At 42.3% G+C, this 102,134-nt stretch overlaps 4 protein-coding genes and 1 non-coding gene across 10 annotated transcripts; 2 read left to right on the top strand and 3 right to left on the bottom strand.

Annotated features, from left to right (window-relative positions):
- Window positions 1–10,962: 10,962 nt before the first annotated feature.
- Window positions 10,963–12,146, top strand: ANKRD9 (ankyrin repeat domain 9). Its single transcript, XM_086463201.1, has one exon. The coding sequence runs from the start codon at window positions 10,963–10,965 to the stop codon at window positions 11,839–11,841; it is 879 nt and encodes a 292-aa protein (XP_086319327.1). The 3' UTR covers window positions 11,842–12,146.
- Window positions 12,147–28,051: 15,905 nt separating this feature from the next.
- Window positions 28,052–68,088, bottom strand: TECPR2 (tectonin beta-propeller repeat containing 2). Of its 4 annotated transcripts, none has more exons than XM_086461990.1 (19): window positions 67,855–68,088; window positions 67,613–67,741; window positions 67,057–67,188; window positions 65,928–66,085; window positions 64,522–64,834; window positions 63,627–63,759; window positions 61,792–62,256; window positions 60,160–61,148; window positions 58,529–58,712; window positions 56,262–56,435; window positions 53,837–54,017; window positions 52,327–52,468; window positions 50,539–50,779; window positions 49,654–49,743; window positions 48,577–48,810; window positions 44,899–45,047; window positions 31,890–32,031; window positions 30,509–30,658; window positions 28,052–30,245 (listed from the first exon to the last, which is right to left on the bottom strand). In XM_086461990.1, exons 1-19 carry the CDS (start codon window positions 68,086–68,088, stop codon window positions 30,088–30,090), a joined length of 4,398 nt encoding a protein of 1,465 aa, XP_086318116.1. In that variant the 3' UTR covers window positions 28,052–30,087. The 4 variants fall into 4 exon arrangements, with proteins under 4 accessions (XP_086318116.1, XP_086318117.1, XP_086318119.1 ...); XM_086461991.1 differs by having other exon boundaries at window positions 61,792–62,262; XM_086461993.1 differs by having other exon boundaries at window positions 61,792–62,187; window positions 67,855–68,076.
- Window positions 68,089–72,875: 4,787 nt separating this feature from the next.
- Window positions 72,876–78,820, top strand: CINP (cyclin dependent kinase 2 interacting protein). The gene is made up of 5 exons (XM_086463325.1): window positions 72,876–72,895; window positions 73,921–74,089; window positions 75,267–75,393; window positions 76,951–77,080; window positions 78,558–78,820. Exons 1-5 carry the CDS (start codon window positions 72,889–72,891, stop codon window positions 78,758–78,760), a joined length of 636 nt encoding a protein of 211 aa, XP_086319451.1. The 5' UTR covers window positions 72,876–72,888; the 3' UTR covers window positions 78,761–78,820.
- Window positions 78,821–82,651: 3,831 nt separating this feature from the next.
- Window positions 82,652–94,580, bottom strand: ZNF839 (zinc finger protein 839). Of its 3 annotated transcripts, none has more exons than XM_086462058.1 (10): window positions 94,425–94,580; window positions 94,048–94,391; window positions 93,861–93,960; window positions 92,037–92,969; window positions 89,827–90,078; window positions 88,954–89,046; window positions 88,441–88,593; window positions 86,647–86,787; window positions 85,482–85,620; window positions 82,652–83,676 (listed from the first exon to the last, which is right to left on the bottom strand). In XM_086462058.1, the coding sequence occupies exons 1-10, from the start codon at window positions 94,578–94,580 to the stop codon at window positions 82,685–82,687; spliced, it is 3,303 nt and encodes a 1,100-aa protein (XP_086318184.1). In that variant the 3' UTR covers window positions 82,652–82,684. The 3 variants fall into 3 exon arrangements, with proteins under 3 accessions (XP_086318184.1, XP_086318185.1, XP_086318183.1); XM_086462059.1 differs by having other exon boundaries at window positions 94,054–94,187; window positions 94,281–94,580; XM_086462057.1 differs by having other exon boundaries at window positions 93,861–94,580.
- A 641-nt stretch (window positions 94,581–95,221) lies between these two features.
- On the bottom strand, window positions 95,222–95,295 carry TRNAI-AAU (transfer RNA isoleucine (anticodon AAU)). Its single transcript has one exon. It is a non-coding gene; the product is annotated as a tRNA-Ile (tRNA).
- Window positions 95,296–102,134: the final 6,839 nt, after the last annotated feature.

The raw sequence follows: 102,134 nt of genomic DNA on the forward strand, positions 1-102,134 counted from the left end.
AGAGCAAGCCTGAATGTCTCATCCCACTGCCCTGAACTCACCTCATCTCTCCTCACACTGCCATGCTTACACTGCTGCTAAAAAAATCCAGCCCTCCGACATACTCAGTCTTCCAGAGCGCAAACCAAGCATTAGAGAACCAGTTCCATCTTCCCCAGATGACAAAATCTGGAAGCAGCAGCACCAAGAAGGCTTGCCTTGCATTTACATCTCTGCAGGCTGTCAATTCTGAAGCCTAATGATGGTGCTAAAACAGCAGCCATGCTTGGCTTGCTTCCAGGGACCACTGCAGTGGGCTTGTACCACCATCCCACACTTCTTCAACAGAGCCCCAGCCCCTCAGAGGGAACATCCGGCTTACCAATGCTTGCCGTGTCATACCCACTGCAGCATGCCAGAGAATGAAAACCTGGAAGCTCATCCCTCTTGTAGGACGAACTACAATCTGCACAGCACAACCTTGTTTTACTCACCCAGAACCGCCCAGACACTGGGAACAACAGACCAGCACCCTCGGTGAGCCCACAAATGCCAGCAGCAACTTAAGAAAAGCTGCTTTTATTCTATACAAGCAAGCAAAGACCTTGAACTCTTATCAGGCACTTATCACCAGGACAACAGAGAAAGGTGCTTGAACCCTGGCCAAAATGTTTTTCTTTCTGCTTCACAGAACACATGGATTGCAAGAGCAGCCTGTCTCCACGAGTACTTGTGACTCAGAGGCAGCAGCAAGATTTCCAGGGTAAACTGTTATGAAATCTTATGTTTCTTGTGATCTAAACACAATCACAAGTATAAGGGATCTTAAATGCTGACACCATTTTAAAAACCCCAACCCAACAGCATTACCTCTCCTAAGCGCAAGCATTACTCCAAGACCTAAATCCCTTTACCACATTACACTGATATACTAGCCCGGGCCTATTTTCCTCAGTAGTTGCAACAGCTGGCTGCAAACTGGGACACAGGCACTTCTTATTCTGTCATCCCTGGTTTGGGGGCAGAAGGCTGGCAGTAACCAAGCAAAGACATGAAGAGAGGAGCCTGAGTATTTTGTCTGTCTTCTGCAACACTTCTTAGCATGAGCTATAAAACTCTGGAAAGTTTCATTGTTCATACATGTTTCCAGCCCTTGGATCTGTAACTCACCATGCATAGACCTTTCCTCCTGCTAGTGTTACCTGCCTTGCTACGCGATTTAGTAAGAACTCCCATTTTATTGAAGTGAAATTCCCACCCGCATTGTCAGGTGCTCCAGGCGATGCTGCTGTACCCAGCTCCGTCCGGGTGAGCTGCCCAACAGCAGCACTCCGAAGAGCCTGTCAAATAACCCACTTCTGCGATGGACCACGTTGGCGTGTGTGGGCTACCCAGATGGGCTGCGTGGCTGCCATGGGCAGCGGCCCTGCCCAGCCTCTGCAGCATGCCATGCTCCACGGCCCCAGCAGCACTGGGATTTGGCAAAACATCTGAAGGAGCCCAAGGCCTTGTCCAAGTGTACTTCACACCTTTCTGCAATAAAAAACTCTCCAAACACACGGTCCATGTCTACAGCGGCCACTGTTCCAGCCCCACCATGGGCAGCCCAGCTGCTGAGATGGAAGGCAACGGTGAGCCCGTCCCGGTCCCGGTGTCTGAGCAGGGCTACAGGAGAGGTCCGGGGAGCTGAGCCGAGGGGGAGCAGACTGCCAGTGCCCCTGCATGGCTCAGGTGCTGGCAGGGAGCAAGCCGACCTTTCTGCCGTGCTTAGCAGCTCGGCTCGGGTGTTTCTCAACCTCACTATTTATACCGGCTTCACTATTTATACCTGGCTTGTTTTTGTCACGCATCTCATGCCCCATTACTTTACATCACCTTTTTAGCCTTTTTTTATGTCTGTTTTCTGAGCTGGAAGCATCACAAAATACTGGCAATGCCTTGGAAACATGAGCTCTCCCATTTCTCTAAATTGTATGTGCAGGAGCAGAGGGAAATCCTGGCGAGGGGAGCTGCACCCTAATCCCCCAGCCACTTAGTAAGCCATGCAGAGACATACTAAGGGCCAAATCTGATGAGGCAGGTACAACAATTTCAGTGCAAAAGCAATGCTTCCAAATGGAGAATTACATAAAATGATGCCAGCACCCCATCTGGCAGGTAAAAGTCATTGCTACCCTGATTTCAGGTGCCTTTATATGCACAAAATTATCTTACTGCCTCTACATAGGGGATAGCTGCTGATTTAGAAAAAGAAAAAGCAAACTGAAAAACCCTACTGTGAACTCGCTATGGTCTAACCTTCTGATTGTACTTGGATTTGAAAATTTCATTAGAAAATAATTACAGAGAAACCGGAAATATTACAGAGGCCTCATCACCAGACCCGGGAGGTTTTCTTGGCAGCAAAGCAGCTTCAGGCAGCACTAGAAGACTTCTATGTTTTTACAAAGCGAAAGGGAAAGACAGATTCTTTCTAAACACCACTTTGCAGCAAAAAGGTCTTTGACTGATAATCCAACCTTTTTGAGAAAAAAAAAACACAACAGGTTTCCTATTGTGATGTGTGTGACAGATAAACATCTGCCTATTGAGGCTGCAGTTGCTGTTAGAGTTAACTGCTGTAATGCAGCCGCTTCCCACCGAAGGAAGCTCATGACAGAGCTGCCCTCTTTCCTCATCCCTGTTTGTTATTTCAACAGACCCAGCGGCAGCCAAGAGTGGAGAGAACGAACAAATGGGAATAAAAATAAGTCCTCAAAGACATGCAAAGCATTAGCCAAATTTTTTTTTTAATCTTTGTGCTTGGCCTTATATCTGTCATGTTTTACAATTCAGATGGCAGAGGGATTTATTACAGCAAAACCAGATCAAATACAACCCTTGGGTAAGCATTATACCATATTTACCTGCTTCTAAAGAAAAGTGAGGTGGCTGCTTTGCTTTGAATTAGATAGAAGGATTTCATCCTGCAATGAGCTACAAGGTCAGAACAGTTCTGTGATGAACAACAGGGTCTGAACAGCTGCATACACCACCAAAATTAAATATACACTGATCACAGGTGAACTCAAATTGTTTAGGCCCAGTGGTTGAATAGGTCATTTCTGAGTTGCATGAGCCCTGCTGACATCCCAGCTATAAATGCCTCAGGGAAAAAAAAGGATGGTTAGGGTAATGCTGCGGCAACCAGAACATCTCCACGGTGATGCTGCTGCAGCAGGAAGATGTCTCTCTGCCTTGCTCAGAAGAGGCTCCATCCCCCCAAACCTCATCTAGACAAGGGAATCTACACAGCCCTGACAAGTACAGCCTGCTCCAGAAACCAGGAGCCTGTGAATGTGCAGCTCACACTCTGTACCTACGCATCCCTCTGCTTTATGCAGAGCCATCTTGGCATCCCCAGCAGCATCCCTGGGGACTAGGGTGCTGCTGCAGCAGCGGTCCTGGGGCCTTAGAGTCCAGAGAACCACAGGTTTCATTCAAGCCAGTTATAGCACATTATAAATAGAGGATCCTGCTTGTTTTGGAACCAGCAAATAGCGAGTGGCAGGTTCTGCTTCCCCAAATAGCCCGGGGAGCTGGTAAGGCCAGGCTCACATCAGCTGGCCTGAGAAGTGCTGGGGTTAAAATGACACCACCAGGGAGCAAGGAGGTGCCCCCCACCCTGGCCAGAAACTGGGGTGGACACGCCTGGGAGCTGGTCACCAGTGCAGTCAGGCTCTGCTTTAGCAAAGCCTTTAGCCTACTTATCTGCAGGAAAACAGTGCTTTCATCCTATACCTTCCTTGAGTCTTTTAAGTCAGCAAACTTTAACAGTCACAGATACACCTTTATAGACAAACAGACGCTTTTGTGACAATTTGAGGCATGTTCACGATGCACAATACAAAAACCAGGCAACTCATATTGGTTCATTACCTATTCTTAGGGAGCCAGAGGGCAACAAATTCACACTGAATTCAACCAGGCACCTGCTCAGAGCAGTTCCCAATGGGAATCCCATTCTCTACTTGTAAAACACTGCATCATTTTTTATAACCTTCAAATATTATTGATTTTTTTTCAGGTGTGGAGAGAGAAATGCCGAGCTTGGTGTCAGCAGGCAGCAGTACATGTCACAATTGCTCTTACCAAGAGCAAAGCACTGAATGCCAACCAAAGCACTGGCTGGATATTCATGATAACAGAGACAAGCTGCGCTGTGCACATTTGGGGCAAGGGAGGCAAAGGTTTGACCCCTCCAGCCCCTGGGGTTTGCTCTGCCAAGGCCAGGTTGCTATATCATTATGATAAGGGTAATCCTGTTAGGCAAACACATCAAACAAATAGTCATTCCCAATTACAGACCTTGTCTAGGCAAATCTAACCCCGGGTTAAAAATGTGCTGAGTGCACAGTCCTGTGGCACAGCACACCAGGGGCTGAGCAAGGGATACATGGGGTCTTCTGTGCCCCAGGACCCCAGTGCAGGCACTCTCTGAGGCTCAGGCTAATGCCTGCAAGCGTCTGAAAATTGCAGCAGAGTAAGTCCCCTCTCCTTCCCCTTCACTTCTTGTGTAGAAGAGGACAGATGACTCTTATGTCAGGCTGTTTTGCTTCTATATTTATGTCCTGCCTTAGGCTCACAATGTTCAGCTCAGATGCAATCCAGTCTGGTCATATTAATACATCTGGGATAATATTTTTAACAACCAACATCAAGCTGAAGGCCAAAATCATCCACAGGCGCCAGGAGCTCTCTGACCCCTCTCATCCGCTTGCTTACAAAACAGAAAGGCTCCCCCAAAGGCACTTTTTTGGTCTTTAAAGGAACAAATACACTTTTCAGCTTCCTCCTGTAATGTACTGGATCAAACTGCTGCAGCTCTGGGAGTTTCCCTAGGTTTCCAAAAGAATTAGTGTGGCTCATTTATTACACGTGCCAAGACCAAGGCTTAGTGAGGGGTGGCCCGCAAACCTAGCCAAAATAAAGAGGACGCTGATGATAGTCTGTGACCATCCCTGAGGGCTTGTGAAACACCTACAGCTGAAGGACCGTATCACTTTGCTGCCCACCTCACTTCTGCCAGAACACTTTTCTGCACTCTCTGTCAAGGAACCAGCTTTAAAAATAAGATTCAAAGCCTAAAAACGGGGTTATCCCACCAGTGGACACTGACAACCTCGACAGATCCGTGACATCAGTTGAGCCATGTATCCAGCCTCCCATCAGCCAGCAGTGATGTTCATCAGTGGTCAACCCTCATGTTAAGTACTTCCTCCAGAGCCAGTGGAGAGATTTTCTTTCTAAAAAAGAAGTGCTTCAGAGCTTCACTTGGGTCCCCAAGTTTCATTTGGGATGCAGAGTTTTGGCAGGGTGTCACATTCGCTCAGCAGCAGCCAGGAAACAAGAGTAACAAGAGAAGGCTTGTTCATTTTGCTGTTTCCAAAGCAGCTTTTCTTTCATGCTGTGGGTCAGGATGGAGCTGACCCTGTAAGGCAGCCGAGAAAGCAAAGCAGCCAGGGTTACAGGCAGCTCAGGCTGTAAGAAGTAAAATGATGACTCATACAAAGTCAGGCAAGTAAAGAGTGACTGTAACACAAAAGAAGACTGAGGAGGAAGAAGAGGTGGGTGTTGATCGAGACAGTGTGGGGGTGAGCGGTGAGAGCAGGTTTCAAGGCCACAACTCGCCCCGCCACCCCACACCCCCCCCCCCCCCCCCCCCGGGTGGAGTGATGTTATCTGATGATTTCAGCAAGGGAGCCAGCAGCAATGCCCCAACCCAGGTCACCACTGACTCTGTGGCATCTTCAGCCGTCTTGTTCCTCAAATGAAAATGTTTTCCCACTTCCCAGGAAAACTTCTGTGTCTTTTTTCCAAAGCGTTTTGAGATTCTGAAACGAAAGGACAGAGTGATTTGTAACAGCCACTTGCAAATATGCTCCCCTGAAAAGCGGACATGGACAAAACAGGCACATGCACGGCATGTATGCAATGGAAGTTACAGACTCAGAGGTGGGTACGGGAGATGGGTGCTTTCCCCTTTGCAGCTAATATGCCACATGCATCCATGGTGAGTTGCCCTCACCACCACGCAGGAAGCAGATGTGCCCTCCCCCTTCTAGGCGAGGGAAAGTTTAGTCCCCGGCGGCTTTCCTCGGCCACCCTCCCATCCCTGGTCCTGCAAGCAGCCAAGGGCCCTGCTGCCTGCTTCCCAGACGGGTGCTCCGGAGATGACAGAGATAAGGACAAGGTCCTCAAGTTGGGAACCAGCAGCAGCAGAAGAAACGAAACAGAAACTTTGCTGGAAAAAATCTTTATCTCAGGCTTCCACGAGGTGTCAGCAACAGCTATTATTCATCACAGCTAAACAGAGGTGCCTGAGGCTGTCCTCCGCCTCTTCACCTCGTGTCCTCGCCAAAGGAGAACGAGTCGTCTAGTGACTGCCAGCAGCTCTGCCTTCTTGTGTCCCCGCTGGCCAGCACCAGGCGACCAGCCTCTGTCCCCTGTCTAAGGACAGCAGAGCAGAGAGGTCCCCACGCAGGGCCAGAAAACCAAGGACCAACCCAATATATGCAAGTATATTATCCCTGACCTGAAGAGCTCACCAGCTAAAACAGCATGGTCGAAGTGGCACTACTGCACCCCTTCTACAGATGGGATGCTGGTGGCACAGCGAGATTAAATGAGGGCAATGATGAGCCCGCGGTGGGAGGTGGACATACAGCATGTGTATTCCAGCCCAGCACCCCTGCTGCAAACCTCTGACTCTCCTCACTCATTACTTCTCTCTGAAGATGTTTCATTTTAGCTAAAAGGAACATTAGATGTTTTTATCCAACTTGCTGACGAAAACCCCAGAGGCTTAAAGCAAAGTGGCAGCTCTGCTGCTCCCGCCCACCACGGGTCTGGGGCTGTTGTCCAGACTCTGCTGACCTTTGGTCCTGAGCCTGCTTTCAAGAGAGGAAACTGGTAAATGTTCAGAGTCAAACCCACATAAAAAATCCTTGCAAGGACTGGAGTAAACCCCGTATCTTTCAGCCCTTTTCAAAAATGAGGGATGTACTCTTTGCCCATCTTTCCTCTCATGCTCCAAACCAGCGCTAAACATTAACTATGTTTAGTGTGCTCACTGATACTGCCTGTTTTCGTATTGCTTTTAATTACACCCACAATCGTGTCCATTAAGTCAATAAGATCCTGCCCTCTATTTAATGAAAACCTCAGGAAACAAATGACGTCTGCTACAAGAAACGGCAGAGCTTTTCCCTTCGTCCCATTACGTGGCTTATTTTGATAGCATTAAGCGGGTTTTAGTTGGTCACTGGATGAAAAAACCAAAGGATCAATGTCCTGGAGGAGGGGGAAGAAAAAAATAGCTCCAAGAGGACACGTTGTATTACTCAGACGTGGTTGGACCGACAAAGTAATCTTCGTCATGTGCCAAGGAACCTGTGATAAGCCCTCTCATAGTCGGATCAGTAATAAGATCAGTTACTTAATTCAAAGTGATTAAAACCAGGCTGGACTGCAAACAAATGAGTCATGTCTGTGGGTCTGCATGTAAAATATATATCACAAAATTAAAACCTTTCTGCGCTATCATGTGTTGTCAATACTGCTGGGCAGGCTATAAACAATTTCGGGGGTGAATGTTACACTTTTCTCCAGTGCAGCTCAGAAACAAGCTGCCTTTCCTACAGGCAGGCTCCTGCTGCGAATGTATGTGACAAACACATTTTGCAAACAGGGGCCAGTCTCTAGGTTACCCACCGGCTTCGAGGCCATGAGGACTCAGCAGATTCTGGCCTATTTTTAAGCCAGTGCTGGGGCCCAAAGCACCCTATGGCTGTAGCTGGTTCCCTCAACATCACAGGAGAGCTTGGCCTGAGAAAAACAGTCCTGCTTCCACACCAAATACATTAATTTCCTAGGCAAAAGACAATTTGGCTTTGCAACTGTGCTAAGCCCCTGCCTTTGGGCTCTGACACCACTTGGCTCACCCAGGCGTGTGTGGAAGATGAGTAGAAAGGGCTGGGCAACCTGGCTCATCACCACGCTGGACATCCAAATTGGTGGCAATATGTCCTGGCAACAGCAGGGAAAGGATTTGGGATTCGTGGTTGGGCAGGGCCGTCACGCAGAGATGCGGTGGGTACTGCTACCATCAGTGATGGGAGGCAAGGCATGGCTGGGTGAGGCTGCGCTGGACACAAAGGGCGGGCTATAGAATTAGTTATTTTTAAACCATTTCTTTTGATGCTGCACTTTGGTACAAATCATCCCGTGCCTGCAGCAATAGGATGCAACTGTCAGGCAAGTGCGCCACGATAGCAGGGAGTGGTGGAAGTGGCTGCCTTTAATGAGTTTTCGTCCGGAATCAGACACGAGCGATGAAAGAGGATTTTCCGTGCCGCGGCTGACATCCGAGACGCCAGGAGCTCTGGTGGATCCGCGGGGATCCTCAGATGATGAATCACACTGACAAACACTGGACGTAATTCTCTCTAGCAAAGCAGCTCAACGCATGTTACCCTGATTTCTCTTCCCTCAGATGTGGTCCCGGAGAGTGTCTGAGTGTGACAGTGGCATGCAGTGCCCTGCCCAGCTCACCCACCTGCCTGCACCCCCTCTCACGGACCCCCGGGTTTTGGTGTGAGCATCATGTGGCAAGGAAGAAGTTAGAAAGCAAACTGAGCACAGTTTAAGCATTGTTTCCCTGGCTGAATGGCAGTTCAGAAGAGGCATGACAAAGGGAGTGGTTGTTCCTCGCCAGCTTCGTTCTCATTGGGGTCAAGGGGAGGGTTGGCAGCGTGCTGCAGGCTCCCTCCCCGCCGCCCTGAGCAGCCTCACAGAGAGGGCTGTAAGGAAGCGGGGCGTTTCAGCAGACGCCTGGCAATCCCCCCAGTGTGCAAGTACGCACGTCGTGCTGGGACGCGCGGAAAGCAGCGCCCGCTCCAGCAGCAATTAGCAGAAGCTGCACTCCTGCGCGAGAGGAATGCTGGGGAACTCCAAGGACGGAGAAACCAGAGCTGTTGGCCATGAACCCGACAGCGACCAGCATTGCCCACCCACGAAGGATCTGATCACACGCTCCCAACTGAGAGGGCAACGGCTGCGAGCAGGGGAGACGCAGGAGGTCAAATACGCAGTGTGAAAGACGGAAATGCTGTGAAACCACTTGTGGGGGTTAAGAACAGAGCAGGTCCCAGGATTTGCTGTCCGTAAGGAGACCTTATGGGAGAGCAGATCCCAGTAACAACAGTACTTGCTTTACCAGTGCATGGCTGTTACCTGTACACCCGCATTTTAGGGCCAAGGGAATGCAGGCACCCCAGTGGGGTGTCCCTGGTGCAGGGCTACCAGCAGAGCCAGGCTCACCCCACTTCACAACCATCTCCTCACTCTCCCATAGCCAAAGCCTGACGGGTGACTCTCAGTGGGAAGGGCTGCAGGCAAATGTCACTATCTGGGAGAGGAGAGAGAGCCACAAGTTTTGCAGCAAGCACGTGTGCACATACACGTGGGAGCCCACAGCCGGTGCTGGCTGAAGGGCAGGGCCAGCCTCCGGCCAGAGACACCCGCAGGGGATGGGCAGGGGGTGAGCCAAAAACTGGCATGGGCCAGGCTGGGCACTGCCAGGGCAGGCGGGGAGGAGTGACACCACGTGCCTGTGGCACGGCATGTCTGCAGCCTCCTACGCCCAGGAGCCCGGGTGTCCCAAAGCCCCTGTGCACAGGTCTCCCCGTGGCCCAGACACCACCCCATGTGTCCAGGTCTCTGTGTGCCCCAGACCCCATAGCCCCAGGACACCATTCCCCTGGGACCCTGTGCTGTCTGCACCCCATATCCCCAGGACGCCATGTGCCCCTGGACACCGTGAACCTGGGACCTCATACCCCCTGTATCCCATGCTCCCAGGACCCCATGCCCCTGGGACTCCACATCCCCTTGATCCCAGGACACCGTACCCCCAGGACCCCATATCCCCTGGACCCCATGCTCCCAGGACCCCATGCACCTGGACCCTATATCCCCTGAACCCCATGCTCCCAGGACCCCATACCCCCAGGATCCCATGTGACCCTCACCCTATGTGCCATGGATTCCATACGCCCAGAACCCCACATCCCTGGAACCCCATATCCTTGCACCCCATGTCGCCAGGACCCGATGTCCTTAGGACCGATGCCCCCTGGATCCCAGGACGCCACACCCTCGGGACCCCAGGCCCCGCCCCCGGCAGGCCCCGCCCCACCCTGCCCCCGCCGGGACTCCGAGCCGGCAGCCAAGTTTCTTGGAACTTTGCCTCCCGTGACGCACACGATGGTGCAGGGCCCCGTCCTCTCGGCGCAGCCAATGGGCGCCCGGGGGAGCCGGGGCGGCCGCCAATCGGCGGCGGCTGGACAGTTCCCCGGTCCTGACCGACCTTCACCGCCCGGGGCGGGGGGTGGGGATAAAAGGGCCCCGCGGCGCCGCGCCGCGCTCCCGCCTCCCGCCCCTCCGCTGCGGCTGCGGCGGCCACGGGCAGCGGCCGGCGGCTCCGCGGGGCCAGCGGCGAGGTGAGCGCCGGGCGGCCGGCGGGAAGGAGCCGGGAGCGGGAGGTAGGGAGGGGTTCCCGTGCGCCGGGTTCCCGTGTGCGGGGATACGGACGTTCTGTGCACCCAGGGGAGGCGGTTCCCGTGCACCGAGTTCCCGTGCACCGCGGGGAGAGGGTTCCCTTGCACCGGGCTGCCGTGCACCGGGCATATGGGCGTCCCGTGCACCGCGGGGAGGGAGCTGCCCTGCGCCGGGGGCTCTGCCCGGTGCAGCGGGGCCGCCGCGGCTCGCTGACCCCCCGCCCTCCGCACCGGCGGCGGGAGGGGCGGGCGGGGAGGCGGGAGCAGCCCGGGGAGCCCCGGCCGCACGGTACTGACCGCCCTTCCGCTCCCGCAGGTCTGGGTCCGATGCGGCCTCTGCGCGCCGGGGTGGGAGGCAGCCCCCGGCGGAGCCCGCCCGCCCGCCATGCCCTGGAGCGTCCAGTGGGTGGGCGGCCGCGGCGCCCAGTCCCAGAAGCAGTGCAAGAAATCCTCCTTCGCCTTCTACCAGGCGGTGAGGGACCTGCTGCCCGTCTGGTTCCTGGAGGACATGCGGACCATGGAGGTCTTCCACTGGGAGGACGGGGGCAAGGTGAGCGTGTACTCGCCCTCAGAGGCCCTGCTCTATGCGCTGGTGCACGACCACCAGCCCTACGCCCGGCACCTCCTGACTAAGTTCCCCCAGAGCGCCCTGGCCGTGCCCAGCCAAAGCTTCAGCTGCTGCCAGTCCTCGGCCCCGCACCTGGCCATGGCTGTTCGCTACAACCGGGTCCGCGTCCTCTTCCGAATCCTCAAGACTATCCAAGCCTTCCCACCGAGCGACAGAGCCAGCCACCTGGACCGCCGGGGCTGCAGCCGTGTGGAGGGCGGCAAGACGGCCTTGCATGTGGCCTGCGAACTGGTGCGACCCGAGTGCTTGCTCCTGCTGCTGGGGCATGGCGCGTCGCCCTGCTTGCAAGACAGTGCTGGGAATACCCCCCTCGACACCTTGCTGCAGCAGATTGCCCACGCGCCAGCAGCTAACATGCGTGCCAAGCTCCTCTGCCTCGACTGCCTCTTCTTCTTCGTGCCTCAGGACCTCCCGTTCACAATGAAGCAGCAACTGTTGGACAACCGGCAGCAGTGGCAGGACCTCCTGGGTGAGAACAGGTTCCAGTGCCTGGTGGGCTTAGCTCCCCCATCCCTGTTTGTCGGGGCCATGCGTGTCTTGATCAGGACCATTTCACCCGAGCATTTCCCAGAGGCTCTGGATGATCTGCCTCTGCCTCATTTTCTAAAGCCTTTGGACTTGAAACTGGAGAGCTAGAGGGGTGGCATGACAGCCTCCTGCTCCCCTGACAGAAATAGACTGTTGTGCTAAAAATGTATCAGTATACAAAGCTGCTAATGCGGTGGCCAAGTATCTGTTTTAATTAGAACTGTATTTTTTAAAATAATTGTATCTGGCACTTTACAATATATTTTATTTAAAGATCCTTGTGGTGAGGTGAGGTCCACACCGCATTTTATAAAAACATTCTATGGCATGTACAAGTGAGGGCATGTGGGGGAATATATTTGTAAATACATCTGAATAAACCAATGGCAGATGTGATCAACATGCAAACCAAGCAGCTGAAAACCCTGAAGTGGCATGTGCCCTGGAAAAGCGTGTGCAGGGTTGGGGGAGTATCTTTTCGTTAGGATTTCCCTGTTACATAAGCCTCGTGGTCCTGGAACAGGATGACTCCTTTTTTACAGCTCTCCTAATACATCTTGGCAGGGATGTGGGGTTTTTTTAAAGGCACAGATGAAAACTTCCTCATCTTGTACAGAACACCAAAGAGAAGCCAATTCTTATTAAAACTTCCCTAAACAAGGCTGGCAGGAATGTGCAGCTGAACAAAATGTATTTTAAAATATACGTAAATAACAGTTGGTTTCCTTGCAAAGTTCTCTCTGTTCCCCTTGGAGAGCCAAGGTGCTTGCTGTCAGGCAGAAGAGGGCACACATTGCTCCAGTCAAAAATGTTCCTATCCTGGCAGGAGGCAGGAATGGACCCTGCAGCCCCCCAGTGTGATTGCTGCAGGGTGAGGAGGGTAGCACAGAGCAGGAGGACCAGCCTCCTCGTGCCTGCCCTCTGCTATGCACGGAGGGGTTTATGTAGGTATGGCAACAGCCCAGGACCCTGGAGCAGCTTTCTGTGGTGGCTTCTAGTCCCCAGCAGGATGTGATGGCTTGGGTTGAGCTGTGGCAGTCCCAGCATCTACTCTGGGTACCAGAGGAGTAGCTTAGATATCCAGCCTTCCCCCAGCTATCCCTTCTGAGATGCTCCAAAGTACATAAAACATCTTTGCAGCTGCTCCAGATCAAAAAGTCCTTTAGGGGTAATGTCCTGCCTCCAACAGTTGTGTTGAGATGCATCAAAGTCCTGAGCAAAGGGTACAGCTTCAGTTCTTTGCTCTGCAACCTTTACTCCACAGCATTCCGGGCAGCCATGCTGCTTACTTCCCTGTAAAACTGGCACTGCCTCTGCCTGCTCTGCAGGGAGCGAGCTGCGCCGGCTCCACCAGCATTGCAATGATAGAAATCTCCTAGGCCACAGCGCTGTAGCTTTGCCTCTGTTCTTGGAAGTTGTCAGAGAAACTGCAGGGGTTTGTTTCAGTGCTTAAATTTGTAGCCAGGGAGTTGTTTGCCACTTGAACTATTTCAGCACTGTTGTTCCCTTTGGGGTCATCAAGGAACTGATGCGCTTAGAGAGAAGAGGCCATGTTCAAGGCACAAATTTCTTTATTCGTGAATTAATTTTGGTTAGGGAAAAAGAAAGCCACAGAATGAGGCACTATAAGCTGTTCATGCTTCAGCAGAACAGAGTGGTATTTCATCTAAAATAATCTCCATACTGCACGCACAATAAAAGATAAGCCATACTTCTGAAATTTGAGATGCAACAGAAAGAACATTGCTATTCTTAGACTGATGGCACAGAAAATGTTTCCTAGAAGAACAAATTAAGAATCCAAGCTGATACATGCTCAAACTAATTACATGGGAAGTTTAGAGCCCTTGCTGGAAAGCATAGAACAACTCTAACTGTTCTCTTCAGCTACCTTGTTGATAATAAAAATACAGAAAACAAAAGAACTAATCCCTCAGCCACTTAAAAGAAAAATAATTAAAAATCTATGTTCCTAAATTCTTTGTTTGAGTACACGTTCCCCCTTGCTTCTGTAACAATGGTGCGGAAGCATCTTCCAGAACAGATGAGAAATAAAGCTGTGAGACCTAACTTGCACATGGAAAAGTGTCTCGAGGTAGTGGAACAGACAGAGCTGGGGTGGCAGGAAAGGTTTATCAGCCTTGCTAACAAAGACATAATGAGATTCAGCAGTGGGCAGTTGATCAGTTGAACTGAGCACTGGAAGACGCTCCAGCTCCCAAGCTGTGAGGGTAATTACACATTGGAACAGTGTGACAGGCTGGGCAGGACATCCCACAACTTAAAATGAGCCCATTAACAAAACAAGAATTCAAGGCCAAATGCCCCTGTGATTCCCTACAGCCCTCCCACCAGCTCTCAGGTAATTCACTTTAACAAACAGAAAGTGTTATGGGGGACCCTCAATATGTTGTGATGGGTCCAAAGCCAGCTAACTGCTGTGCCCCTCCCGTTATTCTAGGACAGAAGTCAAGCCTATTACTGATCCCATGCTGGGATCGCTTCGCTGAAGGTCAGCGACAGACCTCGCTACGTGTGGCTTGTTGATGTGTCTGGGATGCTTAATCTGGAGAGGCCAAGGGGAACTGTGGGCAAACTGCACCAGTGACTACACAGATCGCTCACCCAGGTGGGTCCAGGGTTGTTTTTCAAACAGAGTCACAGCTTGGGAAAAGGCTGAGGCTTCTCAGCTTTGGAAACAAGAGTCCTTTGTTTATAGACCAAGCAATAGTGGCATCAGCTTTCCTCAGACTGACTTGCCAGCGTGTCTCTGTCCTCTGCCACCTTTGGAGCACAGTGGAGAGCAGGCTCCACAGCCTGTTCAGTTCTCCGTCTCCTGGCTGCCAGCAAAAATGCCAATTAGTGCCATTTGCAACACCATTGCCAAGCTCAATAAAGCAAACGTGGAGAGTCATTATGTCTCTGCAGAAGAGGACTGCCAGTGCTAGAGTCAGGCAGCTGGCCACGAAGATGTAGGAAAGACGATTCACCAAGTCCTAAGAGCATGAGAGCACAGGAGTAAGGATATATACTTCAAAGCTTCTGTCTTACCTGCACAGGTTAATCTAGTCACACAAGGCAAATTACTCATCTATAGGAAAGACTTTCAAAAGCATATAAGGCAGTATATAGAGCCAGCATTCCTGAACAGTTTAGTTACAGCCAGTTCCTCTAAAAAACACTATAATGAAACAGTGAGAAATATAATAAATATTTCCCACGTGTTGCTCAAGCACTTTCAAAACAAAATATTCATATACCAACCACCTTTTAGTACAAAGTGGTTTTATTTGCTGTGACAAGTGAAAAAGGCCTGAGACACTTTCATTCAGAAAGCAAGGGGAGAGGGGGAGTGCTGGATTACTTTTATTTTGACTCTGTAATTGACGCCTCTCTGCAGCTCCCTTAAATATTTCAGGAGTTACAGCCTGTCTAGGGTCTGCTGAAGGAGCTGAAATCTGTTGTAATTTTGAGTAACTCAATTAAAAGATGGATTTGGGATCTTTAACAGTCTTCTTTTACCCGAAATATTAAGTAGTTAAAGAACTTAAACTGACATGAACACAAAACCAGGTGGTTTAAATAGCCTAAAACATCCCTTACTGTAACATTTGTCTCGGTCTTGCTCTCTGACGTACGGTCCTGTCATAAAAGCTGCATCCTTACTCTCGCCATGGTCACAGCCTGATTTGCCAGAGGTGGGCACCTTAAATTTGGCGGAGGATGCAGATACCAAGCATACCTGAAAAATCACTCGCTTCTTGAATATGCATAGATACGGAATACCAAGCCTAACATCAGCTTAACACTCAGTACCACACAAAGAACTTCTGCTGCGAATAGGTGAGGGTTTCATACAGTTTCAGAGGGAGAGAAACAGGGCTGCTAATGAACAGGCTCCTCCGTGTGGACAAGTCTTGCAAACTAAGGCAGGCATTAGGTAAAGGAGAAAAGGAAGCAGGAGACCCCAAGAGCAAGAGCTGCCAGGAGAGGCAGCCTTGGCCATGGGTAAGGCTGCAATTACAGGCTGGTTTGAAAATGAAGTTGAAAATAGCGAGGACAAAGATGCAGCACAGAGGCATGGAAAGACAGACTAGAAACGGGCCAGGGTGCCAGGTTTGTTTCCTAATCCCCATTTGTCCTATGTCTGGTGTGCAAGTCGCATGGGTTTTGGACTTGCAATATCACCTATCTATTGACATCAGCAGATCGTTGTGCATTGCATCACCCCATCTTCAGATCAGTGCTCCCAACTAGGCAAACAAGGCACCCATGCCATGTGCTTAATATTTACACAGCACTGTAAATTCTTGCAAACGCACTTTCATAACACTTATGTTAATAACAGTACTTCCACCACTGGCTGGTGTCAGCAGCAGTCTGAGGTTAGATCACCATTAATTCCCAGCCTGGCTTCAGTGGTCTCTCCTCCACCTACAACGCGTGAAAAAGAAACTCTGCCTATTACTTGCTCAGACCACATCAAACTGTCAAGATAAACACAAGAATCACATCTATGGTGTTGCGAGGCTGCTGCTTGCACTGATTTACTCCTGCTCTTTCCACCAAGCAGGTACACACACACACATAGCACAAGAACAGAAGGAGCAGAGCTCTCTTGCAAAACATAACTCAGAAGTCATAGCAGAAAACCAAAACATAGTTTGCAAAAACATCAGAGATCCCTCACAGCTGCTAAAAGAAATGGATCCAAGTTCAGTTGGGATAAAAAGCTTCCCCCCACTTGCCCTGATGACCTCTGAAAGGACCAGTATCCCTTTGCCCGGTGGTTTAGTTGATAAATCAAAAGACCACATACACCAACAAAGCAAATCTTCAGAAGTCTCAGAGGATGAGGAACTAGTCATGTTTAGGAATTATTGCTAAAGTCAGAACCGTCTAGTCATCTAGTCTGAATTGTGTATGACACAGGCGAGCAATTCTCATGTTGGGCCTATCACATCTGATTGATTTGCAGCATCTGCTTTAAGTCCAACCTTATTTTGTAATATCCCTTTAAAGACTGGAGCATCCAAGGCTCTCTGAGGAACTTGTGGCTGAGACAAGCAAAGGTCCCATGCAGATCACCTCAATCTCTCGTCTGTCCCTAAACCACAAAGCATCCCCTGCCATCAACCCTGCCTCCTTCTTCTGCAGGAAAAAATAATCACTTCCTAAGGCAAATGTGAGAATTGACCAGAATGGATCCGAGTCAGCAAGGAGGGAGGCAGAGACCCACTTCAGAGAAGGAGGGAAGGCAGAAAGTGACTTTGATCTGTCCCACGCTTGGGCTTCAGCTCTGCGAGCAAGGTATCAGCAAGGGTCTGAGCCAGTAAGTCAGGATGCTGGGTGAGCTGCAGTCACACCAGCCATCGTAAGGTTATGTTCCCTGTACTACAAATCTAATGGGAAACACAGCGCAAATCAACCCTTCTCCTTCAGGAAACTGTTTTGGGCCTGAAAAGTTCTATTCTCAAATTCAGGCCTGATGCAACCCATTCTGAGCCATGGTGAGATACCTGCATGCCTGGGATGTGAGCGGAGACCATGGGCCACTCTCCCCACCTAAGGCAAACACAAGGGGCAGGAAGTTCCATGGATCTCAACAGGGAGATGAGCAAAGCATCAGGGCCAGCCAAAGCCCTTCCCTTAGGGTCCTCTGTGGAAAGCAATGGAAGGAGGCCAATGGAAAAGAGAGCACCTTCCAGGCAGAAAGCACTTGGCTGCACGCCTCAGCCAGGACAGGGAGCAGCTTCCAGCTCCGAGGACAGCATCCTCCTTGCAGCTTGGCTCCCTGATTCCTACACCATTCGCCACCAGTGCCAAGGCTCCTCTCCCACAGCCTCACAGCTCTGAGGGTGAATTGTCTGTCCTCCCATCGGTCCTCCCACCTCACACACCAGTGATCAGGCAGTGTCCACAGACCCTGACTCTGTCTGCAAGACTGGGCAGCCCCATCTTCTCTCTCAGCCAGCAAAGCTTCCCTGCCCAAAATTGTCCCTCTGCTCCTTTGTTCCAGCCCCAGTGGTAATTACTGTTTTGATGTAAGGGTGGTTTTTTGGCATCATGCTCTTAATATTCAGGCTGTATTTTATAATCACTAGGGTTCTTTTTAATGATGCAAGTAAATTATAGTAAACACATTATCTTACATCACATTCATATTTTTAATGTGGTGTCATTTCCCTGACAATATTTGAGGCAGCATTTCAGAGTGAAGCCTGAAAGGATAAGTAATTTCTAACTCACAGCAAGAGACAGAATCAAGTCCCTTGAGGAGCCGAGTTTTTGAATGTCCTTTCCTCCAAAACCATCTGCTAGTGCTTTCCTGCTCTCTCCCACTCTTGCAATAAGGAAAGCTATTGATGGTTAGTGACTCAAAGTGACAAGACAGAAGGATGAAGACTCTCAAACTGATTTCAGTCCTTTGTTAATGGCATGCACAGACAGGGCTGTGGCTGAAGACAGGCTGGACAAAAGTCTTGAACCAGTAATGGAGGTGACCCGAGTGACTGCTTGTCCGCTTCTGCGAGGAGAGGGGAAACATTGCTTCTTTCACTTATAACACCTTTGCAGGGTTGCCCAGCAGGAGGGATGCTGGGACCTTGGGGACCACAGAGCTTAGGAAAACTACTGAGAGCACAGTAGGGCCACGGCCATCTGACAAAGAGCCATTGCAGAGCTCTCAGTGGTATCAAGGGGAAACGCTCACGTGCCAGCAGGAAGAGCGTGGCACTCCCTCAGGTTTGCCTCCTCCTTCAGATGCCCAAGGTTTGACTCAGCTTGGCTGCCACCTCATCTTCCCTGCAACAGCAGGGCTGTGGTTAGACAGAGAACACCCTGGCAGAAAAACACCTTCTGAGACAGCCCTGAGGTAAGAGCTGCTGGGAGGGCAGACCAGGTGAGTCACTCCCTGAGTCACTCCTCGGGTAGAATATTTTGGAGGGTAAAACCAGATAATTTCTTTCAAAGTGAAATGTCAGCTGCACAGCTAAGGTAGTGTACGTATCACCTGGGTTGCCTTCACTATGGAGAACATTGGCTGTGGTGTTGGAACTCTACAACGTGCTGGCCAGAGGTGGCCAGTTCACATCCAGCAACATCATCCCAACCTTCGTGATAGGGCAGTAAGCTATCACTTCATCAGCCAGGGCCATGGTAGAAGACTCAAGGTGTATCTCCTTATAACACTTTGACCCAGTCAGTCTGACCTTTTCAGGAGACTATGGCTTCTTCCAAGGGTTGTCACCCCAGACTGGGTGTGCAGTGTGAGACACTCCACCCTCCATACCTTCTCTCAGGAATAAAGCCCTCTCCCCCAGCACAGCCTGTCCCGAGACTCTTGTCTGCCACTGGCTCCTTCCAGCACCGCTCACACCCCTTAGGGTGCAGGGGAAGCACACTACCAGCATGGTGATGGGCAAAGAGCATGATCAGCATCCAAGCTATCCTTCACTGTGAAGAGTCGTGGTAAGTCCTGGCTCCCCAGAGAGATCAGGCCCCTGGGGAAGCACAGCGCAGAGGGCACCTGGGGGTTGAGGAGGACAGCACGGCCATCACGCAGACAGTGAGGCCAAGTACCACCACACTTGTATCATGAATGCTGTGAGAACTTGAGGTCCTGACTCTGGCACCACATGGTATCAGTTATGCTTAAGTACATGCTTAGATACGCCTAGCAACGATATGCCTGTGGTACTGATGCATTGTCCACATGGTGAACAGCCAACTCACATCACATCTCCTCCCCTTACCAGTTTAGAGACACAGAGCAGTTAAATTCCAGCTTCTGAGCTCGAGTTTTTTTCTCAAGTAATATCACCAGAGGTCTCTGGCTCAGTATTGCCCTGTGGTGGCCACAGCAGTGGCCTTTAACTCCTCAAGTCTCACAGGCACTCACTCAACACAAGCCAGCTAGCAGCAGACCTTGTCCTGCAACAGTCCACACTGCACCTCCAAACAGCATTTTTGCTTGTACAAGCCGGGGAGTTATCAGGCACATGTTTCTCTCTACTGCACAGCTAGGCCCACTGGGGCCAAGAGAACCACAATCCTCTATGCTCTGCTTAAACAGCAGGACCCTGATGTGCTCCCATCCTCTTTCCACTCTTGCTGAATGATGGGAGGAGAAAAAAGGGGCAGTGAATGGCCTTGCTGCCCCTGATAGTGAGGGAGTAACTTTCCAAGCTAGAGCCAGGCAGGAGAGAGGAGGAGTAACACAGAGCTTGGCTCTGCCCACCTCCAACTCAAAAGGAAAAGCTCTGCTCAGCAAATCCTGTGCCTTCCCGAGGGTGCTAAGCAGCACTGGGCACTCGCTTTGGGAGGTGACAAGTCCCAGCTGGTAGTCTGGATCTGCATCTATTCACCTTTTCAGCATTTACAGTTCATGCATGGAGAAGCGGCACTGTACTGTACCAAACCAAGGACACAGAGCTAGCAGGTTATTCGGAAATCTTTTGTTCCAGAATCAAAAGAAGCCTTTCCTGCCTCCTGCTTGGGATTTGATGCTTTAGAAACCGGTTGCTTAGATACCAAACAAATCTCGTGTAGACTCCCTGTTAAAACAAAAGCATAGAAATTTCTGTAACCAAATCCCTGCTTTGGACTGTGACCTTACCAGGCCCTATTCATTAATTAGGCCACACTGCAGCTTTGCTTAGATCCAGGCCTGACACTGATGCAGGTGACTGTAGGAGACACCCTTCCTGATAGGACACATACTGAACACGCTGTTTTAATGCAATGTTGACCACAAGTGGCTTTGATGACCTAGGCATTAAATATAGTGTGGCAGAAAGATGTGTTGTACCTCTCTATCGTCTAGTGTCTGTGAAGAAGAAAGCCAATTTGTCTATCTGAGCTGATGACTTTTAGCTCAGCTGGCAAAAGGGCTACGTGCACTGACAGCAAGTCTTGAGCTCAGAGCCTATGGAGAACCTGTATTTTTTGTGGTATCAAAACATGAAACTAGCAAAATGATCATGGCATTTTTGCCTGCCTTCCTAGTTCCCCAGACTCTGCAATGGGAAAACATAATTCTTTATCAGTTTGTTGCTCACTTTTCCATTACTGTAGGCTGTACTTTCCCTGACCATTATGCTACTCTCAAGCCCGTACCTTCATTGTAAACTCCAAGCTTGACACCCTGCTTAACTTCTGGCTAGTGAGGGTCACCTCACCCTGCTCACCACTCAGGCTTACTCCTTTATGAGCAGCATTTAGAAACTGCTCCTGAGCACAGCAAGTTTGTCAGCAGCAAACCTTCAACTCCCATTTCTTGTTTGCCTGCCCTCCTTCTTCATCTGCCCATAGATAGAGACAAGTTTACTGCTGACCATCTCCTTGGAAAGTGCTGCTACCACAAGAAAACATGGAGACACATGTGAGACAGCTGGCTGTGGCACAAATTACCAGGCAATAAATAAAAGGGTTACACCCCACAGCTCAGGGCTGTTGAAGACAAAGGCTGATACTAAATGTTAGCATCCACTTGTGAAGGAATTGCCTCTGGGGAGAAAGATTATTGAAACCAGCACCTAGTGCTTGACACAAATGGATTTACTCCATAAATCTGACAATTTTCCTTTTACAAATCTCCCATATTGTTGTAATGGCAAATCATCAGTGGTCAAATGAATCCTTATGCTGTTGACATACTGATTCTGAAAATAAAAACAACCAAACAAAACCCCACTTATGTTACAGCTATTACAGGTGACGTTACATGTATTAGTAGCCAACTGGTTGCTTTTGTGCCTCCTCTACAATAAAAAGCACCGTTTTCACACAGGCCATCAATAAGCCCGGAACGTTCTCATGTATAAACCGAAATAGCTGGAGGACTGATTTGCAGAAGTGCTGAGTGTCCACAGCACCAAATGACATCAATGGAAGATGCACGTTCTGCACCTTCAAAAGCCCTGACTTTCTGCTAATGCCATTCAGATCTACCAACAGAACACAAAAGGACGTAAGAGTACTTAAAGAAGTGAAAATAAGGTAACACCACCTACATAAAAGAATCAACCGAAGCAATGAAACATTAAATGGGTCCGATACATGTTCTTATCCCTTTAGATCATTACAGGGATTGTTCCATTTGTCCAGTCTTAAGTGCTTCACAGAATGGGACTGCCACCATTTCCTGACAACAGCACAACCTAGTAAGCCTTATTGTGAGGAAATGTTCCCTGCCATTAAGTCTGATTCTCCTTTCCTCATTCTTCTTCCATAGGTTAGAAATATTCTCTTCAGCATTCCCCGAAACCATCATCTTACCTCTACTCCCCCTAGCAACCATGGATTAAGGCAGGTATTCACAGGCTCTTCAACTTTTATTCCTGCCCCCTTCCCCAGGTCATTATCTCTGCTTAGTTCATTATTAATAGTAGGTTTCTCAGAACTTCTTGTCTGAAATTCAGGTGCTTCCAGCTGCTAGTAGTAACCTAGATGTGCACACATGAATATCAGAGGGAAACAAAACTACGTAAGCACTACGCAATGCAAAAAAGCTGCACCCTGAAACAGAACCAAAATTGCAAATACTATACAAAACCTACTACACAGGTCCCCCTGTGACTTGACTATCTTTTGAAAAAATACGCTCCTGTTTCCCAACTAGTGCCACAGAATGGCTTCTAAAGATGCTGCTTATTTATCTGGACTACAGCAGAGGCACTGGAATAAAGAGAGGGGGGAAAAAAAAAAAAAAAAAGATGGTTCCTTCCCCAAGTGTCATCCGTGCTAAAACTTCCTAACTTCATGAGTCACTGCCAAGGAAGAAAGACACTCAGTACCTGGCTATCACTTCATACAAAGTAGATGCACTTATTTTGTGAAATTACTTGCCTGGGATGGCTTCCAAAAACATCCCTTACTTGGCTGAACAGAAGCAGAGTTGCCTCTAGATATGTCATATGGCAAAGTCTTAGATCCTACTAATAATATTCCTGAAGCCACATCCAGATCCATTGTAGTGAAAGCTTTGCCAGGGATTTATATAGGATTAAATATGAAAGACAAGCGTTCCAATATTCCCTACTTGCTTGGCTATGTTTTCACAAAATAATTTTTCAAAATGATAATTTTTTTTTCCTAGTCACCACAGCATGGTTCTAACTGTTACCAGTATTTATTGAGCTTAACATGACAACTGAATTCAGATACTGTACGTCTGCCATTGGGAAAGCAGCTAAATACAAGCCAAGAGATCAATGATACCAATGTTAATAAAAATAAACTCATTTTCCATAGTTGTCAGATTTACTCTTTTTTGGGAAAGCAAGAACCCGTACACATTTCAGCTGCAGCAGTGTTTCTGAAGCAGTGATTCTCAAATGATGCTCCATCAGGCATCAACAAGCAGACCATATTTGGTTTACAGAAGTGTACAACTTCCGCAGTTCTTTTTATTAAAAGGTTGATGGAAAAAGCGCAGGAAAACATGCAAGGAAGTTTTAGTGGTGACCCAGGTCAGCCGACTCTAGAATTTGTGGAATCTCTATTTTAAATTTACTCACTCTGTACAAAGGTGGTACTTGTAAAACAAACAGAGATCAATAATGAAAGATGAGAATCTTGAATGCAGAAAGCAAACAGGATAGTGATACACAAATCATCTGGGTACACAGGTACATTGTTGGGTCCATTAGCCATTAGATTTCAAAAATATCCAGCTCAAGCTGAAAGTAACTGTGACCCATTAAGGTCCTCAAAAAATTGTAGATGGCAGATACAACAAGAGCTGTGCTACTCCCCACAACACTAACTTTTTAAATTAAAAACTGCGTGAAATTTGGTGAAATTCAGCTCAAAGAGAGCACGAAGGAAGCTTCATTTATAATAATCGATCGAGGCTGCGATTTATGCCTGCGTTACGCTGACATTTTCCACCTTGGCCAACGTCAGGAACTGTAGCAGAGAACACTAGACCTAAAGCAAGAATCCTTAGAGACAGATCTAAAGAAACCACACGTTTGCCAAGATCTGCAAAAGACTCCTGTTATCCGCCACGGAAGCTGGCAAAACTCACAAGGTAGGGAATCGTATGTAGGCCGTGAGCCTGTCCATGCTGCCCAGAACAAATGTGCTATGGGAGACACTGAAGCCTAGCTCTTAGCAGTACCGTTCTGCAGAGACAATCTACTTCTTTAGGTCTCTGAACCTGACAGTAAGATAGATGCCAACCTGCTCCTAAAACTGTCTTTGAGAAATCACTGGATGTATGATCGCGAAACGTGGGGATTGAATGAAGCATGGCCTTTTAAGTGAAAGCTGAGCTCACCTTGCTCAGTACACTTCGAAAACTCATCTGGCAAGACACGGCATCTCTTGCCCATTAAAAACTGCCAACCAGCTGTCACCTTCCATCTCGAAAGTCTTCTATTAAAATCAGGTTTAAGAAGTTACCATATTGCAAGCAGCCAGCAATGGTGACAAACATGCTGCAAAGGACTACGGAGAAGGTTAAACGTCACGCAAAAATCTGTTGTCTTTAACTTCGGTTCTACTAAAACACAAAGCTTAAGTAGACGCTGCTGCTTTGCTGCCTCCCTGGACCTCAGCTCCTGTCCTACAGCAATTAGAAGTGGGAAGATGGGGAGGAAGAAAAGGTGACATACAAAACACTCAGAATTGCCTCTATGCAGTCCTGTGTCTTCCTCCCAGCAATGCTCTATATGGGCACCATGTAATCATCTTAACTGTGCATGGAAGGACAGGAGAGAGATCCTTCCACTATGCAAAAAACAGAATGAAAAGGAGTCAGCATGCCTCAAAAGCAACAGGATTCAGCTCTCCAAGGTATCTGTCCTTAGTACAGACAAATGCATATTTCAGATTACTTTGTTGTTGTTTTACACACACACCACACGCTGACAGTATTTTAAGTAACCAGCTAATTAGACCCGAAGCTGATAGATCTCCTACACAAGTACCTATGGCATCAGTGTTAACATTTAACAAGATCAGCGTTATTATTGCAGTAATTACAAAGTGAATTAACAGTGCTAAACCTGTTATTGCAAAGTGTTACACTGATCATCTACCATGTTCTCCTTAACTTGAAAGGACTGACTTTCACCACAGCACCCTGGAATGAAGGGCAGGTCCAACGCTTCACATGTTTGTTACTCCCAATTTGGAGTGCTGGGTGAGGCTCATGGAGGGAACAGACTATAACCCATCTGTTGAGGCAGAGAAGGGATTTAGCAAGACAAGCGTGGGAACTGAGCAAGTAAAATCTCAGTCATCCTAGCAATCGCCCTACTTACTTTGCACTTCCCATGATCAGCTTGCTGGTCTGTCCTCTATAACAACCAGGGATTGAGGGGTTTCTTGCTGGCAGTTGCATTTTTCCCCCTGCAGCTCAAGCAAATTCATTCTTTTCTGTACATCCCCTGGCTGCGTAGCCAAGCACGTGTGCTGGGCAGTCTGCTGGGGGCTTCCCTGGAACTTTCCTCCCAGTCTTTCATTTTTTTCTGGGGGAGCTCAAATTAGCTTTATCTTTCACCTGACCCAGGAGAGCTTTGCTAAATTCATCCAGCCCACAGCTAGGCAAAATAGAGCAGTGTAACAACTTCAGCAAGGAGTCATCTATTTCATGCTTTAACAGACATAACATCTATGCTGCTTCTCTGTTTTATATACAAGGAACCTATGCACACTCGTAACAACAGAGAGCTCCTGGCAAAGGCTTTAAAAAGGAAAAATAAGTCACTAGTTTCTTCTATATTGAACAGAATTGTGAATAATGGTTTGAAAGATTAATTCATAACTGCAGCTTCACTCAGTGCTATTCAGTTGTGCACTATTCAGTGCCTCTACTGGAGAATCATAGGCTATAAAAATCAGTATCTTTTAGTAACTTCTGATGGCCAAGACAGAAAGGGCACCGGAGTTTGGAGGATTTAGTATATTTTGGTATTTCATTATCATTGTATTAGCTTCTACAGAATACAAATCAAAGCTTTTATGTATGTGTATATAAATGTATATAAAAAGTCCACATTCCATAAGAACAAAGTTTCTCAAATAGATCTTTACTTTTTCTACAGTGTTTCCCGCCCCGTCGCCCCCCCCCCGCCATCATCAAGCAGGATTTTAACTTTATGGCTGGTACAACAACTTTGATAGACCTATTCAAATAGATTTCAAGGCAGATAAACTCCAAGACCAAAGGAATCATAATGGTAATTTCACCTAGCTTCCAGAATGACACCAGTCACAGTATTATCTACAACGTTTCCAGCACTGAACCCAAACCCTCCCTTCCTATCTTGATTTCAAGTGATGAGAAATCCATAGCTATTTATGTGATAAACCTAGATATCACCATTCAGCAGACTAGGGAGATAAAGATTAAAATATCTGGATAAATGAAATTATCAGTGGAGCTCTGGGTATAATAATCACAAAAGATAATGACTACAACTCAACTTTCACTTTCCAGTAATTAAAATCTAGTCCTCTACACTACAAGTTCTCCTCTGTTCTGCTGATGTGAGAGTAGTTATTTTTAACTACAATAACTCATTATCAAACAATCAGGGTGATCTACTTTGTTCGGCAAGGGATACATCAGCTTTCTTTGCTGGCTACTTGCCACCACAATACTATTTCCAACATGCAACTTTCACTTTCAGGAAGGCTGCAAGAGAAATAAACCCTGCATCTCACATTTTACAGACAGAAATCCTCAATCCAGATCTTACCTCTCTACTCCTGATGGTAGGGATGGCATGTGGTCAGGGCTGGTTAATGTAAAAACTGAAGACCAGAGATTTTTCACCAAGGTTATGAGGAGATCTCGGTATCTTCATACATGATTTATGCTTTTCTAATTGCTAATTAACATGGCAAAGCCATAGGCATACAAGCACCTGAATTTCAAGCCTTGACACTCAGAACAGCATTTACTGAAAAGTTGTCTCAGGGTTGTTCCTTGAAATCTACCCAGAGCTCTAGCAGAAACAACTAGCAACAGCTCACTCATTAAAGGGAGTTTTAAGAGAGAAGCAAAAAGATAAGCCAGAATGCCACACTTGTCTGAAATAACCCACAAAAGTGCCTTCGAGATACTTGACAGGACTCATCTATTGAGAAGTAATGCAGAGGAGATACGGGGTTCAGACCTCCCGATGCTCGTGTGCATGTGGATTCTTGTCCATTGTACCGAAGACACTCTTTGTACAAGTAGGAAGAGTTTACAATAAATGTGACTGTTTGTACCTTTATAAATAAAGCTATGTTCAGACAATGACCCAAGTCCATAATTAAGTGTTCCTCATTGTCATTTTCTTAGTGGTAGCAGTGTTTCCCAATGACAGTTCTGCTATATTTTTCTTTGACACTTAGTGATAGATTCTCTTCATACCATTTAACACGATCCTATTCTTTTTATTGCTGCGAGACAAAAAACCAAGAGATATCTGCGATGGCTGCTTCACACCAATCACAGTCATCTGAACTTCCTGAAGGTGTGGCATAAGAATTACTGCTGCTTAACAACAACTAGTGCTGCAAGGAGGCTACCATTTCCCTGCAAGAGCCAGCAGAAGCAACTGAACCGGTTTGTCAAGACAAAAGGTATGGCAATCAGCAAGGACATTGCCATCTGAAGCTGAACAGGATTCCTGTGGCTGGAAGTGGGTTTAAGTGTCAAAAGCATCATTAATCATTGCTATGCTTTCTTGTCCGAAACTACCCAGGTCACGACTCTGTCAGGAAACAGTTCTCCCCTCTGGGAGCTGAAGCCAAGGTGCTCTCCTGAAGCCCCAGCTGCAGTTCCAGTTAAACGCAGGAAGTCTTCAGATGAGCTCAGACATTTTAAAATGCAAGGAAGGGTGCAGTTACACCATATGGTACAATCACCTATTTTCTGCTTGAACATTTTCTAGCTATGACTGCACATGCATATTCTTCACTGCAAGCCAAAATATTCAACATGCAAGTGCAATTTTTGTTTAGTATGTAAGGAAATTTGTTTACTTCTATTACCGTCTTAATATGGAGGCAATAAGCTTAATATTCAAATATGAGAAGTGTTTAATTGTCTTTGCTTGGAAGATGACATTTTGCTGGTTTGACAAACCTGTTACAAAAAAAAAAAAAAAAAAAGAAATAACCTTTACAATATCCAGGTCCTTACACTGTCATTACCACATTGTCTCGGGTGATAGTAGGGGAGGGCTTTCATAAACATGTCTGTCTTCCACTTCAAGACAATTTCCAGACACAGAGAACTCTCTTGTGAATCATACAACAGAGGAGTCTTACCACAGTAATTTATTTCTTAAAAATCTAGTTTATTGCACTTGTCTCAAAGCACAAACAAAACCAAAAACCTAAACACAGAAATAAAAGTAAAAAACCCATCCTAATTTCATTAAAACTACCCTAAAAAGTAGTCTGATAAGAGCTCTTGACACCAATTCAATATTAACGACCATAGCAAGGTACAGTATCATACAGTAAACAAATAACTAGCAAGCTCAAGCCATTACTAAGATGACTTTGAAAAATGTAATACAAAAGTGTTACTGTTAAATAATACCATTGTACTTGAGCATCTGGCGCTTGGCAGGGCACAGAGAAGTACTCATCACCCTTCTCCAAAGTGACTCAGGAGCTGCCACAGGATACTTTTAAGCTGAATTTCAGCTTCTTTGGGGTCCTCAAGACACCAAGCTATGCTTGCATAAAACAGACTGGGTTACTTCACAAGCTGATTCCATTACAATCCACTGCCAGACACGCTAAAAAAACCCTGGGGTAATCTCCATACACAGATGAGATAGCAATGAACCAAATGTATCATCTGTAAAAGGGAAACAAATCTGTCCTCCCTGTAAGACTGAGAACTGACAGCCAATATCACAAGCCCTACTAAAAAAAAAAAAGTGACATTACTTGGTTCTCTCTCCACTGATTCACATTCTCACCTTGTACCATGTTTGTTCCAAGTTTAGTGCAGTACACACACAAATTATTCTGAAAAAGAACGGAGGCTAAAAAGAAAACATATCCTTTTCCATACGTATTCAGTTCTCAAAACACACATCCCAACTTTTCAACTCCTGGCCTTTTCTGAAGCTGGCTCTTTCACAGTATTGGTTAGCAGCTGCTTAAAATGACTCTGATGATTTATAAGCTTAGAACAAACACAAAATAACTCTTCTGCCTACATACTGAACTCAGGTTCTCTCATCTATAGTTCTATTGCTTAAAAAAGATGAGGTATCTTTCAAAGAAGATTTAGTTTAAAGAAAAATAAACTGCAATGATTAACTTAGGTTACTTCCCAGTTCATCACATACCTCTGCTGCAACATCTGTTAAGTATAAGACACTTCAAAATTTAGCTAACATAGCTAAAAATCAGAATATTGTTAAGTATTTTCTCACAATATCACAATTTTTAATGGGATATATAGGTAATTCTATCAATTACCATTTTTCCTTCTAATACATCTAAGTTTGGTACTCAGAATAATTTGAGTCCCAATGTTAAAGCACTGGCTGGAGGCACAAATAGAGCACAACAGGAATTATGAAAGCTCTCTTGTACATTCTTTGTACTACAAACCCAACATTCAACTTCTTCCTAATCCAAAGTGGGACTTAACCCCCAAAATCCATCAGCTTCCTAATGGCTGTGTGAAATGGGCAAAAGTCTCCCTGATATTAGGGGTAATTCAAACTTCTCCCTTGTGAACGAAGTCAAATTATGAACCAAATTTCTAGAAATGGAAGGTTAGTATAGCCTTGCAGGTATTTATACGGAAATGGATCAACCTAAATTCATGTCAACACCAATGCTGTGTAACCACGACATTCTGAGATCTTACTAAGAAATACTTTGCTGTATTTTTCTTCCATGCTGCAAGGGAAAGTAATTCTAAGTATATGTACAATTGTCCAAGAGCATTCCCATCAGTTTGGAGTTCCAAGTACAAGAAGAAATTGAGAAATGCTTAATCTTTCTGCTGTAGAGAAATATTTAATGTAACAGAATTCCTTCTCAAAATAAGTACACATGTATTAGTGTGCATGCTGTCGTGAAATAGTCACTTCCATTGCTAGTAACATTAACTTAAGAGTTAGATTTCCAAAGGAGCTTCTACAGTAGTATGGTATAACAATTGCAGTACTCCACACCTAAAGAGTCTCTCAAGAGATAATGGAACAAACATCAGAACTCACAGCTTGGGGGCTATTTGACAGGTCAGTTTTTCAATACAAAAGTGCTAATATCACAGGTCCAATATGAGTGGCTTTTAGATCCAACATTCTGTACATACATTACAGAAATTCTGTCCTTCTGGTTTTTTTCACTGCTTCACAAGCTTGAGAAGCTTCATATCACTTCCCATTCATCTTCAAAATCATCAGGGTGAAGCAGAACAGAAGTGTCGCTATTTTTCTGCAAACCATGGGAATGGCTAAAGGTCTTAGTGAGGCGCTGGAGAAGGGATCCTGAAGCACTGATCGCCCACAGTTCATCTAGAGGGGTCACTGCAAAGCATAAATTATCCATCTTTTAATTAAGGTAACAGGTTCCAATTATAAACATCAAATAAATAATATTCGGATCTACTTTCCTAATTACACCCAGTGAAAGTTTTTGCTAATGTGATAAAATCACCCTTGGTGAAACTCTCACAGTCAACATTTAGACCATGTGTAGCTCTCCCTGCATATGGTCAGCTTGAGCACCATCAGGCAGAAGTCAAAGCAGACATCACGGTGTTTTGGATTGTCATGCAGAACCAACTTGCCTGTTAAATGCAAGACATTTCCAGGAATCTTCTTCCAGTAGTCTCCTGCTGGATTCTTGTCAGTAATGCCATATCGACGAGCTACATCTCCATTTGGACAGCGTGCCCAAACGGTCCTTGTACTTATAGCCAGTTGACAAGCCTGCAAACCTAAAGATAATTGGACACGAAGAGAGAATAATCACAGGCTTTCTTATATACTAAATACACTCACAGAAAAGTTTATTAAGAAAAGATGGCAGGACTGTAACAGTTTTTATATATTCTTATATTAATACTAGAGAAGAACTCTCCATTATAAAAGGCACGAAGAAATATCTAGTTTTCCACGAGGCTTTCTAAGAAAGGATTAGCAAGACAACAATTTAGGACTACGTATTTCGTTACACTGGCTTCAGGGGAGTTGAACAGAGTAGATGCTACTTGAATTTGAGCTTCTGGCCCTGTGTAAGCAGAATATCAGGAAGCAGGCCACTTGCAGCACTTGAAGCACTGGTGAACAAAAAAGCTTTTTAATTGCAGATTCTGTACACACTGCATCTATTGACCATAAGGATATCACACTGCAGACACATTTTGTTATGTGGCCACAGCCACAAGGCAACAACCAATTAAGAGGATCTTCAAAACACACTTTTGGAACCTTTGCTGTATTTTACTACCACATGGGGAATAACCCAACAGTTACAACTTCAGTTTGTCTAAAGATGGTTAACATTATAGGTATTGTGGACTTTTTGTTTCTTCCTCTTCACAAGAAAGCAACTAAGTGCCATGCATTTATGCAGTGAAAAAATCTTTAAAAAGCAGACAGCATCAATACACAGTTATTTAGAAAGAAGCAACTAAAACTTAGGTTTATTTACAGGCAAGGCAAAAATGTAATTACCTAATCTAGAATGCGTCCCACATGCAGGATTAATAGATGTGGCTAAAAAAAGTTTAATGCTATTTTGCACACCTTTCTATTAATCCTGCATGCTGGAACTCCATGTTGTACCACTTTTAAATAAAAAGCTTCTCACAGCACCGTACTCTCCTGTTGCTTAGGAATACTGCTTTAGTTCTAACTGAAAGGGAACTGTACCGTTTATCAATTCAGTGGCAGCAGCCTGAAACAACACGCAACAGAAATTCATCAAAAAACCAGATTTCTCTTCAGTTAACTACCTAGCGTTTTTATGTAAAACCAAGATCCTCTCTAAAAACCATTATCAAATACTTCACTATGTTCCTATAAATAAGCATACTTGATTGCTGAGAAAAATATTTGGTTTAAGCATTACTATCTAATTTTAAAAGCAACAGAAAAAAAAAAAACAAAAAAAACAACTTTGAGAAAACAGCAGAAAGAACAAGGAACCGATGTTCTAATTTTTACCTGGTACATGTTCCCAGTCAGTGCCTACAGGCATTTCATCTGTAATTCCAACTCGTACGTGGACATTCCATTTGCTATCAATTGCCCACAACATCTGATCATTTGGACTTGAATGAATGCTGACCAAGTTGATTCCTACTGGCTATAAAAATTAAGCACAGTATTTAAACATTGTACTACTGTATTTTTGTACTATTTTATCACTTGTTCTTCACAGAAGTATGCAAGAGAAGTAAAATATTTACCAGATAAAGACAGGAAGAAATGTAACTGACAAAATTTTATTTATCATTGTACAAAACTACCAATTTTCAAAAAAGTCAATCCCTTCTGAAACAGAAGAGGGATATGAATGAAAGTCACCCAAAGCTACTGATAAAGATATTCATATTTAATGTTCAGCATTCAAGTCTAATAATATTTGTATTTGCTTAACTACTGTTATTCCAATCAGGTACAGTTTCAATTGCAAGCCGAAAAGGGAACTCTTCCACTGAAATGCATGAAGCGCAGTATTTTCCTCTTGCCTTCCTGAAAGTTTTCCTAACATAATTAACTCTGCACTTTGTTCCTAAACATACACAACCAGTACATTTTTACTGTCTGAATGTCTCGTCATTTCATCACGCAATGAAATGGTGATCTACCTTCTTCCCTGTACTCCACTTTGCAGGAATACGATCTTGGAACTCACTGCAGACCACTGCAGTACTGGAGCAGCCACAGCTGCAGGACAGTAACCACAACTCTATCTGTTGGCAAACCCAACTGGAACACACTTCCCATTCTGCTCCCAGGCAAGTCCTTCCTCCATCTGCTTCCATGGAGATATGCCTTAAATACTGTTCAAAATCAGTGTTACCGATCGCAACACTTTACAGACATCATAGTGATTTTGTAGCAACCAGATTAGTGAAGGCAAATATCCTGCAAAACACATACTTTAAATAAAATGCAGATTAGAACAAGAAAAAAAAGTTTTCCTTCACATCAGCCTAATAAAGCCACTGAAGACAACAGTAAGATGCCCTGAAACACATTATCACCTCACAAAGAAGCACTGCATTTCTTGCTTTAGCCACACAGGCATAAACTGAATTTCCAGTGTGATAAATAGAAAAGCAAGCAGCTCTTTGCATGTATAAACCTAGGGACACAGAAGCATAACCTGCATGCATATATGAGCACACAACCCAGTCCCAGACGGGCCTTCTGTGTACATAACAGTTACCTGCTTTGGTTCTGCTTTTAAAATTCTGGCAGTAACATGTGTCTGACCCGTCAGTAACCAAGTTTGACTTGCATCACCAAATCAAATCCTGTCTATTCAGGTTACATGGCCTTTGACAGACCAGCTATCTTCTCATGTTTGTGCTCTCATTGGGTACTTGCCCTCTGTTGGAAGCTTGAGGCTGGTAGAGGCTTCATGAAGTGTTTACCTCTGGTCACAGTAAATTCACAATGGCTGCATTTGAACGCTTACAGTAAAATGCTATTTGTCTTGAACAGTGTTGACTACATAGAATATATAACTGCCTAGTACTTCCAAACTGGTACTCTGCCATACCACAACTAAACTACCGTATTGCAAAAAAAAAAAAACCCCACAACACCAAACAAACAAACAAAAACAAACAAAAAACAAACAAACCAACCCAACCAACCAAAAAAAAAAAACCCAACCAAAACAAACCAACCAAAAACCCCCAAACCAGAACAAAAACAAGCCATCCCAAAACCCCATACAACTCTGCCTTCTGGTCTTGCTGCCTCTTCACTGGAAGAGATCCTCACTCCTGGCCCTGTTCCTGTTCCTCCCCATGATTTTTATTTGTTTCTTTCTATGGCCACTTTGGCTCTGACTCCTTCCTGCTTCACCCTGCTCACCTCCCCACACCGCTGTCGTGCTGTGTGCCTCATTACTCTCCTGCTTCTAGCTTCATCCCAACCCTCTCTGTACTTCTGCTCTTGTAGTCCAGCTTGTGCAGACTGAAATACTGCACATAACAGGAGATCTTTGCCTTTTTTTTTTTTTTAATCCATTTATCTCCTTCTCCCTGCAATGTTCTTCTACCACAGTCACCTATTCCTCGGATTCAGCACTTTCTGCCACTCTTCCCCAAACTCCTTCACACCATGAATTGCCAGTGTGTCTGTCTATGCTCCACCTCTGCCATACACTTCATGTTCCAACTACATTCCCTCACAAACTGTGCCAACAGCTTGGTGTGACCCTTGTTACTGAACTGTTCGGATTTGCGCCCCTTGCTCTCCACTCTTCCACGTCAGGATCCCATTGCTCTCTTCCTCTGTCATTTGTCTAAAAAATAATTCCCTGAGAAAGAACTGGAGTAGTATTTCCATTCAGAAAGACTTACTAAGTGCTTATCCCCAGAAGCTAAGCCTGTGCATTACTGCAGATTATAAATATATGTAAGTAGGGGAAATTAAGGAAAGCAGACAAAACACCCCAAAGCGGTATCATGAAAGGAGCTGCACGATGCTCAGCTAGGTCACCCCTGATACACTGCAGGTTCAAGTATAATCAAAGCAGTTACCTCCACCCTATTCTGCAGCATCAACGCACATAACAAATAAATGGAAAGTAAAAAGTTCAAAGTGACATCTCTACAAGATTGGCCAAAAATTCTCATTCTTTGTTGTTTTAAGTGAGCTCCTCTTTCCTCCTTAAGTTTCCCTACCTCCCTGGATATTTCACTTTCAGCTTCTCTTCCTTTTTCAGGCTACTTAGCTCTTTCTGATAAACTTGCATCAATAAAACAATTCTCCAACTCACTCTCATTATAAAGAGTCCAGGCAATACACTGGTGGCAGCATCCAGTGCTCTTAACAGAAAACACCCCACTCCACTGCAGCTTTCTGCTGTGAAACAAGACAGTAAAGCCCACAACTGACAGGACAGCTAGTGCTATCATTATGTACAGCAGCTTTTGGCATAAAACAGTGACAAGACATTGAGAAACAAGTACAGCCTGTTGCAGAGGTTTTACCTCTGTTGGTTTGGGGTTTTTTGTTGGTGGTGGTTTGGTTTGGTTTTTTGTTTGTTTGGTTTAGTTGGGTTTTTTTCCCCAGAAAGCAGCCATCTACAACAAAAAGGTGTTCTTATGGGTACCACTGCCAAGGTGGATAAAACTAATTTTAAATTTTCTTTACATAATGTACCATTTTTTTGGAACAATCATACTGACAACATCTCAGACATCCCTCACCTAATTACCGTAAGTATGCTTTAAGTATCTTACAATCTATATAAACAAGAAACAGATCTCTACAGCTGCAGTTAAAGATTAAATAGAGTTCTCTCATAGCAGTAAAGAGAGATCTGTGCAAATTTATAAATCGGCTGATAACATTTCAGAGACTGATAACCACGAAAATTAATAAATTATTTCAGCGTAGCCTTTTCTCAGCTGGTTTAACTTACAATAGCTTTCATGAGATTTATATACCTTGAGTGCAAAATATGTCATATTTGTAATTTACTGAAGAGTTTGGAATTTTAAAGAGTCTCTGACCAGTCCCTCAGCCTTCCCCCTCAGCCACTGACACACCAAACTCTGTTTATAAGGTTTATCCACAATACTCACTACTGTGAGAGATTGACTTGTTATGGAGCACTAATGAATTCAGTGTTAGCTGATTAAAAAAAATATGGTGGAACATTATTTTCTTTTTACTTGTGGTGTCACAAATTTCTAAGCTCAAAAAAATCTCAGGAGACTGCCTGTTTAGCGAAGAACAGAACGCAGATCTTCCTGCCCTCTGGTCTTGTACCTCAGCCACAAAAACGCCAGTCGCTCTCTGTCTTTCGATATTGAGGCTTTCCCATTACAACCAAGGACTGCAACGCATGCCAACTACATGCTTTTCATCATTTAAAACTACATACTAAGAGCAATGAATATCTTTATTGTCTGCTACAAATAAAACCAATGAAAAATAGTTTGCTAGCACCCCCATGACTGATGGGAAATCAGTGCTGATGAAGTGAAGTGAACTTGAAGGAAACACTTAACTGACAAATTATTAGATGGTATCAAGAAACAGTGCGAAACATATTTAAGTCATAAAGTTGTCCATTAGCTTTATAATTCTGCAAATAATTTCCTTTCTTTCTGCAAACCACAGGGAAATAATACTCAGTGTAAGAACTTCATTTAAACAACAGTATCAAACAAAATCCAAAGTAAAAACTAATGCATTCCCTCCCCAACTCCCCCAACCTACTACTCAAAAGTTTTGTCTTCTTGTAGCTACTTCAGTCACAGCTGAACCCAAGACACAGTGGTTCAACTTCCTTGCCAAGGAGGAAAGGACAAACATGTGCATATGCAAAAAAGGCAGCAGAACATTTTCCACGTCACTTTTCAGGAGCACAGAGTCCTTATATCAGCAGACCTCCACTATCTCTGTTCTGCTGCAAATATCCAGGATAAGGAAGACTAAACATAACATTCTCAGTCTGTCCAAGCTCAATCCTTTTTGTAACATTTGTGGTTAAGATTGGTGGCTACAAGCAGCACAAACCTTCTCCTCACCTTCAAAAGACAAATCAGAAACCTTCAGCTGGACCAGGCCAGGCTGGAAGAAGGTCAGAGACACTTCTCACACTGTTGAGCATTATCTGTGTATCAGACTAATGTGACTATTTTCACGGCTAATAAACATCCAGATCCTATTAACTAGTATAACAAAGAGTGCAACTTAGAGAGACCCTCCCCTAATATAGGCCTAACTACCTAACTACTATGATTTTCTGAGGTCCACTGGAACTGAAGTTTTAAAGCACTTTCAGCATTAGCGATATCAAGAAAGCACAAGCAACGTTAAGAGCAGTATTGACCAGAATGTTTTGCATTCAGAGTTTTGAGGAGAACAGCTTGATAAATTAAGTGCCCCTTTTTTCTCTGCAGAGAAGTTCAAGGTAATATACAAGAGCAGGAAAGATGAATCTACATTTACCGTTCATGGAAGCCACATGTTCTTCAGTAATGCTGCCATTGAATTGTCAGGAAAAAAGATTATTTTCTATTCAGTAAAAGACTGGAGCACTACTTTCCTCAGAAGCCTTAGAACAAGATGACCCTTTCCCCACTTTCTGCCTTTAGCAAATAAACAGACGAGGGTCTTCGCTAGATATCCCCAGTCTATGGCTAGCACAACTAGGAAGAAAAGGCAAAGCCAAGGAGTCAATTCCTTGACCTCTCCTTTGCCAACTCTAATTTTCTTATTCCAATGGTTTTTCTTGCAGAAACATGGGAAAGACTACAACATACAGTATTAAATCCTACAAAAGGTCATACCAAAGCCATGTGACTATCCAACATGATAAAGCTCAACACAACCATAAAATACTTTCAAAATATTTAGAACTGTCCCTTACAAGCAATTAAAAAATAATTAAAATTTAATGCTGTCACTTTAAAGACTATACAAACTACAGGCCTACTCAGGTTTACCCCACTGTCTTATACCTAAGACTATAAACTGTAGCATAGGAGATAAGCTGTCTGTAATTACCACTACAGGTATTTTAATAACATACTGAAAAATTGAACTATTAGGACAAGAACAACTATTTTTTTCAGAAATGTATGTTAACACTACAGGCAAAAACTTCCCATGAAACAGAACATAATTTAGCACAAGGTAATAAAACCTTTGTATAAGCAAAGCTCTGAGTAACCAAGGCTTTTTTTGGGTTTGTTTTTAAAAAACACACCTTTAGTGAGCGCTACTAAGACACCCTTTCATGCAGGGTATGCCAGTAAAGTGCAACTCTCTAGTTTTTGAAACTCACATACCTTAATAAGGAAAGTAAATCACTTTTGTAAGGTAAAAACACCCATGCGGTTTTAACTTCAGCTTCAGCTCTGCTTTGTTCTGACAATTTTAAACAGTTATTAAACTGTTGCCTTTTCTGCAATTTTTCTTTTTAATGTCTGTGATAAAAACACCATGCACTTTTGATAGCAACAGAAATTCCCATTTCATTACCGCACTGCTTTATGAACAAACGCATATAACCTTTAAGTGTTACAATTCATTTACGTAACCAGAGGGGGGAAAAAAAACCACCAACACATCTGTAAAAGAAAACCCCATGAACTCAGGGAGGGGCTAAAAGAAAAACAATTAAAAAATAAAAGTCAACGAATGTTCACTGCTTCTGAAAAGTTACAATCTGTCAGGATCCTGTAAGCCACAGGAACATTGGAAATGCACTGAGGATACACCAATTACTACTGATCCAGAGCTAAAGCTCTGGACTAAGTACTGTCCAGGTGAAGCGTGGGACCCAAATACAAGGTTATGCAATGTGTTAAACTACTGGATAAAACCAATCATACTCCAGGGGCCAGGTATCACAAACGAGATCACTGCTTCCCAGAGGTCCCATTTGCTAGACTATATAGTCCAACCTCCTCTGCCTTGCTTACTTTTTAGCTTCATTAGACTTGGGTTCAGTAGACAGGGTCTTCCTGCAGACCAGACTATTTGGCAGCTCTGTAGAAGAGCCATTTGAGCAGGAGACATCACAACACAGCCCTCCAGCTCCCTGGGAAGGCAACTGGTCACTAGGCTGGTCTGCAAAGAGAGACTGTCAGCACCTTGTCTACTTACTGATCATCATAAAACAGGGAGACAGTAATACGCCATGCAGAGAGGCCTCCAAGCACCTAATTCAAGGTCAAAGCGTCTGATGTGCCCACCAGTTACCCCGGGGTGTCCGTGCCAGGGTGTCTCCTGACTGTGCAGACTTGTTGGCTCACTAAAGTTCTCTTCACTGACCATACACTCCGAGCTTCACATCCACCTTTGCTGCCCCAATTTACTTCACAAAAGCTAAGCCCCCAATTACAAATCTGTTGGCTGGATCCAGCCCCAGATTTTAAAATTGAGCAAGCTGAAATTCAGTCACACAAAAAAACCCAACAATAAAAACTGCTCTAACTAGAATTCAGAAAAATGTAGATGTAGCTTTAATGAAAATGAAACAAAAACCCCCCAAACTCTTCTTTTATACTTGCACAAGTAATTTTTTCATGACAGTCTCTTATAATCACTTTTCAAGGACTCTTATTTATCGAATACTTCAGGCAAGCATGTGAACAGTTCCACTGAAACCAAGGCATAAGCTTGCTAAATCAAGATACGTATCCTTCACCCATGAATTTTTACGCCACTACATTTTTATTTTTAAAGAGAATAATTCTGAAAAACTCTCAAAACTCAACCATGATAATCATAGCTACTTTATGCAACTCAATGTTAAATATATTTCTTAATCTTTCTGAAAAATAAATACATAATTCTGTGTATTATTATAATATGGGCACATTGGAAGAGTGCAGATGTGAGGACGTTTCTAGTATGGAACAAATGAAAGCGTGAAAACAGAAAGTTCTCCTTCCCACAGTTTTTGCTTTCAGTTTAAACTAGTCTTGTCAAAACGCAAATATTCTACCTTGAGATCATATTTCAAAAGGATAAAGAAGGATCGTCTACTCAGTTTTCTGGGTGTATCTCTTTTGTGCACTTTCTGTGATCTGAAGCTTCTGCTGCTGATAATAATTGCTATCTAATGTGGCAGGCTACACGCACACTTTTCTGAACATGGCGATAGCAATGCCTTAAAACAACTATTACAAGGCTAAAATTCCAAAACAGAAAAATACAGTGAAATATAGCAACAGTAGTTTTCTTAACTAGCAACAAAAAGAAAGATAATAAGCACTGAACTAAGCAATGGAACCGGCATGAGGCAACTTTAGTAAAAATGCTGGACTTGCATTTTTTCAGTATTTAAAGCACTTTTTATGCAACTTACGATTTCTTAAGAAAGGCATGCCTGTGAAGAATAGTACACATCTGAACGTAAACTTTATGGCATTCTAAATCTGCTAAACAAAATACACTGCTGCAGGAGCTTTGATCTCCTCCACTTATTTGCAACCTACCTCAATACAGCTACTCTTACTACTGCAAACAGTTTTTCTCTACATCATTTCGAAAAGCAGAGTCCTCCAGGAAAATCCTCTCTCTCCCTATTAATGTCTTCAGGAGGCCTCACATGAGTAAAGATATATGGAACAACAGACTAGCTAGTCCGGTGTACAGATACCCAGAAGGCTCAGTGAGGATGTCACCTTTCCAACCTGAGCAGAACTGGTCTAATAGAAGATACTTTCTCTGCATATCATCTCAGCACTCCAAAGTAGAGCTTGAAGCAACTCAGAAGGATATCTGTGCAAGAGCCAAGTAATGCAAGATTGTCTGTGCTAGCGAAAACAATCAGATTTTAAAAGAACTGCGATGTGGATTATGCATTAGAAGAACAGTTTTCCACAGCAAGTACTTCTAAAAGAAGTAGCATGAATGATTCTGAAGTAAAAGCTACGAAGCATTTTCAATAGAAAGATTTTTCCCCTCCAAATATCCAATCCTTGAAGATCATTTCAAACAAACCCTTCCTACATTTCGGCTTTGATTTTGGCACCTACCAAAAAAGATGTAATGGCAAAATCTGATCTTGAGGAGTGCTCACCACTTCCTCCTGTAAGTACCACTCAACACAAAACTGACCTTAATAATAAAAGAAATCTCACTGAAAAATGCAAAGGCAAGGCAGACAGCAGACGAAGAAAGTCTCCAGATTTGCATTAAGAATTCTGTAAGGTAAGCAGAACTTTAAATAAAGAGAGGAAAGGAAACAAAGATCATGACAACCATTTCTAACAGGTCACCGCTCATCCGCAAGCCACAGCCAACCTCCTTACACTGAACGCAGATTAAGAAAAAGGAAGCTATTGAAAAGAAATGAGATCTAGCATGTATTCATCTTGCAGAATTACAGATAAATTTCCTAAATTATAAATTATATTTTTAACTACCATTTGCTTCGTAGTTTTAACAATTTTTGAATGACAGCGAAAGTGTGAACAGCCCTATTTTGCGTATGCGTGAGAAAAAAATAGCTCCTCCTAGACCAGTAAGAATATTGACTATCTTCTCTTACCTATGATATCAAGCTTAAAGCATAAAAAGACAATTAATAGGTTGTTTGTGGGAAGAGTAGGAAATCAAAAGTTTCTTTAGCCTGAAATGCACATACTGCAAGAGACCGTTTTATGGCAAACTAAGTTAGGCGGTACTCTTCTGCTGAGACCCCCTATAGGAACTACAAAGGAACAACCACAGCTTTAATACAGGAGCCAAATAGCAAACATTTCCTTAAATAAAGCCCTTTTACTCCACAGTTCAGACAAGCTATGTGGATACTTAAACAGACCTCTCAATTTAATAAAATGGCTTTTCCAATCCCATTCTCTATGAATTCAGTTACAAAAGAGCAAAGAGTAGCGATTAAGCAAACAGTAATAAATAAAATATTTTGATCTGTTTTTAGAGTAAGATTGATTGTTTACAAGCAATAGGTGATTGGTCATTCATTTCTTGTCCTGATCTTTGTTTCTTTTAATCCTCTTAAATAAGGTTCTGCTTATCTGATAGATACCTTAGCGTAAATCTGAGAAGGTCATTCTTAAGGCCAGCTTTTATGTTAAGTAGTACTTTTAGGAAGCAAACATTTCTCAAGATCAGATTTCGTCTCTGCATCTTTTTCAGAAGGTGCTAAAAATCAAAGGTGAAACGTTGAAAGAGTTTTCTGAAAACAAGCATTCAACTTCTGTGGACCTTTTAAAGCAATTTGATGATTTTAAACTTTTTATCAACTTCTAGTCCATAATCACCCAAATTAGTCTTATTGACTATACATGCACACATACAGAAACACATTCTATACTATCTACATAAATAATATTTATATTTCCTGCTCATTTTTTTAAACCAATGTATATTGAGACATGGTACAGCAGATAATAGTTTTATCCTGTATATTAACAATGAAAACCACTTTCTATTTCCTGAACTAAAATAATTTTGTCAACAAATTTTGATCAGCTTTGCCAATGTCCTTCAAACAGCTTCCAAGAAGCTGCTTAACTACATAATTACTTTGACTTCTGAGACTGCAGAACAGAATGGATGAAGCACAGAAAATATCTACACACAAACTACTACTGCTCGCAATACTGTAATGATGTTATCAACCACTTCTGAAGTGTTGGAAACTAAAGAAGAGGGAAGGCAGAGAACATAAAACGTTATTTTTTCATCTCAAGAGATACTGCAATAGGTAGTTACAAATGAGAATGGTTTTAATCTAGATTTAAAGAAAAAAGTAAACCCAAAAAACATACAGCATCACAGACTGAACTTAAATTATATTCGCTGATTTTAGCATGAGTAAAATCTCATCGAAACTATTGTCGCTCAATACCCCTGTGAAGCTGTGCAAAGACGGATGCAGTGCATTTGCAGCAATCCTTTAACTAGCAGTGACACCATAAAAGCAAGAAGAGTCTGTAGCTGCTCACAAGCTGCTCATGAGTCATAAGATCTGGGATATGGCAAGTCATATTGGCTCTGACATTTACTAGGGAATGAAATATCCATAGTTGGTTTTAAATTACATTATTTGAGAATGCTCCTGTACTTAAAGGAAATGAAAGACAATTTTGATTTCCTTCTTCAAAAAGAAAATGACTGACTCGTTCACAAATACTTCTTATGGTATTTCTGTTGTTCTGAAGATAAAGGGATGTCGCATGAACTGTGTCAAAGTCAATTACGGGACAGATAACAGTAAGGTGCTGCTAACAAGCAGATATTGTTCAGAGAACAGCCCACTTTTCAGCCACCATGTTATATTTGTTATCCAAACACTAACCTAGCATTTGGAAATCATTTTAAAGTTCATATTTTTCTTATTTTGCATTAAGCCTTTGTAAAAGCATGAATGGCTGCTCTTTCAGTACTTGAATGACTTGTTTTAACATGCTGGAATTGTCTCAAAACAAGCATGTAACCCACAAGTTTTCATCATCTCTGCAAGCGATGTTTGAATTTTTGCCCTTTCATATCGACTCATTAAATTTGCAGTGTCAGGTGTTGGCAAGATAACAGAAAAGAGAATGACACTGCTCTGGGTATCAGAAGGTTATCAATTTGGAAGGCAACATCACCCAGCTTCCTTGATAAGCTAATAGGAAATAACTTGATTTTCAACCTTGTCCACTTAAAGACTTTTTACGTAAGGAAGTCACTGCTAAATAATGAGCCAGGGCAAATCCCAGTTTCTTGTAAACACCTTTATATTGAGTAGTTTAATCTACTTCAATGGAGGAGTAGAGAACACAGCAGTACAGACAAAACAGTACCAGTGTAGAGAAACTGCTTTTCAGGCTATTTTCCTGGATAGACAAATCTTTGGTAAGAGGATACTAGACAAGTTTAATTCTCTGTCTCTTGGCAAACTCCGTTTAAGTGGAACACATCCTAGAATGTGTTTTCCTCCCTTTTTAAGAATACTACCCTTACGGAAAACATCACCACTGATACCCTCAGTCTCCTTTTCCTGCTGCCCTACACCATCAGCAGGAAAAAACTGTCTCTTTCTATTCTGTCATCAGAAAGACCCACTTGCAGCACACGGAGAAGGAACAGTGTAGTCCAGCTCTTGTTGCAAGCTATGTGGGTGCTTATTTGTCAGTCTGTTCTGCTATTCTGCAAAACAAGGTGCCATTTCTCCAGGTCTGACTGCTCACACTCCCAGCACAGAAGAACAAGTCTAACCAGTGCTGTGCTAACTGATGGGATGCAAATCTGCAGTTTCATTTCGCTGTTTCCCTGCCCTTCTTTGCTGTTACACCCCTGAGAGCCACCAAAGGAGCTAATAATTGGCTGATGAAAGATAAGAGAACTCAAAGCGAATTATGTAAAAACCAAATAAACTCTCGCAACTCCACTGACATATATTGACTTCTATTTCTTAACATGTCCTTTCAAACGTACCACACATTTCAAAATCTTCAAGAGAAATTCTGTAACACTATAAAATGTAAATGGAGTATGCAAACACATCCCATGCTACTATGCTAGATCAGCAGATAGTTCAAGGATTTTGTGCCAAGGAGCAAAGAATGAAATCAGTAGTTAAGAGTTCAGGTCCATTACAGCAGTCCCAATCCACAACACAGAAATCACTCCTATTTTCATAGTTTTAACTTGCAAAGTACTAGACCAGCAACAAAAGCAAGCACTGAGGTTTAAGGAGAGATTAAAAAGGAAACCAGACACTGGAGAAACATATTTTGTCCATTCCCTATATTCAGAAAAGATTCTCCCAGAGTACTTTAGGAGGCTTCTTTACACTGATCCTCCCAGCTGGCCGGTAAAAAGGATATAAAGTTTGTCCATTCTGGGAACACAGGGGAAGAGCTGCAATTGTACTGCACACTTACTAACCACTGGATGATAAGGAAAGTCCCTAAATCCAGGCATAGCACCCTGGCAAGCATCCCAGACTCACAAGGGTGAGGATAAAGGAAGAGAGAGGCAGGCACTTCAGCACCATGCCACTTGAGCACAGCCTTCCCACACCCTCTGCTTTGTGTTGTTTGCCAGTCCAGCCTCTTGGCTAGCATACAGCAAGAATCAGTATATGCTTCAAGGCTGCATTCTACTAGTGCTTATAAAGCTGCTGTGTTACAAGAAGAGAAAACTTTCATTAAGGATTGAAAGGAAAACAAAATGTTCCACTCTGGAAACAAAAATAAAATTAAAATTATTTGTAACAATTATATGAATTTGGGATTACTTATGGTGATAAGGCAGCATATTCAGAGTACATTATACACATTATACAGACTCTGGATGGTTTTATTTTCTTATTTTCTTTTTTCTTTTTTTTTTTTTTTTTTTTTTTGGAGAGAGAAATCCTATAGAATTCAAACATGTGGGCCAAAGTTTTAAGCTACACATTTAAAATCTGGCTCTATTGTTTACCTTGAGTACTAAAATCACTCTTTTCCAAATGCATAGAGCTAAACCACTGGGTTACAAAGGATTGTAATCAATATTTTACCTGTATAGGTGGCTCAATCATTATCCACGCAGGAAGCATCAAACTTGGGTTAAGAGGCTGAGTTCCTACACGAAAATAAATGCCACCACTGGTGTCACAGGCCCAAACATGCTGATTTCCACAGGTCAAGCTGATCAGCTTTACAGCACCTAATAACAAAGAGACTATTAGCAACCCGGCATTTTCCTTTCAAATTCAGCTAATAACAATAACTTTTATTTAGACTTGCTTGTATTAAACTAGCTTTAAACACAGTCACATAAAAATGATTAAAAGTTAATACAGCTTGTGAGAGAAAAAAAAAAAAATCACTGGATGCAATGAATAAAACCAACAGGTAGTGTATGTGAGGTATTTATTTTTTAAATCCAAAAATAAATGTTTTAGTCACAGGATACTGCAATTTCTAAAGCACACTAAAAATATGCTATTAAAATAACCAAATTCAAGCAGGGAAACATTCCATGACAAATGTTATCAGTGCCTAGACAAACTTTCACATGACCTAATGTGAACTTTTCTCTGTAGCTGGCTGTGCTTGCAGGCTTTCAAAAGGTGTTGATCTGCTAATACATTCAGCAAAGAACATTCCTAATGCTACCAGCACTTTGAAAATACAACAGCATATGGATTATGCGTTTCAGCGTTAACATACCAGTGTCACATCTGTAAATAAAGGAGATGACTTTCAAATGGATTTATATTCAACAACGTACATATTTATTACACCTATCTCAAAAGTGCAGCAGTATTGTAGCCCTATGTAAGTAAGCACAACAAAAACAAAGCTGCCAAATAAGTATGTTTTGGAATTTTGGGGTGGGTTTTTTTTGCATACCAAGTCACACCCATCAATCTTGCTATTAAAAGTTTGCAAAGATAGTAGAGAAGCATACCTGATATTTCACACTAAAAAGAAAGGCTAGTTAACTGTCAACTGGAACTCTTTCACATTCATTTTAAAATAGCCAGGTGATTTAATATAAACATTTGATTATTATTTTTTCTCCCAGTGTTGGGACAACACAATGCAAAGTAACGGAAGACATGTTCTACTGAAAGAGGGACCCAATCAGTACCGATATACTACAGAAGGAATGCTCTGGTCAGACTCCAAACTGAAGACTCTAAAAATAGGCCTTGCTGGTTGACTGAGCATGCCAGTGCTGCTTGGGATATCCCATTCTTGGTAACAGTTGTCTCTTCAGTGATGTGAAATCTGGCAACAAATCCTTGTAAAGTGCATCAAATACAGCATTCCTTAAAGAGGGGGGTGCAATTTTATTCCACAGAGCACATGTTTAAAGCATTTATTTCTGCAGAAGGCAATATTCCTTGTCATTAAGGCTTGCTGGGGGACAGAACAGGGAACAAGAGGACTACACAGCTTTATCTTTTAGTTAGCTGTAAACAGATCTTCCAAATTTTCAGAAAAAATTCTAAACCAAAATTATTTAACTTTTCAAATCATAGGAATTTAACTTAATTCCTCTCACCCCAAAATCTCCTTTAATCATAGAACTTCATATTAAAACCAATTGACAATACTATACACAAAAACTTCTACTGCTTATGATAAGAACATCTAGAACAACTTTCCTTTGTATGCAGGGGCTTGACATTCAGCTACAAAGTCATAATCTTACTTAAAACCTCGTTATTCCTTCTAGCATAAAGTATGACTCGAAGTAAAGGCTTTGTCACATGATGTCTCAGCTGCTGAAGTGTTCTGATCCAAACCAGCATCAGAGCATTCAAACATGGAATCACGTATCACCTACTTGGCATAGCTGGTATTATTTACATCTACAGCACAATTTGATATTTGAAAATGCAGCTCTTATGTAAATGTTTTGGGGCTTCTCCCTCCTCCCACTTACTGTTTTTATCTTAGGAAAAGGTCATGCTAGCCACATTCATCTACTGTTTAGAGAAAGTAGCATGATTCAGAGGCATTGTTTATTGTTGAAACCTAAAGGTCATTCTACCATGTTTTGAAACCTTGATACCAATACTGGAATCCTAATCTAAATAATTTACTAGATACTACTCCCAGTACATAGTGTAAAGGCAAGAGGAAGATATTACCAACACGATATGAATATTTCAACATTAATGCTGGCAACCTCATCACTTCCATACAGAATTCTGACTTTCATTTTAGAGCAACTTGCTTTCCCCTCTCTCCCCAAATTACAGTCCTAATGTTTCAGGAGTAAACTTAAGCATACACTTGATCAATAACAGTAGCTCATTAGAGCAAATAAAGGCTCTTATAATCATGGTTATGCACTATCTTGTCAGCAGTGATCCACCATACGCATTTAATTGGAGGAAAAATGCCTAAAACATTTTCACACTTAAGTATTAACCCACAGTGACAGCTAAAGCGGACCGTCTGAAGTATTTCCTGACCCCAGATTTCTGCAATACCACCACTATGTGCCATGAAGCTAACAGGAACACATCAATGTAAAGGCTGAACTTCTGAACTGCTGAAGTTCACAAACCAGATATTAGCATCAGCTAGCACCAATTACACTGATTTCCTTTTAGACAATAGCAAGAAGCTATTTATTATTTCAGTTAAACAGTTATTATCTAAACTGCTGTAAAGCTTAAACTATGGTGCTATTAGTGATTTGGAACCAATTCATCATGTCTGAAAAACCTGGTGTATAACTAGCAAACAAATTAATTTTAAAAGACACATTTTAAAAAGTTTTCCATGAAGTATTGCAAATCGTATATATACAAATTGTACACAAGGCTTAAAGTCTGACAGCTGTGTCTGCCTTTCCTGAAGTTAAAATTGCTTCTGTGTTCTCAGACCAGCCATGAACGTGGTCATTAAAAACTGAAAAACATTTGAATTCTTTTTAAAATGGTGCGAAAATGGTGCATAGTCTCAATTTCTTTTATCTTCTCTTGAAACAGGAATGCAGGTTAGCATGAGGGTAAGTCTGTTCTAATAGTCAGACTAATCGAAGAAATAAATCTAATTGGAATATTACTGATGAAGCTGACAAACTGGGAGGATATTTTAATGATCAAAATATGGTCAACAACCCCAGTCTCATGCTTAATCAAAAAAAGAAAAAAAAAAAGAGCAGTTAACCAGCAGCACATTCTTAACATTATGCTGAATCATTAGATTCGTATAAACTTGAACATAAGAGTGTTATCTGCTGCATCACTTATGGATGACGCAACTCTTGGACCATAATTTTTCCCTGATGGGATCCTAATGAAGCTGTGGCCACTGCGTTAAGGATGCATTTAACCACAAAATTCAGGGCCTTGTGCATGGAACTGCCCAGGACCACACAATTATGGTTACGCTGTAGTACAAGAACCAGACTAGTTAAAGCTCCTGATACACCTGTACAGCACTGTGTTAGGCCAAGTTGTCTCAGACTGACAAACTTTAAGCACGTACACATATAAAGTATCAACAAACGTGCTGTGTCCAGCAAAAGGCTAAATGAAACATTGTTTGAAAGCCATAGTTGTTCCTGACGCTTTATAGTCCTCTGCTGTGAGGCCCATTATCATGAGGTATTATTTAATCCAGTAAATGTAATATTCTGTATTGCTAAACCAAAAGATACTTCTGAAGGAAAATATTGACTGTCTGCTGAGAGTTAAGAGATAGTCTACTCAATAAAAATGTCATACCTAGTTGAGAGAGATCCAATTTTGTCCAATGCATCCCTGTTGGACAGCTGGATGAAAGTGTTCTGATAAATACCTGCCCAAGACTATCCAAACCCCAAATGGCATCCTGGCAGGCAGAGTAGTGCACCATTTCAGTCTCCGGCGGCAGCTGCACCGTAGAAGGACGAAACTGAGGATTCTGATCACTGACACAAAACAGATCCTTGTTGCTTTGGCACAGCCACAGAAAGCTTCCTACGGAAAGGACATGACTTATTAAAATCATTCCTAATCCACTCTGAGAAAGCTTACACATCTACTTCTGAAAAAAATGATCACTGTATTTGAAGACAAAACTAAAGCTTCTTGGCTATTTTCATAGGGTAAGATTTTGAAGTACAAACACACATCCTAAGCCCTTACTGCGGGACATAAATATTCCCTTCTCAAATCCAAGTAAGTGATCTCATTTGAAGAAACATCTCATTTGAAGAAACTGATAGAGATGACATACATAACAGTGCACTACTACTTCCCCTTATTCTTTTTTTCCTCTTTATCCTTAATAATTGCTTTTGAAAAACAGCATTCTTTTCAGCTTTAAATCACACATTTTTGCCAATAAAGCCAGTGTACTTAGATAATGCAATTGCTAACTATTGTAACTAGCAGTTGAATTCCCTAGCATGGTCACGCTTTTACCTATAAATTGTGCCATTTTGCTGCAATAACTGCACTGACAGGAGAAGTACGTAGTCAGTACAGGCATTCCAGCAAGGCATGCTCCAAGATTTTGTATTACAAATTCTGGCGATTCATGCTGTGGCAATTTAGGAGGTTATTGCTCCTAAAGGACTACCCTGTTTCTCTGTCGGATCCCACTCCACACCAAAGGTGGCAGTGGATGATACGCTTTTTTTTTTTTACCTCCACTAGTTTTACAGACGTATTTCTACCTTATTTCAAAAATTTTAGATCCCTGCATACAGAAGAGGCACCCAAAACCTGAAGTAATTCAGTATATTTAATTACTTAGACCATCAATTCCACTCTAATGAAAAATCACGTATTATATGGCTGCACTGCTGATTCACTAACCTTCTTTAGATGAAGCTGTGGAAGCCAACACAAAAATCCATTTTGTGGCAGAAGCAGTACCACGAGGCACAACATTATTCCAGTAAGTGCCTTAAAAGAAAGAACAGAATGGTATTAGTATGAAACAATTTTCTATTAAAATTTGTTAGTATTTAAAATGTTACCATTTTAAAGAAATTCAACTGCAACCAATTATTAAATATCATCTAGTCAAGACTTTCTATGTAAATTATCAAGAAACTGTTGGGGGGCTGAGGGAGAGAGAAAACCTCCTCCTGACATACACATATGTACATGCACACACAGAGGAAAATCAGGACTGCAGAAAAAGAGGAGAAGGTAGCAGATTAATGGTCTTCCACAGGAGACCAATTTGGTGATGAGGTTAAACAGAAAAGTGTCCTAGGTCTATTCTTATAGTGTTTACCTGATCAAAGAAATGTACTAAATCAAAATTCTATTTTAAGAAATATAGCCAGAAAAATAAAGCAATTCCTCCATTATCACTGTAAAACTGTAACATTACTGTTTTGCATAGTCACATCAATCATGAACCAGAACCCACTGTGCAAGACAGAAAAGGTACAATAGCTTAACATTGCCTTCTCACCCCAGAGAAGAGACAAGTGTAGGTACTTAAAGCAGTAACTTGTGCACATTTCACTTGTGGATAATGAATTTTCCATGAAAAAATATTCCCCTTTAAATGGGAAAGTATTTAAGACCAAATGCTAAGGAATCGTTTAATTTAATTTTTAAACATGGAATTGCTAAAGCTGCCCTGACTCACCAGGGATAATTTTTGTGGTGATAGAACTATAGTCAGCTACTTTCTCCTATTTATTTTTCTTAACTTAAAAATATTAGATGTCAAAGCACACCAACCTACTAAGTTTCCCTTTGCCACGTGGAATTCATTTTTGCCTGAAGAGATCCAGACTCCGCTGCTATTAACTCCAAGGAGGCTTGGTTGACATTGAAGCTGCTGTGACCAAAAGGCCATTCGAAGTTTATCGGCCACCTTCTCCACAGGTGCCTGAGCTGCTGATGCCACTGTGTGAGTTGCCTGGATTATTGTCTGGAACAGGCTGCACTGGTCAAACACTACATAATCAGTGATGCTTACCTTGGGGGGAAATAAAAAAGTGTCCTTGATAATCAGTTAAGCTTTTGGGTGAACTGCAGAATCTTTCATCAGAAGTTTTTTTTTTTTTTGGTGTGTGTGCTTTATGTACAGGAAATCTACCAAAAGTTTAGAAAGCTTCAAAGTATAGGAAGGGAAAAATAAAACCAGCACATTTTGAATAAGTAAGAATCTTGATAATAATCTAGAACCAGTATAAAACATCGGTTTCCAACTCCCTCCTACCCAACAATCTACTCTGAATTCTGCATTTTAAGAAAGTCCTTTGTTTTGGGATGATATCTCTTATCTCCCTCTAAAATCACGTTGAACTCTGCAAACTAAGAGGTGAATTTTCAGGTTCCCAAAGAAAGAAACTTGCATAGTGCAGTAATTTACCCCACATCGCAAAAAAACCTGAATGTAATACTCCTTTACAACAACCTCATGGGCATTTTAATTCATAAGGCAAGAGGAAGTCTAAATAAGCAATTGCCCAAGTTCTGTCATGGACAACTAGGTTGGCAATACTCTGGAATACTCCTAGGAAGGACAGAAATGCTTAAGAGCACAAAAATAAGAGCAGTTTGCCAATAACCTCAAGGCCAAGCCCTTGTCCTCGTGGAGGACTTCAACTTATCATCTGCTTTACCAAAAGAGTGGTCAAATGTTGGAACAGGCTGCCCAAGGAAGTGGTGGAGTCACCGTCCCTGGAGGTGTTCAAAAAACGGGTAGATGTGGCACTGCAGGACATGGTTTAGTGGGCATGGTGGTGCTGGGTTGATGGTTGGACTTGGTGATCTCAGAGGTCTGTTCCAGCCTAATGATTCTACAATGTCCACATGTAAGAAGAGATTATATATGCACATAAACTGAAATTCTTTTAAGCTAGGCAGACATGTAGACAAACAAATTTTCCCGTATAATTGTTTTTATATCCCCTTCTCCCCCACCCCTGTGTCTCTGGGGAAAATAAGAAAAGCTGGGAAAAACAAAGAGTCTGGAATTCTAAGTCAATACCAGGGAGTACTTGCAGTAACTGAGCTGGTTTTACCCACATGATCTGTGACTGAAGCAAGCAGCCCTGCATGGTTCAAAGAAACCTCAACTGAATAGAAAAACGCATAACAACACACTTTTGCAAGGTTTCTTATTTATTTCATCTAGCTAAGGAAAAGGATGGGTACTGGAAGACAAGAGAACAGACTGCATTCAGCAGCTAGACTTGAATGCTCTGCCTAAACAGCATGTCCTATTGCCACTATTAAGATACCAAGCTACATGCACCATTGATATGACCTGGTAGAGGCCACATCAATGGCTGTGATGCTGCTCTGGATGACCATGGGATGTTTTTTTCCCCTTTTTTTATAGCAGACATGAAAAGGGATTTCAGCCATAGCCAGACTGCAGTTTTAATATACTGAATAGAGTGCTATGATACATCAAACAATTCATTGAATTTTATCTTAGAATCTCATGGGAAAACGATGCAAATAACAAACCCAAGGTAAAAGACTAAACTGAAAGCAAAATAGAAAAATGCCTACTTGCCACCAATGGTTATCATCTCCTTGTGGTTTCTTTGAAACTATACCAGTTCGGAACCACAGATTTCCATGGATATCCAAAGCCCATAATGTCTGCTGATCGCCAAGGGTTATGCACACTGGTTCCAAAGCCTGCATTTCACTGGAAATGCAAACAAGTAAAAAAAAATAATTTAAAAACTTTACTTCAATTTCATGGTATTTTAAAAGGAAGCTGTTACAATGCTAACAGTAATTCTAAATGATCGAACTCAGCGTGGCCAAGCTCAAACACACATTTGATTTCAAATTTTCACAGTTATTCAGTAACTGAAATTTTATTAGTTTGCATAAGTAAAAATGATTTAACAACAGAAAATTAGTCCTTCAAAGACCACTCAAGATTTGAAACTTGGACACAGAATAATAAAACTGAACAAAAACTAATTTGTTCAGTAAAGGAAAAAAAAAAAAAAAAAGAGCGAGCTGTGTTCTTCAAGTGTTTGATAAAGCAGCTTTGCAAATGTATCTCCTCCAACCTCCTTGACCTATTCTGAAAACAATACTAGCAGTTCAGGGACCATAAATAGAAAACTCAACCTAACTATATGGCAAAGATAAATGTTGAATTTAGGACTCTAAGTTTCCTGTACAAGTAAACAATTTTCAAGCTCAGAAAGTCAACAGGATCAGGTGATGCTATCAAGACATTTAAAAGGTAGCCAACAATGTTATTTCTTTCAGAGAACCTTTCTCAGCAATTTAAGAACAAATACAGATTGTTTTCTGCAATTTTAACACAAAGCCCAAGAACATTAAATTAACCTAAGGTATAGGTCAAGCAGGTATTTTCATTAAACAAACTAATTAAAGTACATGCAAATTTCAGATTTGAACAAGACACTGAATATTTCCTTAGACTTTCCAAGAGCTGAATACCAGGTTGAGAGGTAACACAAGTTAAAGCTTCACAACCGGAATTCTCAAAGCCAGCAGTAAACACCCAGTGCTTTTAACGTTGTCACAAACTAACTACTGCAAGCGTAGGATCAACTACAAAGCTAAATACTAATTACCCAGAATATTTATAAAAATCTGTGACTGGGAAGTGAAGAAGTATTATCAACCGTGTGGATGGCCAAGAAAATGCTGAGATTCAATCTCAGAAAAAATTCACTCGAATATCTGGAGAGCTCATTAAAGCCATTATGGCAAAGATTAAAAACAGTATTTAATCAAAAAAGTCATATTGACAAACATCATAAAGATCTTTTAGAAGTTGTTCTCATTTTCTTAAACTCACTGTAACTGTGTTACCACTTCTGTTTACAGCAATTTCTTTCATTAGCAGTCATTCATCAGACAAAAACCCACCAGTTTCTCTGAATATGTCTGGACAAAGACTAAAGAACACATATATGCACACACATGAGTTCAGGTAACACTTTTTCAAACATCAGGGAACTCCAGCACTGAAAACAATTATTTGTATCATTCTGGTTATGACACTTCCCCACCACAGCATCATTACCTGACAATATCAGTCTTCCATTGTTCTCCTTCAGGACAAAAGCTACGTACTCCCTCCCGGTACAGCAGGGCCCGCTGCTCACTCAGTGCCCACACCACATTATTTCTGGATGTAACCTGCGACAGTGGATAAGGGCAGTCAACCTTTACTGCTCGGGCACAAGGACGATCCACACTCAGGCCTAGAAATCAAAAAAGGAGGATTGCTTTACAAACTTTGGGGTTTTCAACTAAGAAGAGGCAAAGCTACCCAATAAAAGAAAATGAGGAGGGGAAGGAAAATCCCTGACAGGCTAACACTTTTCATCTGATCACTATTTCCTTGATTGACGGTTTTCTCTCTAAACTATTAATAATTTCCTCTAATATACCTAAATTCATATTTTAAGAAATAAACCACTATATCCTTCAACATCCTGCAGGGTGCACAAGTCCTGTCCTGTCATTTCTGTTCCTTTTCTCCCTCTAGTGTCAATATCGGGAATCTCCATTTATAAAACCTTTATTAGACTTGGCAGAAGCATCAATGGAAAAGGCAGTAATGAACGAACTTTTGCCCAAAACATGCCAAGGAAAGAGGCAGCCTGACCTGAATAATGGCAGCAGAGCAATTACAAAAGAGCATGCCACAGTGTAGTACTGAAAGAAGAAGAGAGGTTCTGGTAGATTTACAGGTAGTTTGCAGACATTTATATGTATCATCTAGAGGAACATGTCTTCTTCACAACTACACTGAAGTTTGGTTTGCACAGCTGCATGTGAAATTCCTCACGAGATATAGCTTTTGCTTAATCTTCTCATGCTGCCAAAGCAAGTATGAACAGACTCATCTGTATAATATTCTGAAATAACATGAAGAATCCTCATTTATAAACCTCTGAGCACATGCTTTTGTTACAGAATTCAGAGAGGACAATGGAGGGAACAAAAAGATCCTGGAGAAACAGCTATCACTGGTTGCCTCACATTAGCAAGACAGATATACTGAGGATTTTTTTATGGCATCAAATTTAGAAACCTAAGAACAGCAGGACGTAAGGTGTTGTACTCAAACCAATCTCTTACAGGGAAGAAGAGTATCAATTCAAACCTTCAGAGCCTTGTGTGATTGGCATCAAAAGTTCACTCTGTCACCATTATCCATGCTTGTGGGCAATATGCATGTGACCTTGGGCAGGCCACTTGATTTCTCTGTGACTAGTAAACTTAATTAAAAGAAAATAATTTAAGAGTAGAGTATCTTTGAAACAATGCTATGTATTTAAACTGTTTTCTTAATCATGAAGAATTTCTATGCTGTGCTACAGCAATTAAATCTGCAAGAGGAATTAGGAGAGTACCAGAACTGAATGGAAGATAAACAAGAATTCTGATAGCCACCCTGAAATGTTGTCTTGCTTTAGTGTGTCTTACTGTTTCCCCCTTACCCAGTCCTCCTTTTACTTCTCCAGTAATTCTTTCATCATTGTAATTCTTCCTTACCAACTCAGCTCTCTGCACAAAGCCCACATGTTCAAGAGTCCTTGATACTCTTCTCGCTCAACTCTAAAACTTGGAGCTCCATCCTTCATCCTAGCTCCTCATATTTAGCCAGAATATTCTTTTTGTAACACCTTACAAATGCATCCTCTTCTGTTCACAGAAGCAGACAAAACTAAGGCCACAACTTCGAAGTTGGACTGCACTACCCCTTTTTCTGATTCTTGCCTCATTTGCAGCCACTGAGAAGGCAGCTGTAAAGACTGCTGCTCCCCAGCCCGTTCCACTCCTCTGCTGGCTTTACTTTCTCTATCATATGAAATACATCCCACTTGTCTATACTTCCAAAGCACTTTATGATCTTCTGTCCCAGAATACTTTCCTTTCATTATCAAGTGGTAACTCTTACCTCCAATAGATCTGTGCTTTTCAAAATATATAGCTTCTACTTTTGCCTACTCTGCCCCTGCTACCTGAATTTCTTCTCAACAGCCACACACTATCCATTGCCTTTCAAAGTCCTTGTTAAAACTTTGCTAAAACCCTTAAAGCAAGAAAAAAAAAAAAAAAAACACAACAAAAACCACTTAAGGCTCAGTTGCCTCAGTGCACCACACCATTTTCAAGGCAAGGACATTATTTTAGTATTTTCTGCAATCCTCTTCCATTTATCTGCATCCATCCCATATCCTTCCCATGTCATAAATTCTCTGCACCGTATGTACTCCACTTGGCACAAAAAAATTCAGTGGCCATGAACTGTTTTTTCCAGTCTCCTAATTACACAGAACCTCACAACTGTTTCTAACAATTTCTCAAGATAAAAAGGTTCCCCTATGCCCTGTGTGTGGATAAAAGTTTAAAACAAATTGTGATCATTCATAGACTTGAACTCTAGTAATCTTAGCCCAGAAAAAAATTAAAGAGCCTACAATTAATTCAGGTACCTGTTTGCAGATACAGATCTCCATTTGTTCTGATAATCCAGGCAGTGTCATCACTTAAAGCTACAAACACAGCCTGTGGTAAAGCCTCATACCAGTGGCGTTTTCCTTTTATAGTTACTTTTCCACAAGCAAATGCTTTGTTAGTCTTCTGTTCAATCTTCCAGAGAAGAGCCCCTGTACCAGGAGTTAAGAGAGAACATAGTATCACTTAGCAATTACTTTAACACTCAACTAACTTGTCCTACCTACACCTAAACTAATGTGAGGGGAAAGGCAAACCAGTAGTATTAAAAATGCAAGATTTAAAAACACTTGCAATTATTTTTAAAAAGCAAGCCCAGAACAGCGGCCAGCTTCTGAAATGCATTTACCATTAGAGCATGTGAGATTTTTAAATGTTCAAATGCAAGTCACTTCTTAGTTATACATCAAAAACTAACAAATAAAACAAGTTCCATGCCAGGGCCAAATAAGCCTACTATTAAGAGGAGACTGAAGTTCACGCCTCACTTCTGTACTAGTTTGGTACATCCTCAGTACATAAAGGAAAAGGGGTTACTTCTAGTCCTTTCACCTTTTATGAATACTAGTAGTAAATCATAACTTTCGTGGAGCAGTCATGACTGACATCACCTCAACAGGTATGCTGCCCACACTGTAGTGAGCAGTGCTAGTACCTGCTCGTTGTGTAGCACATTGCAAGCAGACAGAACTCAGAAATGCAACTGCACAAATCCATCTTAGGAACTTTTTCCCTCACTCGAATTAGCAAGGATAGCTCAGAAAAAGAAACCCAAATAGAATTCAAACCTAACTGCTGATTGGCATCCATGCGGGTTCGTACCAGAGCAGTACAATGTCATATTACCTTCCTTTGAATAATTCTACAAAGTGGTATTTGATTCCATTTTGGCGTTTGTGGTTAACATGCTCTTGAATTAATACATCCACAGGAAACTGTGGATGCTAGAAATTCGCATGGATTCAATGAAAAACTGACTGAGTTCCTGGAACTGAGCGATAATAAATGCAGAGAAACAACCTTTTGCCCTCTGAGCCACCACCAATTGCAGCCTGAAACCACCAAGGGCAAACGTTGTACGTTCCTTTTACTTTTCTGCTGGTACCTGCTTTTGACCACTCTTAAGGACAAGATACTGAGTTGGATGAATCTATGATCTCACCTAGTACAGCCACTCCTAAACTTTTTTGCCATAACAAAGCTCAGCCACAGATCAAATAGAACCTTTCTTCTTAAACTAGATAGCAAATTTTCCCCTACAGAGAGAAGGACAGATTGACATGTGCTTCTAGAGATGACATGGGAAGAAATGCAGTGGCAAGGCAGGAGACTTGAGAATGTCTCAAGTAAAGAACGTGTTTGAGAAACTTGTATTTTCACATCAGTCCTGGAACAATCTGGAAGGCCAAAAGTGATGCAATTTTATAACCAAAGCCTGTTCAATTTTCGTTCAACATAATCCTCATTCCCAAACATTGAGAACAAACTCATATGCAAATGTATCACAAATTAAAAGCTTTTTTCTCCATAGTATTTTAAAAAACAAAAACAAAACAACAAACCCATACACAAAACCAATTCTACATTTAAACAAAAAGAATTTTAAAATTGGGGATCACAAGCAGTTCTGTCTCAAAACCCACGGTTTTGTATAGACAGGAACCTGTTCATTCACCTCCGCCTACCACTGAACTGCTACTTCTGAAGTTCACTTTAATCAGGCAACCGCATGTTGAAAACTTCCCAAAATGCAACATGAACCTGTTAGAAAGACAGCCACGTCAACCAGAGCATGGCAGGCGGAGGTAGTGAAGATGTCATCATATGGCTCAGTATGGCCTTCTTTGGAAAAAAAACCAAACCAAAACACAAACAACAACAACAAAAAAACCACGAAGAAACAAACAGACAAAAAAACCAAACAAAGAAACAAAACACCCAACAACAACACCTCCCCAAAAAAACAAACCTAAAAACCCCACCAACACGCACCACTTTTACATGAAACAAGCCCCAACCAACTAAGTTTCTGCGAGTGCGGTATTAAAAAAAAAAACAAAAAAAACCAAAACCAACTAACTGCCTGCCGAAGTTACACGTACGGTGTCTACGGCCCCAGCAAAACGTCAGGTTTCCCCTACGCCAACCACAGCCGTTACCAAACCACCAGGAGGCCAAGCAGCCGCCCGGGCCTGCCCACGCCGGCGGCCGGCGGAGGGGGCGCCGCGCGGCGACGCCAACCGACCTGAGGGCGACACCGCCACCTGCTGGACGCCGTCTTCGAAGCGCTGCCAGCGCAGCCCCGCGGCGGGCAGGGCGCTGCAGTACAGGCCGCCGCGGCAGTCCAGGCACCAGGCGTACTTCTCCGAGACCGCCAGGCTCAGGATGCCGTAGCCAGGGCCGGAGTAACCCATCCAGCTCTCTGCAAACTAGAGGCAGAACAGCGTCAGGTGCCTTCAAACGGCTGGAGAAAGGGGCTATATAGCACAGCAGCTCCACGTTTGGAGTAAAAAAAGGCTAAACGTACAGTTCTTCAGTACCTTTGTCAATGAACAAATGTGCAAAATAAAGCTACACCTGCCAGTGTTCGCTAAGACACTACATACTGTGAAGTAAGGTGGCTAGAACAAAAGTTTTAGTAAAAAAAAAAATCCCCTCCACGCTGTCATCTGCCTCCAAAAAAGTGGAAAATCTTCTCTTGTTAATTGAAGAGCACATACTTAAAGTAAATGGCAGATGCAAAAAGCAATACATAAAATGTCTGCAGCCCGGGAAATTATTTATTGTCTCTGGAGTGATGAGAAAAGGGAACAAGATAGCTGGAGTGCAGGGACAGCTAAATATCCGACTCCAGTACTCTCTGTAAGGTACAGGAGCCATATATTGCAGAAATTTTTTTATTTCAGACTGCTTTACAGACTGCTATCTTAAATTTTGACAGCTTGCATGAACTCAAGCACTGCATACGTGACCTATAATGTAAGCATCTGTGGAGCTTTTCTAAACATTCCAGAGTGTAAGAGTATCACAACCTGAAACCAAAAGTCTTCTACACTTTAGGCTGCATTTGTTACTAGACAGGACACAATCAACCTAGAACTCAACCTTTACCAACAAGTATTTGGTTGATCTCAATACAAGACTCTTACAGATTTAGAAAGAAACAAACCCCCCAACCCAGAAGAACTGTATTTCCTTCTTAAGACCTCTGCTAAAACTCCCAGTGATTTTGGTAATTTTGCAGATTTTACAATTCAGTTTAGTACTTCTTTTCTACAGTCTATATGAGAATTACTATTTCTGGAAACGTTCATCCACAAAACAACAATGAAGGAAAGAGGGATAACAGAAAAAGGAAAAATTTCAACATTTTAAATAGTACTAACTGCTGTCTAGGGCACAAAAAAAGGCTACTACTTGTTCTGAGTATTTACAGGTAATACGATCTTTGACCAGGGGCCAGCCACGTGAGATAATCAGCATTAATTCCCATGAATTCAGCTGAAGCTGGAACTTCAGATCATGCAGAATTTGGGCTACTGGAGACCCAAACAAGGAGCAGCCTTTGAGCATGACTTGGTTTTACTGTTCAGTCTTTAATGGATGGGTTTATGACAGCATTGTTGTTGAGCTAAGAATAATACAGCCAGTGCAGCTTCTTCACATTCTAAATACACATCAACCATTCTGAAATTGGATACGTCACATTTCATAAGAGTTACAACACATATCACTGTTTGGCTTTATGCTTTACTTGTTTACTCAAATCAAGTGAGAAAAAAATTGCTTTCCTAAAGAAGTAAAGGATAGCAAATTCATGAATGTTTCTTTTGAAATACTGAAATTATGTATTTTAACTAAATTGAAAGCATATACCTGATCAGATTTTAACAGCACCATTTCATCTACGCTTATCTTGGTGACATCCTGGGAACCAGGACCAGCACCAACTTCAGGCATGCTGGTCTCCGAGGATGAATACGGTAATCCATGTCCATAAATATCCTCTTCATCACTTGAGGCAGATTTCTCAGTCTTGCTTTCATGAGTGTCTGTTACCCATTCAGCAGTGCTAGTACTAGATTTAGCTTTGATTGCACTTTCAAAATTCCACCCAGAAATGGAAGTGTTATCTGAATAAACATCGTTAGAGCTGTCAAAGTGGAGCGCAGAAGGATCTGACAGAGCGCTGTGTATTAGAGAGAGCTGCTGTTGGTCTTCCCTACCAGCTTCATCACTTTCCTTTGGTGTCAGTGATGTCTGAAGTACACCATCACATTCCAAAAACATTTGGTCGGTAAGGTCTGGCTCTTCAAAAGATTTTTCAGTATCCTGCAGCTTCATTTTATCTAAATTTTCATCTATTTTACACAAAGTAGGAAAATCCTGCTCCTCCTCTTGGCTCAGCTTTCCAAGACAGCATTCATTGCTTGCAGAAACCACACTGCCATTATATTCGCCGTCAACACTGCTTGTCAAGTCTTCTGTGAGGATTAGAGGAGAGACAGATGTCAAAGTATCTACAGTAGTTGAAGTACCCATGCCACTGTCACTGTTTGGAAGTTTCTGTAAATCAACCATATCTCCATTTTCTTCATTAATTAGTACAGTCACAGACTCAGGAGACTGTAGGACGCTGAAAGTTTCCGAACCATTATCTTCTTGCAAGATCGTATGGGACTCCACACTGAACATGCTTTCCTGATCTGGAGATCCAGTACTCAAATGATCAATGCTGCCACTCATTAGGCTGGAAGTCATGGAAAAGGAGTCTGCATTCAACGAATGTGGACTATCACCAGAAAGCTGACGCTCATAAATTGGTGTTCCTTCCAGAGAGCTGTGGTTTTTCCTGGTCCCACTTTCTGTTTTCACAAAACAAAACAAAAAAAGGAGGAAATAATATTAATAAAATCTATTAAATTTTGATGCAAAGTAAGAAAAAAATATTTTTATCATTGGGGGAAGAATAAAGTTAAATCTAAGTTTTGACATAGTTTTTTTTCCAACTTCAACGCTAAATAATACATAGAAAGCCAAAAAAGTCTTAAATGCAAAACATTTTAAAAGTTGTAACACCAATATAGTAAACAATTAAAATAATCAAGTACTCACACTATTTTAAGAAACTAAAAAGCACGGATAAGACACTGCCAAATATTCTAAATAGGATTAACAGATATTACCCAATTCCAACATAAAACTGGAAGTGAGTCCACTGTATGTTACCATTAACCCATACATTAGAATCTTAAGCATGTTTACATAAAGCAAAAAAAGTTGAAAGAATAAAACAAATAAATCTAAAAATATTTAATCGGTTTATCACTCTCAAAACAGGCTTTCATCTTAAACATAAGTGGCCCAGCACAACCACCCAAATATCTAAAGTGACACTCAATACAACATAAACAAAACCTGTCAAACAGACACACTCTCTTGTGTGAAAGATCAGAAGTGTCATGTTCTAGTAACACACAGCAGCAGGGACAGTTCTGCTAGACTTACCTTGTTTCTTCTTTTTTTTCTTTTTCACTTTAATTGGCTTTACAATGAGCTCTTGATCAAAATCTTCAGAGCTGATTGTGCTGAACCGTTGTGAAGAAAGTTGACCTTCTCTCTGAGCTTCTGAAAGTTGATCTGTGCACATCATAAAGCTAGAGCCACTGTCCACAGAATTTACTGAACTGCTCCTGCTTCTTGATTCGCTTACTATAGAGCAGCCCCTTTTCCTTGTTTCATTGCTCAAGTCTCCCACTCTATCAAAACTTTTCTCCGATAGCGTCGGAGTTTCCAGATCATCTTTCACTAAAGAATAAGAGTCATTTTTATCACCAATAACTGGAGGGGAAGTAACCGTTTTTTTATTTGTTTCCACTGAAGGGCTAGATGGTACAGATGCAACTACTGATAACGGGGTCAGCAATTTAGGACTCGTATCTGTTAAAGGATTCGGCAATTTTGAATTCACATCTGAAAGTGACCAAAAGAAAAAGAAAAGTATAAATACTAGTGCAACAAGTAAGTAAGGGCATAGGTCTTGGACAGTATTGAAAGAAAAGAAGCTTTATGCAATGGAAAAATATTCTAAATTTGCGACATTTCAAAGATACATATGCACACACACAATGTAAACTTCCTGTAAGCAAATCTGTATTAAATCATTTCAGTAAAATCAATCCCCCAAAGCCTGTATCAAACTTCTATTAGCAAAATTCTGAATTTACGTTTAAGTATGAAGAACAGAACAGGTCTTCTGCTTGGAAGACCCGACTGTATCATGCACTGAAGCGCTACCCTGTATCTTCAACTTCTTCATTCAAACATTCAGCATCTTGAAACAAACCAAGGAAAATTTATCACACAAACCACTGTGGTAACTAAAAGAAAATACACTTTAAGAAGGCTCCTTTCAAACTATACTCAGAAGTTAAGATTAAAATAATAAACACCCCTTAGAAGTTTGTGAATGAAGAACTGCTTAAATGACTAAAGCTATTGCTAATATGCAGTTATAAGAAAATTAAATTCTCTAGCATTCAGTAAGACTTCATAGCATATTTACTAGCATTTTGCTAATACAAAGCTAAGGTGGAGTATTTTAAACACATAAACACTGTGAGTGTAATATGCTGGATAACAGTGTTCACAATCTTTATGATTATGAAATCAGCCAGCACCGCCATCAAAGAAGTATTATTAATCCCTTTTAGAGAGTTCTAGTAACACAGATTCTGAACTCAGATGGCAACAAGAAATAAAAAAACCTCTCAAATTCTTTTTGGAATTTTAGTGAGTATTCTTTGGGGTTTTTGCCAGTTCTTTTTCATTGCTGGGAAGGTTGCGAATTCCTCTGAAGTGTGGGTGGTGACAGGTGGCACAGAATCAACATATTCAGCTATCTCCAGCCCAGATAATTGAGACTGATCAGTGAAGAGATAGCTGCGATCAGGAATCCAGATTGCTTCAGAATTACGGTTTAGAATAAGGTCGCAAATGCACAGATTAGAGATGCCTGGCAAGGATAACACTGATCCACTCTCAGAAAAAGGGAACCATAATTAATTTCTTAATGTCCCCATTCTCACTGCAGCCAAAAGAGAAGCTCATATGAGCAGATAAATTTGATCTCTAAATACAATCTGTAGAAACCGGTAAGTAACTCTACAGAATCTGGCAGGTTTTCACAATAACCTGAAGGTTTTTGTTGGAGTTTGGTTTGTTCTGAGTTGGTTGGGTTTTGTTTTTTGTTTTTTTGGGGTTGGTTTTTTTTAATATTAAAAAAGTACGATAGGCACCACGTTCCATGAGGTACATACTATAGTTTTCTAATCTGTACAAACCTATTGATGACAGTCCTTCAGGTCTACTTGAAATTCTTATTATGTCTCTATCTCCCTTTAAGAGAAAAATCTCATTGTTCGTACAGGACACAGACACAATATCACCATATCCTTCCAAGCCACCAATCAAAGCCTATAAAGAGTCAACACAGAGAGAAATAATTTGCATCAGATTAACACACGGTTTGGACAACATGGTGCTCTTAACAAAAGTGTTCACTGGAATTTAATCAACATATACAGTTACAGAATACAGATTTTATCTTACCAAAAAGAAAAAAGAAACTGGAAAGTACCCTTTAATCACGACGTAGCTCATTCTTACACTAATTTTAATTCCATAGATCTCTTCAATTTCTCCGGCCAAACTAGCAGGAACAATATAACAACAACCTAAACAATATACAATTTGGTGGCAGAAGAGAGCCACAGTAGCTTGTGTTCACTTTCATACGCTTTAAAACAACAAAACAGCTAACAGCTCACCCTATAGCAAATAAAATCCAATACTTGTTTTTTTGCAGACACTAACAGTAGTAGAAGGGAAAGAATAAATAGTTCCATGTACATTTTATAGGCCTAAAACTTATTTTTGCATTAATTACTAGATTTTATATCTACATATGCTTTGCTAAGTATCAGAATTGATTACAATGTTAACACCTGGACTGAAAGCTTTAAATAAATTTAACTTTTAGAGATAATATATTGAGGTAGTTTGTGAGTATACCAATGCAATGACAACTCGAAGAGGGAGAGAATAAAGTTTTCTATGTTAGGTTTAAATATGGATTTAAAACATAGAAGTGTAATGGTCAACCCAAAGAGAATCTCATGTCATAGCATGAACAAAAACAAGTAAGAAACAAAACATGCACCCACAAGATTTATCTACCTGGTTCACAGTGTCTAGTAAGTAGATGCTGTATTCATTCCAGGTCAGCACCCATCCTTCTCGAAAAAAACATGAAACAAGCCCAAGGTGTTTCTCTGGGGAGCTGTAACTTCCTCTGTCAGGTGGTTCCAAACGAGGATACAGTTCAAAAGTTTTTATTCCTCCAGCAAATACATCTTTCAATATGAATGTGGCCTGAACAGTTCCGTGAACATCAGACTTCCAGAGACGAAGTCCAGGTCTGGCAGCAAATAGCGTCAGGTCACTCTGTTTACATAGGCCAGGTATAAAACATGCTCCAAATTTGCCAGTGCTAAAATGCAAAAGAAGAATGTCTTTTAAAAGCTATATACTCAACTTGGAAACAATTTTTAAAATTAATGGCACAAATTTACAACTGCAAATTATGAAAAATAAAAGTTTTGTTCTTTGATTAAAATATTCAGTTAAATGTCTGAAGTACAGCAAGACAAGAACAGCGCTTCCAAATAACGAGTTTTCACTCAGCTTTAGATGTCAGACACTAAATCTATCAGGCAAGTCAAATGACTTCTCCTAATAAGCTTCATAGCCTTCAGAGTACTCTTGGTCCATCTGAGAAAGATCCTACTATAAAAACCAAGCAAACCAATACAAACTAATGCTAGGAAACTAACAACCTCTGCTTGCAAGCAGCAAGGAATAGACCTCAACTGTTAAAATCTTAATCGCTCATGCATAAAACCACCATTACTATCACCCAAGAAAAGCCCTCGGTACTTGATGGTCCTTGGTATTTCTCTTACTATTCACATCCCTGAAAGATACATTATAAACCTTCTTTTGGAGTCAATTTCCTCTACTTCCAGATATTGTCAGTCACGTTGTTCTAAGAGGTTCCCTCCTCCCTCATATCCGAGAGATATTACACACAGAAGATGCCAGAAGGTCATAGAAAAAGTTCCTAGCCTTCAAGTCAACTTTAAGTGCTTGCTATACATTTTCCCTTTCAAATCATTTCAGTGTATAAGAAAACTTGGGATGCTGACGTGCTTTTCGCATCAGCTATTACATCACCCATTAGATGGGCCTGATTACAGTGCTTGCTCACACCAAGTCACAGTAAACCAAGAGGTACCGCAGAGGAAGCTTGGCAGTGATTTCAGTTTAAACAACGAGAAAACATCTTAAATATTTTTGCATAATAGTACCCTGAAAATAGGATCGCAACATATTTGCAACTATGTACTTTCTAAGTAGGCAGAATTGTCATTTCATGTTTGAGCACACACAGCCACTGCAGCTAACTTTTTATGAGCAGGCTGCTGCACTGTAGTAATTTCACTGCTTAGATCACTCTTTTTGTAATCCACTCTGAAAAGCTAGAATTAATAGATGTGCCGGCATCAAGATTCTATGAGGGTTACTTTTTTCTGGGCTGTGTTCCAACTTGCTTGACAGATTTCTCTTCTGTGTAAAAAAGTAGAGTCCGTTGTAAAGTAGAGACAAGCAGCACTTTCTGGTTGTAATCCAACTGGACAATTGAAGATGGCTCTTCCAATACAAGGCTGGAGTTGCAAATACCCTTTTTAAAGATACATGCAATTAACAACAGTCAACCTTTCTAAAAATCTAAGGTAATAACTAACACTTCAAACAAATTAATAAGCCAAAGAAAGAGAAAACAAACAAAAGCTTTTGAACTACTGTTGCATGAAGTTCACTTAATGAATGCGGAACTCCTTTATGCAGACAAGAGGGGAGTTTGATTGTGTGTACCACAGTGGCACACTGTGAAATACAATTTCTCACAGAATATTAGCTAACGTATTTCACATGAAATCAACAGAAACTCCAAGACACATTTTCTTCCTCCTTCTCCATTGCCAGGTTATACAATGCTCACACAATCGTTACGTTTAGAGATGTCAAAACTTTCTGTCAAACCAAATGAGGGACAGACATCGGTAAATCGGGATGGCTGCTGTTTTAAACTTTTCTCCCACACAGAAGTCCAAGTTAGCACTTACTTTGTTGACGTCCCGGGTCTGTACTAATCAACAAGACATTAGAAAAAATTCAGTTATTGGTAACATGCTAGTCACCCAGTAGAACCCAAATATTACTTTTGTTCTACACTCTAGACTGAGATGCTGAACAATTCTGAAAAGAAGTACTTCAACATAGTGAAAAAGCAACATGACATCATTCAGAACTACCTTTTCCAAACAGAGGAGAAAGTACTGGCTGAAAGCTGAAGATAGTTATTTCAGACAGAAACCTGATAAAATGAGAAGGATCACCACTTTTTTTCATATATGAATTTCTAAAAAAGGTAAGGCAGTTGTGAAGGATATCCAGTGTTTTTCTTGCTGGATGTGCACACATCTGGCCAAGTGTACACACACTGATAAAGCAGTCCAACTAAACACACGATACTAAGTCATTAACTAACTGCTAAACCTCTCAGTGCTGAGAGCACGCCATAGCCAAACACATAGGCATTCTCTCAGAAAATTGTAAATTGGAATTAAGGTCTCTATAATAAATCCTCACCTGGTCTACGTCTAGGGCAGAGTAGACAATCTTCCCTTTGTCATCTCCAGAGAATAATTTCATTCCATTGGGACTCCAAGCTAAAGCTGTAATGCTACTTTTGTGGATACCAGCAACATCAAATCTCCGAAGCTGTGAAACAATACCAAAGTAATACAAGAATGAGGGGAATAGAAAATGAAGACACAAAGCCTATTCAGCGACTCTGACTGATAAATTTGACATCAAGTACAAAAGTGCCGGTCATTCTAATCTTCATTTAGCACAAAAAAATTAAACAAACAATCAAAAAATCCACCACCAAATAGCTCAGCCAGTTATTACAAATGAGGAATTTCTCAAAAGCAATCAAATCTTAAATATATCTTTTGTAATGAAAAGCATGCTTTAAGATTATTGCTTTTATAAGCTTAACATATGAAGCCTAAAACATATTCACAGATATTTCATCGGGCAAAATTCTCTGGTTTTCACTATTATAAAGAATCACGATAATACTGTACTAGGATTCACCATACTAAACCTCACAGAAGATTAGCCAAATGCAACGATTTACCTGTTTGTTTCTTCCAGGTAATGAAGACACAAGCTGAAAAACTGCCACCCGACCTGAGGCTGTCCCAACAGCAACTAGATCATCGAAACAACTCAACAGCTTTACAAAAGTAATAGACTCACACTTCCCCTGTGGAAATAAACCATACATAAAACTCACAAAGTTAATGAGCGAGAAACAGCATCTCAATTCTGAGCAACTCAGCTTCATCAGAAGAGACAAGATTAAAAGTTAGTATTTACCTCAAAATTGTATTTTTTCATCTGGTTCAAATGTCTGCAGTAGAGATACAGCATTCCAATGCTGCTCCCCACAGCAATGTAGTCTCCATTGGTATCAAGTGCTGTGAGGTACACCAGAATAGAGCGGAAGCCTTTTTGGACCTTTGTAGGAATGGCATTGAGAAGATAATATAAGGGACAAAACTCCTTAAATATAACCGGTGAAGCCACAGATGCCATAGCAAGCACTGGCATCAGCAACCTTAAGACTGAAATAAACACATCTACTTGACCACATAAGGAAATCTGAAAAACAAAAGGAAAAGACACGTCATTAACTTCTTTTGAAAGGGTAAACGGTCTAACAGAAAGCCACCATTTAGGAAGCAGGAATGTGGAAATTCTAAGGTTTTGTTTTGTATTAGGAAAAAGCAAGTTAAACTCTTCTAATGAATGAAAAAGTTATTCTTAGAAGCACCTTTTTCTTAACAATAAGCATATTTCTTAGGCTCAGACAGGGATGTACGGTAACCACTAAATATGAGACAACCACTTGCTCTTGCAGCTGTGAGCTGGTCAAAGTTGAGTCCAAATGCAGTATTTCTTCTCATCTGGCTAGCGAAAGAACCGTAAAGGCTCTGACACTGACCAGTCCAGGCAGTGTATTTATCTATCTGCAAACTCAACCCTCTCAGTGCTGAGAGCACGCCATAGCCAAACCTCAACTCCCTCAGTGCTGAGAGCATGCCACAGCCACTGTTAGACAGTGCTATAAGATCAACGTGTCAAACTAGTATTTATGTTCAACTCCTCAATGCCCTGCACCCCAAGAAAAACACAGTTGAGAAACAATTCCGTTAGAGCTACGTGTGCTATATAATCAAATAGCAAATGAAAAATAGGAACAGTGTGGGAAGAAAGGGGCAACACAAAAATGAAAGAAATCCTAGTTTCAGATAGAGGAAAATATCCATGTAGCAACTGAATTTCAAAAGATAAGGAGCAAACAGAAAGTAAGTACCATAGGCCCGTGTTTTCCTTTATGGTTACACAAATAATTTCATGCTGATGAGCAGCACTGTAAATATACTTCAGGGACAACTCTGGTATCTTTCGAATAACGGAAACAAAGACTCTGCAGCCTTCAAGAATAAAATGTAGTCAGAGCTCATCATAGTAATAACACACTGGGATCTTCAGAAAAAGCTGATATGACCACGAGGTACATTAAAATATTTTTAAAATTTAATTAAATCATCATGGCGTGACAGCCTTGACAAGAACATTTTGCAGCAGTAGCTATTCTCTTCATGGATCACTTTGGAACACGGAAAAGGAAAAAACCCCTTCGCTTCTTGAATTTTGTTTTGCCATGAGCAAGTCTGATTAACAGTTGTTTAAGCCTGTAACATTGAAGATTTTCTCCAGCTTCAGCAGAGTTACAACTTCCTTAGAGAAACAAAAAACAGAAATATGCCAACTGAAGTTAGAAACACTTCTAAATGCTCAAAATTATCCTGTAAAGTGTTCCTACTGCGATTTGCACAATATGTCCTATCATGCCTAGTTTTTATTTTTCTATGAACAGAAAATGGTATTTGTTTGGCAGCTTCACACATTGCTTACAGTGTATATCAACAAAATCAGAAAAAAATACAGCTGCTTTGATTTAGTATCTCCATTACTGTCAAAAGCTCTGATGCCTCAATTTTCAAACTATTTCAGTTATTGTGCAAGAGGATTCAGCATGCTGGCTTTAGGCCCTGCAACACTTGCTGTCAACACACAATTCCACTAAATCCAAAGGGATTACTTGCATGACATTACCCAATCAAGCTCATGTTAGACAAGACCACAGGAATAAAGATTGGTTACTGGACCCATATTTTATCTGTGTTACAAAATCTGCCACTAAATAAGCTACCAGCAGTCACCGGATATTCTTAATTGCGGTAAATTTTCCTGCTTGCTAGAACTTAGCAAGTAATTCCATTCTTCTCTAGTATTTACTACCTGTCGTGTCACCTATTCCATAAAATATCACAAGGATTAACTGATTAATGTGTCCCAACTATTTTTGAATTGAGTTCCTTTCAGAGTTGTTTACTCAGTTAACAGCGCATCACCATTCTTTTACAATATTTTCACACACCATCTATTTCCTAACCTATATTTTAAGTCTCCTGCCCTTTCCTTCAGCATTTACTATCTTCTGTCTACAGTCAACTAAATAAAAAGAGAACCCACTGCTAAAGTCACTTGTTTACTGTTCTGAGCATGCTGCTTTGCCAGTTTAGTAATTTTACTAGCTGCTGGTCTTTTTCTTTCTTTCTTTTTTCTAATAAAATAAAATCCAGTCTTCGTCTTGAGTCTCATATATACAAATCTTCCTTTGTCTAATCTCAACTTCTATTACTCCCCAGCTACTGCCTCATGAATTTCATATATTTTGGGTTTTCAGTCCCTTTTGTCCCTCCTTTACAATTCACATCTGTCATTCTCCGAAGCTGCTCTTGTAGCAGGAGCCATCTCACGCTCCCCAGTTGCTGAAGGACCTTACAAGTCCTCAAAATTCATTCTCTCTCAGCTTCCATCACTCATTTCCAGCTCAACTAAACTGTTAAGAACATAGTTATTCATTACAAACTATGGAATTATGGAAATACGTATTATCCAGAAAAGGACTATTACTCTTTCCCCTACAACAATCTTACTTGCAACCTGATGCATGTTTTGTAAGTTTATACTCAATTTAAAAAGAGAAAAAAGGGACAATTTGATAAGAGTTTTTCCCCCACAGAAAACACTAGGAGGAATTATTACTTGTCATATACTAAGCTAAATTAAAAAAAACACCCTGCTGTCAAGTTAGGGTTCTCATTCTTCATAAAATTTATATACAATCTTATTTCAATACTCTTTGACAGCAAAGTTTTAAAGAAATGAAATTGTTTTGTTCTCTATAACCCATTCACTCTGTACCATCAAAAAATGTACAAATAAACTGTAATTTCTTGCCATCATACTCAAATTAGTTTAATCTTGAGACTTACAGACTAACAAAACACTGGCACTGCTTGTGTGAAAACAAGTAACTGAAAGCTCAAATCATCACTTTACTAAAAATACTGCTAATTAAGTAATTTTATCTACACAAAACAAACATACAAGGGACTAGAGAACTGCAATGTGGCCTATATATCAAAAACTCGGCGCAACACCACAATTCTCTGCTTTTGAGCCTAAAGTCTTCCACATCCCCCTAATCACATCTGTGTATCACATGTAGTCTCTTTATTAACAGCTTTAGGATTATTTGTTATGTTTTTCCTACTTAATGAATCAAAGGCAAGCAGTGGATATAATCTATTTTCTCAGAGAGATGTTGGAATTGCACGCACATGTTCACTGTGTCAGCCACAGTTATTCTGAAGCACATAACAGCCGTACAGGGCAAATCAGCTTGTGCTAAGCAGCTGTCCTGCAGCAGAGATAAAGTAGAGAAAAACATTATGTTGCATACCAAAAAGTCAGCAAAGAGAGTCCTTCCTCCTTCTCAACTCACAAAGTTCACAACAAGCTTTTAAACACTGCATTCAAGGCCATGTTTTGAAAAGCAGCCTTCTTTTAATTTTCTCTGGTCTCAGAAACAAGAATAAGGCTAAATGCTGCCTAACAGAGGCAACTAAAGCAAGAGATAATCCCATAGCTAAACAGATAGGCAGCAGTTAAAGGTTCAGTGCCAGGGTATGCTGCAGATTGACTGCAGGAGGCTAAAGCAGTCACTGCGTTTCTCTGAGTCCAAGTGTCCTGTCTGTACAAGATGGGCAACAGCTCTGCTTTTCTATTCTTTGGCATAAAAACTTAAATTTAAGCTCTTCAGAATATGGACAAACTGATATACATGACCACAGCTAAACACAAGTCTCTGATCTCAGCTAGATCCTGCCAATTAAAACAAAAAGTGGTTTTATTTTCTAATACTTCTCACATTTTTAGCCTAAGGAGAAGACTACTCGACTGCCACATGTCCAGAGCTTTTCACAGCAAACGGCTGCCAAACAGAAGGCAGAACACAAATTCACAGCCTCCTGAAACCAGGAGCTCTGCCTTCACGCGTCCCGTTTGAAGACAGAGGACCAGCCAGCACACAGGTCGCAATTACGTGATTAACACACACATCGCTTTACGGGACTCATGAAATGCTGCATTTCTGGCCAAGATAAGGTTCTTTTGAAAGAAAAGAAAAGAAAACAAAACAACAAACATAGGTGACAGAGGCAGATAGGACAGAAAAAGGAGCACCTGGGGCCTCTTGCACATGCAGGTACGCCAAGGGGGGCAGGGAAACTAGGCTTTACTCACGCTGACAGTTTTGGGATACCCAGTTTCTCTAGGAAGTCTTCCTTCCTTAAAGGTATTTCTATGTTCTGGCAAATATTTTAAACCATTCTTTCCTCATAGCACTTAGGGAGCTGCAGCCCCTACCAGGGGAGGAAGAATACGCCGCCTGGCTTCCCCGCTGGCTTTACCTCGGCTTACGGCGGATTTACCACACAGATCCAGACCCAGAGCCCACGCCGGGCCGGGGCGGGGGGCGGCGAAGCTCGTCCAACCGCTCCGCGGGCGCGTAACGGCCGCCTCGCTCCCCGCCGGACCCCGCCGCCCTCCCCAAACGGCACAGCGCGCCCTCGCACCAGGGCTCCCCGAAGGCGAGCCTCCAGGAGACGGGCGGGAGAGCCGGCCCAGCTCAGCCCGGCCGCAACAGGCGGCCGCAGCAGGCCCCGCTTGCGGCGGCCGGACAGGGGGGCGAGCGCCGGGGCAGACCCTCAGGCGGCTCCCACCCGCCTCCGCGGAGACGCAGCTCCACTCACCTCCTCAGGAGCGCGGGTCGGCCATGGCTGCCGGCGGGGGGTGGAGGGAAGGAGCGCGGCGCCTCCCAGGCCCCGAGGCAGCGGCGGCAGCGGCGGCCCCGGCTGCCTGCGCCGCTCGGCGGGGCCGGGCCTGGGCGGGGCCGGACGTGAGCGCACTTCCGCGGGGCGGCGGGGCGCCGCCATGGCGGGTGAGTGAGTGAGGGAGGGAGGGAGGAGGGAGGGAGGAGGGCGGCTGGCCGGGGGTGCGATGGCCGTCGTCCCGCCGGGCGGCGGCATCACCGGCCAGGCCCTGGGGCCGGCTGCGGCCCCTGGGTGGGAACGAGGAGCGGCGGGGGCAGGGCCGGGCCTGGGGCAGCGGGGAGCAGCCAGAGGCTGGGCCCTGGCTTTTCCTAAATACGTTGATAAGGTGCCTGTTGTGCCCTGCCAGCCCGCCGGCGTGTTAGGGATGTGGGTGCGGAAGGTGCCAGCACCTCGCTCGTGCCCCCGGGAGAGGCGAGTGACACCCGTGCCTTGCCATGTGCCGGGACTTCACGCTTGTGACCACTTTCCAGCGTCTCTGGGGAAAAAAAAAAAGTTAAAACGAGCAAATGCGTGGGCAGAGCAACGGGCATCATTCCTGAGCTCCGGGCCTCGCTGGCTGGGCAGGCCCTGAGGTGTGAAGGCAATGCTCGGTGTAAGTGGGGTAGTGCACGGCAGGATCCCCTTGCTGTGCGCTCCTCTGAGGATGCATGGTGAAATGGGGGGCTTTAGGGGCAGGGGGAAAGCGCCCGCTGTCTTCGGTAGGACCCAGCTTTCTCCCAGACACTTAAAGCTCATGTGTAGATGTGAATTGGTTCAGATGTTCATGGCAGGAGCACTGCACATCGCCAGGATTTCTTACCGTCACACGCTGTGTTAGGATTTGACCGTTGTGCGTTGGCAGAAGGCTGATAGATTGGCCAGTACTGCAGAGCCACTGCTGTCCATGTTGAAACATCACATCTCAGAACATGCTTGCATTTTTTTAATAACATGATTTTCTTGTAAGTAGTAATAAGGCTGATAGATGAGGAATTAGATTTCTTGACTGAAGAGTTAATGTAAATTCCGTTTTACTTTAATCCATGTTCAGTGGTAAAGCAAGGAAATCATTCACACAAACTGCCCCTGGACAGCACACTGATTTGTTTCCACATGCTTTAAATGGCTTGAATGTCTTTATTTTCTCAAACAGCAAAAAGTCCTGCTGATGGTACTCCAAGAAGACCTGTTTTATCTGTCAGTGCAAGAAAAATTAAAGATAATGCAGCAGACTGGCATAATTTAATGATGAAATGGGAGAAACTGAATGATAATGGATTTACTACAGCAAACAAAATAGTCAACATGAAGATCAGTGAGCAGTAAGTATGCTAATACATACAAGTAAATACAGCACAAAGATTGCCTATATTGAGAAATTAATCTGTTTTCTTCACTAGAAAGTTATTTTTGTAAATGGGGGAAAGAACATACCAGGGTGGATAAGCTAGCTCTTAGATCAAAACTCAGCAGTTGCACTTTTTGGTTACATAAACTATTTTCATTCAAATAATAAATGTCTTATAAAGATTAAAAAAACTCATAAGTAATGAGGTTTGCAAGAAATGGAAGGCATTTATTATACAGTCAAGCATAGTGGATATTTAAAATACTTACATAAGTCACAAAGTTAGAATCTAATCCTATAGATCTCAGCCCATGTGAGTTCCCTTACTCTCTTGCATATTTACACTGAAGCCAGTATTACCAAATTTCACTCAAGTCAAAAGTTCAGCAGTTTTAAGAAAGAATCAGTAAATTATATAGACGACAAAAAAAAAGTTGTAACAGCGATGATTTAAAAAAAAAGAAACAAACCAAAAACCCGCTTTGGTAGAGCTATGACCTTCATGCTGTAAAGAAAAACCTGTAACTAACAGGGTTTTGAGAAGAAACTTCTCCAGAGTCCTGACAGCTGACCAGCATTTGTATGACAGGGTTTTGACAGGTCCAAGTTCAGGAATGTTTTGCTGTAATGGTGTCAGATGTTGCTTTCGCTCTGTAGCAACTCCCTCTCCGCTGTCTAAAGTTTACAACTACTGTGGGAAAGTCAGCAAGACAGGGTAGGTGTCTGCACATTAGCTGCTCTGGGTTCACAGTTAAACATCTTAGCTTAAGCTGTGCATGAAGGTGAGTTTGTGGTGAGGCACCAGATTGTCAGCTGGAACAGCTGAAGCCTGGTCATACCTTGTCAATTATGAGAGAATAATCTCCAACACAGGGGCAAGGTAAAGTGGGAAAAGGTGTTACCTTAACACCTGCAACTGTTTTTTTCAAGCATGTGCTCTCAGGTAGAGTAATTCTATGTTCCTCTGAAGGTTATGGTACTAGCCGCAGTTGCTCACATGGCTAGCTATGTCTCTTACTGTTTTTATGTAGGAATTCTCATGAACAGCCTATGAGAGAGAGATTTTGTAGGATCAGACCACGTGGATTTTAAGTCTGCGCAGCTCGAGTAAACCTATATGCAGTTTACTCTGCCTTACGTTTCTATTTTAGATTTCAAGACTACAGACTGGAGCTAGCATGTGCTAACAGCGACACAGGATCTGAGAAGCCAACTCCAAAGTACAATGAAGAACTGGACAATTGCTGTGCAGAATTACTTGAGACGTTAAAGCATATGGTAATGCTCATTTTTCAATCTTAGTCAATATGTGTCAATTCCAAGTGCATTCAAGTATGACATAAGGAAATGTCCTCGAGTATTTGTTGTAAACAGAAAACTTGGATTTTTATTCATAATTTTTAGCTTCAGAGCTAAATGGTTATGAATCTAGCGTGTACCATTTATTTGCTTGATTAGTAAATTTGAAAGTTGGTTTTACATCTGCCTTTGCTTATAATTCTAATCCTCCCTTTATAAAATGATCTTCTGAAAACAAGTTGTACAAAAATGTATTCTAAAACCGCACCTGTTTTCTGTTTTCTCACCCTGAATATTCCCTCTGTTTAGAACAAAATAAGCAACAAAGCATTAAGCAGTGCATTACCTGCCATCATATCCTTGCAGCTATCTTTGATCTGTCATAATGCAGTTACATTTTTTAGTTGATTTTTTCTGTGCAGAACTCCTTCTCTAGAGAGTAGACTAAGAATTATTTTTGTAACCCACCTTTTTTCTGGATACATTACTAGGAATTAATGTCACCTGTCAGTTTGACGGGAAGCAAAAAGAATATTGATACTGTAATTCAAAATTCTTATTAAAAATAACTTTTACAGCCTTCTGCCAAAGTGGAGGCCCATTAAAATGACGATAGAGCTATTTTTTTTATATAGACAGGATATCAATCCAGTATTTAGAATAAGCAAGAAAGCAGCTAGGTTTTCCTCAAATTTTGTTCTGTGGGAAAAAGTAACGGTAATTTGGTTGTGTTTTTTTTTTTTTTCCTTGAGGTAGTTTGTATTCAGACTACCAAGTGTGGTGATGCAATTTTTTATTACTACTGCATAATAGGAGTCTAAGCAGCCAGTGTTAGATTGGATACTAAACATAGCTACTACAGACATACTTTATTCTTCATTCGTTACAAGTTTGTACAATTTACGAGTTTATTGAACTGTCTGTATTTTAGCTTGTTGACTTAAAAGATACTGCCTGCAAGCTCCATTTTGTTGTAAATATTAGTCCCCATCAGTAATGCACAAAGTCAGGTGAACATGAAGGAAGTGGAGGGAATGACCTGTTTTTCTAAGCAAGCTTTTAAATCAGCCTAGATATATTGTCAGCAGTAGCATGAGCTGCTTTTCTCACCTGCTGCTGATCTTTTGAAGTCAAATTTAAATCATCTTGACATGATAATGTAAGAAAGCATGTGTTTGTTAGGCTTGTGCCACACTTGTTCATAGTCCGATGTATTTCCCCAGTATTAAATTGCTAAAGGAAAAACACAGAGAGGGGTGAAAAAATGAGAGAGGGCTTTAATACATTTCTACATGGGGGAAACAAAAGAATTATGCAAAATCAGAGTCAGTAAGTCATATCTGCAGTGTTCAAAATTTTAGGGTAGTTCATATTAAATCTTTATGTAAACTACAGCGTTGATTTCTGGCTGGAGTTAAAAAAAGTGAGAAATGTTAAGACTAACAGAAATAGTGTGTTTTAAAAAAAATGTTTTAAGATTATAGTAGCCTAATGTTCCTGAGATGTTCATTAACATTACACATTCATCATTTTCAGACAAAAATACAACTGAAAATGGAAAAGCTTTCTTCGACTGCTAAAGCAATCTGTGACTTGGAAACATTCCACCATGGAGCTGGGAATTGCACGGCACCTTTCTTTCATACATGGCCCACACCGTACTTCTGTAAGTGAAATATTTACTATCTTAGCTAATTGTGTCATTGATGTCATCTAATTTAGGACTGAAAAATAAACCCTTTTATCTGGATGTCTTGCTGTAGAGAGAGAGTGTATCTGTCTCCTTCATAACTGACTAATCAATAAACACATGAATGCACCACTTGGCGTATGGTGACTGCTGATGGCTGCTTGTATGAATTGCTAAGCGTTGTCTGACATGCAGCAATTGCAGCATAAAACTAAGCTTGTCAGCAGCTGACAGAGTCCAAGCTGCAACAGCCACATCCTTTGTAGGCAGAGACATATTTGCAACTTGGTAGTGTTAAGCCATAGGCTTAGCTGTCTTGACTTGTTACTTAACACTGAAATGAAATCCTTGAATGCAAAGAACGAGTTAATTCTCAGACAGCCAAAGAAAAGTACCTCTGATCTCTATGTCAGTCAAGGCAAGTAAAGAAATGAGCAGTTACTATCTACTGTTACTATCAGTCTTTTTAGCTTTCACTTGATGGCAAAAGGTACTGCCTCCCAACTGGTATTACTCAGCTTTAAAACTCTTTGAATTCAAGAGAAGCCTGATACATGCGAACCAGCTGCCGCCCTTGTGGAGTGAAAGTCATACCTTTGTGCCGCCCTGCTTCTTACTTCACTGCCACAAGTTAGCAGGGACCTCATGTATTAGTTTCTGCCAGCTTAGAAGGGTGAGATGCCAAAGACAACTGCTGTCAAAACACTCATTGTGACTGAATCATGTAATGATGCTCTCTGCTCCATGAGAGACTAAATCCTCCTGAAGGCAGTGATAGGTCAGCCTAAGTGGAAACACAAGGTCAGTCTGTCTTTAAAAATAATTTATGTGGTTATTTTAAGAAAGTCAAACAATTAAAGATTATTACATAGATATATTTTTATCCCCTCTACCAGAATTACTAACATAACTAGTAACAATATTCGTTTTTACATTGCACACTTCAGTTTTGGCCTGTTGTTTTGCTTTACTGTTGTTCTTCACTATTGGTAATACTCTGGTGATCATGCATTGCTAAAGTGCCTGACAGCATATGAGGGCATCCTTTAGATTAGCTAAAATCAACAGTGGCTCTAAAATGTGAAGCTTATATTTCAGAAGCATTACAAAATTTTGATATAAAATTTCAGTTATTTGGAAGAATAGATATAATTGATAATTTTACAGTTGGTCCTGAGAAGCAATACCACTGCTTATTCTAGAATTAAAAGGGGAGTCATGTCAAAATCACAAGTGTATAAAATACATCCAAAGCTGAGGAAATTGTTCAGCGTTTTATATTCTACTGTACAAACATTATTAATGCTGTAAGAAACAAGATGTCTGAATATGGGGAATAGTTTATGTAAGGTAGGAGGTTTTTTAATGATCAACATATCACAAGCATAATGTAACTTTTAGAGAATTGCTGAGATGTTCTGGTCCATGTGCTTAGGTTTTCAATCCATTTCAGATGAGGTTTCTCTGAAGCTCTCTGAAATGTACAAGAAGGAACTACAACTCAAGCAGACAATTGTACAAGAAATTGCTCATTCTGCTGACCAGGATCTGATGATGGTCTATTTATCGTCATGGTTATACCAGCCTTACATTGAGAACAGCAGCAAACTGCTACTTGAAGCCATGCTGCTGGAAACAGGACATAGACAGTGCTAGAATTTCAGACGTTACATGGTTTGCTTCTGATGGTGCTTACATGAAACTGCAGTGGCAAATCGCAAGGCTTACCAAGTAAGTTGAATTTTTGCAAAACTTATTAAACGTATTTTTCTCTATTTGTATTTATTATTTTGTCTGAGCTGACAGTCCTTTTTCTTCATGGGACAATCTGGGTTTGGTTGATTTATCCATTTTAAGTGCAAGAGACGCTACTGGTAGGAGGCCAAGTCCCCTATAACCAAAAAGAGGTAAGCACTGCTCACTGGTCTGAGGGGATTCAATGCACATAGACACCTACAGCAAAGAATTTAACTACTCTTCAAGTCTTGACAGTCTCAAATACCTACATTGTCCCTTTCACCATAGAAATTCAGCACTTCTTGATCTTTCATGGGGTTTTGTTTGCATGACTTGACAGGTTTTGAACTTGCTTTGTAAATGGGGAAAAGGAAAGAAAAGCACAAAAGACGGGATCCAAAAGGATGCACATAGTTTTGTGTGTGGTTCTGAAATGCTGTTGCAGACGCTAGTGTAAATTCTGGTTTGGCGTTGATTCTAGTGTGGTTAGGTACATCACCCTTGAAGGGCGATCAAAGCCTGAACTAGCACACTGGGAAAGTTTAGTAGAACTCTCCATCCCACAGTCATTATGTTAAAAGGTCTTGTCTTTCTTAATTCATTGTAACTTTTTTCTTTTAGAGATGTTTCAGGAAAGCAGCTGTTGAATAATAACAAGACCTGCTTCAGTCATGGCCTTACCCCCATATTGTTTGCTTTCTGTCATAGGCCTCAAGGAGTTTTTCCTTGGATTACTGATTCTGATGTCAAGTGGTTTGGTTTAAAGGTGTGCCTCCTCTCTATTTGTGGTTAGCATTTTACAGGACAAGAATGGGTGGCTCAAATTCTTGCTTTTCTTTTTTATGCTTTCTTGGAAAAGAGAGTAGAGAATGCATTCAGGAGAAAGTTAATGCAAAAGCTAAATGCTGAAGTGGAATTCAATACCTTTATTTGCTTTCACTCTTAGAGACGTAATGACCACTGTAGCATGCCGTTAGGTCAGACCTGGGTGGCGTGGGGAAGCTGCTACACTTACCCAGCCTTTAATAAGTTAGCTGCTGTCGCAAATGATCACTTTTCAGAGAAGTATATTACAATGTGGAAACTACGCAGCTGCATCAAATGTTTAGTTAAATCCCTAACCTGTAGTGAGTTCAGGCCTTCTGCTTACTTCATTGTGATTAAGAACCTAAATTCCTCCCACTTACTGACTGCCTGTATACCCTGCTCCTATATAAACTGTTGGTTTAGATCTCCTGTTTCACCTGTAGTCTTTCTAAATGCTGTGGAGTCATTGTTGTGCCCTGACAAATATTTACCCTTGATTCTCCTTGAGACAACTATTTCAACTAGAAGACAGTGACACGGACACAGCACACTGCTGTGAAATCACCATAATGGCTGTGGTTTGACACTAGAAAAATCTAATTAAAACAGTGAGAGATTCTGGAGCAGATTTCTGATAGGAAAAGTAGAGTTAATTACTTAACTAGTTCCAAGCTAAACCCCATAAGCTTGGTAAGGGAAATACATGAGTTTCCTGCAACAGCGGAACAGACGGACATGAATTAGAAAAGTTTTCTCAATATGTTGCTCTGTTCAACAACGAGGTTGTCTCTGACTGCTTAATAGTGTTCTATTTTTACTCTGAATTTCTAGCTCCTAAAAAGAAATTCTGCTGTAGCTCAAGGAGAATGCAATCGGTTATGAATAGCTTTGTTGGGTTTTATTATTTTTCTGTGCAAGCGTTCCACCTAGTTTAACAGCCACCTTAATTTACCCGAGTAGGGCCAGACCCTTGTCACTATGGAAACACCTTCATACTTGAAACATATTTTCCAAGGAGAAAAGGCTGGTTCGCTTATAGAATTGTTCTTTTAAGATGAGAGTAGGTGTATTGTATTTCCCAGCATGTGCAAATCAATAGGGAAGGCAGAATTGAAGCAGATTTTAATTTTCTGCACAGGTGGAAATCATGGTTTGTTCTTGCTTCTTAGAGGAAATAAGCTTTTCATGAAGGAGTCTTCATATTCACAGACCCCCTTGCTCATTGACTGCTGTCAGACACAGGAAGATTACTGCAAAATCATTGCAGAGATGTTTTGTCATTATAGTTCTAAGTAGTTGATTGTTATATTTGAAGCCCTCAGACGTAGTTACTAGACAGTCAGTACAAAAGAGTGTAATAAAGAATTGCTTACTGCAATCAAAGACTTTGAAAGACCAGCAGAACCTTGCTTTGTATGGTATCTTCACTTACAAGGTAGGCCTGTATCCACTGACCATTAGCACCTCCCAAAAAAAGGGGAAAAACCCCAGAACAAAAACTATACCATAAACCCGATCACCAGACTCGAGGTCACTAATGTGTGATGACATCTTTCACATCCACACATAAAAGGCAGTGTTTTGGCTAATTAATTTAATCTTCTACTTAGGCAACCAAGAGAAAACAAACCAACAAAAAACCCAAACCAGCTATGTTAAAGGGATGTAGTAGAGCAGATTGTTTCATCTATAAACTGTCCTTTTTCTTGTTTAGATTCACTTTTAATGTAAGTTTTTCCTCAGTAACAAGAGCATGGAAAAATCAATGTTCATACTTAAGAACAGTTCTCCTGCGTATCACAGATCCCTTTAGCCGATTTGTCCAGTTGCCTTGGTAGCCTCATGTATTTGGCAATGAGGCAACACGCACATTTTAAAGGAAAATTACCAGTTTTCAGAAGTCCACAATAGCTCGTGAACAAAGTAAAGATACTAGTCATTGAAGGGTGTTTGGTTTTCATCTGCTAAGCTTATTGAAAGAAAAGACAGTGCCTTGGAAAAGAAGCTGCTAGGAGGTCTCCACAAAAGTATTATCATCCAAGCAACATACTGAAAATATGACAAAAATACAAGCGAGTGGAGCGGTAAGTTTTCTGCCTGCATAGGGAAACAGGGATTATAGTCAAGGATACCTTTTTATTATGATTAAATAATGCAGGGCAGCGTGGAGTTACTGGGAAGATCAGAGCTTAGAACTGATAAAGGATGCATCATCTGAAAGAAAAGTACAAAAGTCTAACAAAAATAGACCCATCACGGACTAAAGTAAAAAAAGAATCTCATATCTCATTAAGGAAAATCGGATCCCTACTTACGCACCTTCCCCTTTCTGTCTAAGTAACAACAATTTTTAAAGGTGCAGCTGAACATCAGAGGAGTGTACTTAAATGCAGTTCCAACAGTCCAGTACAAATCAGATCTTGTTTGAGGCTATTTTTGTCTCTAACTCAGTGGATGCTTATTTACATAAGGATCAGCTAGGCTGTCACGTTGTTCCCAGAATGCACAAGTGTGGATTATATTTGAAACTGCCCATTTTTCCAGGCAGGTTTATGTGCATCAAGTGTAGATGCTAATGAACATTCAAGCTAGCTTTAGCAAAGTGCATTAACAAAGTGTTCTGTAATCTCAATGGCACAGAAAACACGTATTTCTAATATAGTTTTTATTTTACCCATATACAGCTCGCCAGTACACAGCACATCACTGCTGAACAGCAGTACAACTTACTGCATTTTTAGATGGCTAGAGAGAAGAGGAATTACGTAACAAAAGGGAATAGTGCAACAGTTTTAGGGTTGACAGATTTCCACTTTCCACCCACCCCCAACATATAAAGCAAATAGAACAATGTTAATTCTAGAATTTTTGGTTGCAATGCTGCTAGATTTATATAAACATAAGTTATAAAAAGTACAGGGCATAGAAACAGTTTACAAATAAGTTAAATTTCAATTATTTCAGTATTCACATTAGAAAAATATACATTTTATAGAGTCAGTCTTTTCCAGAAGAAAGCATATACAGTTTTCTAATTTATGGCTCCAATTCACTTTGCGAGAGCAAAATATTTTCACTTTGGCCATCTGCTTCCATTGCCAGTAGTGCTTCCACAGTTTCCAAAGGTATCCCCTCAGGTGTGCGAATGTGCATTGTAGTACCATTGGAATCGGTTACAATAACGATGCCTTCTGCCTGAGACAAAACAGCAGTATCGGAGTGAGACAGGATAAGCCCGTCTGAAGTCTGAATAAAAATCTGTTCGTGTCCCTGAGACAAAAAATCATGGCTCTCATCAGTAATCTCAAAGGCTACAGTTTCATCTACAGTAACTGTATTCTCCAGCTCATGTTGTTCCCCTGTCCCACAAGCAAATTCATTCATGTTTTTAAAAGAGGTTTCATGGTTCACATGAGCAGACAGGGAGGCTTCCTGGACAGGGTTCTGGTGTGACTCAGTCTGAGCACTGCGTGGGTAGTTTATTGGCACAATGTTTGTTGAAAAAACTTTTTCAAGTTCCTGCATCTCATCAGTCATATCAGCATTATGAAGTTGTTCAGAATGTTCTTTAATTGCAAAATTGTGGTTTTCTTCTTGCAGTTTTTGATATTTTTGATTGTGACCATTTTCTTCACTCGTCGGTAAGTTAGTGCTCTGACTGCCCACTGCATTCTCTGACACAGAGCTGCAAAGTTCAGGAGCTGACAGTCCGCCCGCTGCATTCTCACTCACAAAGTGTGCTTGAACTAATTCAGGTGAGTCATCTGCTTCAACAGGCAATACAACTTCAGTATGCAGCAGAGATGTGTCACCTGCCATACCTGGTCCCTGCATGTTCACAGGTTGGGAATACTCTATCCTCATTTCCACAGTCTGGGAGAAGGTACCTGAATTTTCTGCATCGGTTCTGACTCCTGAATCAGCAAGTGAATTATGTTCCTCTGCTGTCAGTAAGGTACTTCCAGTTGTGCAGCACGTGATATGCCTATCTTCTGAAAGGAGGATTTCTCCATTTAATGGATTTAAACCTGAAAAGGTGAAAGAAATATCATTTTGTTGGGCAATCTAATATTGCATGTACAAAGAAATATTTTTTCAGCAAGAATTTCAGAGGAAAAGCTAGACTACTTTCCTGCTTTTTTCCCCCCAAATTTTAGCAAACCTGAAGCACCTTACAAGAGTTTCACAGCATTTCCCAACGAGAAAGCCAGTATAAAAATACTTAAGGAATTTTTGGATAGTGAAATATTATTGAGTATTTCCATACCAATGGACCTTACATTAGAAGCAACATTTTTCTGTTAATCCTGAAAACAACCTGGGCTGAAAGTCAAACTCTTACTTTTTCCGTCTGGCATACAGCTGGTAACATTAAAAGATAAAGAATATACCAGGCACAACAGTGTCAGCTCCTCATCCCCACTACCATTAGTGAACTGACAGAAGCATTTAAACTTGATAAAATTTCTGTTGATAATCAAGCTCATCCTGGGCTCAGACATGTCATCAAGTTACTACGTATCTATTTAGCTGGGTCAACAGCCCCAGGAGCACTTTCATCCTGTGACAGAAAAGGTAAAATCACACTAGAAATTTAGTGTGTTTTACCAGTTATTTGACCTGGACCAAGAGCCAGGTCACAAACCCAGTAGGTAGCTGAACAATAACTACTAAGCTGCAGTAGCATGAGCTGTCAGTTTTTATTACTGGAGATCAAAAGAACAAGTAGCTCGGTTTCTTTTTTTTTTTGTTATGAAAGATACCACTGGCACAACAAAGGAGGCCTAACACTGCAGAAGGGACCATTTTTAACTTTTTGTACTGTAAACTAGCAAAGGCCTTACTAGCAGCTGCAAGTGAAACAAAATTAAAAAAAAAAAAAAACCTCAATAGAAGAAAATTGTAATACAACAAGAAATAAGCATGGTCAAGTGGAGAGCCTTTCAGAGAAAGAAAAGAAAACTAAGGGGGAAATCAAAAAACCACAACCATTGACAAAAGAAGTGCAAAGGACAAAAGCAGTGCAGCTTACAGCAACACCAAAGAAAGGTACTTACAAAGCAGGAGGACGGTACTGATGCGCGTACCTTACTAGAGATGGGCAAGGGCTGAAACCTTTCACAACAGTGATCGTAACGCCTCTGCATTACTGCAACTCTTTTGCATAAAAGGCTAGTGGAGTTTTGGGAGATTACAGATGGGGACCCCATCTCACTTTCCTTTCTAATCCACTGTTACCCTGCCAATCTGAGGGGCACAGGGAATAAAGAAAGAGAAGGGATAAAAAGAAAGGCAACCACCCAAAGACTGTGGTGCAAAATGGTGCCTCAGTTCCAATCTTCAGGTCCCACATCTCCTCTGGGACACAGGACAGCCTGCACCAGCTCTCCTACTCCCCCAGGATCCATAAAGCTCTGATGATTCTGCTATGGCAGCCTGCTGGGGCAAAGAGGAAGGACACGCACACTGCTTCCTCTTCCTCTGCTCTCCCACTGCTGACACAGAGGTTGTGCACCATCTCTGCTATAAGGGACAGGGCAGACAGGAAGCATTCAGAAGTACACAGTAGAGGACAGTTACTATTCTCATAGTACTGCAGTAGCATCGACATCTGCATTATCATGCGTTCAGAACTCAGCTACTGCTGTGATCTGCATCATCCATAGCTTCCCCCCCCCATGCCAGGAGGCCTTTCCAGTTAAACAGCTGCTTTTGAAGGACCTGGGAAGCAAGAAATTAAACTTAAGACAAAAAACACAGTAGCCTGAAGAACAAAGAGGTTTGTTCAGCTCCTCCACAAACAGAACACAACTGGAAAATCTGAAGAGGTTACCATCTTTTTCAAACAGTGTACACAAATTTCCACTCTTTTCTTTCACTTCATCTTGACTGGCATAAGAATTTTTCATGTTCTCCATTACATCTTCTAACTTGGTCCGTTTGGCTGATGGCAACAGTTTCTCCCCTGAGCTCTGTCAATACAAGAGATAATTAACTGGCTGCCACTGTAACAGCTGACAATACTGGAAAAGATCACAAACTAACTGTGGGCACTTCATGGCAATGAACTGGTACTCTCCTTGAAACAGGATTTTACATTAAAGGTCTTCCTAGAAAGTAAGGATTTAAACAGAGCCCCCATGCTTTGCCAAAATGCCTCTGATCACTTTTTGGTTGAAACAATCTGCCTTTGCTTCAACATCAGAGCTTCCCTCTGAGCCTTTGTGATTAGCTGGACAGCATGCAACCTTCTGTAAGCTCGCTCTCCAACTTCAGTAAAGGGCCGTTGAACAGTCTGCCCAGCATTGTTTGGTTAATGAAGAAAGACTGATCAGCACTTTACATTTAGCAGAGGCAGAAAATGGAAAAGCAAATTTATTATTAAACAAAAAGTCTTATTTATCCACCACCAGGAACAACTGGATTAAATAAAAAAGGAGAACAGTTAAGGGGATGGACCACAGAGATGTGACTTTCAAGAAGAGGAAACACAGCTCCCTGCTACAGGTGTAAACAGACTAAATCTGGTCAACTGACTTGACAAAAAGAAAGGAGCTGTTTTCATGCACCTCTGCCAACCACCAATTAGCAGAGCAACCACTTCCCCAAAGCCTGAGCCTGCTGTAGGCTAGCCCATTTACTCCAACACAAGTTATTAGAATCTGAGGCTCCTTCTCACTGTAGGGCCCCCATTTACTAGCACCTCAACAAAATTCTTTCTTCCTGGTATCATGAGATCACCTGTAAGCCTTTGAGATTCTGTCCTGAATGCTACCAAGTGTCTTCCCGAAGTACAGCTTTAGCATGCTAGTTCACATGCTCTGCTATGATACCACAGTGGAGTCCTACTTCAATTTCCAAACTCCAAACACGATGAAAGCCTTACTTTAACACGTGTCAGATAATACTAGTATGATTTTGTAAGGAATAATTATCTGTTTAAGCAAGTTTTAATTTGTCTTAGTTTCGTTTTTAATTTTCACAAAGGTATTCCGTACCTCAGCTAACCGTTTTTGTCCCAGTATCTCCACAGGCACTTGCTCACTAACCATTTTAGTTACACATTGTGAACAAGAGTCTACACCTTGCGTCTTTTGTTCTCCAGTGAGTACTTCTGTAATTCCTAGTGATTCAGCAACCTTTAAAAACAGTTATGGGAAAAAGAGTAAAAGTTAGCCTCTCCAATCTGAATACATAAATGCTGAAATACTGATTTATTTTCTTAAAAATTAACTAGAACTACACAGGGTCTGCTCTGACAATCAAGCATCACAGCTCAATGAAGTATTTAGACTCCCATGTTTTCTACTAGCTTCCATAGTAATAGAACACGACCTTCATTTGAAGGTGAATATTAACAGGCAAACTCGAAAGAATTAAGAGTACAATGGTTATATATAGAATCCAGAGACAATTACTAAGGGTTTAATAACACTGTTGAGGCTCTTTATTATTTAAAAAACATTTAAGTCTTCCTCTTTAAAAGTATCTCTTAATACTTAAGGTTTCCCCCTGCCATTCCATTCCTCTGCTTCATCCTCATGTAGGTGTGCTACCATACAACTTCTCAAGGCTGGCTTGGTTGGTTTGGGTTTTTGTTTGGTTTTGTTCCTTTTTAAAGAGCGTTAATTCTGTATTAAGAATGCACATTAACACTGAAGAGAAGCAAGAAAGAGGTTCCATTTTGGGACTGCCAGTATCAACAGCATCCCGTTACTTAGTGCAACTTCATTTCTCCAAATGGAAACATCAGTGTTAATTACAAAACAGCCAGATGAGCACATAGTAATTCTAGAAAGTTTTTAGTATGTACAGTGAACATCATGATTTATTCTGAAAAAAATTAACCACTGCTAACAGTCCATACAGGACTTCATTTTTTAAACCAGGATTATTATAAGAACCAAAATCTTATCTCCACCATCCCTACTCTGAGTTTTCCAGTATGGTCCCCTCTCATAGTGGTTGCAAGTTCAGTGCTGATGTACCTTAATGAGCACATTGTTTAGAATTTTTTTTGAAGGTACTATACAAAATAGTTTTCACTACTGGAAATAAGAGAAGGGAAAACCAAGAAATAAGTTACGTACAAAGAGCTGTTCTATTCTAAGCAAGGGGATCACAGCTTGATAAGGATCCATAAGGATAAACAGATCCACACTAAAAAAACACCCAATGCACAAAACAAAAACAACCAGAAAACCAAACCTGCATTGTCCTTCTAGATACAGCTGCATAAACAATGAATCTGAAGAGTGACTGAAATAAGAGTTTGCTGTTTTATTAATGTGCTCACTACCTTTCATATTTGTTAGTACGCCTGTGAACTGCATAGATGGATTCAGTTTGTCCTCATTTTGCAATGAAACTACTTACCCCTTTAAATCAAGGCCACTCATTTTAAATATAGGCTCCTCCTCCCTAATCAATCATCAAGATGTACTTTTATTAGCAGTTAATGCTAAATACACCTTGCAGTAACATGCAGCTTCGTACTACCCTGGATATGCAAGACAGATATAAGGGCTGCTCTTTTTTTAAAAATGTATTTCTAGCTGTATCTATTGTCATAAACTAGACCTGTCATTTTATTATGGATTTCTTCTTCTCTTTGGTTAGTTGTTTGACTTTTTTCAATAATGCCTATTTTTGCTCATCAAAAAAAACACGTCTTCAAGTAACTCTACCAGCATGACAAAGCTTATCAGAGAAAAATAAAACCATCAAGTGCCTAAAATAAATAAAACAAACAAAAAACCAACCCACACTTCCAAATAAGAATGCTTTATTACCTTAGCATCTTTTATTTCAACAGGCTGCTGGCAACTGAGTAAATCAGAATTACTGAGGTGATCGTAAGCCATTTTCTTTACCATACTGTGCAAGTCTTCAAATTCCCTGTACACATCTGGGAAGTAAGCTTTGGCTGGATACCCTTTTTCAACCTAGAAATAAGAGGAAGAAAAAGGGTTTGTTTCCCCCTCTCTGTATTTTAAAAAGGATTAAATTAAAATCAGTTGGTTTGTTTTGTTCAGCATTTTAAAATGGAAACATTGAAGTCAAAAGATTATGGAATATTCAAATATGCCACTGAACCAGGCAGCGAAAAGCAAGGCTTTCCATCAAGAGACCTACCAGCGTTTTGCCTGTGTAAGACTGAAGTGACATACAAAACATCTACATTCTGCATAATTCTAACTTAGGAAATTCAGATAGAGCTCTAAAGGAATTTTTTTTTAAATGTATTTTAATGGAAGTCTCCCTAAAATAATTTAACATTTTTACATTAAAAAAAACCAACTCACCTTCATCAACAGGAATTCGTATACTGTAACAAGCTTTGCAAGACGTGGGAGAGCCAGCTCCAGTAAGTCTTCATTATCACATTGTTGTATTAGCTGTTAAAAGCCAGAATGCATTCATTAGAGCAAAGCAGCCTACAGAGGTTATGCATCCCACATTCAGAACATAAAATATCACTACTTTTTTTGAAAGATACACTATATGTTTAAGCGGCTTTGAGAACAGAAGCAAACCTAACACCAAAAAAGGAGATAAATTAGAAAACCTCAAAACAGTTACCCATATATAGACAAAACTCAGTCCCACAAATGTTCCAAATTCATAGAAAGAAAAGCAACATCAGTAGATTTAGTAGCCGTGAAGGATCTTCCACAGCACGCAGGAAACAAAAAATTGTTAGTTGCATGGTTTTTAATCCCCATTCTAGCCTCCCCCAAGAGCTTCTTTGTGGTTTGGGTTTGGTTTTGGTTTGTTTGTTTTTCTTTTTTCATGTTGCCCAACTCCAGTTGGATTTATCTCTTTTTGCTGTGTTGGAGGACACACATAATAGTAGCTAGGAACTTTCCTTCTCCAGAAAAAGGATAGCAAGAGTATATCTACACATGAAAAGTCCCTTTCCAGACTGAGTTCCCATTTTCCCCTTGTCCAGTGTTCTGCTAGAAGTATTTTTTTCTTTAAAAGACAACTTAATGTTTTCTTCTTAGAAGACGTCTTAGGCTTTCATCTTGTCAGTACAGAAGGATGAAAAAAATTAAAAAAAAATAAAAAAAAAATCAATGTTTGAAAAAGATTCCTTAAAATAAGTGATCAAAAAAAAAAAAAAAAGAGAGGGCAGGGGAAGATACTTGTGAAGTAGTTGCAGAAGAGAACCATACCTCTTTTAACCTAGCTTTTCTTCTGAATACATTGTGTTCTGCTGACACACTACTAAGTGACTTTGAAGGGGACTGACCAGGTCTGCTCAGCCTTCCAGAACACCTAGATCTTCCACCCATCCGTGGTCGACCACGTCTCTTTGGTCGTCTGGGTCTTCCAGGTCCTTTTGGTGTTACGGGTCCCCGGTGTCCTGAACTGGTTTCATTTTGTTGTTCTGCCAACAAGTGTCTGCTTTCTGCAGACTTAGAACTCTTCTCTTTCTACGAGAAAAAGTATTTATTCACCATTTTAAAGAGTGTTTTGAGGAAGACAATTGTATAATTAAGTTCTTCATCCATGGAAACAATAAACAGCATATTAAATAAAGGCAAAGCTGGATAGAAGATTAACTGAAAAGAAAGTTGTGGAATAAATCCAACATGTGGCTACTTCTGCAACACATATATGCCATAATTTGCAAAATTAGCATTTTTGATCCACAAAATATCATAGAAAATACAGAGATTAAGGGAGTATAATTAAAGAGCTGTTTTATGTCAGTTAAATATGTTTAATATTTTTACAAGTAAAATATGTCCTCTTCAAATAAAGAGGTTATTAGAAATAACTAGCAGTAAAACACACCCAAAGAAAATTCTGGGTTTCATTTTAACTACGTCAAAGCATGAAGGCTTTAGATGAAAGACAAAAACTCTGAACAGCCACGAACAGTGACAAGCCTGGTAACTAAAAATCAAAATACACTGCCTAGTTTCCACATTTCAAAATCTTCAGTATTCCCTAAACACAACTAAGAAGTACCTTCCATTATAAGACCACATGGCAAACTCTTAAGTACATTTTCTGTTGTTATCACTGCGATTTCAGTGCAAAATTTTTTTTACTGATGAAAGCACGGATTTCGTACTGAACACGTTTTGTCTTCCCTTGCAAGCTAGAATTTCTAAGAACGTCCTAGTATTTTTTAAGAGAGTTGACAATAGTACTAAGGTTTATCAGGCTTCTTTTCATAATCAGTACATTTTCATCCCAACATTCAACACCTCCCTACTAGCCCAATGATTAGGAAAGCTCTAAAAAGAGCAAATTTATGTCAGTTCTATCCAGGGATTAAATTACTAAATTAGTTCTAAATATGACATCAGACTAGGCTTGATTGCCTTCCTGTCTGTATTAGTGCAGCGGTTTTAATATTACCTGGCCAAAAATGGTAACAAATCCATGAGGTAAAGTGCACATTTGTAGAATCTGCATTTGCCATTTAAAAGTAGCAGGTACAACAGCTAGCAACCTAGCAGTCAGTACTAGTATTACGTATGAGACCGACTGAAATTTTTCTAAATTCCCATCATCCTGGGTAAAATAAGTGCTGCACGGGGAAGTAACAACTATATAACAATACAGAGAGCAGAATTCAGTATTCTGCAATTGTCTTTTTCCAAAGATGATAGAAGCGTATAGAGGATGGGGGAGGTTTGTTTGCTGCTGCTTAAGCTGTAAATTTTCACATTTAGAAATACAAGTAATAAATGTGACACTGCTACATCTGAAAGAGTATTTTTTCCTAGACAGCAGCTGTATCAGCTCTTGCTGCAAGATATTAAGAGTCATTTTAATATTAAAAGAGAAACTTTACTTTGAAGAGACCAGGTTAAAACATCACAGAAAAAAATTTGCAGCTAAAGTAACTTCCAACCCAGAGACTCGAGGTTCACCAAAGCATTTGGTTTGCAGGGGTAGCTAAGCCACACTTTCAAAACCCGCTCCAGGAGAAGCTGCGGTCCACTGTTGGATTCCAAATAGGAAATGTTTCTGTGATGACACTATTTCAGTGACAAAGTCGGCAGAGCAGGTGACGCCTTGCTGTCTGTCGTGCTAAAGGCTGTAACTGAACAGCACAGTATTCTTACCCGAATGCAGAGAACGCTATTTATGCAGACAAGGTTTTTTCAAGATGAAAAGTGTTTGTCAGAAAACCAGTAACAAATGAAGACTCAGTGAACATTTTGGTTTATGTGCCGGTGCAAGAATACTATTCCTGCAACATCACAAGAGACAGTAATTTGATTTTTAAATACTTCAATGGGAAAATTGTTTAATTTAGTGTATCCGTGGATATTTCTGAGCAGTACAAGTCTACACAGCTACAAAACTGCCATTCTACTTTCTGCAGAACTGAGAGCTTTTCTAAGTAACAAACACACTTTACCTGTTCTTCAGCCTTCGAATCAACAGTTTCTTCCAGATTGGTAGCTAGTGCATTTTCATTATTTAAAGTGACGGCAATTGAATCCAAATGTGCTGAACTCATCATTTCCTCTCTTATTCCACAGGCACTGTCCACAAATATACTTCCATTAGGCTTATTTAAAGGTATTTTTGGAGGTGAAGCATCCAGCTGTCCATGGCCTGGGTTAAGTTTATAATGTCTTGCTAATCCTCCTTTTCCTATATAGGATTTTTCACAATTCTGACATTTAAACATTTTGGGTTTCAGATTATAATTTGAGGAACTGAATAATGCATCCTTTCCTTTCACCTTTCCTTCTTCATCATCTTCTATACTCAGCTCAGAATAGTCATCAGAATCAGACTGATGCCCATCAGCCAAATCCTCCATTTTAATGAATTTATAATCTTTAGCTTTGTATTTTGGGGGGCGTGAAATCCGTCCAGAACGAGTTTTTACTTTCAAGGATTTTTTTAACTTGTCATCTTTTTGGTTTTTTTCAAGGCATGGTATCAGAGTATTTGCCGAACTGGCTGCAACCATGGTAATATTTGGAGACCTTGTAGCCGACACTGTGGCACATGTAGCTTTCTGTCCATTTAGGATCTTAGATGTGGGAATCTTGTTCACAGACACTGATCCATGAGCTGGTAAAGGTCTCTGCACGAGCAGCTGGATGGGAGACTCAGAAGAACTATGCAAGAATAGCTGCTGCTGCTGCTCAGTTCCTGTTACAGGCTGTATCCTAATTATCTGGGGATTAATAATGCCAAGTCCTGATATACTAGAATTTCTACCAACCGACTGACTCAGCGTTATAGTTTTGGACTGGATTGGTGCCAATGATGGCACTGGCCTTTCAGTTTCCTTCATCTGTCCTGGCTGAACTTGGACACAAATGGCTTCCAGCTGCTTTTGTGGAAAAAAGGAAGAGTCAAGGTTACACAAATACAGTATTACTAAATAAAGACAATACTTATCAAGATGATACACACATGCCCTTAAAGCAAAGCACGAAGAAACCAATGCACATCATTAGTTTTCCATTTTAATGCATCGAAGCACAGATTTAACATCAAAGCACAGATTCCCTTCCTTCAAGCGATGGGCTTTCCTGCACATTTACTGATGTGACTGCTCTTCAACTAAAACACGTAAGTTTTGCGCTGAGGCCGTGTAGCAGCTTTGTTTCCTGCTAGCAGGCCTGTTCTGGAATAGCAGAGTCAATGCCATCACCTAGGCAGGTTCATCACCTTCAGCAGCCCAAACGCAGGAGAGCGACAGTCTGCTCAATGACACAGGTCAAATACCAGATCCCGGACACACTGTTCAAAACTTTGCAATGATGATTAAGAGCACGTACGTGTTACTGTCTCTCATCCAAATTTCTGCCTCAGCTCAAACCAATCACTTGGCAACCCCTGCTCCCCAAAACGTGGGCTGAAAGCCCAGGTGCCGTCACCTTCTGTAAGGCGGACAAGCATTATCTACCGGTGCATCACCGCTTAACCGCTGTGAAAAATCTCTTCTAAGCTGTTCCAGCTGCACGTGTAGTGGGACCGAAACACTGACCCCAGCAGCTAGTGCCTACATGCGGATTTTTCTAAACCACGTTCAAAGTTGCGTCTTTCAGCTGCAGAGACTCGAGTCTACACCCAAGGACAGGTGTGACTGAGGAGGAAGGCAAGAAAAAATATGAAAAAACATTAACACACCCCCCCGCGAGAGCTGCCCTCGGCGGTGGATTTCATCACCCAAGGGGCGCCGCAGGCTCCCTCCCTCCCCAGCCCGCGCCTCGGTTACCTTCTGCGGGAGGAGCCGGGCGGCCGCCATGGATTTGCCCTGCTGCAGGGCGACCTGCTGGGCCACGCTCTGCAGCTGCTGGGCGGCGTTGTGCATGATGCTGGCCAGCGGCGGGGCGGCCCCGCTGGCCTGCGGCGGCAGCGGGCCAACGTCCCGGGGCGGCGGGCACTCCCCGCCGCGGGAGGGCGGCGGCCCCGGGCAGGGTTCCGGCAGGGCGGCTGGCGGCGGCTTCTGCTGCTCCTGGGCCTTGCTCACTTGTTCGATGACCCGCTGGAGCTCCGCGGGGGCCAGCGGCGTGGCGGCGTGCCGAGGCGGCGGGGGCGGCGGCTCCACCGTGCCCAGCCCGGGGCTCTCGGCGGCGGCCAGCAGCTGCTCCAGCAGCCGCCGCTGCTCCTCGGCGCTCAGCCCCGCGCCCTCCACCAGGCTTCCGTCCGCCTGCAGGTAGAGGACGGTGCCGGCCGCCGCCCCGCCGGCTTCCAGGGCAGCCAAGCTCTGCGCCAGCTCCTCCGTCACCGCCAGCAGCTCCGGGCCCTCCGTGGGGGGCGGCGGGCCGACGGGCCGCACCGCGCCCCCGCCCTCCGCCGCCGGCCGGGCGGCCCTGCCCGCCGCCACGCTGAGGGGAGCCCCGCAGGCGGCGGCAGCCGCCCCCCCGGGGGGCTCGTCTTCAGCAGGAGGAGGGGGCGGCGGCGCCTCGGTGCCCCCCTCCTCAGGAGCCGCCATCTTGGCAGGCGTCAGCGGGCGGGAGCCGCATCGGCCCCCCCGGGGAGGACTCGGAGGCGCGGGGCGAAGCGAGGGGCACCGGCGGCACGCGGGCCAATGGCGCCCCCGGCAGCGGCCCGCCGCGCCCCCGGGGCGGGGCCGTCCCACACCGACGGCGGCCTCGCGGGGGCAAAAACCTTCGGAGGTGCGGCGGGCTGCGGTTCGCACCGGCAGTGGGACACACGAGAGCCGTGAACCGACTGGAGGGAACGAACGCGAGCCGAGCGTCCCTCTCCTTAAGCAGCGGGTGTGCTCCGCCGCCCGCTTGTACGAGCTGGGGCTTCGCACGCTACGTGTCAAGTGAAGCCCCGCCGAAGGACCCGTGCCCGCAGCGGTACTCCGACTACACCGCAGGCCGGCGGGCGGGCGGGCGGGCAGCCGCCCCCGCAGCGGGAAGAACGGCGCTCCGCCGGGCCCCATCAGCCGCGGCAGCTGGGTGGAGAAGGGCCCAAGCCCCAGCCGCGCTGGGTGAGGGCGGCCCCCCGGGCGCTGCGCGGAGGGACCTTGAGGAGCGGCAGCGCTACGGCCCTCGGCAGAAATGGGGGCGGGGAGGAAGGCGGTGGGACGAATGAAAAAGAGGAACAAAAAACGGTGATTGTGCGTGGCCCGTACGGGGATCGAACCCGCGACCTTGGCGTTATTAGCACCACGCTCTAACCAACTGAGCTAACCGGCCCGCCGCTGGCAAGCTTTTTCCTCTGGGGCCGGATAACAGCACGCTTTCTCGCCACCCCATACCCGCTACCCTCCCAGCACAGCTCAGGCGGGGCGACGAACCCCGCTCGCCCCCCCCGGGAGCGGCGGAGCCGGGCTCACCCGGGCGGGAACACACGGTTAACTGGTCAGCGGTGTGACGGGGCGACGTCGCAGGTTTCGATGGCGTAATTCCAGTTTCATTTACTTAAAATACTTTTTTTGGCCGCTTCTTTTAAGGCATTTACTGCACTGTTAGCATCTTTGCATGGACAAACGACTCACCTTTTCCTAATATTTTGCTTTTTACTACATAGACAGCATTTAAAAGACAACTTTTCTTCTCAGCTGGGAAGCCTAGGTTAAAATACCTTATGTCCGTCTAGCAAAAGGCAAACACCATGAAGTGTGGGGGGGAGGACACCTCTCCAAAACGCAAGTATTTTTGGAAACCGGCTCTGGTGCGGAGAACACGGTTCACAGGGAGCGGGACCGTCCTGCAGAGCCTCGCCCCTCCGTTTACCCCCCGCGCGGGTTGGGCGCTGCAGGTACGAGCTGCACTCGCCGAACGGAGCCAGAAGCAAAGCCCGCGGAACTCAGGCCTGCAGCGGCACACGGACACCGCTAGGGATCAGAAGATCCCCGGAGATAACCGCCGCAGGGCGGCAGGGACCGAGCGTCTGCACCGGCCACGTCTCCGCCAGTGGCCGACACAAGCCGGGGCCACCGGTGCCGCCGCTGGGTCTATGGAGCGCTCGTCTGTTCGGAGGGAGCGCTGCCCGCGTTACGCCCGCACCAAGGCAAGGCCCGACGCCACCGCCCCGGGACAGGCAGCCCCGCGGAGCAGAGCCGCTCCACACACACGCGGAGGTACGAAGGCCGTGGAAAGCGGAGGGACCGAAAGGGCCCGCCCGCTTCCACCATCGTCCCCGCGCCTCGGCGAGGGCCCCGCCGCCGGACGGACACCCGCCCCTCGGCCGCGCCGGCAGCGGAGCATGCGCAGTGCCTTCAGCGAGCAGTGTCCGGGGCAATTCAGGAGGCTGTCCCGGCGTGGTGTGCACTGCGCGTGCGCCACCACCTCCCCGCCGGCCGCACTGCGCCTGCGTGGCCCGGCGTGTTGGTGTGTAGAGGGAAGGGACGTGACGCCGCGGGGGCGGGGTCGGAGGCTGGGGCGGGGAGCCGGAGCCTGCGCGGTTGCCAGGGTGACGGGAATACAACATGGCGCGCGGAGGGCCGGGCCGGGCCGGGCGGTGCTCGACGGTCGGGAGGGGGCCTGGCCGCTGCCTCGCTCACCCCGAGACCTGCAGGCGAGCGCAGGATGAACAGTAAGGGGGTGTGGGGGAGAGCAGCGAGCCCTGCTCGGTGTGGGGGCCGCGGGCAGAGGGCGCTTCCCGGGGTGTGGCGTGGGCCGCGGCGCCTCCGAGGAGGCCGGCCGTCACCGAGGGGACGGGGGTTCCCGGCCGCGCGGGGGGCAGCCGGGCTGAGGTGGTGGGAAGTGCTTCTGTAGTCCCTGGAAACCGCCCTGGCTGCAGCCCGCTGCCAGCTCCTCCACCTCCCTACCCAGACCGCACCTGTAACCGCTGGTCTCTGCATGCCAGCCCTCCTCTTCAACAGGGTGATAATAAATCTTTCTCCCGCTCCTGTGAAGCAGTGGCCTGCCTGTCTTCTGGTCTCTCAGAGTACTTTGTCAGAAATTGCTAAGTTTTTCTCATTCTTTGTTCTGCAAGCCTTTCCTTCCATTACTTAGCATCCTTCTTCAAATCATCCTGTGTCGCATCCGACACATTTGGCATGTTTCTGAGTGCAGTAATTATGTACCGTGGCCTTGTGACAGTGGCTGAAGCTGAACTGCTTGTTGCTTTCTTCATTTTTTTTTTGGTGTTATTTCTCTCTTCCCATGTGCATCCATGTCATATTTAAATGTCATGGCTTTTTCTTCCTCAGCATCGCGGCATCTCTGCAATAAAGTATCCACTTTAGGATTTTGTAACATCCTGCTTTGACTATTGTAGTGTGATCTTTTCTGTAGTTTTACATTGGATTCTTTAATTCCAAATTAGGATTGATTTTCTGTGCTCTCTGGTTACAGTAATAGGCGTGTAGTCTTTGAATTCCATCACTTGCCCATAATTTTAATTTACATTGTTCTTACTTTCCTGGGTCCTGTAGCCATTGCACGTTAAACTGTCCTTCTGTTGAACGATTACCTCCCTGCCATTTTCATGGCCACTTTTTTGGTGTTAGGCTAGTTCAGATTGCTACAACTTGCTCTTCCTAACCTTTATCTGCCTTTCTGCTAACGATTCTAAGCCTGGACATCTGTGTGTGCTGAAACAGAAGGGAAGGAAGGAAGAGGTTAGGTAATATCTAGTTTGTTAGAGATGCCATGAAAGAATTGCTAACCGGTGATTAGCTCTTTGTTAAGGTTATATGCAAGTATAATTAAAAGACTGATATTTTATTTCATCCTCAAAGATTTCAGTCTTAAAATGCTGAAAAAATTTTTAACGTTTCTGTATTTCTTCATCTTTGAGTACCACAAATTCAGGTAAACTAACTGGTAATTAGTTTTGGTTTGTAGCTGTAGCAAGTTTTGTAGCTTAAAATTGACATGCTTTGATCTAACTGTTCCCTTACAGTGTGTGTTTGAAGTCTGTTGTTTTGGTGGGGTTTTTGCCACCTGGTCACTTTCAAAGGATCAGTTATGTGGTGCTGAAGTGGATTCTTAAAAATCTCCAGAAATCTTGGCTTGTGGATGCAAAAGTAAAATTGTTATTAAATTGTCAGTACATTTGAAGTCTAAATTTTATTTCTTCTTATTATATATAAACTTTTATGTTATTATTTTTACAATGTCTGAGTTCCTTTTAGCTTCTCATTAAATGATAACTAACTTGTCACATGATCATTCTCATTTTCTCCCAAGGAGAAGAGTTCTCTCCTCTTTAGTGACCTGTTTTGTTGAGAGTTCACACGTTGATTTTATGCATCAAGGACACATTTCAAATAATGCAATTTTCATTCCTGATTCTGCATTTTATTCAATCAATTGAAATTATTCAGGTCTTTGCTGGCATTCTTTTCACTGGATGGCTTTCTCTTTAGTGCCAGGTTAAAGCCTCAGTCGTTTGTTATGTGTGGGGTTTTTATTTTGTATTTATAGCACTCTAGTGTAAAAAATTAAAATAACAAACCTTACATGCTTACACGAAAAGATCTTTAGTGCTGTAAGATTTTTTTTTTAAAGTGTGTAAAGAATCATCTCTTCTTATATTATTAGAACTCTTCAGTTTAAAATTTAAAAAAAAAAAGTCAATTATTTCAAGCCCTCCACTGTCAGCTGGACTTCTCTTGTAGGACCAGAATACAAGTATAGAAGAAAATATAAACATAAACAAATTATGCAAACATATACTATCTGGCTTCTTTGTATATCTGAAATATTTTCAATGAATTTGTAGAACAATGCTTTCCCTGTGTTTCTCTGGCTAAGTACTTTGGTTCATTAACACCTGTGGCTGGGGTACCACAGATACTAAGGTCTTATTTTCAGATCATATGATTTGAGGTTGGGGTTTTTTATGCCAGAGAATCCGTTACTTGAAGTTAAGAAAAGAAAAATAGAGGCTTGCCATTCATTAGAATCAAAGAGTAGGTCATCAAATAGCTATTTTTTTGTGTGTCTCTGCCTTGGGTATCTTTTGCTACAGGGACTGGCCCTGACATTATATGAACATACAACATAGCCAGTGTGTATATGACTGATTGGAGAGTTATCTGTCACTACCAAAAAAATGCATTGGTGCTTTTCCTTTGGAATTCTGGAAGAGTGGGATTTAAGTATTCTGAATTTACAATGTCCATCTTGTATTTAGCTATTTAGATAGGAAATTAAAACTTACGGTGAGGGTAGAGAGCACGGTGCAAGGTGTGATTTCTGCTGACAAAGCATGTCACTTGCTCAGTCACATTGCTTAGTGAAGGCCGAAGGCTGGGGATCACCTTGCTTAAAGCACTAATTGACCAGCTATCAAATAACAGCCACATGAATTAAACAGTCTTATGGTCTCTTCCCTATTTTGGAGTCTCTGTTGGAGATTGCCTCCCTTGCCCATAATGATTTTCAAAATCACAGAATGGTTTGGGTTGGAAGGGACCTTAAAATCGATCTAGTTCCAACCCCCCCTGCCATGGCAGGGACACCTCCCACCAGACCAGGTTGCTCACAGCCCCATCCAACCTGGCCTTGAACACTGCCAGGGAGGGGGCAGCCACAGTTTCTCTGGGCAACCTGTGCCAGTGTCTCACCACCCTCACAGTAATTCTGTTTCTGCTTTTGAAATAGTTCTACATGTAAATTGTCTGTGTAGAGTGCATTGGGTGGTGTCATTGATTTTGAATTACTCTGTTTGTTCCGTTTCAAATTTAGATGGCCTAATTAGTTAGTTTATGATCCAGCATGATGGATAATAATCAGAAGACCTAAGCAGCGGGTGATAAAAATGAGAAGAGCAACTGACAATTCTTACAGAAATGCTACTACTGTATTGGAGAAATGGTGATTTGCAAGAGCAAGGTTTCTACTAATTAAAATATAAGTGTTTGGAGCATGAAGAAAGGAAAGACTTTTTTTTTTTTTTTTTTTTTGACAGGAGTAAATGTGAAAGTCGGGGAGGAGAAAAAAGGTGAAGACAACACAAATTGATTGCTAATTGGAAGACAGTGTTAGAATGTCCCTGCCTAAGTAACTTCTTCCTTCTGCAAAATTTCTCGGCAGGCTGTCTCCACTGTGAGGCTGTATTTATACTTGTAAATTAAACATATCTGGAAATCTTCTTGGACACAAAGAGCAACTGGCATGAAATGGCCCACACCTATGCTAGGAAATTCTCTTATCTTCCAAAACAAGACAGTAGGACAGAAACTGCCTTAGGAATGACCTTAGAAGGAGTCCTCACATCAGGCTGGGAAGGTGCCTCAGAGAGTACTGGTTGTCACAGGGCAAATCCATGCCAGGGACTGTTGTCACAGCAACTAAGACAGCAACTACACCTCGTTGAATTTACTGCTATCCACATAGCTCCTGCAGTTATTCTGATTCCCCTGAAGGACTGAATATGCTAAAAGAGGCTTCCTGCTCTGCCTCCCCCAAAATGACTGGGTTTTGATCTTTCTTAAATGAGGAGACTATGTCAAAAGCAACAGCAGCATAAAGCTAATCAATCAGAACTGGGTTTTGCTCAGATGAAATTACTGGAAGAATTACCAAGGATGGAAACTGTGAGGGCTAAAAATAAAGGAAACAGGAGAGCAAAGTGGGTGAAGGGAACCAGGCAGTGGGATTGTTAAGGAACAGTTAATCACACAGCTGAAGGAGAATAAAGGAGGAAAGAAAAGAAACGTCAGTTCTGAAGGAAATTAGGAAAAGACTCAGAAATTAATATAAATAAAGCTTTCTTCATAACCCTTATGTATCTGCTTTATCTCTTAAAATTCTGCAGAACTGAAGTGACTGATTTTTCCCATCCTTTTGTTTGGTGCACTTCATTATTAAAGCCAAGCCTTATTTTTGACCTAGTGCAAAACTAATGTCTGACTCAAATATGGGAAAAAAACTTTAAAATCAGCAACTGCTTTGCTAAAAAAAAAAAAAAAAAAAAAAAAGGGCAAAAGCAAAACCAAACAAAAAAACCCCAAACAACAAAACAGCCAAAACCCCCATGTTTTTTGTAACGTGAAACAACAAGAAGACACACTTGCTTTTCAAGATAATTGTATGTTTTCAGTACAGTGTAAAGAAAGGAGTTTTTTTGGTGAAAGAAGCAAAGCGGAAGTTCAGGTGTGAGTTGCTAATGTGCTGCAGCAGAGAAAGGGTATGAAGTGCTGTGTGCAGAGGCATCGTGTCTCTGAGCAAGGAGGCAGTAGTTTATTGTCTAAGGTATATATAAATGTTATGTGTTAACAAAAAACCCTTTCATTTAAAAATTTTCCATTAGTTGGAGTTTAACAAATCAAGCATGGCTTGATATGCAGTCTTCATAACAATTTCTATTTTAAACATACTGAAACAGTATTTTTGTTTTCAGAATATGAACCAGTTGGTAGGATAGGAGAGGGAACATTTTTTGAGGGTCTGAAGACACTTGAGCCTTAGGGATGGAAAGTGCTATGCCTGTAAGCACAGGAAGCAACATTTTGAAAGGTATGCATAATTAATCATAGTACTACAGAAAATCTCATTTAAATTTGGAAGGCAAATGTGAAGTTAAGTGCAATTTTTTGAATACACATGTATTAAAAAGGTTTGCCTGTGGTACAGAAAGGGAACTCTGTTGCCGATTATGCATTTGGCATTGGGGTTATTTCCTTGAGTACTCTGATGTCACCCACTGTACTAATTGCTGCCTGGCATCAGGTCGAGGGTGAAACAAGAAGAATGAGGACCAAATAGTTGGTTTCTGCCTTTCCCAATGCACTGAATATACTTGTGCTGGTTTTCTTTGTGCTGTAAATAATAATAGGAAGAGGAAATGGGTCAGTCCTCCCCTGGACAATACTTTTTCCAGGCTTACTTTAAATACCATTTTAATGCAAGTTAAAAACACTGTATTTATCCTTAGTCCATGTATAGCATTAGTTCTACTTTGTATTTGCATTTATATTTAATTACATCCATCAGCAAGAAGCTGTATGATCACAAAATACGTGGGTTTTATCAGTTAGGGAGATTAAGGAGAGGGCTGTGTGGATGTAGACACAGGCTTGACATTCTCCTCCAAATACACAAGTGTTAAACAATGCCTTTTGGGTCACTGACTTCGT

The sequence above is a fragment of the Leptosomus discolor genome, chromosome 3 (genome assembly GCF_034619465.1).
Source record: "Leptosomus discolor isolate bLepDis1 chromosome 3, bLepDis1.hap2, whole genome shotgun sequence".
Classification (NCBI taxonomy): domain Eukaryota; kingdom Metazoa; phylum Chordata; class Aves; order Leptosomiformes; family Leptosomidae; genus Leptosomus; species Leptosomus discolor.

Excerpts from the sequence above, each read along its gene's own strand:
- ANKRD9 (XM_086463201.1), top strand. The coding sequence starts at position 10,963 with ATGCCCTGGAGCGTCCAGTGGGTGGGCGGCCGCGGCGCCCAGTCCCAG.
- CINP (XM_086463325.1), top strand. Across the intron at positions 74,090-75,266 it reads AACATGAAGATCAGTGAGCA|ATTTCAAGACTACAGACTGG; the intron begins GTAAGTATGCTA and ends TTTCTATTTTAG. Across the intron at positions 77,081-78,557 it reads ATGGCCCACACCGTACTTCT|ATGAGGTTTCTCTGAAGCTC; the intron begins GTAAGTGAAATA and ends AATCCATTTCAG.
- TECPR2 (XM_086461991.1), bottom strand. The coding sequence starts at position 68,088 with ATGCCAGTGCTTGCTATGGCATCTGTGGCTTCACCGGTTATATTTAAG. Across the intron at positions 45,048-48,576 it reads ATTGGATCTCTCTCAACTAG|GTGCTGTAAAGCTGATCAGC; the intron begins GTATGACATTTT and ends CTTTGTTATTAG. Across the intron at positions 32,032-44,898 it reads TGATTGAGCCACCTATACAG|CCAGTAGGAATCAACTTGGT; the intron begins GTAAAATATTGA and ends TAATTTTTATAG.
- ZNF839 (XM_086462057.1), bottom strand. The coding sequence starts at position 94,580 with ATGGCGGCTCCTGAGGAGGGGGGCACCGAGGCGCCGCCGCCCCCTCCT. Across the intron at positions 90,079-92,036 it reads ATTCGAAGGCTGAAGAACAG|AGTTCTAAGTCTGCAGAAAG; the intron begins GTAAAGTGTGTT and ends TAGAAAGAGAAG. Across the intron at positions 86,788-88,440 it reads TTGAAATAAAAGATGCTAAG|GTTGCTGAATCACTAGGAAT; the intron begins GTAATAAAGCAT and ends CTGTTTTTAAAG.